Source organism: Equus caballus, chromosome 25 (genome assembly GCF_041296265.1).
Source record: "Equus caballus isolate H_3958 breed thoroughbred chromosome 25, TB-T2T, whole genome shotgun sequence".
In the NCBI taxonomy this organism is placed as follows: Eukaryota; Metazoa; Chordata; class Mammalia; order Perissodactyla; family Equidae; genus Equus; species Equus caballus.
In genome coordinates, this window is record NC_091708.1 from 2,925,327 (window position 1) to 3,063,846 (window position 138,520).

The following is a 138,520-nucleotide window of genomic DNA, read 5'->3' on the forward strand; positions in this document are numbered from 1 at the left end:
CCACAGCATCTTGCTTCCAGCTCTTTGGGAAGCTAAGAAACAACTCGCTCTGCACAGTGCTCTTACAGCCTAGTGGGAACATCTCTTCCAAAGGCCGGTGAAACGCAGTTTCTTTGCAGGCCTGATCTGGCTGAAGTAGGACTTCTGCTCTGGGTGTGCTACTTTGCCCTAGAGCTGAAAGGCACAACGTGCAGGCTTCTTTCCAAAGGGCGAGTTGGGCCCCACAGAATCTTGCTTCCAGCTCTTTGGGAAGCTAAGAAACCACTCGCTCTGCACAGTGCTCTTACAGCCTACCGGGAACATCTCTTCCAAAGGCCTGTGAAACGCAGTTTCTTTGCAGGCCTGATCTGGCTGAAGTGGGACTTCTGCTCTGGGTGTGCTACTTTGCCCTAGAGCTGAAAGGCACAACGTGCAGGCTTCTTTCCAAAGGGCGAGTTGGGCCCCACAGCATCTTGCTTCCAGCTCTTTGGGAAGCTAAGAAACAACTCGCTCTGCACAGTGCTCTTACAGCCTACCGGGAACATCTCTTCCAAAGGCCGGTGAAACGCAGTTTCTTTGCAGGCCTGATCTGGCTGAAGTAGGACTTCTGCTCTGGGTGTGCTACTGTGCCCTAGAGCTGAAAGGCACAACGTGCAGGCTTCTTTCCAAAGGGCGAGTTGGGCCCCACAGCATCTTGCTTCCAGCTCTTTGGGAAGCTAAGAAACAACTCGCTCTGCACAGTGCTCTTACAGCCTACCGGGAACATCTCTTCCAAAGGCCTGTGAAACGCAGTTTCTTTGCAGGCCATATCTGGCTGAAGTAGGACTTCTGCTGTGGGTGTGCTACTTTGCCCTAGAGCTGAAAGGCACAACGTGCAGGCTTCTTTCCAAAGGGCGAGTTGGGCCCCACAGCATCTTGCTTCCAGCTCTTTGGGAAGCTAAGAAACAACTCGCTCTGCACAGTGCTCTTACAGCCTACGGGGAACATCTCTTCCAAAGGCCTGTGAAACGCAGTTTCTTTGCAGGCCAGATCTGGCTGAAGTAGGACTTCTGCTCTGGGTGTGCTACTTTGCCCTAGAGCTGAAAGGCACAACGTGCAGGCTTCTTTCCAAAGGGCGAGTTGGGCCCCACAGCGTCTTGCTTCCAGTTCTTTGGGAAGCTAAGAAACAACTCGCTCTGCACAGTGCTCTTACAGCCTACCGGGAACATCTCTTCCAAAGGCCTGTGAAACGCAGTTTCTTTGCAGGCCTGATCTGGCTGAAGTAGGACTTCTGCTCTGGGTGTGCTACTTTGCCCTAGAGCTGAAAGGCACAACGTGCAGGCTTCTTTCCAAAGGGCGAGTTGGGCCCCACAGCATCTTGCTTCCAGCTCTTTGGGAAGCTAAGAAACAACTCGCTCTGCACAGTGCTCTTACATCCTACCGGGAACATCGTTTCCAAAGGTCTGTGAAACGCACTTTCTTTGCAGGCCTGATCTGGCTGAAGTAGGACTTCTGCTCTGGGTGTGCTACTTTGCCCTAGAGCTGAAAGGCACAACGTGCAGGCTTCTTTCCAAAGGGCGAGTTGGGCCCCACAGCAGCTTGCTTCCAGCTCTATGGGAAGCTAAGAAACCACTCGCTCTGCACAGTGCTCTTACAGCCTAGTGGGAACATCTCTTCCAAAGGCCTGTGAAACGCAGTTTCTTTGCAGGCCTGATCTGGCTGAAGTAGGACTTCTGCTCTGGGTGTGCTACTTTGCCCTAGAGCTGAAAGGCACAACGTGCAGGCTTCTTTCCAAAGGGCGAGTTGGGCCCCACAGCATCTTGCTTCCAGCTCTTTGGGAAGCTAAGAAACAACTCGCTCTGCACAGTGCTCTTACAGCCTAGAGGGAACATCTCTTCCAAACGCCGGTGAAACGCAGTTTCTTTGCAGGCCTGACCTGGCTGAAGTAGGACTTCTGCTCTGGGTGTGCTACTGTGCCCTAGAGCTGAAAGGCACAACGTGCAGGCTTCTTTCCAAAGGGCGAGTTGGGCCCCACAGCATCTTGCTTCCAGCTCTTTGGGAAGCTAAGAAACAACTCGCTCTGCACAGTGCTCTTACAGCCTACCGGGAACATCTCTTCCAAAGGCCTGTGAAACGCAGTTTCTTTGCAGGCCTGATCTGGCTGAAGTAGGACTTCTGCTCTGGGTGTGCTACTTTGCCCTAGAGCTGAAAGGCACAACGTGCAGGCTTCTTTCCAAAGGGCGAATTGGGCCCCACAGCATCTTGCTTCCAGCTCTTTGGGAAGCTAAGAAACAACTCGCTCTGCACAGTGCTCTTACATCCTACCGGGAACATCGTTTCCAAAGGTCTGTGAAACGCACTTTCTTTGCAGGCCTGATCTGGCTGAAGTAGGACTTCTGCTCTGGGTGTGCTACTTTGCCCTAGAGCTGAAAGGCACAACGTGCAGGCTTCTTTCCAAAGGGCGAGTTGGGCCCCACAGCATCTTGCTTCCAGCTCTTTGGGAAGCTAAGAAACCACTCGCTCTGCACAGTGCTCTTACAACCTAGTGGGAACATCTCTTCCAAAGGCCTGTGAAACGCAGTTTCTTTGCAGGCCTGATCTGGCTGAAGTAGGACTTCTGCTCTGGGTGTGCTAGTTTGCCCTAGAGCTGAAAGGCACAACGTGCAGGCTTCTTTCCAAAGGGCGAGTTGGGCCCCACAGCATCTTGCTTCCAGCTCTTTGGGAAGCTAAGAAACCACTCGCTCTGCACAGTGCTCTTACAGCCTAGTGGGAACATCTCTTCCAAAGGCCGGTGAAACGCAGTTTCTTTGCAGGCCTGATCTGGCTGAAGTAGGACTTCTGCTCTGGGTTGCTACTTTGCCCTAGAGCTGAAAGGCACAACGTGCAGGCTTCTTTCCAAAGGGCGAGTTGGGCCCCACAGCATCTTGCTTCCAGCTCTTTGGGAAGCTAAGAAACAACTCGCTCTGCACAGTGCTCTTACAGCCTACCAGGAACATCTCTTCCAAAGGCCTGTGAAACGCAGTTTCTTTGCAGGCCTGATCTGGCTGAAGTAGGACTTCTTCTCTGGGTGTGCTACTTTGCACTAGAGCTGAAAGGCACAACGTGCAGTCTTCTTTCCAAAGGGCGAGTTGGGCCCCACAGCATCTTGCTTCCAGCTCTTTGGGAAGCTAAGAAACAACTCGCTCTGCACAGTGCTCTTACAGCCTAGTGGGAACATCTCTTCCAAAGGCCTGTGAAACGCAGTTCCTTGGAAGGCTTGATCTGGCTGAAGTAGGACTTCTGCTCTGGGTGTGCTACTTTGCCCTAGAGCTGAAAGGCACAACGTGCAGGCTTCTTTCCAAAGGGCGAGTTGGGCCCCACAGCATCTTGCTTCCAGCTCTTTGGGAAGCTAAGAAACAACTCGCTCTGCACAGTGCTCTTACAGTCTACCGGGAACATCTCTTCCAAAGGCCTGTGAAACGCAGTTTCTTTGCAGGCCTGATCTGGCTGAAGTAGGACTTCTGCTCTGGGTGTGCTACTTTGCCCTAGAGCTGAAAGGCACAACGTGCAGGCTTCTTTCCAAAGGGCGAGTTGGGCCCCACAGCATCTTGCTTCCAGCTCTTTGGGAAGCTAAGAAACAACTCGCTCTGCACAGTGCTCTTACAGCCTACGGGGAACATCTCTTCCAAAGGCCTGTGAAACGCAGTTTCTTTGCAGGCCTGATCTGGCTGAAGTAGGACTTCTGCTCTGGGTGTGCTACTTTGCCCTAGAGCTGAAAGGCACAACGTGCAGGCTTCTTTCCAAAGGGCGAGTTGGGCCCCACAGCGTCTTGCTTCCAGCTCTTTGGGAAGCTAAGAAACAACTCGCTCTGCACCATGCTCTTACAGCCTACCGGGAACATCTCTTCCAAAGGCCTGTGAAACGCAGTTTCTTTGCAGGCCTGATCTGGCTGAAGTAGGACTTCTGCTCTGGGTGTGCTACTTTGCCCTAGAGCTGAAAGGCACAACGTGCAGGCTTCTTTCCAAAGGGCGAGTTGGGCCCCACAGCATCTTGCTTCCAGCTCTTTGGGAAGCTAAGAAACAACTCGCTCTGCACAGTGCTCTTACAGCCTAGTGGGAAAATCTCTTCCAAAGGCCTGTGAAACACAGTTTCTTTGCAGGCCTGATCTGGCTGAAGTAGCACTTCTGCTCTGGGTGTGCTACTTTGCCCTAGAGCTGAAAGGCACAACGTGCAGGCTTCTTTCCAAAGGGCGAGTTGGGCCCCACAGCATCTTGCTTCCAGCTCTTTGGGAAGCTAAGAAACAACTCGCTCTGCACAGTGCTCTTACAGCCTACCGGGAACATCTCTTCCAAAGGCCTGTGAAACGCAGTTTCTTTGCAGGCCTGATCTGGCTGAAGTAGGACTTCTGCTCTGGGTGTGCTACTTTGCCCTAGAGCTGAAAGGCACAACGTGCAGGCTTCTTTCCAAAGGGCGAGTTGGGCCCCACAGCATCTTGCTTCCAGCTCTTTGGGAAGCTAAGAAACAACTCGCTCTGCACAGTGCTCTTACAGCCTAGTGGGAACATCTCTTCCAAAGGCCGGTGAAACGCAGTTTCTTTGCAGGCCTGATCTGGCTGAAGTAGGACTTCTGCTCTGGGTGTGCTACTTTGCCCTAGAGCTGAAAGGCACAACGTGCAGGCTTCTTTCCAAAGGGCGAGTTGGGCCCCACAGAATCTTGCTTCCAGCTCTTTGGGAAGCTAAGAAACCACTCGCTCTGCACAGTGCTCTTACAGCCTAGTGGGAACATCTCTTCCAAAGGCCTGTGAAACGCAGTTTCTTTGCAGGCCTGATCTGGCTGAAGTAGGACTTCTGCTCTGGGTGTGCTACTTTGCCCTAGAGCTGAAAGGCACAACGTGCAGTCTTCTTTCCAAAGGGCGAGTTGGTCCCCACAGCATCTTGCTTCCAGCTCTTTGGGAAGCTAAGAAACAACTCGCTCTGCACAGTGCTCTTACAGCCTACCGGGAACATCTCTTCCAAAGGCCGGTGAAACGCAGTTTCTTTGCAGGCCTGATCTGGCTGAAGTAGGACTTCTGCTCTGGGTGTGCTACTGTGCCCTAGAGCTGAAAGGCACAACGTGCAGGCTTCTTTCCAAAGGGCGAGTTGGGCCCCACAGCATCTTGCTTCCAGCTCTTTGGGAAGCTAAGAAACAACTCGCTCTGCACAGTGCTCTTACAGCCTACCGGGAACATCTCTTCCAAAGGCCTGTGAAACGCAGTTTCTTTGCAGGCCTGATCTGGCTGAAGTAGGACTTCTGCTCTGGGTGTGCTACTTTGCCCTAGAGCTGAAAGGCACAACGTGCAGGCTTCTTTCCAAAGGGCGAGTTGGGCCCCACAGCATCTTGCTTCCAGCTCTTTGGGAAGCTAAGAAACAACTCGCTCTGCACAGTGCTCTTACAGCCTACGGGGAACATCTCTTCCAAAGGCCTGTGAAACGCAGTTTCTTTGCAGGCCAGATCTGGCTGAAGTAGGACTTCTGCTCTGGGTGTGCTACTTTGCCCTAGAGCTGAAAGGCACAACGTGCAGGCTTCTTTATAAAGGGCGAGTTGGGCTCCACAGCGTCTTGCTTCCAGTTCTTTGGGAAGCTAAGAAACAACTCGCTCTGCACAGTGCTCTTACAGCCTACCGGGAACATCTCTTCCAAAGGCCTGTGAAACGCAGTTTCTTTGCAGGCCTGATCTGGCTGAAGTAGGACTTCTGCTCTGGGTGTGCTACTTTGCCCTAGAGCTGAAAGGCACAACGTGCAGGCTTCTTTCCAAAGGGCGAGTTGGGCCCCACAGCATCTTGCTTCCAGCTCTTTGGGAAGCTAAGAAACAACTCGCTCTGCACAGTGCTCTTACATCCTACCGGGAACATCGTTTCCAAAGGTCTGTGAAACGCACTTTCTTTGCAGGCCTGATCTGGCTGAAGTAGGACTTCTGCTCTGGGTGTGCTACTTTGCCCTAGAGCTGAAAGGCACAACGTGCAGGCTTCTTTCCATAGGGCGAGTTGGGCCCCACAGCAGCTTGCTTCCAGCTCTATGGGAAGCTAAGAAACCACTCGCTCTGCACAGTGCTCTTACAGCCTAGTGGGAACATCTCTTCCAAAGGCCTGTGAAACGCAGTTTCTTTGCAGGCCTGATCTGGCTGAAGTAGGACTTCTGCTCTGGGTGTGCTACTTTGCCCTAGAGCTGAAAGGCACAACGTGCAGGCTTCTTTCCAAAGGGCGAGTTGGGCCCCACAGCATCTTGCTTCCAGCTCTTTGGGAAGCTAAGAAACAACTCGCTCTGCACAGTGCTCTTACAGCCTAGTGGGAACATCTCTTCCAAACGCCGGTGAAACGCAGTTTCTTTGCAGGCCTGATCTGGCTGAAGTAGGACTTCTGCTCTGGGTATGCTACTGTGCCCTAGAGCTGAAAGGCACAACGTGCAGGCTTCTTTCCAAAGGGCGAGTTGGGCCCCACAGCATCTTGCTTCCAGCTCTTTGGGAAGCTAAGAAACAACTCGCTCTGCACAGTGCTCTTACAGCCTACCGGGAACATCTCTTCCAAAGGCCTGTGAAACGCAGTTTCTTTGCAGGCCTGATCTGGCTGAAGTAGGACTTCTGCTCTGGGTGTGCTACTTTGCCCTAGAGCTGAAAGGCACAACGTGCAGGCTTCTTTCCAAAGGGCGAGTTGGGCCCCACAGCATCTTGCTTGCAGCTCTTTGGGAAGCTAAGAAACCACTCGCTCTGCACAGTGCTCTTACAACCTAGTGGGAACATCTCTTCCAAAGGCCTGTGAAACGCAGTTTCTTTGCAGGCCTGATCTGGCTGAAGTAGGACTTCTGCTCTGGGTGTGCTAGTTTGCCCTAGAGCTGAAAGGCACAACGTGCAGGCTTCTTTCCAAAGGGCGAGTTGGGCCCCACAGCATCTTGCTTCCAGCTCTTTGGGAAGCTAAGAAACAACTCGCTCTGCACAGTGCTCTTACAGCCTAGTGGGAACATCTCTTCCAAAGGCCGGTGAAACGCAGTTTCTTTGCAGGCCTGATCTGGCTGAAGTAGGACTTCTGCTCTGGGTTGCTACTTTGCCCTAGAGCTGAAAGGCACAACGTGCAGGCTTCTTTCCAAAGGGCGAGTTGGGCCCCACAGCATCTTGCTTCCAGCTCTTTGGGAAGCTAAGAACTCGCTCTGCACAGTGCTCTTACAGCCTACCAGGAACATCTCTTCCAAAGGCCTGTGAAACGCAGTTTCTTTGCAGGCCTGATCTGGCTGAAGTAGGACTTCTTCTCTGGGTGTGCTACTTTGCACTAGAGCTGAAAGGCACAACGTGCAGTCTTCTTTCCAAAGGGCGAGTTGGGCCCCACAGCATCTTGCTTCCAGCTCTTTGGGAAGCTAAGAAACAACTCGCTCTGCACAGTGCTCTTACAGCCTAGTGGGAACATCTCTTCCAAAGGGCTGTGAAACGCAGTTCCTTGGAAGGCCTGATCTGGCTGAAGTAGGACTTCTGCTCTGGGTGTGCTACTTTGCCCTAGAGCTGAAAGGCACAACGTGCAGGCTTCTTTCCAAAGGGCGAGTTGGGCCCCACAGCATCTTGCTTCCAGCTCTTTGGGAAGCTAAGAAACAACTCGCTCTGCACAGTGCTCTTACAGTCTACCGGGAACATCTCTTCCAAAGGCCTGTGAAACGCAGTTTCTTTGCAGGCCTGATCTGGCTGAAGTAGGACTTCTGCTCTGGGTGTGCTACTTTGCCCTAGACCTGAAAGGCACAACGTGCAGGCTTCTTTCCAAAGGGCGAGTTGGGCCCCACAGCATCTTGCTTCCAGCTATTTGGGAAGCTAAGAAACAACTCGCTCTGCACAGTGCTCTTACAGCCTAGTGGGAACATCTCTTCCAAAGGCGTGTGAAACGCAGTTTCTTTGCAGGCCTGATCTGGCTGAAGTAGGACTTCTGCTCTGGGTGTGCTACTTTGCCCTAGAGCTGAAAGGCACAACGTGCAGGCTTCTTTCCAAAGGGCGAGTTGGGCCCCACAGCATCTTGCTTCCAGCTCTTTGGGAAGCTAAGAAACAACTCGCTCTGCACAGTGCTCTTACAGCCTACCGGGAACATCTCTTCCAAAGGCCTGTGAAACGCAGTTTCTTTGCAGGCCTGATCTGGCTGAAGTAGGACTTCTGCTCTGGGTGTGCTACTTTGCCCTAGAGCTGAAAGGCACAACGTGCAGGCTTCTTTCCAAAGGGCGAGTTGGGCCCCACAGCATCTTGCTTCCAGCTCTTTGGGAAGCTAAGAAACAACTCGCTCTGCACAGTGCTCTTACAGCCTACGGGGAACATCTCTTCCAAAGGCCTGTGAAACGCAGTTTCTTTGCAGGCCTGATCTGGCTGAAGTAGGACTTCTGCTCTGGGTGTGCTACTTTGCCCTAGAGCTGAAAGGCACAACGTGCAGGCTTCTTTCCAAAGGGCGATTTGGGCCCCACAGCATCTTGCTTCCAGCTCTTTGGGAAGCTAAGAAACAACTCGCTCTGCACAGTGCTCTTACAGCCTAGTGGGAACATCTCTTCCAAAGGCCTGTGAAACGCAGTTTCTTTGCAGGCCTGATCTGGCTGAAGTAGGACTTCTGCTCTGGGTGTGCTACTTTGCCCTAGAGCTGAAAGGCACAACGTGCAGGCTTCTTTCCAAAGGGCGAGTTGGGCCCCACAGCATCTTGCTTCCAGCTCTTTGGGAAGCTAAGAAACAACTCGCTCTGCACAGTGCTCTTACAGCCTACCGGGAACATCTCTTCCAAAGGCCTGTGAAACGCAGTTTCTTTGCAGGCCTGATCTGGCTGAAGTAGGACTTCTGCTCTGGGTGTGCTACTTTGCCCTAGAGCTGAAAGGCACAACGTCCAGGCTTCTTTCCAAAGGGCGAGTTGGGCCCCACAGCATCTTGCTTCCAGCTCTTTGGGAAGCTAAGAAACAACTCGCTCTGCACAGTGCTCTTACAGCCTAGTGGGAACATCTCTTCCAAAGGCCTGTGAAACGCAGTTTCTTTGCAGGCCTGATCTGGCTGAAGTAGGACTTCTGCTCTGGGTGTGCTACTTTGCCCTAGAGCTGAAAGGCACAACGTGCAGGCTTCTTTCCAAAGGGCGAGTTGGGCCCCACAGCATCTTGCTTCCAGCTCTTTGGGAAGCTAAGAAACAACTCGCTCTGCACAGTGCTCTTACAGCCTAGTGGGAACATCTCTTCCAAAGGCCTGTGAAACGCAGTTTCTTTGCAGGCCTGATCTGGCTGAATTAGGACTTCTGCTCTGGGTGTGCTACTTTGCCCTAGAGCTGAAAGGCACAACGTGCAGGCTTCTTTCCAAAGGGCGAGTTGGGCCCCACAGCATCTTGCTTCAAGCTCTTTGGGAAGCTAAGAAACAACTCGCTCTGCACAGTGCTCTTACAGCCTACGGGGAACATCTCTTCCAAAGGCCTGTGAAACGCAGTTTCTTTGCAGGCCTGATCTGGCTGAAGTAGCACTTCTGCTCTGGGTGTGCTACTTTGCCCTAGAGCTGAAAGGCACAACGTGCAGGCTTCTTTCCAAAGGGCGAGTTGGGCCCCACGGCATCTTGCTTCCAGCTATTTGGGAAGCTAAGAAACAACTCGCTCTGCACAGTGCTCTTACATCCTAGTGGGAACATCTCTTCCAAAGGCCGGTGAAACGCAGTTTCTTTGCAGGCCTGATCTGGCTGAAGTAGGACTTCTGCTCTGGGTGTGCTACTTTGCCCTAGAGCTGAAAGGCACAACGTGCAGGCTTCTTTCCAAAGGGCGAGTTGGGCCCCACAGCATCTTGCTTCCAGCTCTTTGGGAAGCTAAGAAACAACTCGCTCTGCACAGTGCTCTTACAGCCTACCGGGAACATCTCTTCCAAAGGCCTGTGAAACGCAGTTTCTTTGCAGGCCTGATCTGGCTGAAGTAGGACTTCTGCTCTGGGTGTGCTACTTTGCCCTAGAGCTGAAAGGCACAACGTGCAGGCTTCTTTGCAAAGCGCGAGTTGGGCCCCACAGCATCTTGCTTCCAGCTCTTTGGGAAGCTAAGAAACAACTCGCTCTGCACAGTGCTCTTACAGCCTACCGGGAACATCTCTTCCAAAGGCCTGTGAAACGCAGTTTCTTTGCAGGCCTGATCTGGCTGAAGTAGGACTTCTGCTCTGGGTGCTACTTTGCCCTAGAGCTGAAAGGCACATCGTGCAGGCTTCTTTCCAAAGGACGAGTTGGGCCCCACAGCATCTTGCTTCCAGCTATTTGGGAAGCTAAGAAACAACTCGCTCTGCACAGTGCTCTTACAGCCTAGTGGGAACATCTCTTCCAAAGGCGTGTGAAACGCAGTTTCTTTGCAGGCCTGATCTGGCTGAAGTAGGACTTCTGCTCTGGGTGTGCTACTTTGCCCTAGAGCTGAAAGGCACAACGTGCAGGCTTCTTTCCAAAGGGCGAGTTGGGCCCCACAGCATCTTGCTTCCAGCTCTTTGGGAAGCTAAGAAACAACTCGCTCTGCACAGTGCTCTTACAGCCTACCGGGAACATCTCTTCCAAAGGCCTGTGAAACGCAGTTTCTTTGCAGGCCTGATCTGGCTGAAGTAGGACTTCTGCTCTGGGTGTGCTACTTTGCCCTAGAGCTGAAAGGCACAACGTGCAGGCTTCTTTCCAAAGGGCGAGTTGGGCCCCACAGCATCTTGCTTCCAGCTCTTTGGGAAGCTAAGAAACAACTCGCTCTGCACAGTGCTCTTACAGCCTACGGGGAACATCTCTTCCAAAGGCCTGTGAAACGCAGTTTCTTTGCAGGCCTGATCTGGCTGAAGTAGCACTTCTGCTCTGGGTGTGCTACTTTGCCCTAGAGCTGAAAGGCACAACGTGCAGGCTTCTTTCCAAAGGGCGAGTTGGGCCCCACGGCATCTTGCTTCCAGCTATTTGGGAAGCTAAGAAACAACTCGCTCTGCACAGTGCTCTTACATCCTAGTGGGAACATCTCTTCCAAAGGCCGGTGAAACGCAGTTTCTTTGCAGGCCTGATCTGGCTGAAGTAGGACTTCTGCTCTGGGTGTGCTACTTTGCCCTAGAGCTGAAAGGCACAACGTGCAGGCTTCTTTCCAAAGGGCGAGTTGGGCCCCACAGCATCTTGCTTCCAGCTCTTTGGGAAGCTAAGAAACAACTCGCTCTGCACAGTGCTCTTACAGCCTAGTGGGAACATCTCTTCCAAAGGCCTGTGAAACGCAGTTTCTTTGCAGGCCTGATCTGGCTGAAGTAGCACTTCTGCTCTGGGTGTGCTACTTTGCCCTAGAGCTGAAAGGCACAACGTGCAGGCTTCTTTCCATAGGGCGAGTTGGGCCCCACAGCATCTTGCTTCAAGCTCTTTGGGAAGCTAAGAAACAACTCGCTCTGCACAGTGCTCTTACAGCCTACCGGGAACATCTCTTCCAAAGGCCTGTGAAACGCAGTTTCTTTGCAGGCCTGATCTGGCTGAAGTAGGACTTCTGCTCTGGGTGTGCTACTTTGCCCTAGAGCTGAAAGGCACAACGTGCAGGCTTCTTTGCAAAGCGCGAGTTGGGCCCCACAGCATCTTGCTTCCAGCTCTTTGGGAAGCTAAGAAACAACTCGCTCTGCACAGTGCTCTTACAGCCTACCGGGAACATCTCTTCCAAAGGCCTGTGAAACGCAGTTTCTTTGCAGGCCTGATCTGGCTGAAGTAGGACTTCTGCTCTGGGTGCTACTTTGCCCTAGAGCTGAAAGGCACATCGTGCAGGCTTCTTTCCAAAGGACGAGTTGGGCCCCACAGCATCTTGCTTCCAGCTCTTTGGGAAGCTAAGAAACAACTCGCTCTGCACAGAGCTCTTACAGCCTACCGGGAACATCTCTTCCAAAGGCCTGTGAAACGCAGTTTCTTTGCAGGCCTGATCTGGCTGAAGTCGGACTTCTGCTCTGGGTGTGCTACTTTGCCCTAGAGCTGAAAGGCACAACGTGCAGGCTTCTTTCCAAAGGGCGAGTTGGGCCCCACAGCATCTTGCTTCCAGCTCTTTGGGAAGCTAAGAAACAACTCGCTCTGCACAGTGCTCTTACAGCCTACGGGGAACATCTCTTCCAAAGGCCTGTGAAACGCAGTTTCTTTGCAGGCCTGATCTGGCTGAAGTAGGACTTCTGCTCTGGGTGTGCTACTTTGCCCTAGAGCTGAAAGGCACAACGTGCAGGCTTCTTTCCAAAGGGCGAGTTGGGCCCCACAGCGTCTTGCTTCCAGCTCTTTGGGAAGCTAAGAAACAACTCGCTCTGCACCATGCTCTTACAGCCTACCGGGAACATCTCTTCCAAAGGCCTGTGAAACGCAGTTTCTTTGCAGGCCTGATCTGGCTGAAGTAGGACTTCTGCTCTGGGTGTGCTACTGTGCCCTAGAGCTGAAAGGCACAACGTGCAGGCTTCTTTCCAAAGGGCGAGTTGGGCCCCACAGCATCTTGCTTCCAGCTCTTTGGGAAGCTAAGAAACAACTCGCTCTGCACAGTGCTCTTACAGCCTAGTGGGAAAATCTCTTCCAAAGGCCTGTGAAACACAGTTTCTTTGCAGGCCTGATCTGGCTGAAGTAGCACTTCTGCTCTGGGTGTGCTACTTTGCCCTAGAGCTGAAAGGCACAACGTGCAGGCTTCTTTCCAAAGGGCGAGTTGGGCCCCACAGCATCTTGCTTCCAGCTCTTTGGGAAGCTAAGAAACAACTCGCTCTGCACAGTGCTCTTACAGCCTACCGGGAACATCTCTTCCAAAGGCCTGTGAAACGCAGTTTCTTTGCAGGCCTGATCTGGCTGAAGTAGGACTTCTGCTCTGGGTGTGCTACTTTGCCCTAGAGCTGAAAGGCACAACGTGCAGGCTTCTTTCCAAAGGGCGAGTTGGGCCCCACAGCATCTTGCTTCCAGCTCTTTGGGAAGCTAAGAAACAACTCGCTCTGCACAGTGCTCTTACAGCCTAGTGGGAACATCTCTTCCAAAGGCCGGTGAAACGCAGTTTCTTTGCAGGCCTGATCTGGCTGAAGTAGGACTTCTGCTCTGGGTGTGCTACTTTGCCCTAGAGCTGAAAGGCACAACGTGCAGGCTTCTTTCCAAAGGGCGAGTTGGGCCCCACAGAATCTTGCTTCCAGCTCTTTGGGAAGCTAAGAAACCACTCGCTCTGCACAGTGCTCTTACAGCCTAGTGGGAACATCTCTTCCAAAGGCCTGTGAAACGCAGTTTCTTTGCAGGCCTGATCTGGCTGAAGTAGGACTTCTGCTCTGGGTGTGCTACTTTGCCCTAGAGCTGAAAGGCACAACGTGCAGTCTTCTTTCCAAAGGGCGAGTTGGTCCCCACAGCATCTTGCTTCCAGCTCTTTGGGAAGCTAAGAAACAACTCGCTCTGCACAGTGCTCTTACAGCCTACCGGGAACATCTCTTCCAAAGGCCGGTGAAACGCAGTTTCTTTGCAGGCCTGATCTGGCTGAAGGAGGACTTCTGCTCTGGGTGTGCTACTGTGCCCTAGAGCTGAAAGGCACAACGTGCAGGCTTCTTTCCAAAGGGCGAGTTGGGCCCCACAGCATCTTGCTTCCAGCTCTTTGGGAAGCTAAGAAACAACTCGCTCTGCACAGTGCTCTTACAGCCTACCGGGAACATCTCTTCCAAAGGCCTGTGAAACGCAGTTTCTTTGCAGGCCATATCTGGCTGAAGTAGGACTTCTGCTGTGGGTGTGCTACTTTGCCCTAGAGCTGAAAGGCACAACGTGCAGGCTTCTTTCCAAAGGGCGAGTTGGGCCCCACAGCATCTTGCTTCCAGCTCTTTGGGAAGCTAAGAAACAACTCGCTCTGCACAGTGCTCTTACAGCCTACGGGGAACATCTCTTCCAAAGGCCTGTGAAACGCAGTTTCTTTGCAGGCCAGATCTGGCTGAAGTAGGACTTCTGCTCTGGGTGTGCTACTTTGCCCTAGAGCTGAAAGGCACAACGTGCAGGCTTCTTTCCAAAGGGCGAGTTGGGCCCCACAGCGTCTTGCTTCCAGTTCTTTGGGAAGCTAAGAAACAACTCGCTCTGCACAGTGCTCTTACAGCCTACCGGGAACATCTCTTCCAAAGGCCTGTGAAACGCAGTTTCTTTGCAGGCCTGATCTGGCTGAAGTAGGACTTCTGCTCTGGGTGTGCTACTTTGCCCTAGAGCTGAAAGGCACAACGTGCAGGCTTCTTTCCAAAGGGCGAGTTGGGCCCCACAGCATCTTGCTTCCAGCTCTTTGGGAAGCTAAGAAACAACTCGCTCTGCACAGTGCTCTTACATCCTACCGGGAACATCGTTTCCAAAGGTCTGTGAAACGCACTTTCTTTGCAGGCCTGATCTGGCTGAAGTAGGACTTCTGCTCTGGGTGTGCTACTTTGCCCTAGAGCTGAAAGGCACAACGTGCAGGCTTCTTTCCAAAGGGCGAGTTGGGCCCCACAGCAGCTTGCTTCCAGCTCTATGGGAAGCTAAGAAACCACTCGCTCTGCACAGTGCTCTTACAGCCTAGTGGGAACATCTCTTCCAAAGGCCTGTGAAACGCAGTTTCTTTGCAGGCCTGATCTGGCTGAAGTAGGACTTCTGCTCTGGGTGTGCTACTTTGCCCTAGAGCTGAAAGGCACAACGTGCAGGCTTCTTTCCAAAGGGCGAGTTGGGCCCCACAGCATCTTGCTTCCAGCTCTTTGGGAAGCTAAGAAACAACTCGCTCTGCACAGTGCTCTTACAGCCTAGAGGGAACATCTCTTCCAAACGCCGGTGAAACGCAGTTTCTTTGCAGGCCTGACCTGGCTGAAGTAGGACTTCTGCTCTGGGTGTGCTACTGTGCCCTAGAGCTGAAAGGCACAACGTGCAGGCTTCTTTCCAAAGGGCGAGTTGGGCCCCACAGCATCTTGCTTCCAGCTCTTTGGGAAGCTAAGAAACAACTCGCTCTGCACAGTGCTCTTACAGCCTACCGGGAACATCTCTTCCAAAGGCCTGTGAAACGCAGTTTCTTTGCAGGCCTGATCTGGCTGAAGTAGGACTTCTGCTCTGGGTGTGCTACTTTGCCCTAGAGCTGAAAGGCACAACGTGCAGGCTTCTTTCCAAAGGGCGAATTGGGCCCCACAGCATCTTGCTTCCAGCTCTTTGGGAAGCTAAGAAACAACTCGCTCTGCACAGTGCTCTTACATCCTACCGGGAACATCGTTTCCAAAGGTCTGTGAAACGCACTTTCTTTGCAGGCCTGATCTGGCTGAAGTAGGACTTCTGCTCTGGGTGTGCTACTTTGCCCTAGAGCTGAAAGGCACAACGTGCAGGCTTCTTTCCAAAGGGCGAGTTGGGCCCCACAGCATCTTGCTTCCAGCTCTTTGGGAAGCTAAGAAACCACTCGCTCTGCACAGTGCTCTTACAACCTAGTGGGATCATCTCTTCCAAAGGCCTGTGAAACGCAGTTTCTTTGCAGGCCTGATCTGGCTGAAGTAGGACTTCTGCTCTGGGTGTGCTAGTTTGCCCTAGAGCTGAAAGGCACAACGTGCAGGCTTCTTTCCAAAGGGCGAGTTGGGCCCCACAGCATCTTGCTTCCAGCTCTTTGGGAAGCTAAGAAACAACTCGCTCTGCACAGTGCTCTTACAGCCTAGTGGGAACATCTCTTCCAAAGGCCGGTGAAACGCAGTTTCTTTGCAGGCCTGATCTGGCTGAAGTAGGACTTCTGCTCTGGGTTGCTACTTTGCCCTAGAGCTGAAAGGCACAACGTGCAGGCTTCTTTCCAAAGGGCGAGTTGGGCCCCACAGCATCTTGCTTCCAGCTCTTTGGGAAGCTAAGAAACAACTCGCTCTGCACAGTGCTCTTACAGCCTACCAGGAACATCTCTTCCAAAGGCCTGTGAAACGCAGTTTCTTTGCAGGCCTGATCTGGCTGAAGTAGGACTTCTTCTCTGGGTGTGCTACTTTGCACTAGAGCTGAAAGGCACAACGTGCAGTCTTCTTTCCAAAGGGCGAGTTGGGCCCCACAGCATCTTGCTTCCAGCTCTTTGGGAAGCTAAGAAACAACTCGCTCTGCACAGTGCTCTTACAGCCTAGTGGGAACATCTCTTCCAAAGGCCTGTGAAACGCAGTTCCTTGGAAGGCTTGATCTGGCTGAAGTAGGACTTCTGCTCTGGGTGTGCTACTTTGCCCTAGAGCTGAAAGGCACAACGTGCAGGCTTCTTTCCAAAGGGCGAGTTGGGCCCCACAGCATCTTGCTTCTAGCTCTTTGGGAAGCTAAGAAACAACTCGCTCTGCACAGTGCTCTTACAGTCTACCGGGAACATCTCTTCCAAAGGCCTGTGAAACGCAGTTTCTTTGCAGGCCTGATCTGGCTGAAGTAGGACTTCGCTCTGGGTGTGCTACTTTGCCCTAGAGCTGAAAGGCACAACGTGCAGGCTTCTTTCCAAAGGGCGAGTTGGGCCCCACAGCATCTTGCTTCCAGCTCTTTGGGAAGCTAAGAAACAACTCGCTCTGCACACAGCTCTTACAGCCTACGGGGAACATCTCTTCCAAAGGCCTGTGAAACGCAGTTTCTTTGCAGGCCTGATCTGGCTGAAGGAGGACTTCTGCTCTGGGTGTGCTACTTTGCCCTAGAGCTGAAAGGCACAACGTGCAGGCTTCTTTCCAAAGGGCGAGTTGGGTCCCACAGCATCTTGCTTCCAGCTCTTTGGGAAGCTAAGAAACAACTCGCTCTGCACCATGCTCTTACAGCCTACCGGGAACATCTCTTCCAAAGGCCTGTGAAACGCAGTTTCTTTGCAGGCCTGATCTGGCTGAAGTAGGACTTCTGCTCTGGGTGTGCTACTTTGCCCTAGAGCTGAAAGGCACAACGTGCAGGCTTCTTTCCAAAGGGCGAGTTGGGCCCCACAGCATCTTGCTTCCAGCTCTTTGGGAAGCTAAGAAACAACTCGCTCTGCACAGTGCTCTTACAGCCTAGTGGGAAAATCTCTTCCAAAGGCCTGTGAAACACAGTTTCTTTGCAGGCCTGATCTGGCTGAAGTAGCACTTCTGCTCTGGGTGTGCTACTTTGCCCTAGAGCTGAAAGGCACAACGTGCAGGCTTCTTTCCAAAGGGCGAGTTGGGCCCCACAGCATCTTGCTTCCAGCTCTTTGGGAAGCTAAGAAACAACTCGCTCTGCACAGTGCTCTTACAGCCTACCGGGAACATCTCTTCCAAAGGCCTGTGAAACGCAGTTTCTTTGCAGGCCTGATCTGGCTGAAGTAGGACTTCTGCTCTGGGTGTGCTACTTTGCCCTAGAGCTGAAAGGCACAACGTGCAGGCTTCTTTCCAAAGGGCGATTTGGGCCCCACAGCATCTTGCTTCCAGCTCTTTGGGAAGCTAAGAAACAACTCGCTCTGCACAGTGCTCTTACAGCCTAGTGGGAACATCTCTTCCAAAGGCCTGTGAAACGCAGTTTCTTTGCAGGCCTGATCTGGCTGAAGTAGGACTTCTGCTCTGGGTGTGCTACTTTGCCCTAGAGCTGAAAGGCACAACGTGCAGGCTTCTTTCCAAAGGGCGAGTTGGGCCCCACAGCATCTTGCTTCCAGCTCTTTGGGAAGCTAAGAAACAACTCGCTCTGCACAGTGCTCTTACAGCCTACCGGGAACATCTCTTCCAAAGGCCTGTGAAACGCAGTTTCTTTGCAGGCCTGATCTGGCTGAAGTAGGACTTCTGCTCTGGGTGTGCTACTTTGCCCTAGAGCTGAAAGGCACAACGTCCAGGCTTCTTTCCAAAGGGCGAGTTGGGCCCCACAGCATCTTGCTTCCAGCTCTTTGGGAAGCTAAGAAACAACTCGCTCTGCACAGTGCTCTTACAGCCTAGTGGGAACATCTCTTCCAAAGGCCTGTGAAACGCAGTTTCTTTGCAGGCCTGATCTGGCTGAAGTAGGACTTCTGCTCTGGGTGTGCTACTTTGCCCTAGAGCTGAAAGGCACAACGTGCAGGCTTCTTTCCAAAGGGCGAGTTGGGCCCCACAGCATCTTGCTTCCAGCTCTTTGGGAAGCTAAGAAACAACTCGCTCTGCACAGTGCTCTTACAGCCTAGTGGGAACATCTCTTCCAAAGGCCTGTGAAACGCAGTTTCTTTGCAGGCCTGATCTGGCTGAATTAGGACTTCTGCTCTGGGTGTGCTACTTTGCCCTAGAGCTGAAAGGCACAACGTGCAGGCTTCTTTCCAAAGGGCGAGTTGGGCCCCACAGCATCTTGCTTCAAGCTCTTTGGGAAGCTAAGAAACAACTCGCTCTGCACAGTGCTCTTACAGCCTACGGGGAACATCTCTTCCAAAGGCCTGTGAAACGCAGTTTCTTTGCAGGCCTGATCTGGCTGAAGTAGCACTTCTGCTCTGGGTGTGCTACTTTGCCCTAGAGCTGAAAGGCACAACGTGCAGGCTTCTTTCCAAAGGGCGAGTTGGGCCCCACGGCATCTTGCTTCCAGCTATTTGGGAAGCTAAGAAACAACTCGCTCTGCACAGTGCTCTTACATCCTAGTGGGAACATCTCTTCCAAAGGCCGGTGAAACGCAGTTTCTTTGCAGGCCTGATCTGGCTGAAGTAGGACTTCTGCTCTGGGTGTGCTACTTTGCCCTAGAGCTGAAAGGCACAACGTGCAGGCTTCTTTCCAAAGGGCGAGTTGGGCCCCACAGCATCTTGCTTCCAGCTCTTTGGGAAGCTAAGAAACAACTCGCTCTGCACAGTGCTCTTACAGCCTAGTGGGAACATCTCTTCCAAAGGCCTGTGAAACGCAGTTTCTTTGCAGGCCTGATCTGGCTGAAGTAGCACTTCTGCTCTGGGTGTGCTACTTTGCCCTAGAGCTGAAAGGCACAACGTGCAGGCTTCTTTCCATAGGGCGAGTTGGGCCCCACAGCATCTTGCTTCAAGCTCTTTGGGAAGCTAAGAAACAACTCGCTCTGCACAGTGCTCTTACAGCCTACCGGGAACATCTCTTCCAAAGGCCTGTGAAACGCAGTTTCTTTGCAGGCCTGATCTGGCTGAAGTAGGACTTCTGCTCTGGGTGTGCTACTTTGCCCTAGAGCTGAAAGGCACAACGTGCAGGCTTCTTTGCAAAGCGCGAGTTGGGCCCCACAGCATCTTGCTTCCAGCTCTTTGGGAAGCTAAGAAACAACTCGCTCTGCACAGTGCTCTTACAGCCTACCGGGAACATCTCTTCCAAAGGCCTGTGAAACGCAGTTTCTTTGCAGGCCTGATCTGGCTGAAGTAGGACTTCTGCTCTGGGTGCTACTTTGCCCTAGAGCTGAAAGGCACATCGTGCAGGCTTCTTACCAAAGGACGAGTTGGGCCCCACAGCATCTTGCTTCCAGCTATTTGGGAAGCTAAGAAACAACTCGCTCTGCACAGTGCTCTTACAGCCTAGTGGGAACATCTCTTCCAAAGGCGTGTGAAACGCAGTTTCTTTGCAGGCCTGATCTGGCTGAAGTAGGACTTCTGCTCTGGGTGTGCTACTTTGCCCTAGAGCTGAAAGGCACAACGTGCAGGCTTCTTTCCAAAGGGCGAGTTGGGCCCCACAGCATCTTGCTTCCAGCTCTTTGGGAAGCTAAGAAACAACTCGCTCTGCACAGTGCTCTTACAGCCTACCGGGAACATCTCTTCCAAAGGCCTGTGAAACGCAGTTTCTTTGCAGGCCTGATCTGGCTGAAGTAGGACTTCTGCTCTGGGTGTGCTACTTTGCCCTAGAGCTGAAAGGCACAACGTGCAGGCTTCTTTCCAAAGGGCGAGTTGGGCCCCACAGCATCTTGCTTCCAGCTCTTTGGGAAGCTAAGAAACAACTCGCTCTGCACAGTGCTCTTACAGCCTACGGGGAACATCTCTTCCAAAGGCCTGTGAAACGCAGTTTCTTTGCAGGCCTGATCTGGCTGAAGTAGCACTTCTGCTCTGGGTGTGCTACTTTGCCCTAGAGCTGAAAGGCACAACGTGCAGGCTTCTTTCCAAAGGGCGAGTTGGGCCCCACGGCATCTTGCTTCCAGCTATTTGGGAAGCTAAGAAACAACTCGCTCTGCACAGTGCTCTTACATCCTAGTGGGAACATCTCTTCCAAAGGCCGGTGAAACGCAGTTTCTTTGCAGGCCTGATCTGGCTGAAGTAGGACTTCTGCTCTGGGTGTGCTACTTTGCCCTAGAGCTGAAAGGCACAACGTGCAGGCTTCTTTCCAAAGGGCGAGTTGGGCCCCACAGCATCTTGCTTCCAGCTCTTTGGGAAGCTAAGAAACAACTCGCTCTGCACAGTGCTCTTACAGCCTAGTGGGAACATCTCTTCCAAAGGCCTGTGAAACGCAGTTTCTTTGCAGGCCTGATCTGGCTGAAGTAGCACTTCTGCTCTGGGTGTGCTACTTTGCCCTAGAGCTGAAAGGCACAACGTGCAGGCTTCTTTCCATAGGGCGAGTTGGGCCCCACAGCATCTTGCTTCAAGCTCTTTGGGAAGCTAAGAAACAACTCGCTCTGCACAGTGCTCTTACAGCCTACCGGGAACATCTCTTCCAAAGGCCTGTGAAACGCAGTTTCTTTGCAGGCCTGATCTGGCTGAAGTAGGACTTCTGCTCTGGGTGTGCTACTTTGCCCTAGAGCTGAAAGGCACAACGTGCAGGCTTCTTTGCAAAGCGCGAGTTGGGCCCCACAGCATCTTGCTTCCAGCTCTTTGGGAAGCTAAGAAACAACTCGCTCTGCACAGTGCTCTTACAGCCTACCGGGAACATCTCTTCCAAAGGCCTGTGAAACGCAGTTTCTTTGCAGGCCTGATCTGGCTGAAGTAGGACTTCTGCTCTGGGTGCTACTTTGCCCTAGAGCTGAAAGGCACATCGTGCAGGCTTCTTTCCAAAGGACGAGTTGGGCCCCACAGCATCTTGCTTCCAGCTCTTTGGGAAGCTAAGAAACAACTCGCTCTGCACAGAGCTCTTACAGCCTACCGGGAACATCTCTTCCAAAGGCCTGTGAAACGCAGTTTCTTTGCAGGCCTGATCTGGCTGAAGTCGGACTTCTGCTCTGGGTGTGCTACTTTGCCCTAGAGCTGAAAGGCACAACGTGCAGGCTTCTTTCCAAAGGGCGAGTTGGGCCCCACAGCATCTTGCTTCCAGCTCTTTGGGAAGCTAAGAAACAACTCGCTCTGCACAGTGCTCTTACAGCCTACGGGGAACATCTCTTCCAAAGGCCTGTGAAACGCAGTTTCTTTGCAGGCCTGATCTGGCTGAAGTAGGACTTCTGCTCTGGGTGTGCTACTTTGCCCTAGAGCTGAAAGGCACAACGTGCAGGCTTCTTTCCAAAGGGCGAGTTGGGCCCCACAGCATCTTGCTTCCAGCTCTTTGGGAAGCTAAGAAACAACTCGCTCTGCACCATGCTCTTACAGCCTACCGGGAACATCTCTTCCAAAGGCCTGTGAAACGCAGTTTCTTTGCAGGCCTGATCTGGCTGAAGTAGGACTTCTGCTCTGGGTGTGCTACTGTGCCCTAGAGCTGAAAGGCACAACGTGCAGGCTTCTTTCCAAAGGGCGAGTTGGGCCCCACAGCATCTTGCTTCCAGCTCTTTGGGAAGCTAAGAAACAACTCGCTCTGCACAGTGCTCTTACAGCCTAGTGGGAACATCTCTTCCAAAGGCCGGTGAAACGCAGTTTCTTTGCAGGCCTGATCTGGCTGAAGTAGGACTTCTGCTCTGGGTGTGCTACTTTGCCCTAGAGCTGAAAGGCACAACGTGCAGGCTTCTTTCCAAAGGGCGAGTTGGGCCCCACAGAATCTTGCTTCCAGCTCTTTGGGAAGCTAAGAAACCACTCGCTCTGCACAGTGCTCTTACAGCCTAGTGGGAACATCTCTTCCAAAGGCCTGTGAAACGCAGTTTCTTTGCAGGCCTGATCTGGCTGAAGTAGGACTTCTGCTCTGGGTGTGCTACTTTGCCCTAGAGCTGAAAGGCACAACGTGCAGTCTTCTTTCCAAAGGGCGAGTTGGTCCCCACAGCATCTTGCTTCCAGCTCTTTGGGAAGCTAAGAAACAACTCGCTCTGCACAGTGCTCTTACAGCCTACCGGGAACATCTCTTCCAAAGGCCGGTGAAACGCAGTTTCTTTGCAGGCCTGATCTGGCTGAAGTAGGACTTCTGCTCTGGGTGTGCTACTGTGCCCTAGAGCTGAAAGGCACAACGTGCAGGCTTCTTTCCAAAGGGCGAGTTGGGCCCCACAGCATCTTGCTTCCAGCTCTTTGGGAAGCTAAGAAACAACTCGCTCTGCACAGTGCTCTTACAGCCTACCGGGAACATCTCTTCCAAAGGCCTGTGAAACGCAGTTTCTTTGCAGGCCATATCTGGCTGAAGTAGGACTTCTGCTGTGGGTGTGCTACTTTGCCCTAGAGCTGAAAGGCACAACGTGCAGGCTTCTTTCCAAAGGGCGAGTTGGGCCCCACAGCATCTTGCTTCCAGCTCTTTGGGAAGCTAAGAAACAACTCGCTCTGCACAGTGCTCTTACAGCCTACGGGGAACATCTCTTCCAAAGGCCTGTGAAACGCAGTTTCTTTGCAGGCCAGATCTGGCTGAAGTAGGACTTCTGCTCTGGGTGTGCTACTTTGCCCTAGAGCTGAAAGGCACAACGTGCAGGCTTCTTTCCAAAGGGCGAGTTGGGCCCCACAGCGTCTTGCTTCCAGTTCTTTGGGAAGCTAAGAAACAACTCGCTCTGCACAGTGCTCTTACAGCCTACCGGGAACATCTCTTCCAAAGGCCTGTGAAACGCAGTTTCTTTGCAGGCCTGATCTGGCTGAAGTAGGACTTCTGCTCTGGGTGTGCTACTTTGCCCTAGAGCTGAAAGGCACAACGTGCAGGCTTCTTTCCAAAGGGCGAGTTGGGCCCCACAGCATCTTGCTTCCAGCTCTTTGGGAAGCTAAGAAACAACTCGCTCTGCACAGTGCTCTTACATCCTACCGGGAACATCGTTTCCAAAGGTCTGTGAAACGCACTTTCTTTGCAGGCCTGATCTGGCTGAAGTAGGACTTCTGCTCTGGGTGTGCTACTTTGCCCTAGAGCTGAAAGGCACAACGTGCAGGCTTCTTTCCAAAGGGCGAGTTGGGCCCCACAGCAGCTTGCTTCCAGCTCTATGGGAAGCTAAGAAACCACTCGCTCTGCACAGTGCTCTTACAGCCTAGTGGGAACATCTCTTCCAAAGGCCTGTGAAACGCAGTTTCTTTGCAGGCCTGATCTGGCTGAAGTAGGACTTCTGCTCTGGGTGTGCTACTTTGCCCTAGAGCTGAAAGGCACAACGTGCAGGCTTCTTTCCAAAGGGCGAGTTGGGCCCCACAGCATCTTGCTTCCAGCTCTTTGGGAAGCTAAGAAACAACTCGCTCTGCACAGTGCTCTTACAGCCTAGAGGGAACATCTCTTCCAAACGCCGGTGAAACGCAGTTTCTTTGCAGGCCTGACCTGGCTGAAGTAGGACTTCTGCTCTGGGTGTGCTACTGTGCCCTAGAGCTGAAAGGCACAACGTGCAGGCTTCTTTCCAAAGGGCGAGTTGGGCCCCACAGCATCTTGCTTCCAGCTCTTTGGGAAGCTAAGAAACAACTCGCTCTGCACAGTGCTCTTACATCCTACCGGGAACATCGTTTCCAAAGGTCTGTGAAACGCACTTTCTTTGCAGGCCTGATCTGGCTGAAGTAGGACTTCTGCTCTGGGTGTGCTACTTTGCCCTAGAGCTGAAAGGCACAACGTGCAGGCTTCTTTCCAAAGGGCGAGTTGGGCCCCACAGCATCTTGCTTCGAGCTCTTTGGGAAGCTAAGAAACAACTCGCTCTGCACAGTGCTCTTACAGCCTAGTGGGAACATCTCTTCCAAAGGCCGGTGAAACGCAGTTTCTTTGCAGGCCTGATCTGGCTGAAGTAGGACTTCTGCTCTGGGTTGCTACTTTGCCCTAGAGCTGAAAGGCACAACGTGCAGGCTTCTTTCCAAAGGGCGAGTTGGGCCCCACAGCATCTTGCTTCCAGCTCTTTGGGAAGCTAAGAAACAACTCGCTCTGCACAGTGCTCTTACAGCCTACCAGGAACATCTCTTCCAAAGGCCTGAGAAACGCAGTTTCTTTGCAGGCCTGATCTGGCTGAAGTAGGACTTCTTCTCTGGATGTGCTACTTTGCACTAGAGCTGAAAGGCACAACGTGCAGTCTTCTTTCCAAAGGGCGAGTTGGGCCCCACAGCATCTTGCTTCCAGCTCTTTGGGAAGCTAAGAAACAACTCGCTCTGCACAGTGCTCTTACAGCCTAGTGGGAACATCTCTTCCAAAGGCCTGTGAAACGCAGTTCCTTGGAAGGCTTGATCTGGCTGAAGTAGGACTTCTGCTCTGGGTGTGCTACTTTGCCCTAGAGCTGAAAGGCACAACGTGCAGGCTTCTTTCCAAAGGGCGAGTTGGGCCCCACAGCATCTTGCTTCCAGCTCTTTGGGAAGCTAAGAAACAACTCGCTCTGCACAGTGCTCTTACAGTCTACCGGGAACATCTCTTCCAAAGGCCTGTGAAACGCAGTTTCTTTGCAGGCCTGATCTGGCTGAAGTAGGACTTCTGCTCTGGGTGTGCTACTTTGCCCTAGAGCTGAAAGGCACAATGTGCAGGCTTCTTTCCAAAGGGCGAGTTGGGCCCCACAGCATCTTGCTTCCAGCTCTTTGGGAAGCTAAGAAACAACTCGCTCTGCACAGTGCTCTTACAGCCTACGGGGAACATCTCTTCCAAAGGCCTGTGAAACGCAGTTTCTTTGCAGGCCTGATCTGGCTGAAGTAGGACTTCTGCTCTGGGTGTGCTACTTTGCCCTAGAGCTGAAAGGCACAACGTGCAGGCTTCTTTCCAAAGGGCGAGTTGGGCCCCACAGCGTCTTGCTTCCAGCTCTTTGGGAAGCTAAGAAACAACTCGCTCTGCACCATGCTCTTACAGCCTACCGGGAACATCTCTTCCAAAGGCCTGTGAAACGCAGTTTCTTTGCAGGCCTGATCTGGCTGAAGTAGGACTTCTGCTCTGGGTGTGCTACTTTGCCCTAGAGCTGAAAGGCACAACGTGCAGGCTTCTTTCCAAAGGGCGAGTTGGGCCCCACAGCATCTTGCTTCCAGCTCTTTGGGAAGCTAAGAAACAACTCGCTCTGCACAGTGCTCTTACAGCCTAGTGGGAAAATCTCTTCCAAAGGCCTGTGAAACACAGTTTCTTTGCAGGCCTGATCTGGCTGAAGTAGCACTTCTGCTCTGGGTGTGCTACTTTGCCCTAGAGCTGAAAGGCACAACGTGCAGGCTTCTTTCCAAAGGGCGAGTTGGGCCCCACAGCATCTTGCTTCCAGCTCTTTGGGAAGCTAAGAAACAACTCGCTCTGCACAGTGCTCTTACAGCCTACCGGGAACATCTCTTCCAAAGGCCTGTGAAACGCAGTTTCTTTGCAGGCCTGATCTGGCTGAAGTAGGACTTCTGCTCTGGGTGTGCTACTTTGCCCTAGAGCTGAAAGGCACAACGTGCAGGCTTCTTTCCAAAGGGCGAGTTGGGCCCCACAGCATCTTGCTTCCAGCTCTTTGGGAAGCTAAGAAACAACTCGCTCTGCACAGTGCTCTTACAGCCTAGTGGGAACATCTCTTCCAAAGGCCGGTGAAACGCAGTTTCTTTGCAGGCCTGATCTGGCTGAAGTAGGACTTCTGCTCTGGGTGTGCTACTTTGCCCTAGAGCTGAAAGGCACAACGTGCAGGCTTCTTTCCAAAGGGCGAGTTGGGCCCCACAGAATCTTGCTTCCAGCTCTTTGGGAAGCTAAGAAACCACTCGCTCTGCACAGTGCTCTTACAGCCTAGTGGGAACATCTCTTCCAAAGGCCTGTGAAACGCAGTTTCTTTGCAGGCCTGATCTGGCTGAAGTAGGACTTCTGCTCTGGGTGTGCTACTTTGCCCTAGAGCTGAAAGGCACAACGTGCAGTCTTCTTTCCAAAGGGCGAGTTGGTCCCCACAGCATCTTGCTTCCAGCTCTTTGGGAAGCTAAGAAACAACTCGCTCTGCACAGTGCTCTTACAGCCTACCGGGAACATCTCTTCCAAAGGCCGGTGAAACGCAGTTTCTTTGCAGGCCTGATCTGGCTGAAGTAGGACTTCTGCTCTGGGTGTGCTACTGTGCCCTAGAGCTGAAAGGCACAACGTGCAGGCTTCTTTCCAAAGGGCGAGTTGGGCCCCACAGCATCTTGCTTCCAGCTCTTTGGGAAGCTAAGAAACAACTCGCTCTGCACAGTGCTCTTACAGCCTACCGGGAACATCTCTTCCAAAGGCCTGTGAAACGCAGTTTCTTTGCAGGCCATATCTGGCTGAAGTAGGACTTCTGCTCTGGGTGTGCTACTTTGCCCTAGAGCTGAAAGGCACAACGTGCAGGCTTCTTTCCAAAGGGCGAGTTGGGCCCCACAGCATCTTGCTTCCAGCTCTTTGGGAAGCTAAGAAACAACTCGCTCTGCACAGTGCTCTTACAGCCTACGGGGAACATCTCTTCCAAAGGCCTGTGAAACGCAGTTTCTTTGCAGGCCAGATCTGGCTGAAGTAGGACTTCTGCTCTGGGTGTGCTACTTTGCCCTAGAGCTGAAAGGCACAACGTGCAGGCTTCTTTCCAAAGGGCGAGTTGGGCTCCACAGCGTCTTGCTTCCAGTTCTTTGGGAAGCTAAGAAACAACTCGCTCTGCACAGTGCTCTTACAGCCTACCGGGAACATCTCTTCCAAAGGCCTGTGAAACGCAGTTTCTTTGCAGGCCTGATCTGGCTGAAGTAGGACTTCTGCTCTGGGTGTGCTACTTTGCCCTAGAGCTGAAAGGCACAACGTGCAGGCTTCTTTCCAAAGGGCGAGTTGGGCCCCACAGCATCTTGCTTCCAGCTCTTTGGGAAGCTAAGAAACAACTCGCTCTGCACAGTGCTCTTACATCCTACCGGGAACATCGTTTCCAAAGGTCTGTGAAACGCACTTTCTTTGCAGGCCTGATCTGGCTGAAGTAGGACTTCTGCTCTGGGTGTGCTACTTTGCCCTAGAGCTGAAAGGCACAACGTGCAGGCTTCTTTCCATAGGGCGAGTTGGGCCCCACAGCAGCTTGCTTCCAGCTCTATGGGAAGCTAAGAAACCACTCGCTCTGCACAGTGCTCTTACAGCCTAGTGGGAACATCTCTTCCAAAGGCCTGTGAAACGCAGTTTCTTTGCAGGCCTGATCTGGCTGAAGTAGGACTTCTGCTCTGGGTGTGCTACTTTGCCCTAGAGCTGAAAGGCACAACGTGCAGGCTTCTTTCCAAAGGGCGAGTTGGGCCCCACAGCATCTTGCTTCCAGCTCTTTGGGAAGCTAAGAAACAACTCGCTCTGCACAGTGCTCTTACAGCCTAGTGGGAACATCTCTTCCAAACGCCGGTGAAACGCAGTTTCTTTGCAGGCCTGATCTGGCTGAAGTAGGACTTCTGCTCTGGGTATGCTACTGTGCCCTAGAGCTGAAAGGCACAACGTGCAGGCTTCTTTCCAAAGGGCGAGTTGGGCCCCACAGCATCTTGCTTCCAGCTCTTTGGGAAGCTAAGAAACAACTCGCTCTGCACAGTGCTCTTACAGCCTACCGGGAACATCTCTTCCAAAGGCCTGTGAAACGCAGTTTCTTTGCAGGCCTGATCTGGCTGAAGTAGGACTTCTGCTCTGGGTGTGCTACTTTGCCCTAGAGCTGAAAGGCACAACGTGCAGGCTTCTTTCCAAAGGGCGAGTTGGGCCCCACAGCATCTTGCTTGCAGCTCTTTGGGAAGCTAAGAAACCACTCGCTCTGCACAGTGCTCTTACAACCTAGTGGGAACATCTCTTCCAAAGGCCTGTGAAACGCAGTTTCTTTGCAGGCCTGATCTGGCTGAAGTAGGACTTCTGCTCTGGGTGTGCTAGTTTGCCCTAGAGCTGAAAGGCACAACGTGCAGGCTTCTTTCCAAAGGGCGAGTTGGGCCCCACAGCATCTTGCTTCCAGCTCTTTGGGAAGCTAAGAAACAACTCGCTCTGCACAGTGCTCTTACAGCCTAGTGGGAACATCTCTTCCAAAGGCCGGTGAAACGCAGTTTCTTTGCAGGCCTGATCTGGCTGAAGTAGGACTTCTGCTCTGGGTTGCTACTTTGCCCTAGAGCTGAAAGGCACAACGTGCAGGCTTCTTTCCAAAGGGCGAGTTGGGCCCCACAGCATCTTGCTTCCAGCTCTTTGGGAAGCTAAGAAACAACTCGCTCTGCACAGTGCTCTTACAGCCTACCAGGAACATCTCTTCCAAAGGCCTGTGAAACGCAGTTTCTTTGCAGGCCTGATCTGGCTGAAGTAGGACTTCTTCTCTGGGTGTGCTACTTTGCACTAGAGCTGAAAGGCACAACGTGCAGTCTTCTTTCCAAAGGGCGAGTTGGGCCCCACAGCATCTTGCTTCCAGCTCTTTGGGAAGCTAAGAAACAACTCGCTCTGCACAGTGCTCTTACAGCCTAGTGGGAACATCTCTTCCAAAGGCCTGTGAAACGCAGTTCCTTGGAAGGCCTGATCTGGCTGAAGTAGGACTTCTGCTCTGGGTGTGCTACTTTGCCCTAGAGCTGAAAGGCACAACGTGCAGGCTTCTTTCCAAAGGGCGAGTTGGGCCCCACAGCATCTTGCTTCCAGCTCTTTGGGAAGCTAAGAAACAACTCGCTCTGCACAGTGCTCTTACAGTCTACCGGAACATCTCTTCCAAAGGCCTGTGAAACGCAGTTTCTTTGCAGGCCTGATCTGGCTGAAGTAGGACTTCTGCTCTGGGTGTGCTACTTTGCCCTAGACCTGAAAGGCACAACGTGCAGGCTTCTTTCCAAAGGGCGAGTTGGGCCCCACAGCATCTTGCTTCCAGCTATTTGGGAAGCTAAGAAACAACTCGCTCTGCACAGTGCTCTTACAGCCTAGTGGGAACATCTCTTCCAAAGGCGTGTGAAACGCAGTTTCTTTGCAGGCCTGATCTGGCTGAAGTAGGACTTCTGCTCTGGGTGTGCTACTTTGCCCTAGAGCTGAAAGGCACAACGTGCAGGCTTCTTTCCAAAGGGCGAGTTGGGCCCCACAGCATCTTGCTTCCAGCTCTTTGGGAAGCTAAGAAACAACTCGCTCTGCACAGTGCTCTTACAGCCTACCGGGAACATCTCTTCCAAAGGCCTGTGAAACGCAGTTTCTTTGCAGGCCTGATCTGGCTGAAGTAGGACTTCTGCTCTGGGTGTGCTACTTTGCCCTAGAGCTGAAAGGCACAACGTGCAGGCTTCTTTCCAAAGGGCGAGTTGGGCCCCACAGCATCTTGCTTCCAGCTCTTTGGGAAGCTAAGAAACAACTCGCTCTGCACAGTGCTCTTACAGCCTACGGGGAACATCTCTTCCAAAGGCCTGTGAAACGCAGTTTCTTTGCAGGCCTGATCTGGCTGAAGTAGGACTTCTGCTCTGGGTGTGCTACTTTGCCCTAGAGCTGAAAGGCACAACGTGCAGGCTTCTTTCCAAAGGGCGATTTGGGCCCCACAGCATCTTGCTTCCAGCTCTTTGGGAAGCTAAGAAACAACTCGCTCTGCACAGTGCTCTTACAGCCTAGTGGGAACATCTCTTCCAAAGGCCTGTGAAACGCAGTTTCTTTGCAGGCCTGATCTGGCTGAAGTAGGACTTCTGCTCTGGGTGTGCTACTTTGCCCTAGAGCTGAAAGGCACAACGTGCAGGCTTCTTTCCAAAGGGCGAGTTGGGCCCCACAGCATCTTGCTTCCAGCTCTTTGGGAAGCTAAGAAACAACTCGCTCTGCACAGTGCTCTTACAGCCTACCGGGAACATCTCTTCCAAAGGCCTGTGAAACGCAGTTTCTTTGCAGGCCTGATCTGGCTGAAGTAGGACTTCTGCTCTGGGTGTGCTACTTTGCCCTAGAGCTGAAAGGCACAACGTCCAGGCTTCTTTCCAAAGGGCGAGTTGGGCCCCACAGCATCTTGCTTCCAGCTCTTTGGGAAGCTAAGAAACAACTCGCTCTGCACAGTGCTCTTACAGCCTAGTGGGAACATCTCTTCCAAAGGCCTGTGAAACGCAGTTTCTTTGCAGGCCTGATCTGGCTGAAGTAGGACTTCTGCTCTGGGTGTGCTACTTTGCCCTAGAGCTGAAAGGCACAACGTGCAGGCTTCTTTCCAAAGGGCGAGTTGGGCCCCACAGCATCTTGCTTCCAGCTCTTTGGGAAGCTAAGAAACAACTCGCTCTGCACAGTGCTCTTACAGCCTAGTGGGAACATCTCTTCCAAAGGCCTGTGAAACGCAGTTTCTTTGCAGGCCTGATCTGGCTGAATTAGGACTTCTGCTCTGGGTGTGCTACTTTGCCCTAGAGCTGAAAGGCACAACGTGCAGGCTTCTTTCCAAAGGGCGAGTTGGGCCCCACAGCATCTTGCTTCAAGCTCTTTGGGAAGCTAAGAAACAACTCGCTCTGCACAGTGCTCTTACAGCCTACGGGGAACATCTCTTCCAAAGGCCTGTGAAACGCAGTTTCTTTGCAGGCCTGATCTGGCTGAAGTAGCACTTCTGCTCTGGGTGTGCTACTTTGCCCTAGAGCTGAAAGGCACAACGTGCAGGCTTCTTTCCAAAGGGCGAGTTGGGCCCCACGGCATCTTGCTTCCAGCTATTTGGGAAGCTAAGAAACAACTCGCTCTGCACAGTGCTCTTACATCCTAGTGGGAACATCTCTTCCAAAGGCCGGTGAAACGCAGTTTCTTTGCAGGCCTGATCTGGCTGAAGTAGGACTTCTGCTCTGGGTGTGCTACTTTGCCCTAGAGCTGAAAGGCACAACGTGCAGGCTTCTTTCCAAAGGGCGAGTTGGGCCCCACAGCATCTTGCTTCCAGCTCTTTGGGAAGCTAAGAAACAACTCGCTCTGCACAGTGCTCTTACAGCCTAGTGGGAACATCTCTTCCAAAGGCCTGTGAAACGCAGTTTCTTTGCAGGCCTGATCTGGCTGAAGTAGCACTTCTGCTCTGGGTGTGCTACTTTGCCCTAGAGCTGAAAGGCACAACGTGCAGGCTTCTTTCCATAGGGCGAGTTGGGCCCCACAGCATCTTGCTTCAAGCTCTTTGGGAAGCTAAGAAACAACTCGCTCTGCACAGTGCTCTTACAGCCTAGTGGGAACATCTCTTCCAAAGGCCTGTGAAACGCAGTTTCTTTGCAGGCCTGATCTGGCTGAAGTAGCACTTCTGCTCTGGGTGTGCTACTTTGCCCTAGAGCTGAAAGGCACAACGTGCAGGCTTCTTTCCAAAGGGCGAGTTGGGCCCCACAGCATCTTGCTTCCAGCTCTTTGGGAAGCTAATATACAACTAGCTCTGCACAGTGCTCTTACAGCCTAGTGGGAACATCTCTTCCAAAGGCCTGTGAAACGCAGTTTCTTTGCAGGCCTGATCTGGCTGAAGTAGGACTTCTGCTCTGGGTGTGCTACTTTGCCCTAGAGCTGAAAGGCACAACGTGCAGGCTTCTTTCCAAAAGTCGAGTTGGGCACCACAGCATCTTGCTTCCAGCTCTTTGGGAAGCTAAGAAACATCTCGCTCTGCACAGTGCTCTTAAAGCCTACCGGGAACATCTCTTCCAAAGGCCTGTGAAACGCAGTTTCTTTGCAGGCCTGATCTGGCTGAATTAGGATTTCTGCTCTGGGTGTTCTACTTTGCCCTAGAGCTGAAAGGCACAACGTGCAGGCTTCTTTCCAAAGGGCGAGTTGGGCCCCACAGCATCTTGCTTCCAACTCTTTGGGAAGCTAAGAAACAACTCGCTCAGCACAGTGCTCTTACAGCCTAGTGGGAACATCTCTTCCAAAGGCCGATGAAACGCAGTTTCTTTGCAGGCCTGATCTGGCTGAAGTAGGACTTCTGCTCTGGGTGTGCTACTTTGCCCTAGAGCTGAAAGGCACAACGTGCAGGCTTCTTTCCAAAGGGCGAGTTGGGCCCCACAGCATCTTGCTTCCAGCTCTTTGGGAAGCTAAGAAACAACTCGCTCTGCACAGTGCTCTTACAGCCTAGTGGGAACATCTCTTCCAAAGGCCTGTGAAACGCAGTTTCTTTGCAGGCCTGATCTGGCTGAAGTAGGACTTCTGCTCTGGGTGTGCTACTTTGCCCTAGAGCTGAAAGTCACAACGTGCAGGCTTCTTTCCAAAGGGCGAGTTGGGCCCCACAGCATCTTGCTTCCAGCTCTTTGGGAAGCTAAGAAACAACTGGCTCTGCACAGTGCTCTTACAGCCTACTGGGAACATCTCTTCCAAAGGCCTGTGAAACGCAGTTTCTTTGCAGGCCTGATCTGGCTGAAGTAGGACTTCTGCTCTGGGTGTGCTACTTTGCCCTAGAGCTGAAAGGCACAACGTGCAGGCTTCTTTCCAAAGGGCGAGTTGGGCCCCACAGCATCTTGCTTCCAGCTCTTTGGGAAGCTAATAAACAACTCGCTCTGCACAGTGCTCTTACAGCCTACGGGGAACATCTCTTCCAAAGGCCTGTGAAACGCAGTTTCTTTGCAGGCCTGATCTGGCTGAAGTAGGACTTCTGCTCTGGGTGTGCTACATTGCCCTAGAGCTGAAAGGCACATCGTGCAGGCTTCTTTCCAAGGGCGAGTTGGGCCCCACAGCATCTTGCTTCCAGCTCTTGGGAACCTAAGAAACCACTCGCTCCGCACAGTGCCCTTACAGCCTACCGGGAACATCTCTTCCAAAGGCCTGTGAAACGCAGTTTCTTTGCAGGCCTGATCTGGCTGAATTAGGATTTCTGCTCTGGGTGTGCTACTTTGCCCTAGAGCTGAAAGGCAAAACGTGCAGGCTTCTTTCCAAAGGGCGAGTTGGGCCCCAAAGCATCTTTCTTCCAGCTCTTTGGGAAGCTAAGAAACAACTCGCTCTGCACAGTGCTCTTACAGCCTACCGGGAACATCTCTTCCAAAGGCCTGTGAAACGCAGTTTCTTTGCAGGCCTGATCTGGCTGAAGTAGGACTTCTGCTCTGGGTGTGCTACTTTGCCCTAGAGCTGAAAGGCACAACGTGCAGGCTTCTTTCCAAAGGGCGAGTTGGGCCCCACAGCATCTTGCTTCAAGCTCTTTGGGAAGCTAAGAAACAACTCGCTCTGCACAGTGCTCTTACAGCCTACCGGGAACATCTCTTCCAAAGGCCTGTGAAACGCAGTTTCTTTGCAGGCCTGATCTGGCTGAAGTAGGACTTCTGCTCTGGGTGTGCTACTTTGCCCTAGAGCTGAAAGGCACAACGTGCAGGCTTCTTTCCAAAGGGCGAGTTGGGCCCCACAGCATCTTGCTTCCAGCTCTTTGGGAAGCTAAGAAACAACTCGCTCTGCACAGTGCTCTTACAGCCTAGTGGGAACATCTCTTCCAAAGGCCTGTGAAACGCAGTTTCTTTGCAGGCCTGATCTGGCTGAAGTAGGACTTCTGCTCTGGGTGTGCTACTTTGCCCTAGAGCTGAAAGGCACAACGTGCAGGCTTCTTTCCAAAGGGCGAGTTGGGCCCCACAGCATCTTGCTTCCAGCTCTTTGGGAAGCTAAGAAACAACTCGCTCTGCACAGTGCTCTTAGAGCCTACCGGGAACATCTCTTCCAAAGGCCTGTGAAACGCAGTTTCTTTGCAGGCCTGATCTGGCTGAAGTAGGACTTCTGCTCTGGGTGTGCTACTTTGCCCTAGAGCTGAAAGGCACAACGTGCAGGCTTCTTTCCAAAGGGCGAGGTGGGCCCCACAGCATCTTGCTTCCAGCTCTTTGGGAAGCTAAGAAACAACTCGCTCTGCACAGTGCTCTTACAGCCTAGTGGGAACATCTCTTCCAAAGGCCTGTGAAACGCAGTTTCTTTGCAGGCCTGATCTGGCTGAAGTAGGACTTCTGCTCTGGGTGTGCTACTTTGCCCTAGAGCTGAAAGGAACAACGTGCAGGCTTCTTTCCAAAGGGCGAGTTGGGCCCCACAGCATCTTGCTTCAAGCTCTTTGGGAAGCTAAGAAACAACTCGCTCTGCACAGTGCTCTTACAGCCTACGGGGAACATCTCTTCCAAAGGCCTGTGAAACGCAGTTTCTTTGCATGCCTGATCTGGCTGAAGTAGCACTTCTGCTCTGGGTGTGCTACTTTGCCCCAGAGCTGAAAGGCACAACGTGCAGGCTTCTTTCCAAAGGGCGAGTTGGGCCCCACGGCATCTTGCTTCCAGCTCTTTGGGAAGCTAAGAAACAACTCGCTCTGCACAGTGCTCTTACATCCTAGTGGGAACATCTCTTCCAAAGGCCGGTGAAACGCAGTTTCTTTGCAGGCCTGATCTGGCTGAAGTAGGACTTCTGCTCTGGGTGTGCTACTTTGCCCTAGAGCTGAAAGGCAAAACGTGCAGGCTTCTTTCCAAAGGGCGAGTTGGGCCCCACAGCATCTTGCTTCCAGCTCTTTGGGAAGCTAAGAAACAACTCGCTCTGCACAGTGCTCTTACAGCCTAGTGGGAACATCTCTTCCAAAGGCCTGTGAAACGCAGTTTCTTTGCAGGCCTGATCTGGCTGAAGTAGGACTTCTGCTCTGGGTGTGCTACTTTGCCCTAGAGCTGAAAGGCACAACGTGCAGGCTTCTTTCCATAGGGCGAGTTGGGCCCCACAGCATCTTGCTTCAAGCTCTTTGGGAAGCTAAGAAACAACTCGCTCTGCACAGTGCTCTTACAGCCTACGGGGAACATCTCTTCCAAAGGCCTGTGAAACGCAATTTCTTTGCAGGCCTGATCTGGCTGAAGTAGCACTTCTGCTCTGGGTGTGCTACTTTGCCCTAGAGCTGAAAGGCACAACGTGCAGGCTTCTTTCCAAAGGGCGAGTTGGGCCCCACAGCATCTTGCTTCCAGCTCTTTGGGAAGCTAAGAAACAACTCGCTCTGCACAGTGCTCTTACAGCCTAGTTGGAACATCTCTTCCAAAGGCCTGTGAAACGCAGTTTCTTTGCAGGCCTGATCTGGCTGAAGTAGGACTTCTGCTCTGGGTGTGCTACTTTGCCCTAGAGCTGAAAGACACAACGTGCAGGTTTCTTTCCAAAGGGCGAATTGGGCCCCACAGCATCTTGAATCCAGCTCTTTGGGAAGCTAAGAAACAACTCGCTCTGCACAGTGCTTTTACAGCCTACCGGGAACATCTCTTCCAAAGGCCTGTGAAACGCAGTTTCTTTGCAGGCCTGATCTGGCTGAATTAGGATTTCTGCTCTGGGTGTGATACTTTGCCCTAGAGCTGAAAGGCACAACGTGCAGGCTTCTTTCCAAAGGGCGAGTTGGGCCCCACAGCATCTTACTTCCAGCTCTTTGGGAAGCTAAGAAACAATTCGCTCTGCACAGTGCTCTTACAGCCTACCGGGAACATCTCTTCCAAAGGCCTGTGAAACGCAGTTTCTTTGCAGGCCTGATCTGGCTGAAGTAGGACTTCTGCTCTGGGTGTGCTACTTTGCCCTAGAGCTGAAAGGCACAACGTGCAGGCTTCTTTCCAAAGGGCGAGTTGGGCCCCACAGCATCTTGCTTCCAGCTCTTTGGGAAGCTAAGAAACATCTCCCTCTGCACAGTGCTCTTACAGCCTACCGGGAACATCTCTTCCAAAGGCCTGTGAAACGCAGTTTCTTTGCAGGCCTGATCTGGCTGAAGTAGGACTTCTGCTCTGGGTGTGCTACTTTGCCCTAGAGCTGAAAGGCACAACGTGCAGGCTTCTTTCCAAAAGGCGAGTTGGGCCCCACAGCATCTTGCTTCCAGCTCTTTGGGAAGCTAAGAAACATCTCGCTCTGCACAGTGCTCTTACAGCCTACCGGGAACATCTCTTCCAAAGGCCTGTGAAACGCAGTTTCTTTGCAGGCCTGATCTGGCTGAAGTAGGACTTCTGCTCTGGGTGTGCTACTTTGCCCTAGAGCTGAAAGGCACAACGTGCAGGCTTCTTTCCAAAGGGCGAGTTGGGCCCCACAGCATCTTGCTTCCAACTCTTTGGGAAGCTAAGAAACAACTCGCTCTGCACAGTGCTCTTACAGCCTACCGGGAACATCTCTTCCAAAGGCCTGTGAAACGCAGTTTCTTTGCAGGCCTGATCTGGCTGAAGTAGGACTTCTGCTCTGGGTGTGCTACTTTGCCCTAGAGCTGAAAGGCACAACGTGCAGGCTTCTTTCCAAAGGGCGAGTTGGGCCCCACAGCATCTTGCTTCAAGCTCTTTGGGAAGCTAAGAAACAACTCGCTCTGCACAGTGCTCTTACAGCCTACGGGGAACATCTCTTCCAAAGGCCTGTGAAACGCAGTTTCTTTGCAGGCCTGATCTGGCTGAAGTAGCACTTCTGCTCTGGGTGTGCTACTTTGCCCCAGAGCTGAAAGGCACAACGTGCAGGCTTCTTTCCAAAGGGCGAGTTGGGCCCCACGGCATCTTGCTTCCAGCTATTTGGGAAGCTAAGAAACAACTCGCTCTGCACAGTGCTCTTACAGCCTAGTTGGAACATCTCTTCCAAAGGCCTGTGAAACGCAGTTTCTTTGCAGGCCTGATCTGGCTGAAGTAGGACTTCTGCTCTGGGTGTGCTACTTTGCCCTAGAGCTGAAAGACACAACGTGCAGGTTTCTTTCCAAAGGGCGAATTGGGCCCCACAGCATCTTGAATCCAGCTCTTTGGGAAGCTAAGAAACAACTCGCTCTGCACAGTGCTTTTACAGCCTACCGGGAACATCTCTTCCAAAGGCCTGTGAAACGCAGTTTCTTTGCAGGCCTGATCTGGCTGAATTAGGATTTCTGCTCTGGGTGTGATACTTTGCCCTAGAGCTGAAAGGCACAACGTGCAGGCTTCTTTCCAAAGGGCGAGTTGGGCCCCACAGCATCTTACTTCCAGCTCTTTGGGAAGCTAAGAAACAATTCGCTCTGCACAGTGCTCTTACAGCCTACCGGGAACATCTCTTCCAAAGGCCTGTGAAACGCAGTTTCTTTGCAGGCCTGATCTGGCTGAAGTAGGACTTCTGCTCTGGGTGTGCTACTTTGCCCTAGAGCTGAAAGGCACAACGTGCAGGCTTCTTTCCAAAGGGCGAGTTGGGCCCGACAGCATCTTGCTTCCAGCTCTTTGGGAAGCTAAGAAACATCTCCCTCTGCACAGTGCTCTTACAGCCTACCGGGAACATCTCTTCCAAAGGCCTGTGAAACGCAGATTCTTTGCAGGCCTGATCTGGCTGAAGTAGGACTTCTGCTCTGGGTGTGCTGCTTTGCCCTAGAGCTGAAAGGCACAACGTGCAGGCTTCTTTCCAAAGGGCGAGTTGGGCCCCACAGCATCTTGCTTCCAGCTCTTTGGGAAGCTAAGAAACAACTCACTCTGCACAGTGCTCTTATAGCCTACCGGGAACTTCTCTTCCAAAGGCCTGTGAAACGCAGTCTCTTTGCAGGCCTGATCTGGCTGAAGTAGGACTTCTGCTCTGGGTGTGCTACTTTGCCCTAGAGCTGAAAGGCACAACGTGCAGGCTTCTTTCCAAAGGGCGAGTTGGGCCCCACAGCATCTTGCTTCCAGCTCTTTGGGAAGCTAAGAAACAACTGGCTCTGCACAGTGCTCTTACAGCCTACTGGGAACATCTCTTCCAAAGGCCTGTGAAACGCAGTTTCTTTGCAGGCCTGATCTGGCTGAAGTAGGACTTCTGCTCTGGGTGTGCTGCTTTGCCCTAGACTGAAAGGCACAACGTGCAGGCTTCTTTCCAAAGGGCGAGTTGGGCCCCACAGCATCTTGCTTCCAGCTCTTTGGGAAGCTAAGAAACAACTCGCTCTGCACATTGCTCTTACAGCCTAGTGGGAACATCTCTTCCAAAGGCCTGTGAAACGCAGTTTCTTTGCAGGCCTGATCTGGCTGAAGTAGGACTTCTGCTCTGGGTGTGCTACTTTGCCCTAGAGCTGAAAGGCACAACGTGCAGGCTTCTTTCCAAAGGGCGAGTTGGGCCCCACAGCATCTTGCTTCCAGCTCTTTGGGAAGCTAAGAAACAACTCGCTCTGCACAGTGCTCTTACAGCCTACCGGGAACATCTCTTCCAAAGGCCTGTGAATCTGAGTTTCTTTGGAGGCCAGATCTGGCTGATGTGGGACTTCTGCTCTGGGTGTGCTACTTTGCCCTAGAGCTGAAAGGCACAACGTGCAGGCTTCTTTCCAAAGGGCGAGTTGGGCCCCACAGGATCTTGCTTCCAGCCCTTTGGTAAGCTAAGAAACAACTCGCTCTGCACAGTGCTCTTACAGCCTACCGGGAACATCTCTTCCAAAGGCCTGTGAAACGCAGTTTCTTTGCAGGCCTGATCTGGCTGAAGTGGGACTTCTGCTCTGGGTGTGCTACTTTGCCCTAGAGCTGAAAGGCACAACGTGCAGGCTTCTTTCCAAAGGGCGAGTTGGGCCCCACAGCATCTTGCTTCCAACTCTTTGGGAAGCAAAGATACAACTCGCTCTGCACAGTGCTCTTAGAGCCTACCGGGAAAATCACTTACAAAGGCCTGTGAAACGCAGTTTCTTTGCAGGCCTGATCTGGCTGAAGTAGGACTTCTGCTCTGGGTGTGCTACTTTGCCCTAGAGCTGAAAGGCACAACGTGCAGGCTTCTTTCCAAAGGGCGAGTTGGGCCCCACAGCATCTTGCTTCCAGCTCTTTGGGAAGCTAAGAAACAACTCGCTCTGCACAGTGCTCTTACAGCCTACCGGGAACATCTCTTCCAAAGGCCTGTGAAACGCAGTTTCTTTGCAGGCCTGCTCTGGCTGAAGTAGGACTTCTGCTCTGGGTGTGCTACTTTGCCCTAGAGCTGAAAGGCACATCGTGCAGACTTCTTTCCAAAGGGCGATTTGGCCCCACAGCATGTTGCTTCCAGCTCTTTGGGAACCTAAGAAACCACTCGCTCTGCACAGTGCTCTTACAGCCTACCGGGAATATCTCTTCCAAAGGCCTGTGAAACGCAGTTTCTTTGCAGGCCTGATCTGGCTGAATTAGGATTTCTGCTCTGGGTGTGCTACTTTGCCCTAGAGCTGAAAGGCACAACGTGCAGGCTTCTTTCCAAAGGGCGAGTTGGGCCCCACAGCATCTTGCTTCCAGCTCTTTGGGAAGCTAAGAAACATCTCGCTCTGCACAGTGCTCTTACAGCCTACCGGGAACATCTCTTCCAAAGGCCTGTGAAACGCAGTTTCTTTGCAGGCCTGATCTGGCTGAAGTCGGACTTCTGCTCTGGGTGTGCTGCTTTGCCCTAGAGCTGAAAGGCACAACGTGCAGGCTTCTTTCCAAAGGGCGAGTTGGGCCCCACAGCATCTTGCTTCCAGCTCTTTGGGAAGCTAAGAAACAACTCGCTCTGCACAGTGCTCTTACAGCCTAGTGGGAACATCTCTTCCAAAGGCCTGTGAAACGCAGTTTCTTTGCAGGCCTGATCTGGCTGAAGTAGGACTTCTGCTCTGGGTGTGCTACTTTGCCCTAGAGCTGAAAGACACAACGTGCAGGCTTCTTTCCAAAGGGCGAGTTGGGCCCCACAGCATCTTGCTTCCAGCTCTTTGGGAAGCTAAGAAACAACTCGCTCTGCACAGTGCTCTTACAGCCTACCGGGAACATCTCTTCCAAAGGCCTGTGAAACACAGTTTCTTTGCAGGCCTGATCTGGCTGAAGTGGGACTTCTGCTCTGGGTGTGCTACTTTGCCCTAGAGCTGAAAGGCACAACGTGCTGGCTTCTTTCCAAAGGGCGAGTTGGGCCCCACAGCATCTTGCTTCCAGCCCTTTGGGAAGCTAAGAAACAACTCGCTCTGCACAGTGCTCTTACAGCCTACCGGGAACATCTCTTCCAAAGGCCTGTGAAACGCAGTTTCTTTGCAGGCCTGATCTGGCTGAAGTAGCACTTCTGCTCTGGGTGTGCTACTTTGCCCTAGAGCTGAAAGGCACATCGTGCAGGCTTCTTTCCAAAGGGCGAGTTGGGCCCCACAGCATCTTGCTTCCAGCTCTTTGGGAAGCTAAGAAACAACTCGCTCTGCACAGTGCTCTTACAGCCTACGGGGAACATCTCTTCCAAAGGCCTGTGAAACGCAGTTTCTTTGCAGGCCTGATCTGGCTGAAGTAGGACTTCTGCGCTGGGTGTGCTACTTTGCCCTAGAGCTGAAAGGCACAACGTGCAGGCTTCTTTCCAAAGGGCGTTGGGCCCCACAGCATCTTGCTTCCAGCTCTTTGGGAAGCTAAGAAACCACTCGCTCTGCACAGTGCTGTTACAGCCTACCGGGAACATCTCTTCCAAAGGCCTGTGAAACGCAGTTTCTTTGCAGGCCTGATCTGGCTGAAGTAGGACTTCTGCTCTGGGTGTGCTACTTTGCCCTAGAGCTGAAAGGCACAACGTGCAGGCTTCTTTCCAAAGGGCGAGTTGGGCCCCACAGCATCTTGCTTCCAGCTCTTTGGGAAGCTAAGAAACAACTCGCTCTGCACAGTGCTCTTACAGCCTAGTGGGAACATCTCTTCCAAAGGCCGGTGAAACGCAGTTTCTTTGCAGGCCTGATCTGGCTGAAGTAGGACTTCTGCTCTGGGTGTGCTACTTTGCCCTAGAGCTGAAAGGCACAACGTTCAGGCTTCTTTCCAAAGGGCGAGTTGGGCCCCACAGCATCTGGCTTCCAGCTCTTTGGGAAGCTAAGAAACAACTCGCTCTGCTCAGTGCTCTTACAGCCTAGTGGGAAAATCACTTCCAAAGGCCTGTGAAACGCAGTTTCTTTCCAGGCCTGATCTGGCTGAAGTAGGACTTCTGCTCTGGGTGTGCTACTTTGCCCTAGAGCTGAAAGGCACAACGTGCAGGCTTCTTTCCAAAGGGCGAGTTGGGCCCCACAGCATCTTGCTTCCAGCTCTTTGGGAAGCTAAGAAACAACTCGCTCTGCACAGTGCTCTTACAGCCTACCGGGAACATCTCTTCCAAAGGCCTGTGAAACGCAGTTTCTTTCCAGGCCTGATCTGGCTGAAGTAGGACTTCTGCTCTGGGTGTGCTAGTTTGCCCTAGAGCTGAAAGGCACAACGTGCAGTCTTCTTTCCAAAGGGCGAGTTGGGCCCCACAGCATCTTGCTTCCAGCTCTTTGGGAAGCTAAGAAACAACTCGCTCTGCACAGTGCTCTTACAGCCTAGTGGGAACATCTCTTCCAAAGGCCGGTGAAACGCAGTTTCTTTGCAGGCCTGATCTGGCTGAAGTAGGACTTCTGCTCTGGGTTGCTACTTTGCCCTAGAGCTGAAAGGCACAACGTGCAGGCTTCTTTCCAAAGGGCGAGTTGGGCCCCACAGCATCTTGCTTCCAGCTCTTTGGGAAGCTAAGAAACAACTCGCTCTGCACAGTGCTCTTACAGCCTAGTGGGAACATCTCTTCCAAAGGCCTGTGAAACGCAGTTTCTTTGCAGGCCTGATCTGGCTGAAGTAGGACTTCTTCTCTGGGTGTGCTACTTTGCACTAGAGCTGAAAGGCACAACGTGCAGTCTTCTTTCCAAAGGGCGAGTTGGGCCCCACAGCATCTTGCTTCAAGCTCTTTGGGAATCTAAGAAACAACTCGCTCTGCACAGTGCTCTTACAGCCTAGTGGGAACATCTCTTCCAAAGGCCTGTGAAGCGCAGTTCCTTGGAAGGCCTGATCTGGCTGAAGTAGGACTTCTGCTCTGGGTGTGCTACTTTGCCCTAGAGCTGAAAGGCACAACGTGCAGGCTTCTTTCCAAAGGGCGAGTTGGGCCCCACAGCATCTTGCTTCCAGCTCTTTGGGAAGCTAAGAAACAACTCGCTCTGCACAGTGCTCTTACAGCCTACCGGGAACATCTCTTCCAAAGGCCTGTGAAACGCAGTTTCTTTGCAGGCCTGATCTGGCTGAAGTAGGACTTCTGCTCTGGGTGTGCTACTTTGCCCTAGAGCTGAAAGGCACAACGTGCAGGCTTCTTTCCAAAGGGCGAGTTGGGCCCCACAGCATCTTGCTTCCAGCTCTTTGGGAAGCTAAGAAACAACTCGCTCTGCACAGTGCTCTTACAGCCTACGGGGAACATCTCTTCCAAAGGCCTGTGAAACGCAGTTTCTTTGCAGGCCTGATCTGGCTGAAGTAGGACTTCTGCTCTGGGTGTGCTACTTTGCCCTAGAGCTGAAAGGCACAACCTGCAGGCTTCTTTCCAAAGGGCGATTTGGGCCCCACAGCATCTTGCTTCCAGCTCTTTGGGAAGCTAAGAAACAACTCGCTCTGCACAGTGCTCTTACAGCCTAGTGGGAACATCTCTTCCAAAGGCCTGTGAAACGCAGTTTCTTTGCAGGCCTGATCTGGCTGAAGTAGGACTTCTGCTCTGGGTGTGCTACTTTGCCCTAGAGCTGAAAGGCACAACGTGCAGGCTTCTTTCCAAAGGGCGAGTTGGGCCCCACAGCATCTTGCTTCCAGCTCTTTGGGAAGCTAAGAAACAACTCGCTCTGCACAGTGCTCTTACAGCCTACCGGGAACATCTCTTCCAAAGGCCTGTGAAACGCAGTTTCTTTGCAGGCCTGATCTGGCTGAAGTAGGACTTCTGCTCTGGGTGTGCTACTTTGCCCTAGAGCTGAAAGGCACAACGTCCAGGCTTCTTTCCAAAGGGCGAGTTGGGCCCCACAGCATCTTGCTTCCAGCTCTTTGGGAAGCTAAGAAACAACTCGCTCTGCACAGTGCTCTTACAGCCTAGTGGGAACATCTCTTCCAAAGGCCTGTGAAACGCAGTTTCTTTGCAGGCCTGATCTGGCTGAAGTAGGACTTCTGCTCTGGGTGTGCTACTTTGCCCTAGAGCTGAAAGGCACAACGTGCAGGCTTCTTTCCAAAGGGCGAGTTGGGCCCCACAGCATCTTGCTTCCAGCTCTTTGGGAAGCTAAGAAACAACTCGCTCTGCACAGTGCTCTTACAGCCTAGTGGGAACATCTCTTCCAAAGGCCTGTGAAACGCAGTTTCTTTGCAGGCCTGATCTGGCTGAATTAGGACTTCTGCTCTGGGTGTGCTACTTTGCCCTAGAGCTGAAAGGCACAACGTGCAGGCTTCTTTCCAAAGGGCGAGTTGGGCCCCACAGCATCTTGCTTCAAGCTCTTTGGGAAGCTAAGAAACAACTCGCTCTGCACAGTGCTCTTACAGCCTACGGGGAACATCTCTTCCAAAGGCCTGTGAAACGCAGTTTCTTTGCATGCCTGATCTGGCTGAAGTAGCACTTCTGCTCTGGGTGTGCTACTTTGCCCTAGAGCTGAAAGGCACAACGTGCAGGCTTCTTTCCAAAGGGCGAGTTGGGCCCCACGGCATCTTGCTTCCAGCTATTTGGGAAGCTAAGAAACAACTCGCTCTGCACAGTGCTCTTACATCCTAGTGGGAACATCTCTTCCAAAGGCCTGTGAAACGCAGTTTCTTTGCAGGCCTGATCTGGCTGAAGTAGGACTTCTGCTCTGGGTGTGCTACTTTGCCCTAGAGCTGAAAGGCACAACGTGCAGGCTTCTTTCCAAAGGGCGAGTTGGGCCCCACAGCATCTTGCTTCCAGCTCTTTGGGAAGCTAAGAAACAACTCGCTCTGCACAGTGCTCTTACAGCCTAGTGGGAACATCTCTTCCAAAGGCCTGTGAAACGCAGTTTCTTTGCAGGCCTGATCTGGCTGAAGTAGGACTTCTGCTCTGGGTGTGCTACTTTGCCCTAGAGCTGAAAGGCACAACGTGCAGGCTTCTTTCCATAGGGCGAGTTGGGCCCCACAGCATCTTGCTTCAAGCTCTTTGGGAAGCTAAGAAACAACTCGCTCTGCACAGTGCTCTTACAGCCTACCGGGAACATCTCTTCCAAAGGCCTGTGAAACGCAGTTTCTTTGCAGGCCTGATCTGGCTGAAGTAGCACTTCTGCTCTGGGTGTGCTACTTTGCCCTAGAGCTGAAAGGCACAACGTGCAGGCTTCTTTCCAAAGGGCGAGTTGGGCCCCACAGCATCTTGCTTCCAGCTCTTTGGGAAGCTAAGAAACATCTCGCTCTGCACAGTGCTCTTAAAGCCTACCGGGAACATCTCTTCCAAAGGCCTGTGAAACGCAGTTTCTTTGCAGGCCTGATCTGGCTGAATTAGGATTTCTGCTCTGGGTGTTCTACTTTGCCCTAGAGCTGAAAGGCACAACGTGCAGGCTTCTTTACAAAGGGCGAGTTGGGCCCCACAGCATCTTGCTTCCAACTCTTTGGGAAGCTAAGAAACAACTCGCTCAGCACAGTGCTCTTACAGCCTAGTGGGAACATCTCTTCCAAAGGCCGATGAAACGCAGTTTCTTTGCAGGCCTGATCTGGCTGAAGTAGGACTTCTGCTCTGGGTGTGCTACTTTGCCCTAGAGCTGAAAGGCACAACGTGCAGGCTTCTTTCCAAAGGGCGAGTTGGGCCCCACAGCATCTTGCTTCCAGCTCTTTGGGAAGCTAAGAAACAACTCGCTCTGCACAGTGCTCTTACAGCCTAGTGGGAACATCTCTTCCAAAGGCCTGTGAAACGCAGTTTCTTTGCAGGCCTGATCTGGCTGAAGTAGGACTTCTGCTCTGGGTGTGCTACTTTGCCCTAGAGCTGAAAGGCACAACGTGCAGGCTTCTTTCCAAAGGGCGAGTTGGGCCCCACAGCATCTTGCTTCCAGCTCTTTGGGAAGCTAAGAAACAACTGGCTCTGCACAGTGCTCTTACAGCCTACTGGGAACATCTCTTCCAAAGGCCTGTGAAACGCAGTTTCTTTGCAGGCCTGATCTGGCTGAAGTAGGACTTCTGCTCTGGGTGTGCTACTTTGCCCTAGAGCTGAAAGGCACAACGTGCAGGCTTCTTTCCAAAGGGCGAGTTGGGCCCCACAGCATCTTGCTTCCAGCTCTTTGGGAAGCTAATAAACAACTCGCTCTGCACACTGCTCTTACAGCCTACCGGGAACATCTCTTCCAAAGGCCTGTGAAACGCAGTTTCTTTGCAGGCCTGATCTGGCTGAAGTAGGACTTCTGCTCTGGGTGTGCTACATTGCCCTAGAGCTGAAAGGCACATCGTGCAGGCTTCTTTCCAAGGGCGAGTTGGGCCCCACAGCATCTTGCTTCCAGCTCTTTGGGAACCTAAGAAACCACTCGCTCCGCACAGTGCCCTTACAGCCTACCGGGAACATCTCTTCCAAAGGCCTGTGAAACGCAGTTTCTTTGCAGGCCTGATCCTGCTGAATTAGGATTTCTGCTCTGGGTGTGCTACTTTGCCCTAGAGCTGAAAGGCAAAACGTGCAGGCTTCTTTCCAAAGGGCGAGTTGGGCCCCAAAGCATCTTGCTTCCAGCTCTTTGGGAAGCTAAGAAACAACTCGCTCTGCACAGTGCTCTTACAGCCTACCGGGAACATCTCTTCCAAAGGCCTGTGAAACGCAGTTTCTTTGCAGGCCTGATCTGGCTGAAGTAGGACTTCTGCTCTGGGTGTGCTACTTTGCCCTAGAGCTGAAAGGCACAACGTGCAGGCTTCTTTCCAAAGGGCGAGTTGGGCCCCACAGCATCTTGCTTCAAGCTCTTTGGGAAGCTAAGAAACATCTCGCTCTGCACAGTGCTCTTACAGCCTACCGGGAACATCTCTTCCAAAGGCCTGTGAAACGCAGTTTCTTTGCAGGCCTGATCTGGCTGAAGTAGGACTTCTGCTCTGGGTGTGCTACTTTGCCCTAGAGCTGAAAGGCACAACGTGCAGGCTTCTTTCCAAAGGGCGAGTTGGGCCCCACAGCATCTTGCTTCCAGCTCTTTGGGAAGCTAAGAAACAACTCGCTCTGCACAGTGCTCTTACAGCCTAGTGGGAACATCTCTTCCAAAGGCCTGTGAAACGCAGTTTCTTTGCAGGCCTGATCTGGCTGAAGTAGGACTTCTGCTCTGGGTGTGCTACTTTGCCCTAGAGCTGAAAGGCACAACGTGCAGGCTTCTTTCCAAAGGGCGAGTTGGGCCCCACAGCATCTTGCTTCCAGCTCTTTGGGAAGCTAAGAAACAACTCGCTCTGCACAGTGCTCTTAGAGCCTACCGGGAACATCTCTTCCAAAGGCCTGTGAAACGCAGTTTCTTTGCAGGCCTGATCTGGCTGAAGTAGGACTTCTGCTCTGGGTGTGCTACTTTGCCCTAGAGCTGAAAGGCACAACGTGCAGGCTTCTTTCCAAAGGGCGAGGTGGGCCCCACAGCATCTTGCTTCCAGCACTTTGGGAAGCTAAGAAACAACTCGCTCTGCACAGTGCTCTTACAGCCTAGTGGGAACATCTCTTCCAAAGGCCTGTGAAACGCAGTTTCTTTGCAGGCCTGATCTGGCTGAAGTAGGACTTCTGCTCTGGGTGTGCTACTTTGCCCTAGAGCTGAAAGGCACAACATGCAGGCTTCTTTCCAAAGGGCGAGTTGGGCCCCACAGCATCTTGCTTCAAGCTCTTTGGGAAGCTAAGAAACAACTCGCTCTGCACAGTGCTCTTACAGCCTACGGGGAACATCTCTTCCAAAGGCCTGTGAAACGCAGTTTCTTTGCATGCCTGATCTGGCTGAAGTAGCACTTCTGCTCTGGGTGTGCTACTTTGCCCCAGAGCTGAAAGGCACAACGTGCAGGCTTCTTTCCAAAGGGCGAGTTGGGCCCCACGGCATCTTGCTTCCAGCTATTTGGGAAGCTAAGAAACAACTCGCTCTGCACAGTGCTCTTACATCCTAGTGGGAACATCTCTTCCAAAGGCCGGTGAAACGCAGTTTCTTTGCAGGCCTGATCTGGCTGAAGTAGGACTTCTGCTCTGGGTGTGCTACTTTGCCCTAGACCTGAAAGGCACAACGTGCAGGCTTCTTTCCAAAGGGCGAGTTGGGCCCCACAGCATCTTGCTTCCAGCTCTTTGGGAAGCTAAGAAACAACTCGCTCTGCACAGTGCTCTTACAGCCTAGTGGGAACATCTCTTCCAAAGGCCTGTGAAACGCAGTTTCTTTGCAGGCCTGATCTGGCTGAAGTAGGACTTCTGCTCTGGGTGTGCTACTTTGCCCTAGAGCTGAAAGGCACAACGTGCAGGCTTCTTTCCATAGGGCGAGTTGGGCCCCACAGCATCTTGCTTCAAGCTCTTTGGGAAGCTAAGAAACAACTCGCTCTGCACAGTGCTCTTACAGCCTACGGGGAACATCTCTTCCAAAGGCCTGTGAAACGCAATTTCTTTGCAGGCCTGATCTGGCTGAAGTAGCACTTCTGCTCTGGGTGTGCTACTTTGCCCTAGAGCTGAAAGGCACAACGTGCAGGCTTCTTTCCTAAGGGCGAGTTGGGCCCCACAGCATCTTGCTTCCAGCTCTTTGGGAAGCTAAGAAACAACTCGCTCTGCACAGTGCTCTTACAGCCTAGTTGGAACATCTCTTCCAAAGGCCTGTGAAACGCAGTTTCTTTGCAGGCCTGATCTGGCTGAAGTAGGACTTCTGCTCTGGGTGTGCTACTTTGCCCTAGAGCTGAAAGACACAACGTGCAGGTTTCTTTCCAAAGGGCGAATTGGGCCCCACAGCATCTTGAATCCAGCTCTTTGGGAAGCTAAGAAACAACTCGCTCTGCACAGTGCTTTTACAGCCTACCGGGAACATCTCTTCCAAAGGCCTGTGAAACGCAGTTTCTTTGCAGGCCTGATCTGGCTGAATTAGGATTTCTGCTCTGGGTGTGCTACTTTGCCCTAGAGCTGAAAGGCACAACGTGCAGGCTTCTTTCCAAAGGGCGAGTTGGGCCCCACAGCATCTTACTTCCAGCTCTTTGGGAAGCTAAGAAACAATTCGCTCTGCACAGTGCTCTTACAGCCTACCGGGAACATCTCTTCCAAAGGCCTGTGAAACGCAGTTTCTTTGCAGGCCTGATCTGGCTGAAGTAGGACTTCTGCTCTGGGTGTGCTACTTTGCCCTAGAGCTGAAAGGCACAACGTGCAGGCTTCTTTCCAAAGGGCGAGTTGGGCCCCACAGCATCTTGCTTCCAGCTCTTTGGGAAGCTAAGAAACATCTCCCTCTGCACAGTGCTCTTACAGCCTACCGGGAACATCTCTTCCAAAGGCCTGTGAAACGCAGTTTCTTTGCAGGCCTGATCTGGCTGAAGTAGGACTTCTGCTCTGGGTGTGCTACTGTGCCCTAGAGCTGAAAGGCACAACGTGCAGGCTTCTTCCAAAAGGCGAGTTGGGCCCCACAGCATCTTGCTTCCAGCTCTTTGGGAAGCTAAGAAACATCTCGCTCTGCACAGTGCTCTTACAGCCTACCGGGAACATCTCTTCCAAAGGCCTGTGAAACGCAGTTTCTTTGCAGGCCTGATCTGGCTGAAGTAGGACTTCTGCTCTGGGTGTTCTACTTTGCCCTAGAGCTGAAAGGCACAACGTGCAGGCTTCTTTCCAAAGGGCGAGTTGGGCCCCACAGCATCTTGCTTCCAACTCTTTGGGAAGCTAAGAAACAACTCGCTCTGCACAGTGCTCTTACAGCCTACCGGGAACATCTCTTCCAAAGGCCTCTGAAACGCAGTTTCTTTGCAGGCCTGATCTGGCTGAAGTAGGACTTCTGCTCTGGGTGTGCTACTTTGCCCTAGAGCTGAAAGGCACAACGTGCAGGCTTCTTTCCAAAGGGCGAGTTGGGCCCCACAGCATCTTGCTTCAAGCTCTTTGGGAAGCTAAGAAACAACTCGCTCTGCACAGTGCTCTTACAGCCTACGGGGAACATCTCTTCCAAAGGCCTGTGAAACGCAGTTTCTTTGCATGCCTGATCTGGCTGAAGTAGCACTTCTGCTCTGGGTGTGCTACTTTGCCCCAGAGCTGAAAGGCACAACGTGCAGGCTTCTTTCCAAAGGGCGAGTTGGGCCCCACGGCATCTTGCTTCCAGCTATTTGGGAAGCTAAGAAACAACTCGCTCTGCACAGTGCTCTTACAGCCTAGTTGGAACATCTCTTCCAAAGGCCTGTGAAACGCAGTTTCTTTGCAGGCCTGATCTGGCTGAAGTAGGACTTCTGCTCTGGGTGTGCTACTTTGCCCTAGAGCTGAAAGACACAACGTGCAGGTTTCTTTCCAAAGGGCGAATTGGGCCCCACAGCATCTTGAATCCAGCTCTTTGGGAAGCTAAGAAACAATTCGCTCTGCACAGTGCTCTTACAGCCTACCGGGAACATCTCTTCCAAAGGCCTGTGAAACGCAGTTTCTTTGCAGGCCTGATCTGGCTGAAGTAGGACTTCTGCTCTGGGTGTGCTACTTTGCCCTAGAGCTGAAAGGCACAACGTGCAGGCTTCTTTCCAAAGGGCGAGTTGGGCCCCACAGCATCTTGCTTCCAGCTCTTTGGGAAGCTAAGAAACATCTCCCTCTGCACAGTGCTCTTACAGCCTACCGGGAACATCTCTTCCAAAGGCCTGTGAAACGCAGTTTCTTTGCAGGCCTGATCTGGCTGAAGTAGGACTTCTGCTCTGGGTGTGCTGCTTTGCCCTAGAGCTGAAAGGCACAACGTGCAGGCTTCTTTCCAAAGGGCGAGTTGGGCCCCACAGCATCTTGCTTCCAGCTCTTTGGGAAGCTAAGAAACAACTCACTCTGCACAGTGCTCTTATAGCCTACCGGGAACATCTCTTCCAAAGGCCTGTGAAACGCAGTTTCTTTGCAGGCCTGATCTGGCTGAAGTAGGACTTCTGCTCTGGGTGTGCTACTTTGCCCTAGAGCTGAAAGGCACAACGTGCAGGCTTCTTTCCAAAGGGCGAGTTGGGCCCCACAGCATCTTGCTTCCAGCTCTTTGGGAAGCTAAGAAACAACTGGCTCTGCACAGTGCTCTTACAGCCTACTGGGAACATCTCTTCCAAAGGCCTGTGAAACGCAGTTTCTTTGCAGGCCTGATCTGGCTGAAGTAGGACTTCTGCTCTGGGTGTGCTGCTTTGCCCTAGACTGAAAGGCACAACGTGCAGGCTTCTTTCCAAAGGGCGAGTTGGGCCCCACAGCATCTTGCTTCCAGCTCTTTGGGAAGCTAAGAAACAACTCGCTCTGCACATTGCTCTTACAGCCTAGTGGGAACATCTCTTCCAAAGGCCTGTGAAACGCAGTTTCTTTGCAGGCCTGATCTGGCTGAAGTAGGACTTCTGCTCTGGGTGTGCTACTTTGCCCTAGAGCTGAAAGGCACAACGTGCAGGCTTCTTTCCAAAGGGCGAGTTGGGCCCCACAGCATCTTGCTTCCAGCTCTTTGGGAAGCTAAGAAACAACTCGCTCTGCACAGTGCTCTTACAGCCTACCGGGAACATCTCTTCCAAAGGCCTGTGAATCTGAGTTTCTTTGGAGGCCAGATCTGGCTGAAGTGGGACTTCTGCTCTGGGTGTGCTACTTTGCCCTAGAGCTGAAAGGCACAACGTGCAGGCTTCTTTCCAAAGGGCGAGTTGGGCCCCACAGGATCTTGCTTCCAGCCCTTTGGTAAGCTAAGAAACAACTCGCTCTGCACAGTGCTCTTACAGCCTACCGGGAACATCTCTTCCAAAGGCCTGTGAAACGCAGTTTCTTTGCAGGCCTGATCTGGCTGAAGTAGGACTTCTGCTCTGGGTGTGCTACTTTGCCCTAGAGCTGAAAGGCACAACGTGCAGGCTTCTTTCCAAAGGGCGAGTTGGGCCCCACAGCATCTTGCTTCCAACTCTTTGGGAAGCAAAGATACAACTCGCTCTGCACAGTGCTCTTAGAGCCTACCGGGAAAATCACTTACAAAGGCCTGTGAAACGCAGTTTCTTTGCAGGCCTGATCTGGCTGAAGTAGGACTTCTGCTCTGGGTGTGCTACTTTGCCCCAGAGCTGAAAGGCACAACGTGCAGGCTTCTTTCCAAAGGGCGAGTTGGGCCCCACAGCATCTTGCTTCCAGCTCTTTGGGAAGCTAAGAAACAACTCGCTCTGCACAGTGCTCTTACAGCCTACCGGGAACATCTCTTCCAAAGGCCTGTGAAACGCAGTTTCTTTGCAGGCCTGCTCTGGCTGAAGTAGGACTTCTGCTCTGGGTGTGCTACTTTGCCCTAGAGCTGAAAGGCACATCGTGCAGACTTCTTTCCAAAGGGCGATTTGGCCCCACAGCATGTTGCTTCCAGCTCTTTGGGAACCTAAGAAACCACTCGCTCTGCACAGTGCTCTTACAGCCTACCGGGAACATCTCTTCCAAAGGCCTGTGAAACGCAGTTTCTTTGCAGGCCTGATCTGGCTGAATTAGGATTTCTGCTCTGGGTGTGCTACTTTGCCCTAGAGCTGAAAGGCACAACGTGCAGGCTTCTTTCCAAAGGGCGAGTTGGGCCCCACAGCATCTTGCTTCCAGCTCTTTGGGAAGCTAAGAAACATCTCGCTCTGCACAGTGCTCTTACAGCCTACCGGGAACATCTCTTCCAACGGCCTGTGAAACGCAGTTTCTTTGCAGGCCTGATCTGGCTGAAGTCGGACTTCTGCTCTGGGTGTGCTGCTTTGCCCTAGAGCTGAAAGGCACAACGTGCAGGCTTCTTTCCAAAGGGCGAGTTGGGCCCCACAGCATCTTGCTTCCAGCTCTTTGGGAAGCTAAGAAACAACTCGCTCTGCACAGTGCTCTTACAGCCTAGTGGGAACATCTCTTCCAAAGGCCTGTGAAACGCAGTTTCTTTGCAGGCCTGATCTGGCTGAAGTAGGACTTCTGCTCTGGGTGTGCTACTTTGCCCTAGAGCTGAAAGACACAACGTGCAGGCTTCTTTCCAAAGGGCGAGTTGGGCCCCACAGCATCTTGCTTCCAGCTCTTTGGGAAGCTAAGAAACAACTCGCTCTGGACAGTGCTCTTACAGCCTACCGGGAACATCTCTTCCAAAGGCCTGTGAAACACAGTTTCTTTGCAGGCCTGATCTGGCTGAAGTGGGACTTCTGCTCTGGGTGTGCTACTTTGCCCTAGAGCTGAAAGGCACAACGTGCTGGCTTCTTTCCAAAGGGCGAGTTGGGCCCCACAGCATCTTGCTTCCAGCCCTTTGGGAAGCTAAGAAACAACTCGCTCTGCACAGTGCTCTTACAGCCTACCAGGAACATCTCTTCCAAAGGCTTGTGAAACGCAGTTTCTTTGCAGGCCTGATCTGGCTGAAGTAGCACTTCTGCTCTGGGTGTGCTACTTTGCCCTAGAGCTGAAAGGCACATCGTGCAGGCTTCTTTCCAAAGGGCGAGTTGGGCCCCACAGCATCTTGCTTCCAGCTCTTTGGGAAGCTAAGAAACAACTCGCTCTGCACAGTGCTCTTACAGCCTACGGGGAACATCTCTTCCAAAGGCCTGTGAAACGCAGTTTCTTTGCAGGCCTGATCTGGCTGAAGTAGGACTTCTGCGCTGGGTGTGCTACTTTGCCCTAGAGCTGAAAGGCACGACGTGCAGGCTTCTTTCCAAAGGGCGAGTTGGGCCCCACAGCATCTTGCTTCCAGCTCTTTGGGAAGCTAAGAAACCACTCGCTCTGCACAGTGCTCTTACAGCCTACCGGGAACATCTCTTCCAAAGGCCTGTGAAACGCAGTTTCTTTTCAGGCCTGATCTGGCTGAAGTAGGACTTCTGCTCTGGGTGTGCTACTTTGCCCTAGAGCTGAAAGGCACAACGTGCAGGCTTCTTTCCAAAGGGCGAGTTGGGCCCCACAGCATCTTGCTTCCAGCTCTTTGGGAAGCTAAGAAACAACTCGCTCTGCACAGTGCTCTTACAGCCTAGTGGGAACATCTCTTCCAAAGGCCGGTGAAACGCAGTTTCTTTGCAGGCCTACTCTGGCTGAAGTAGGACTTCTGCTCTGGGTGTGCTACTTTGCCCTAGAGCTGAAAGGCACAACGTGCAGGCTTCTTTCCAAAGGGCGAGTTGGGCCCCACAGCATCTGGCTTCCAGCTCTTTGGGAAGCTAAGAAACAACTCGCTCTGCTCAGTGCTCTTACAGCCTAGTGGGAAAATCACTTCCAAAGGCCTGTGAAACGCAGTTTCTTTGCAGGCCTGATCTGGCTGAAGTAGGACTTCTGCTCTGGGTGTGCTACTTTGCCCTAGAGCTGAAAGGCACAACGTGCAGGCTTCTTTCCAAAGGGCGAGTTGGGCCCCACAGCATCTTGCTTCCAGCTCTTTGGGAAGCTAAGATACAACTCGCTCTGCACAGTGCTCTTACAGCCTACCGGGAACATCTCTTCCAAAGGCCTGTGAAACGCAGTTTCTTTGCAGGCCTGATCTGGCTGAAGTAGGACTTCTGCTCTGGGTGTGCTACTTTGCCCTAGAGCTGAAAGGCACAACGTGCAGGCTTCTTTCCAAAGGGCGAGTTGGGCCCCACAGCATCTTGCTTCCAGCTCTTTGGGAAGCTAAGAAACAACTCGCTCTGCACAGTGCTCTTACAGCCTACCGGGAACATCTCTTCCAAAGGCCTGTGAAACGCAGTTTCTTTGCAGGCCTGATCTGGCTGAAGTAGGACTTCTGCTCTGGGTGTGCTACTTTGCCCTAGAGCTGAAAGGCACAACGTGCAGGCTTCTTTCCAAGGGGCGAGTTGGGCCCCACAGCGTCTTGCTTCCAGCTCTTTGGGAAGCTAAGAAACAACTCGCTCTGCACAATGCTCTTACAGCCTACCGGGAACATCTCTTCCAAAGGCCTGTGAAACGCAGTTTCTTTGCAGGCCTGATCTGGCTGAAGTAGGACTTCTGCTCTGGGTGTGCTACTTTGCCCTAGAGCTGAAAGGCACAACGTGCAGGCTTCTTTCCAAAGGGCGAGTTGGGCCCCACAGCATCTTGCTTCCAGCTCTTTGGGAAGGTAAGAAACAGCTCGCTCTGCACAGTGCTCTTACAGCCTAGTGGGAACATCTCTTCCAAAGGCCTGTGAAACGCAGTTTCTTTGCAGGCCTGATCTGGCTGAAGTAGGACTTCTGCTCTGGGTGTGCTACTTTGCCCTAGAGCTGAAAGGCACAACGTGCAGGCTTCTTTCCAAAGGGCGAGTTGGGCCCCACAGCATCTTGCTTCCAGCTCTTTGGGAAGCTAAGAAACAACTCGCTCTGCACAGTGCTCTTACAGCCTACCGGGAACATCTCTTCCAAAGGCCTGTGAAACGCAGTTTCTTTGCAGGCCTTATCTGGCTGAAGTAGGACTTCTGCTCTGGGTGTGCTACTTTGCCCTAGAGCTGAAAGGCACAACGTGCAGGCTTCTTTCCAAAGGGCGAGTTGGGCCCCACAGCATCTTGCTTCCAGCTCTTTGGTAAGCTAAGAAACAACTCGCTCTGCACAGTGCTCTTACATCCTACCGGGAACATCTCTTCCAAAGGTCTGTGAAACGCAGTTTCTTTGCAGGCCTGATCTGGCTGAAGTAGGACTTCTGCTCTGGGTGTGCTACTTTGCCCTAGAGCTGAAAGGCACAACGTGCAGGCTTCTTTCCAAAGGGCGAGTTGGGCCCCACAGCATCTTGCTTCCAGCTCTTTGGGAAGCTAAGAAACAACTCGCTCTGCACAGTGCTCTTACAGCCTAGTGGGAACATCTCTTCCAAAGGCCTGTGAAACGCAGTTTCTTTGCAGGCCTGATCTGGCTGAAGTAGGACTTCTGCTCTGGGTGTGCTACTTTGCCCTAGAGCTGAAAGACACAACGTGCAGGCTTCTTTCCAAAGGGCGAGTTGGGCCCCACAGCGTCTTGCTTCCAGCTCTTTGGGAAGCTAAGAAACAACTCGCTCTGCACAGTGCTCTTACAGCCTACCGGGAACATCTCTTCCAAAGGCCTGTGAAACGCAGTTTCTTTGCAGGCCTCATCTGGCTGAAGTAGGACTTCTGCTCTGGGTGTGCTACTTTGCCCTAGAGCTGAAAGGCACAACATGCAGGCTTCTTTCCAAAGGGCGAGTTGGGCCCCACAGCATCTTGCTTCCAGCTCTTTGAGAAGCTAAGAAACAACTCGCTCTGCACAGTGCTCTTACATCCTACCGGGAACATCTCTTCCAAAGGTCTGTGAAACGCAGTTTCTTTGCAGGCCTGATCTGGCTGAAGTAGGACTTCTGCTCTGGGTGTGCTACTTTGCCCTAGAGCTGAAAGGCACAACGTGCAGGCTTCTTTCCAAAGGGCGAGTTGGGCCCCACAGCATCTTGCTTCCAGCTCTTTGGGAAGCTAAGAAACAACTCGCTCTGCACAGTGCTCTTACAGCCTACCGGGAACATCTCTTCCAAAGGCCTGTGAAACGCAGTTTCTTTGCAGGCCTTATCTGGCTGAAGTAGGACTTCTGCTCTGGGTGTGCTACTTTGCCCTAGAGCTGAAAGGCACAACGTGCAGGCTTCTTTCCAAAGGGCGAGTTGGGCCCCACAGCATCTTGCTTCCAGCTCTTTGGTAAGCTAAGAAACAACTCGCTCTGCACAGTGCTCTTACATCCTACCGGGAACATCTCTTCCAAAGGTCTGTGAAACGCAGTTTCTTTGCAGGCCTGATCTGGCTGAAGTAGGACTTCTGCTCTGGGTGTGCTACTTTGCCCTAGAGCTGAAAGGCACAACGTGCAGGCTTCTTTCCAAAGGGCGAGTTGGGCCCCACAGCATCTTGCTTCCAGCTCTTTGGGAAGCTAAGAAACAACTCGCTCTGCACAGTGCTCTTACAGCCTAGTGGGAACATCTCTTCCAAAGGCCTGTGAAACGCAGTTTCTTTGCAGGCCTGATCTGGCTGAAGTAGGACTTCTGCTCTGGGTGTGCTACTTTGCCCTAGAGCTGAAAGACACAACGTGCAGGCTTCTTTCCAAAGGGCGAGTTGGGCCCCACAGCGTCTTGCTTCCAGCTCTTTGGGAAGCTAAGAAACAACTCGCTCTGCACAGTGCTCTTACAGCCTACCGGGAACATCTCTTCCAAAGGCCTGTGAAACGCAGTTTCTTTGCAGGCCTCATCTGGCTGAAGTAGGACTTCTGCTCTGGGTGTGCTACTTTGCCCTAGAGCTGAAAGGCACAACGTGCAGGCTTCTTTCCAAAGGGCGAGTTGGGCCCCACAGCATCTTGCTTCCAGCTCTTTGAGAAGCTAAGAAACAACTCGCTCTGCACAGTGCTCTTACATCCTACCGGGAACATCTCTTCCAAAGGTCTGTGAAACGCAGTTTCTTTGCAGGCCTGATCTGGCTGAAGTAGGACTTCTGCTCTGGGTGTGCTACTTTGCCCTAGAGCTGAAAGGCACAACGTGCAGGCTTCTTTCCAAAGGGCGAGTTGGGCCCCACAGCATCTTGCTTCCAGCTCTTTGGGAAGCTAAGAAACAACTCGCTCTGCACAGTGCTCTTACAGCCTACCGGGAACATCTCTTCCAAAGGCCTGTGAAACGCAGTTTCTTTCCAGGCCTGATCTGGCTGAAGTAGGACTTCTGCTCTGGGTGTGCTACTTTGCCCTAGAGCTGAAAGGCACAACGTGCAGGCTTCTTTCCAAAGGGCGAGTTGGGCCCCACAGCATCTTGCTTCCAGCTCTTTGGGAAGCTAAGAAACAACTCGCTCTGCACAGTGCTCTTACAGCCTACCGGGAACATCTCTTCCAAAGGCCTGTGAAACGCAGTTTCTTTGCAGGCCTGATCTGGCTGAAGTAGGACTTCTGCTCTGGGTGTGCTACTTTGCCCTAGAGCTGAAAGGCACAACGTGCAGGCTTCTTTCCAAAGGGCGAGTTGGGCCCCACAGCGTCTTGCTTCCAGCTCTTTGGGAAGCTAAGAAACAACTCGCTCTGCACAATGCTCTTACAGCCTACCGGGAACATCTCTTCCAAAGGCCTGTGAAACGCAGTTTCTTTGCAGGCCTGATCTGGCTGAAGTAGGACTTCTGCTCTGGGTGTGCTACTTTGCCCTAGAGCTGAAAGGCACAACGTGCAGGCTTCTTTCCAAAGGGCGAGTTGGGCCCCACAGCATCTTGCTTCCAGCTCTTTGGGAAGGTAGGAAACAACTCGCTCTGCACAGTGCTCTTACAGCCTAGTGGGAACATCTCTTCCAAAGGCCTGTGAAACGCAGTTTCTTTGCAGGCCTGATCTGGCTGAAGTAGGACTTCTGCTCTGGGTGTGCTACTTCGCCCTAGAGCTGAAAGGCACAACGTGCAGGCTTCTTTCCAAAGGGCGAGTTGGGCCCCACAGCATCTTGCTTCCAGCTCTTTGGGAAGCTAAGAAACAACTCGCTCTGCACAGTGCTCTTACAGCCTACCGGGAACATCTCTTCCAAAGGCCTGTGAAACGCAGTTTCTTTGCAGGCCTGATCTGGCTGAAGTAGGACTTCTGCTCTGGGTGTCCTACTTTGCCCTAGAGCTGAAAGGCACAACGTGCAGGCTTCTTTCCAAAGGGCGAGTTGGGCCCCACAGCATCTTGCTTCCAGCTCTTTGGTAAGCTAAGTAACAACTCGCTCTGCACAGTGCTCTTTCATCCTACCGGGAACATCTCTTCCAAAGGTCTGTGAAACGCAGTTTCTTTGCAGGCCTGATCTGGCTGAAGTAGGACTTCTGCTCTGGGTGTGCTACTTTGCCCTAGAGCTGAAAGGCACAACGTGCAGGCTTCTTTCCAAAGGGCGAGTTGGGCCCCACAGAATCTTGCTTCCAGCTCTTTAGGAAGCTAAGAAACCACTCGCTCTGGACAGTGCTCTTACATCCTAGTGGGAACATCTCTTCCAAAGGCCTGTGAAACGCAGTTTCTTTGCAGGCCTGATCTGGCTGAAGTAGGACTTCTGCTCTGGGTGTGCTACTTTGCCCTAGAGCTGAAAGGCACAACGTGCAGGCTTCTTTCCAAAGGGCGAGTTGGGCCCCACAGCATCTTGCTTCCAGCTCTTTGGGAAGCTAAGAAACAACTCGCTCTGCACAGTGCTCTTACAGCCTACCGGGAACATCTCTTCCAAAGGCCTGTGAAACGCAGTTTCTTTGCAGGCCTGATCTGGCTGAAGTAGGACTTCTGCTCTGGGTGTGCTACTTTGCCCTAGAGCTGAAAGGCACAACGTGCAGTCTTCTTTCCAAAGGGCGAGTTGGGCCCCACAGCATCTTGCTTCCAGCTCTTTGGGAAGCTAAGAAACAACTCGCTCTGCACAGTGCTCTTACAGCCTACCAGGAACATCTCTTCCAAAGGCCTGTGAAACGCAGTTTCTTTGCAGGCCTCATCTGGCTGAAGTAGGACTTCTGCTCTGGGTGTGCTACTTTGCCCTAGAGCTGAAAGGCACAACGTGCAGGCTTCTTTCCAAAGGGCGAGTTGGGCCCCACAGCATCTTGCTTCCAGCTCTTTGAGAAGCTAAGAAACAACTCGCTCTGCACAGTGCTCTTACATCCTACCGGGAACATCTCTTCCAAAGGTCTGTGAAACGCAGTTTCTTTGCAGGCCTGATCTGGCTGAAGTAGGACTTCTGCTCTGGGTGTGCTACTTTGCCCTAGAGCTGAAAGGCACAACGTGCAGGCTTCTTTCCAAAGGGCGAGTTGGGCCCCACAGCATCTTGCTTCCAGCTCTTTGGGAAGCTAAGAAACCACAAGCTCTGCACAGTGCTCTTACAGCCTAGTGGGAACATCTCTTCCAAAGGCCTGTGAAACGCAGTTTCTTTGCAGGCCTGATCTGCCTGAAGTAGGACTTCTGCTCTGGGTGTGCTACTTTGCCCTAGAGCTGAAAGGCACAACGTGCAGGCTTCTTTCCAAAGGGCGAGTTGGGCCCCACAGCATCTTGCTTCCAGCTCTTTGGGAAGCTAAGAAACAACTCGCTCTGCACAGTGCTCTTACAGCCTAGTGGGAACATCTCTTCTAAAGGCCGGTGAAACGCAGTTTCTTTGCAGGCCTGATCTGGCTGAAGTAGGACTTCTGCTCTGGGTGTGCTACTTTGCCCTAGAGCTGAAAGGCACAACGTGCAGGCTTCTTTCCAAAGGGCGAGTTGGGCACCACAGAATCTTGCTTCCAGCTCTTTGGGAAGCTAAGAAACCACTCGCTCTGCACAGTGCTCTTACAGCCTAGTGGGAACATCTCTTCCAAAGGCCTGTGAAACGCAGTTTCTTTGCAGGCCTGATCTGGCTGAAGTAGGACTTCTGCTCTGGGTGTGCTACTTTGCCCTAGAGCTGAAAGGCACAACGTGCAGGCTTCTTTCCAAAGGGCGAGTTGGGCCCCACAGCATCTTGCTTCAAGCTCTTTGGGAAGCTAAGAAACAACTCGCTCTGCACAGTGCTCTTACAGCCTAGTGGGAACATCTCTTCCAAAGGCCGGTGAAACGCAGTTTCTTTGCAGGCCTGATCTGGCTGAAGTAGGACTTCTGCTCTGGGTGTGCTACTGTGCCCTAGAGCTGAAAGGCACAACGTGCAGGCTTCTTTCAAAAGGGCGAGTTGGGCCCCACAGAATCTTGCTTCCAGCTCTTTGGGAAGCTAAGAAACAACTCGCTCTGCACAGTGCTCTTACAGCCTACCGGGAACATCTCTTCCAAAGGCCTGTGAAACGCAGTTTCTTTGCAGGCCTGATCTGGCTGAAGTAGGACTTCTGCTCTGGGTGTGCTACTTTGCCCTAGAGCTGAAAGGCACAACGTGCAGGCTTCTTTCCAAAGGGCGAGTTGGGCCCCACAGCATCTTGCTTCCAGCTCTTTGGGAAGCTAAGAAACAACTCGCTCTGCACAGTGCTCTTACAGCCTACGGGGAACATCTCTTCCAAAGGCCTGTGAAACGCAGTTTCTTTGCAGGCCTGATCTGGCTGAAGTAGGACTTCTGCTCTGGGTGTGCTACTTTGCCCTAGAGCTGAAAGGCACAACGTGCAGGCTTCTTTCCAAAGGGCGAGTTGGGCCCCACAGCATCTTGCGTCCAGCTCTTTGGGAAGCTAAGAAACAACTCGCTCTGCACAGTGCTCTTACAGCCTACCGGGAACATCTCTTCCAAAGGCCTGTGAAACGCAGTTTCTTTGCAGGCCTGATCTGGCTGAAGTAGGACTTCTGCTCTGGGTGTGCTACTTTGCCCTAGAGCTGAAAGGCACAACGCGCAGGCTTCTTTCCAAAGGGCGAGTTGGGCCCCACAGCATCTTGCTTCCAGCTCTTTGGGAAGCTAAGAAACAACTCGCTCTGCACAGTGCTCTTACAGCCTACCGGGAACATCGTTTCCAAAGGTCTGTGAAACGCACTTTCTTTGCAGGCCTGATCTGGCTGAAGTAGGACTTCTGCTCTGGGTGTGCTACTTTGCCCTAGAGCTGAAAGGCACAACGTGCAGGCTTCTTTCCAAAGGGCGAGTTGGGCCCCACAGCATCTTGCTTCCAGTTCTTTGGGAAGCTAAGAAACCACTCGCTCTGCACAGTGCTCTTACAGCCTAGTGGGAACATCTCTTCCAAAGGCCTGTGAAACGCAGTTTCTTTGCAGGCCTGATCTGGCTGAAGTAGGAATTCTGCTCTGGGTGTGCTACTTTGCCCTAGAGCTGAAAGGCACAACGTGCAGGCTTCTTTCCAAAGGGCGAGTTGGGCCCCACAGCATCTTGCTTCCAGCTCTTTCGGAAGATAAGAAACAACTCGCTCTGCACAGTGCTCTTACAGCCTAGTGGGAACATCTCTTCCAAAGGCCGGTGAAACGCAGTTTCTTTGCAGGCCTGATCTGGCTGAAGTAGGACTTCTGCTCTGGGTGTGCTACTGTGCCCTAGAGCTGAAAGGCACAACGTGCAGGCTTCTTTCCAAAGGGCGAGTTGGGCCCCACAGCATCTTGCTTCCAGCTCTTTGGGAAGCTAAGAAACAACTCGCTCTGCACAGTGCTCTTACAGCCTACCGGGAACATCTCTTCCAAAGGCCTGTGAAACGCAGTTTCTTTGCAGGCCTGATCTGGCTGAAGTAGGACTTCTGCTCTGGGTGTGCTACTTTGCACTAGAGCTGAAAGGCACAACGTGCAGGCTTCTTTCCAAAGGGCGAGTTGGGCCCCACAGCATCTTGCTTCCAGCTCTTTGGGAAGCTAAGAAACAACTCGCTCTGCACAGTGCTCTTACAGCCTACGGGGAACATCTCTTCCAAAGGCCTGTGAAACGCAGTTTCTTTGCAGGCCTTATCTGGCTGAAGTAGGACTTCTGCTCTGGGTGTGCTACTTTGCCCTAGAGCTGAAAGGCACGACGTGCAGGCTTCTTTCCAAAGGGCGAGTTGGGCCCCACAGCATCTTGCTTCCAGCTCTTTGGGAAGCTAAGAAACCACTCGCTCTGCACAGTGCTCTTACAGCCTACCGGGAACATCTCTTCCAAAGGCCTGTGAAACGCAGTTTCTTTGCAGGCCTGATCTGGCTGAAGTAGGACTTCTGCTCTGGGTGTGCTACTTTGCCCTAGAGCTGAAAGGCACAACGTGCAGGCTTCTTTCCAAAGGGCGAGTTGGGCCCCACAGCATCTTGCTTCCAGCTCTTTGGGAAGCTAAGAAAAAACTCGCTCTGCACAGTGCTCTTACAGCCTACCGGGAACATCTCTTCCAAAGGCCTGTGAAACGCAGTTTCTTTGCAGGCCTGATCTGGCTGAAGTAGGACTTCTGCTCTGGGTGTGCTACTTTGCCCTAGAGCTGAAAGGCACAACGTGCAGGCTTCTTTCCAAAGGGCGAGTTGGGCCCCACAGCATCTTGCTTCCAGCTCTTTGGGAAGCTAAGAAACAACTCGCTCTGCACAGTGCTCTTACAGCCTAGTGGGAACATCTCTTCCAAAGGCCTGTGAAACGCAGTTTCTTTGCAGGCCTGATCTGGCTGAAGTAGGACTTCTGCTCTGGGTGTGCTACTTTGCCCTAGAGCTGAAAGGCACGACGTGCAGGCTTCGTTCCAAAGGGCGAGTTGGGCCCCACAGCATCTTGCTTCCAGCTCTTTGGGAAGCTAAGAAACCACTCGCTCTGCACAGTGCTCTTACAGCCTACCGGGAACATCTCTTCCAAAGGCCTGTGAAACGCAGTTTCTTTGCAGGCCTGATCTGGCTGAAGTAGGACTTCTGCTCTGGGTGTGCTACTTTGCCCTAGAGCTGAAAGGCACAACGTGCAGGCTTCTTTCCAAAGGGCGAGTTGGGCCCCACAGCATCTTGCTTCCAGCTCTTTCAGAAGATAAGAAACAACTCGCTCTGCACAGTGCTCTTATAGCCTACCGGGAACATCTCTGCCAAAGGCCTGTGAAACGCAGTTTCTTTGCAGGCCTGATCTGGCTGAAGTAGGACTTCTGCTCTGGGTGTGCTACTTTGCCCTAGAGCTGAAAGGCACAACGTGCAGGCTTCTTTCCAAAGGGCGAGTTGGGCCCCACAGCATCTTGCTTCCAGCTCTTTGGGAAGCTAAGAAACAACTCGCTCTGCACAGTGCTCTTACAGCCTACCGGGAACATCTCTTCCAAAGGCCTGTGAAACGCAGTTTCTTTGCAGAACTGATCTGGCTGAAGTAGGACTTCTGCTCTGGGTGTGCTACTTTGCCCTAGACCTGAAAGGCACAACGTGCAGGCTTCTTTCCAAAGGGCGAGTTGGGCCCCACAGCATCTTGCTTCCAGCTCTTTGGGAAGCTAAGAAACAACTCGCTCTGCACAGTGCTCTTACAGCCTAGTGGGAACATCTCTTCCAAAGGCCTGTGAAACGCAGTTTCTTTGCAGGCCTGATCTGGCTGAAGTAGGACTTCTGCTCTGGGTGTGCTACTTTGCCCTAGAGCTGAAAGGCACAACGTGCAGGCTTCTTTCCAAAGGGCGAGTTGGGCCCCACAGCATCTTGCTTCCAGCTCTTTGGGAAGCTAAGAAACAACTCGCTCTGCACAGTGCTCTTACAGCCTAGTGGGAACATCTCTTCCAAAGGCCTGTGAAACGCAGTTTCTTTGCAGGCCTGATCTGGCTGAAGTAGGACTTCTGCTCTGGGTGTGCTACTTTGCCCTAGAGCTGAAAGGCACAACGTGCAGGCTTCTTTCCAAAGGGCGAGTTGGGCCCCACAGCATCTTGCTTCCAGTTCTTTGGGAAGCTAAGAAACCACTCGCTCTGCACAGTGCTCTTACAGCCTAGTGGGAACATCTCTTCCAAAGGCCTGTGAAACGCAGTTTCTTTGCAGGCCTGATCTGGCTGAAGTAGGAATTCTGCTCTGGGTGTGCTACTTTGCCCTAGAGCTGAAAGGCACAACGTGCAGGCTTCTTTCCAAAGGGCGAGTTGGGCCCCACAGCATCTTGCTTCCAGCTCTTTGGGAAGCTAAGAAACAACTCGCTCTGCACAGTGCTCTTACAGCCTAGTGGGAACATCTCTTCCAAAGGCCGGTGAAACGCAGTTTCTTTGCAGGCCTGATCTGGCTGAAGTAGGACTTCTGCTCTGGGTGTGCTACTGTGCCCTAGAGCTGAAAGGCACAACGTGCAGGCTTCTTTCCAAAGGGCGAGTTGGGCCCCACAGCATCTTGCTTCCAGCTCTTTGGGAAGCTAAGAAACAACTCGCTCTGCACAGTGCTCTTACAGCCTACCGGGAACATCTCTTCCAAAGGCCTGTGAAACGCAGTTTCTTTGCAGGCCTGATCTGGCTGAAGTAGGACTTCTGCTCTGGGTGTGCTACTTTGCACTAGAGCTGAAAGGCACAACGTGCAGGCTTCTTTCCAAAGGGCGAGTTGGGCCCCACAGCATCTTGCTTCCAGCTCTTTGGGAAGCTAAGAAACAACTCGCTCTGCACAGTGCTCTTACAGCCTACGGGGAACATCTCTTCCAAAGGCCTGTGAAACGCAGTTTCTTTGCAGGCCTTATCTGGCTGAAGTAGGACTTCTGCTCTGGGTGTGCTACTTTGCCCTAGAGCTGAAAGGCACGACGTGCAGGCTTCTTTCCAAAGGGCGAGTTGGGCCCCACAGCATCTTGCTTCCAGCTCTTTGGGAAGCTAAGAAACCACTCGCTCTGCACAGTGCTCTTACAGCCTACCGGGAACATCTCTTCCAAAGGCCTGTGAAACGCAGTTTCTTTGCAGGCCTGATCTGGCTGAAGTAGGACTTCTGCTCTGGGTGTGCTACTTTGCCCTAGAGCTGAAAGGCACAACGTGCAGGCTTCTTTCCAAAGGGCGAGTTGGGCCCCACAGCATCCTGCTTCCAGCTCTTTGGGAAGCTAAGAAACAACTCGCTCTGCACAGTGCTCTTACAGCCTACCGGGAACATCTCTTCCAAAGGCCTGTGAAACGCAGTTTCTTTGCAGGCCTGATCTGGCTGAAGTAGGACTTCTGCTCTGGGTGTGCTACTTTGCCCTAGACCTGAAAGGCACAACGTGCAGGCTTCTTTCCAAAGGGCGAGTTGGGCCCCACAGCATCTTGCTTCCAGCTCTTTGGGAAGCTAAGAAACAACTCGCTCTGCACAGTGCTCTTACAGCCTAGTGGGAACATCTCTTCCAAAGGCCTGTGAAACGCAGTTTCTTTGCAGGCCTGATCTGGCTGAAGTAGGACTTCTGCTCTGGGTGTGCTACTTTGCCCTAGAGCTGAAAGGCACAACGTGCAGGCTTCTTTCCAAAGGGCGAGTTGGGCCCCACAGCATCTTGCTTCCAGCTCTTTGGGAAGCTAAGAAACAACTCGCTCTGCACAGTGCTCTTACAGCCTAGTGGGAACATCTCTTCCAAAGGCCTGTGAAACGCAGTTTCTTTGCAGGCCTGATCTGGCTGAAGTAGGACTTCTGCTCTGGGTGTGCTACTTTGCCCTAGAGCTGAAAGGCACAACGTGCAGGCTTCTTTCCAAAGGGCGAGTTGGGCCCCACAGCATCTTGCTTCCAGTTCTTTGGGAAGCTAAGAAACCACTCGCTCTGCACAGTGCTCTTACAGCCCAGTGGGAACATCTCTTCCAAAGGCCTGTGAAACGCAGTTTCTTTGCAGGCCTGATCTGGCTGAAGTAGGAATTCTGCTCTGGGTGTGCTACTTTGCCCTAGAGCTGAAAGGCACAACGTGCAGGCTTCTTTCCAAAGGGCGAGTTGGGCCCCACAGCATCTTGCTTCCAGCTCTTTGGGAAGCTAAGAAACAACTCGCTCTGCACAGTGCTCTTACAGCCTAGTGGGAACATCTCTTCCAAAGGCCGGTGAAACGCAGTTTCTTTGCAGGCCTGATCTGGCTGAAGTAGGACTTCTGCTCTGGGTGTGCTACTGTGCCCTAGAGCTGAAAGGCACAACGTGCAGGCTTCTTTCCAAAGGGCGAGTTGGGCCCCACAGCATCTTGCTTCCAGCTCTTTGGGAAGCTAAGAAACAACTCGCTCTGCACAGTGCTCTTACAGCCTACCGGGAACATCTCTTCCAAAGGCCTGTGAAACGCAGTTTCTTTGCAGGCCTGATCTGGCTGAAGTAGGACTTCTGCTCTGGGTGTGCTACTTTGCACTAGAGCTGAAAGGCACAACGTGCAGGCTTCTTTCCAAAGGGCGAGTTGGGCCCCACAGCATCTTGCTTCCAGCTCTTTGGGAAGCTAAGAAACAACTCGCTCTGCACAGTGCTCTTACAGCCTACGGGGAACATCTCTTCCAAAGGCCTGTGAAACGCAGTTTCTTTGCAGGCCTTATCTGGCTGAAGTAGGACTTCTGCTCTGGGTGTGCTACTTTGCCCTAGAGCTGAAAGGCACGACGTGCAGGCTTCTTTCCAAAGGGCGAGTTGGGCCCCACAGCATCTTGCTTCCAGCTCTTTGGGAAGCTAAGAAACCACTCGCTCTGCACAGTGCTCTTACAGCCTACCGGGAACATCTCTTCCAAAGGCCTGTGAAACGCAGTTTCTTTGCAGGCCTGATCTGGCTGAAGTAGGACTTCTGCTCTGGGTGTGCTACTTTGCCCTAGAGCTGAAAGGCACAACGTGCAGGCTTCTTTCCAAAGGGCGAGTTGGGCCCCACAGCATCTTGCTTCCAGCTCTTTGGGAAGCTAAGAAAAAACTCGCTCTGCACAGTGCTCTTACAGCCTACCGGGAACATCTCTTCCAAAGGCCTGTGAAACGCAGTTTCTTTGCAGGCCTGATCTGGCTGAAGTAGGACTTCTGCTCTGGGTGTGCTACTTTGCCCTAGAGCTGAAAGGCACAACGTGCAGGCTTCTTTCCAAAGGGCGAGTTGGGCCCCACAGCATCTTGCTTCCAGCTCTTTCGGAAGATAAGAAACAACTCGCTCTGCACAGTGCTCTTACAGCCTACTGGGAACATCTCTGCCAAAGGCCTGTGAAACGCAGTTTCTTTGCAGGCCTGATCTGGCTGAAGTAGGACTTCTGCTCTGGGTGTGCTACTTTGCCCTAGAGCTGAAAGGCACAACGTGCAGGCTTCTTTCCAAAGGGCGAGTTGGGCCCCACAGCATCTTGCTTCCAGTTCTTTGGGAAGCTAAGAAACCACTCGCTCTGCACAGTGCTCTTACAGCCTAGTGGGAACATCTCTTCCAAAGGCCTGTGAAACGCAGTTTCTTTGCAGGCCTGATCTGGCTGAAGTAGGAATTCTGCTCTGGGTGTGCTACTTTGCCCTAGAGCTGAAAGGCACAACGTGCAGGCTTCTTTCCAAAGGGCGAGTTGGGCCCCACAGCATCTTGCTTCCAGCTCTTTGGGAAGCTAAGAAACAACTCGCTCTGCACAGTGCTCTTACAGCCTAGTGGGAACATCTCTTCCAAAGGCCTGTGAAACGCAGTTTCTTTGCAGGCCTGATCTGGCTGAAGTAGGAATTCTGCTCTGGGTGTGCTACTTTGCCCTAGAGCTGAAAGGCACAACGTGCAGGCTTCTTTCCAAAGGGCGAGTTGGGCCCCACAGCATCTTGCTTCCAGCTCTTTGGGAAGCTAAGAAACAACTCGCTCTGCACAGTGCTCTTACAGCCTAGTGGGAACATCTCTTCCAAAGGCCGGTGAAACGCAGTTTCTTTGCAGGCCTGATCTGGCTGAAGTAGGACTTCTGCTCTGGGTGTGCTACTGTGCCCTAGAGCTGAAAGGCACAACGTGCAGGCTTCTTTCCAAAGGGCGAGTTGGGCCCCACAGCATCTTGCTTCCAGCTCTTTGGGAAGCTAAGAAACAACTCGCTCTGCACAGTGCTCTTACAGCCTACCGGGAACATCTCTTCCAAAGGCCTGTGAAACGCAGTTTCTTTGCAGGCCTGATCTGGCTGAAGTAGGACTTCTGCTCTGGGTGTGCTACTTTGCACTAGAGCTGAAAGGCACAACGTGCAGGCTTCTTTCCAAAGGGCGAGTTGGGCCCCACAGCATCTTGCTTCCAGCTCTTTGGGAAGCTAAGAAACAACTCGCTCTGCACAGTGCTCTTACAGCCTACGGGGAACATCTCTTCCAAAGGCCTGTGAAACGCAGTTTCTTTGCAGGCCTTATCTGGCTGAAGTAGGACTTCTGCTCTGGGTGTGCTACTTTGCCCTAGAGCTGAAAGGCACGACGTGCAGGCTTCTTTCCAAAGGGCGAGTTGGGCCCCACAGCATCTTGCTTCCAGCTCTTTGGGAAGCTAAGAAACCACTCGCTCTGCACAGTGCTCTTACAGCCTACCGGGAACATCTCTTCCAAAGGCCTGTGAAACGCAGTTTCTTTGCAGGCCTGATCTGGCTGAAGTAGGACTTCTGCTCTGGGTGTGCTACTTTGCCCTAGAGCTGAAAGGCACAACGTGCAGGCTTCTTTCCAAAGGGCGAGTTGGGCCCCACAGCATCTTGCTTCCAGCTCTTTGGGAAGCTAAGAAACAACTCGCTCTGCACAGTGCTCTTACAGCCTACCGGGAACGTCTCTTCCAAAGGCCTGTGAAACGCAGTTTCTTTGCAGGCCTCATCTGGCTGAAGTAGGACTTCTGCTCTGGGTGTGCTACTTTGCCCTAGAGCTGAAAGGCACAACGTGCAGGCTTCTTTCCAAAGGGCGAGTTGGGCCCCACAGCATCTTGCTTCCAGCTCTTTGAGAAGCTAAGAAACAACTCGCTCTGCACAGTGCTCTTACATCCTACCGGGAACATCTCTTCCAAAGGTCTGTGAAACGCAGTTTCTTTGCAGGCCTGATCTGGCTGAAGTAGGACTTCTGCTCTGGGTGTGCTACTTTGCCCTAGAGCTGAAAGGCACAACGTGCAGGCTTCTTTCCAAAGGGCGAGTTGGGCCCCACAGCATCTTGCTTCCAGCTCTTTGGGAAGCTAAGAAACAACTCGATCTGCACAGTGCTCTTACAGCCTAGTGGGAACATCTCTTCCAAAGGCCTGTGAAACGCAGTTTCTTTGCAGGCCTGATCTGGCTGAAGTAGGACTTCTGCTCTGGGTGTGCTACTTTGCCCTAGAGCTGAAAGGCACAACGTGCAGGCTTCTTTCCAAAGGGCGAGTTGGGCCCCACAGCATCTTGCTTCCAGCTCTTTGGGAAGCTAAGAAACAACTCGCTCTGCACAGTGCTCTTACAGCCTAGTGGGAACAGCTCTTCCAAAGGCCGGTGAAACGCAGTTTCTTTGCAGGCCTGATCTGGCTGAAGTAGGACTTCTGCTCTGGGTGTGCTACTTTGCCCTAGAGCTGAAAGGCACAACGTGCAGGCTTCTTTCCAAAGGGCGAGTTGGGCACCACAGCATCTTGCTTCCAGCTCTTTGGGAAGCTAAGAAACCACACGCTCTGCACAGTGCTCTTACAGCCTAGTGGGAACATCTCTTCCAAAGGCCTGTGAAACGCAGTTTCTTTGCAGGCCTGATCTGGCTGAAGTAGGACTTCTGCTCTGGGTGTGCTACTTTGCCCTAGACCTGAAAGGCACAACGTGCAGTCTTCTTTCCAAAGGGCGAGTTGGGCCCCACAGCATCTTGCTTCCAGCTCTTTGGGAAGCTAAGAAACAACTCGCTCTGCACAGTGCTCTTACAGCCTACGGGGAACATCTCTTCCAAAGGCCTGTGAAACGCAGTTTCTTTGCAGGCCTGATCTGGCTGAAGTAGGACTTCTGCTCTGGGTGTGCTACTTTGCCCTAGAGCTGAAAGGCACAACGTGCAGGCTTCTTTCCAAAGGGCGAGTTGGGCCCCACAGCATCTTGCTTCCAGCTCTTTGGGAAGATAAGAAACAACTCGCTCTGCACAGTGCTCTTACAGCCTAGTGGGAACATCTCTTCCAAAGGCCTGTGAAACGCAGTTTCTTTGCAGGCCTGATCTGGCTGAAGTAGGACTTCTGCTCTGGGTGTGCTACTTTGCCCTAGAGCTGAAAGGCACAACGTGCAGGCTTCTTTCCAAAGGGCGAGTTGGGCCCCACAGAATCTTGCTTCCAGCTCTTTAGGAAGCTAAGAAACCACTCGCTCTGCACAGTGCTCTTACAGCCTAGTGGGAACATCTCTTCCAAAGGCCTGTGAAACGCAGTTTCTTTGCAGGCCTGATCTGGCTGAAGTAGGACTTCTGCTCTGGGTGTGCTACTTTGCCCTAGAGCTGAAAGGCACAACGTGCAGGCTTCTTTCCAAAGGGCGAGTTGGGCCCCACAGCATCTTGCTTCCAGCTCTTTGGGAAGCTAAGAAACAACTCGCTCTGCACAGTGCTCTTACAGCCTACTGGGAACATCTCTTCCAAAGGCCTGTGAAACGCAGTTTCTTTGCAGGCCTGATCTGGCTGAAGTAGGACTTCTGCTCTGGCTGTGCTACTTTGCCCTAGAGCTGAAAGGCACAACGTGCAGGCTTCTTTCCAAAGGGCGAGTTGGGCCCCACAGAATCTTGCTTCCAGCTCTTTGGGAAGCTAAGAAACCACTCGCTCTGCACAGTGCTCTTACAGCCTAGTGGGAACATCTCTTCCAAAGGCCTGTGAAACGCAGTTTCTTTGCAGGCCTGATCTGGCTGAAGTAGGACTTCTGCTCTGGGTGTGCTACTTTGCCCTAGAGCTGAAAGGCACAACGTGCAGGCTTCTTTCCAAAGGGCGAGTTGGGCCCCACAGCATCTTGCTTCCAGCTCTTTGGGAAGCTAAGAAACAACTCGCTCTTCACAGTGCTCTTACAGCCTAGTGGGAACATCTCTTCCAAAGGCCGGTGAAACGCAGTTTCTTTGCAGGCCTGATCTGGCTGAAGTAGGACTTCTGCTCTGGGTGTGCTACTTTGCCCTAGAGCTGAAAGGCACAACGTGCAGTCTTCTTTCCAAAGGGCGAGTTGGGCCCCACAGCATCTTGCTTCCAGCTCTTTGGGAAGCTAAGAAACAACTCGCTCTGCACAGTGCTCTTGCAGCCTACGGGGAACATCTCTTCCAAAGGCCTGTGAAACGCAGTTTCTTTGCAGGCATGATCTGGCTGAAGTAGGACTTCTGCTCTGGGTGTGCTACTTTGCCCTAGAGCTGAAACGCACAACGTGCAGGCTTCTTTCCAAAGGGCGAGTTGGGCCCCACAGCATCTTGCTTCCAGCTCTTTGGGAAGCTAAGAAACAACTCGCTCTGCACAGTGCTCTTACAGCCTACCGGGAACATCTCTTCCAAAGGCCTGTGAAACGCAGTTTCTTTGCAGGCCTGATCTGGCTGAAGTAGCACTTCTGCTCTGGGTGTGCTACTTTGCCCTAGAGCTGAAAGGCACAACGTGCAGGCTTCTTTCCAAAGGGCGAGTTGGGCCCCACAGCATCTTGCTTCCAGCTCTTTGGGAAGCTAAGAAACAACTCGCTCTGCACAGTGCTCTTACAGCCTACCGGGAACATCGTTTCCAAAGGTCTGTGAAACGCACATTCTTTGCAGGCCTGATCTGGCTGAAGTAGGACTTCTGCTCTGGGTGTGCTACTTTGCCCTAGAGCTGAAAGGCACAACGTGCAGGCTTCTTTCCAAAGGGCGAGTTGGGCCCCACAGCATCTTGCTTCCAGCTCTTTGGGAAGCTAAGAAACCACTCGCTCTGCACAGTGCTCTTACAGCCTAGTGGGAACATCTCTTCCAAAGGCCTGTGAAACACAGTTTCTTTGCAGGCCTGATCTGGCTGAAGTAGGACTTCTGCTCTGGGTGTGCTACTTTGCCCTAGAGCTGAAAGGCACAACGTGCAGGCTTCTTTCCAAAGGGCGAGTTGGGCCCCACAGCATCTTGCTTCCAGCTCTTTGGGAAGCTAAGAAACCACTCGCTCTGCACAGTGCTCTTACAGCCTAGTGGGAACATCTCTTCCAAAGGCCTGTGAAACGCAGTTTCTTTGCAGGCCTGATCTGGCTGAAGTAGGACTTCTGCTCTGGGTGTGCTACTTTGCCCTAGAGCTGAAAGGCACAACGTGCAGGCTTCTTTCCAAAGGGCGAGTTGGGCCCCACAGCATCTTGCTTCCAGCTCTTTGGGAAGCTAAGAAACAACTCGCTCTGCACAGTGCTCTTACAGCCTAGTGGGAACATCTCTTCCAAAGGCCGGTGAAAAGCAGTTTCTTTGCAGGCCTGATCTGGCTGAAGTAGGACTTCTGCTCTGGGTGTGCTACTTTGCCCTAGAGCTGAAAGGCACACCGTGCAGGCTTCTTTCCAAAGGGCGAGTTGGGCACCACAGAATCTTGCTTCCAGCTCTTTGGGAAGCTAAGAAACCACTCGCTCTGCACAGTGCTCTTACAGCCTAGTGGGACCATCTCTTCCAAAGGCCTGTGAAACGCAGTTTCTTTGCAGGCCTGATCTGGCTGAAGTAGGACTTCTGCTCTGGGTGTGCTACTTTGCCCTAGAGCTGAAAGGCACAACGTGCAGTCTTCTTTCCAAAGGGCGAGTTGGGCCCCACAGCATCTTGCTTCCAGCTCTTTGGGAAGCTAAGAAACAACTCGCTCTGCACAGTGCTCTTACAGCCTACGGGGAACATCTCTTCCAAAGGCCTGTGAAACGCAGTTTCTTTGCAGGCCTGATCTGGCTGAAGTAGGACTTCTGCTCTGGGTGTGCTACTTTGCCCTAGAGCTGAAAGGCACAACGTGCAGGCTTCTTTCCAAAGGGCGAGTTGGGCCCCACAGCATCTTGCTTCCAGCTCTTTGGGAAGCTAAGAAACAACTCGCTCTGCACAGTGCTCTTACAGCCTAGTGGGAACATCTCTTCCAAAGGCCTGTGAAACGCAGTTTCTTTGCAGGCCTGATCTGGCTGAAGTAGGACTTCTGCTCTGGGTGTGCTACTTTGCCCTAGAGCTGAAAGGCACAACGTGCAGGCTTCTTTCCAAAGGGCGAGTTGGGCCCCACAGCATCTTGCTTCCAGCTCTTTGGGAAGCTAAGAAACAACTCGCTCTGCACAGTGCTCTTACAGCCTACCGGGAACATCGTTTCCAAAGGTCTGTGAAACGCACATTCTTTGCAGGCCTGATCTGGCTGAAGTAGGACTTCTGCTCTGGGTGTGCTACTTTGCCCTAGAGCTGAAAGGCACAACGTGCAGGCTTCTTTCCAAAGGGCGAGTTGGGCCCCACAGCAGCTTGCTTCCACCTCTTTGGGAAGCTAAGAAACCACTCGCTCTGCACAGTGCTCTTACAGCCTAGTGGGAACATCTCTTCCAAAGGCCTGTGAAACACAGTTTCTTTGCAGGCCTGATCTGGCTGAAGTAGGACTTCTGCTCTGGGTGTGCTACTTTGCCCTAGAGCTGAAAGGCACAACGTGCAGGCTTCTTTCCAAAGGGCGAGTTGGGCCCCACAGCATCTTGCTTCCAGCTCTTTGGGAAGCTAAGAAACAACTCGCTCTGCACAGTGCTCTTACAGCCTAGTGGGAACATCTCTTCCAAAGGCCGGTGAAACGCAGTTTCTTTGCAGGCCTGATCTGGCTGAAGTAGGACTTCTGCTCTGGGTGTGCTACTGTGCCCTAGAGCTGAAAGGCACAACGTGCAGGCTTCTTTCCAAAGGGCGAGTTGGGCCCCACAGCATCTTGCTTCCAGCTCTTTGGGAAGCTAAGAAACAACTCGCTCTGCACAGTGCTCTTACAGCCTACCGGGAACATCTCTTCCAAAGGCCTGTGAAACGCAGTTTCTTTGCAGGCCTGATCTGGCTGAAGTAGGACTTCTGCTCTGGGTGTGCTACTTTGCCCTAGAGCTGAAAGGCACAACGTGCAGGCTTCTTTCCAAAGGGCGAGTTGGGCCCCACAGCATCTTGCTTCTAGCTCTTTGGGAAGCTAAGAAACAACTCACTCTGCACAGTGCTCTTACAGCCTAGTGGGAACATCTCTTCCAAAGGCCTGTGAAACGCAGTTTCTTTGCAGGCCTGATCTGGCTGAAGTAGGACTTCTGCTCTGGGTGTGCTACTTTGCCCTAGAGCTGAAAGGCACAACGTGCAGGCTTCTTTCCAAAGGGCGAGTTGGGCCCCACAGCATCTTGCTTCCAGCTCTTTGGGAAGCTAAGAAACAACTCGCTCTGCACAGTGCTCTTACAGCCTACCGGGAACATCTCTTCCAAAGGCCTGTGAAATGCAGTTTCTTTGCAGGCCTCATCTGGCTGAAGTAGGACTTCTGCTCTGGGTGTGCTACTTTGCCCTAGAGCTGAAAGGCACAACGTGCAGGCTTCTTTCCAAAGGGCGAGTTGGGCCCCACAGCATCTTGCTTCCAGCTCTTTGGGAAGCTAAGAAACAACTCGCTCTGCACAGTGCTCTTACAGCCTAGTGGGAACATCTCTTCCAAAGGCCTGTGAAACGCAGTTTCTTTGCAGGCTTGATCTGGCTGAAGTAGGACTTCTGCTCTGGGTGTGCTACTTTGCCCTAGAGCTGAAAGGCACAACGTGCAGGCTTCTTTCCAAAGGGCGAGTTGGGCCCCACAGCCTCTTGCTTCCAGCTCTTTGGGAAGCTAAGAAACAACTCGCTCTGCACAGTGCTCTTACAGCCTAGTGGGAATATCTCTTCCAAAGGCCTGTGAAACGCAGTTTCTTTGCAGGCCTGATCTGGCTGAAGTAGGACTTCTGCTCTGGGTGTGCTACTTTGCCCTAGAGCTGAAAGGCACAACGTGCAGGCTTCTTTCCAAAGGGCGAGTTGGGCCCCACAGCATCTTGCTTCAAGCTCTTTGGGAAGCTAAGAAACAACTCGCTCTGCACAGTGCTCTTACAGCCTACGGGGAACATCTCTTCCAAAGGCCTGTGAAACGCAGTTTCTTTGCATGCCTGATCTGGCTGAAGTAGCACTTCTGCTCTGGGTGTGCTACTTTGCCCTAGAGCTGAAAGGCACAACGTGCAGGCTTCTTTCCAAAGGGCGAGTTGGGCCCCACGGCATCTTGCTTCCAGCTATTTGGGAAGCTAAGAAACAACTCGCTCTGCACAGTGCTCTTACATCCTAGTGGGAACATCTCTTCCAAAGGCCTGTGAAACGCAGTTTCTTTGCAGGCCTGATCTGGCTGAAGTAGCACTTCTGCTCTGGGTGTGCTACTTTGCCCTAGAGCTGAAAGGCACAACGTGCAGGCTTCTTTCCAAAGGGCGAGTTGGGCCCCACAGCATCTTGCTTCCAGCTCTTTGGGAAGCTAAGAAACAACTCGCTCTGCACAGTGCTCTTACAGCCTAGTGGGAACATCTCTTCCAAAGGCCTGTGAAACGCAGTTTCTTTGCAGGCCTGATCTGGCTGAAGTAGGACTTCTGCTCTGGGTGTGCTACTTTGCCCTAGAGCTGAAAGGCACAACGTGCAGGCTTCTTTCCAAAGGGCGAGTTGGGCCCCACAGCATCTTGCTTCCAGCTCTTTGGGAAGCTAAGAAACAACTCGCTCTGCACAGTGCTCTTACAGCCTAGTGGGAACATCTCTTCCAATGGCCGGTGAAACGCAGTTTCTTTGCAGGCCTGATCTGGCTGAAGTAGGACTTCTGCTCTGGGTGTGCTACTTTGCCTTAGAGCTGAAAGGCACAACGTGCAGGCTTCTTTCCAAAGGGCGAGTTGGGCACCACAGAATCTTGCTTCCAGCTCTTTGGGAAGCTAAGAAACCACTCGCTCTGCACAGTGCTCTTACAGCCTAGTGGGAACATCTCTTCCAAAGGCCTGTGAAACGCAGTTTCTTTGCAGGCCTGATCTGGCTGAAGTAGGACTTCTGCTCTGGGTGTGCTACTTTGCCCTAGAGCTGAAAGGCACAACGTGCAGTCTTCTTTCCAAAGGGCGAGTTGGGCCCCACAGCATCTTGCTTCCAGCTCTTTGGGAAGCTAAGAAACCACTCGCTCTGCACAGTGCTCTTACAGCCTAGTGGGAACATCTCTTCCAAAGGCCGGTGAAACGCAGTTTCTTTGCAGGCCTGATCTGGCTGAAGTAGGACTTCTGCTCTGGGTGTGCTACTGTGCCCTAGAGCTGAAAGGCACAACGTGCAGGCTTCTTTCCAAAGGGCGAGTTGGGCCCCACAGCATCTTGCTTCCAGCTCTTTGGGAAGCTAAGAAACAACTCGCTCTGCACAGTGCTCTTACAGCCTACCGGGAACATCTCTTCCAAAGGCCTGTGAAACGCAGTTTCTTTGCAGGCCTCATCTGGCTGAAGTAGGACTTCTGCTCTGGGTGTGCTACTTTGCCCTAGAGCTGAAAGGCACAACGTGCAGGCTTCTTTCCAAAGGGCGAGTTGGGCCCCACAGCATCTTGCTTCCAGCTCTTTGGGAAGCTAAGAAACAACTCGCTCTGCACAGTGCTCTTACAGCCTACGGGGAACATCTCTTCCAAAGGCCTGTGAAACGCAGTTTCTTTGCAGGCCTGATCTGGCTTAAGTAGGACTTCTGCTCTGGGTGTGCTACTTTGCCCTAGAGCTGAAAGGCACAACGTGCAGGCTTCTTTCCAAAGGGCGAGTTGGGCCCCACAGCATCTTGCTTCCAGCTCTTTGGGAAGCTAAGAAACAACTCGCTCTGCACAGTGCTCTTACAGCCTACCGGGAACATCTCTTCCAAAGGCCTGTGAAATGCAGTTTCTTTGCAGGCCTCATCTGGCTGAAGTAGGACTTCTGCTCTGGGTGTGCTACTTTGCCCTAGAGCTGAAAGGCACAACGTGCAGGCTTCTTTCCAAAGGGCGGGTTGGGCCCCACAGCATCTTGCTTCCAGCTCTTTGGGAAGCTAAGAAAAAACTCGCTCTGCACAGTGCTCTTACAGCCTAGTGGGAACATCTCTTCCAAAGGCCTGTGAAACGCAGTTTCTTTGCAGGCTTGATCTGGCTGAAGTAGGACTTCTGCTCTGGGTGTGCTACTTTGCCCTAGAGCTGAAAGGCACAACGTGCAGGCTTCTTTCCAAAGGGCGAGTTGGGCCCCACAGCCTCTTGCTTCCAGCTCTTTGGGAAGCTAAGAAACAACTCGCTCTGCACAGTGCTCTTACAGCCTAGTGGGAATATCTCTTCCAAAGGCCTGTGAAACGCAGTTTCTTTGCAGGCCTGATCTGGCTGAAGTAGGACTTCTGCTCTGGGTGTGCTACTTTGCCCTAGAGCTGAAAGGCACAACGTGCAGGCTTCTTTCCAAAGGGCGAGTTGGGCCCCACAGCATCTTGCTTCAAGCTCTTTGGGAAGCTAAGAAACAACTCGCTCTGCACAGTGCTCTTACAGCCTACGGGGAACATCTCTTCCAAAGGCCTGTGAAACGCAGTTTCTTTGCATGCCTGATCTGGCTGAAGTAGCACTTCTGCTCTGGGTGTGCTACTTTGCCCTAGAGCTGAAAGGCACAACGTGCAGGCTTCTTTCCAAAGGGCGAGTTGGGCCCCACGGCATCTTGCTTCCAGCTATTTGGGAAGCTAAGAAACAACTCGCTCTGCACAGTGCTCTTACATCCTAGTGGGAACATCTCTTCCAAAGGCCTGTGAAACGCAGTTTGTTTGCAGGCCTGATCTGGCTGAAGTAGCACTTCTGCTCTGGGTGTGCTACTTTGCCCTAGAGCTGAAAGGCACAACGTGCAGGCTTCTTTCCAAAGGGCGAGTTGGGCCCCACAGCATCTTGCTTCCAGCTCTTTGGGAAGCTAAGAAACAACTCGCTCTGCACAGTGCTCTTACAGCCTAGTGGGAACATCTCTTCCAAAGGCCTGTGAAACGCAGTTTCTTTGCAGGCCTGATCTGGCTGAAGTAGGACTTCTGCTCTGGGTGTGCTACTTTGCCCTAGAGCTGAAAGGCACAACGTGCAGGCTTCTTTCCAAAGGGCGAGTTGGGCCCCACAGCATCTTGCTTCCAGCTCTTTGGGAAGCTAAGAAACAACTCGCTCTGCACAGTGCTCTTACAGCCTAGTGGGAACATCTCTTCCAATGGCCGGTGAAACGCAGTTTCTTTGCAGGCCTGATCTGGCTGAAGTAGGACTTCTGCTCTGGGTGTGCTACTTTGCCTTAGAGCTGAAAGGCACAACGTGCAGGCTTCTTTCCAAAGGGCGAGTTGGGCACCACAGAATCTTGCTTCCAGCTCTTTGGGAAGCTAAGAAACCACTCGCTCTGCACAGTGCTCTTACAGCCTAGTGGGAACATCTCTTCCAAAGGCCTGTGAAACGCAGTTTCTTTGCAGGCCTGATCTGGCTGAAGTAGGACTTCTGCTCTGGGTGTGCTACTTTGCCCTAGAGCTGAAAGGCACAACGTGCAGTCTTCTTTCCAAAGGGCGAGTTGGGCCCCACAGCATCTTGCTTCCAGCTCTTTGGGAAGCTAAGAAACCACTCGCTCTGCACAGTGCTCTTACAGCCTAGTGGGAACATCTCTTCCAAAGGCCGGTGAAACGCAGTTTCTTTGCAGGCCTGATCTGGCTGAAGTAGGACTTCTGCTCTGGGTGTGCTACTGTGCCCTAGAGCTGAAAGGCACAACGTGCAGGCTTCTTTCCAAAGGGCGAGTTGGGCCCCACAGCATCTTGCTTCCAGCTCTTTGGGAAGCTAAGAAACAACTCGCTCTGCACAGTGCTCTTACAGCCTACCGGGAACATCTCTTCCAAAGGCCTGTGAAACGCAGTTTCTTTGCAGGCCTCATCTGGCTGAAGTAGGACTTCTGCTCTGGGTGTGCTACTTTGCCCTAGAGCTGAAAGGCACAACGTGCAGGCTTCTTTCCAAAGGGCGAGTTGGACCCCACAGCAGCTTGCTTCCAGCTCTTTGGGAAGCTAAGAAACAACTCGCTCTGCACAGTGCTCTTACAGCCTAGTGGGAACATCTCTTCCAAAGGCCTGTGAAACGCAGTTTCTTTGCAGGCCTGATCTGGCTGAAGTAGGACTTCTGCTCTGGGTGTGCTACTTTGCCCTAGAGCTGAAAGGCACAACGTGCAGGCTTCTTTACAAAGGGCGAGTTGGGCCCCACAGCATCTTGCTTCCAGCTCTTTGGGAAGCTAAGAAACAACTCGCTCTGCACAGTGCTCTTACAGCCTAGTGGGAACATCTCTTCCAAAGGCCTCTGAAACAAAGTTTCTTTGCAGGCCTGATCTGGCTGAAGTAGGACTTCTGCTCTGGGTGTGCTACTTTGCCCTAGAGCTGAAAGGCACGACGTGCAGGCTTCTTTCCAAAGGGCGAGTTGGGCCCCACAGCATCTTGCTTCCAGCTCTTTGCGAAGCTAAGAAACAACTCGCTCTGCACAGTGCTCTTACAGCCTAGTGGGAACATCTCTTCCAAAGGCCTGTGAAACACAGTTTCTTTGCAGGCCTGATCTGGCTGAAGAAGGACTTCTGCTCTGGGTGTGCTACTTTGCCATAGAGCTGAAAGGCACAACGTGCAGGCTTCTTTCCAAAGGGCGAGATGGGCCACACAGCATCTTGCTTCCAGCTCTTTGGGAAGCTAAGAAACAACTCGCTCTGCACAGTGCTCTTACAGCCTACCGGGAACATCTCTTCCAAAGGCCTGTGAAACGCAGTTTCTTTGCAGGCCTGATCTGGCTGAAGTAGGACTTCTGCTCTGGGTGTGCTACTTTGCCCTAGAGCTGAAAGGCACAACGTGCAGGCTTCTTTCCAAAGGGCGAGTTGGGCCCCACAGCATCTTGCTTCCAGCTCTTTTGGAAGATAAGAAACAACTCGCTCTGCACAGTGCTCTTACAGCCTACCGGGAACATCTCTGCCAAAGGCCTGTGAAACGCAGTTTCTTTGCAGGCCTGATCTGGCTGAAGTAGGACTTCTGCTCTGGGTGTGCTACTTTGCCCTAGAGCTGAAAGGCACAACGTGCAGGCTTCTTTCCAAAGGGCGAGTTGGGCCCCACAGCATCTTGCTTCCAGCTCTTTGGGATGCTAAGAAACAACTCGCTCTGCACAGTGCTCTTACAGCCTACCGGGAACATCTCTTCCAAAGGCCTGTGAAACGCAGTTTCTTTGCAGGCCTGATCTGGCTGAAGTAGCACTTCTGCTCTGGGTGTGCTACTTTGCCCTAGACCTGAAAGGCAAACGTGCAGGCTTCTTTCCAAAGGGCGAGTTGGGCCCCACAGCAGCTTGCTTCCAGCTCTTTGGGAAGCTAAGAAACCACTCGCTCTGCACAGTGCTCTTACAGCCTAGTGGGAACATCTCTTCCAAAGGCCTGTGAAACGCAGTTTCTTTGCAGGCCTGATCTGGCTGAAGTAGGACTTCTGCTCTGGGTGTGCTACTTTGCCCTAGAGCTGAAAGGCACAACGTGCAGTCTTCTTTCCAAAGGGCGAGTTGGGCCCCACAGCATCTTGCTTCCAGCTCTTTGGGAAGCTAAGAAACCACTCGCTCTGCACAGTGCTCTTACAGCCTAGTGGGAACATCTCTTCCAAAGGCCGGTGAAACGCAGTTTCTTTGCAGGCCTGATCTGGCTGAAGTAGGATTTCTGCTCTGGGTGTGCTACTGTGCCCTAGAGCTGAAAGGCACAACGTGCAGGCTTCTTTCCAAAGGGCGAGTTGGGCCCCACAGCATCTTGCTTCCAGCTCTTTGGGAAGCTAAGAAACAACTCGCTCTGCACAGTGCTCTTACAGCCTACCGGGAACATCTCTTCCAAAGGCCTGTGAAACGCAGTTTCTTTGCAGGCCTCATCTGGCTGAAGTAGGACTTCTGCTCTGGGTGTGCTACTTTGCCCTAGAGCTGAAAGGCACAACGTGCAGGCTTCTTTCCAAAGGGCGAGTTGGGCCCCACAGCATCTTGCTTCCAGCTCTTTGGGAAGCTAAGAAACAACTCGCTCTGCACAGTGCTCTTACAGCCTACGGGGAACATCTCTTCCAAAGGCCTGTGAAACGCAGTTTCTTTGCAGGCCTGATCTGGCTGAAGTAGGACTTCTGCTCTGGGTGTGCTACTTTGCCCTAGAGCTGAAAGGCACAACGTGCAGGCTTCTTTCCAAAGGGCGAGTTGGGCCCCACAGCATCTTGCTTCCAGCTCTTTGGGAAGCTAAGAAACAACTCGCTCTGCACAGTGCTCTTACAGCCTACCGGGAACATCTCTTCCAAAGGCCTGTGAAACGCAGTTTCTTTGCAGGCCTGATCTGGCTGAAGTAGGACTTCTGCTCTGGGTGTGCTACTTTGCCCTAGAGCTGAAAGGCACAACGTGCAGGCTTCTTTCCAAAGGGCGACTTGGGCCCCACAGCAGCTTGCTTCCAGCTCTTTGGGAAGCTAAGAAACCACTCGCTCTGCACAGTGCTCTTACAGCCTAGTGGGAACATCTCTTCCAAAGGCCTGTGAAACGCAGTTTCTTTGCAGGCCTGATCTGGCTGAAGTAGGACTTCTGCTCTGGGTGTGCTACTTTGCCCTAGAGCTGAAAGGCACAACGTGCAGGCTTCTTTACAAAGGGCGAGTTGGGCCCCACAGCATCTTGCTTCCAGCTCTTTGGGAAGCTAAGAAACAACTCGCTCTGCACAGTGCTCTTACAGCCTAGTGGGAACATCTCTTCCAAAGGCCTCTGAAACAAAGTTTCTTTGCAGGCCTGATCTGGCTGAAGTAGGACTTCTGCTCTGGGTGTGCTACTTTGCCCTAGAGCTGAAAGGCACGACGTGCAGGCTTCTTTCCAAAGGGCGAGTTGGGCCCCACAGCATCTTGCTTCCAGCTCTTTGCGAAGCTAAGAAACAACTCGCTCTGCACAGTGCTCTTACAGCCTAGTGGGAACATCTCTTCCAAAGGCCTGTGAAACGCAGTTTCTTTGCAGGCCTGATCTGGCTGAAGTAGGACTTCTGCTCTGGGTGTGCTACTTTGCCCTAGAGCTGAAAGGCACAACGTGCAGGCTTCTTTCCAAAGGGCGAGATGGGCCCCACAGCATCTTGCTTCCAGCTCTTTGGGAAGCTAAGAAACAACTCGCTCTGCACAGTGCTCTTACAGCCTACCGGGAACATCTCTTCCAAAGGCCTGTGAAACGCAGTTTCTTTGCAGGCCTGATCTGGCTGAAGTAGGACTTCTGCTCTGGGTGTGCTACTTTGCCCTAGAGCTGAAAGGCACAACGTGCAGGCTTCTTTCCAAAGGGCGAGTTGGGCCCCACAGCATCTTGCTTCCAGCTCTTTGGGAAGCTAAGAAACAACTCGCTCTGCACAGTGCTCTTACAGCCTACCGGGAACATCTCTGCCAAAGGCCTGTGAAACGCAGTTTCTTTGCAGGCCTGATCTGGCTGAAGTAGGACTTCTGCTCTGGGTGTGCTACTTTGCCCTAGAGCTGAAAGGCACAACGTGCAGGCTTCTTTCCAAAGGGCGAGTTGGGCCCCACAGCATCTTGCTTCCAGCTCTTTGGGATGCTAAGAAACAACTCGCTCTGCACAGTGCTCTTACAGCCTACCGGGAACATCTCTTCCAAAGGCCTGTGAAACGCAGTTTCTTTGCAGGCCTGATCTGGCTGAAGTAGGACTTCTGCTCTGGGTGTGCTACTTTGCCCTAGACCTGAAAGGCACAACGTGCAGGCTTCTTTCCAAAGGGCGAGTTGGGCCCCACAGCAGCTTGCTTCCAGCTCTTTGGGAAGCTAAGAAACCACTCGCTCTGCACAGTGCTCTTACAGCCTAGTGGGAACATCTCTTCCAAAGGCCTGTGAAACGCAGTTTCTTTGCAGGCCTGATCTGGCTGAAGTAGGACTTCTGCTCTGGGTGTGCTACTTTGCCCTAGAGCTGAAAGGCACAACGTGCAGGCTTCTTTCCAAAGGGCGAGTTGGGCCCCACAGCATCTTGCTTCAAGCTCTTTGGGAAGCTAAGAAACAACTCGCTCTGCACAGTGCTCTTACAGCCTAGTGGGAACATCTCTTCCAAAGGCCTCTGAAACAAAGTTTCTTTGCAGGCCTGATCTGGCTGAAGTAGGACTTCTGCTCTGGGTGTGCTACTTTGCCCTAGAGCTGAAAGGCACGACGTGCAGGCTTCTTTCCAAAGGGCGAGTTGGGCCCCACAGCATCTTGCTTCCAGCTCTTTGCGAAGCTAAGAAACAACTCGCTCTGCACAGTGCTCTTACAGCCTAGTGGGAACATCTCTTCCAAAGGCCTGTGAAACACAGTTTCTTTGCAGGCCTGATCTGGCTGAAGTAGGACTTCTGCTCTGGGTGTGCTACTTTGCCCTAGAGCTGAAAGGCACAACGTGCAGGCTTCTTTCCAAAGGGCGAGATGGGCCACACAGCATCTTGCTTCCAGCTCTTTGGGAAGCTAAGAAACAACTCGCTCTGCACAGTGCTCTTACAGCCTACCGGGAACATCTCTTCCAAAGGCCTGTGAAACGCAGTTTCTTTGCAGGCCTCATCTGGCTGAAGTAGGACTTCTGCTCTGGGTGTGCTACTTTGCCCTAGAGCTGAAAGGCACAACGTGCAGGCTTCTTTCCAAAGGGCGAGTTGGGCCCCACAGCATCTTGCTTCCAGCTCTTTTGGAAGATAAGAAACAACTCGCTCTGCACAGTGCTCTTACAGCCTACCGGGAACATCTCTGCCAAAGGCCTGTGAAACGCAGTTTCTTTGCAGGCCTGATCTGGCTGAAGTAGGACTTCTGCTCTGGGTGTGCTACTTTGCCCTAGAGCTGAAAGGCACAACGTGCAGGCTTCTTTCCAAAGGGCGAGTTGGGCCCCACAGCATCTTGCTTCCAGCTCTTTGGGATGCTAAGAAACAACTCGCTCTGCACAGTGCTCTTACAGCCTACCGGGAACATCTCTTCCAAAGGCCTGTGAAACGCAGTTTCTTTGCAGGCCTGATCTGGCTGAAGTAGCACTTCTGCTCTGGGTGTGCTACTTTGCCCTAGACCTGAAAGGCAAACGTGCAGGCTTCTTTCCAAAGGGCGAGTTGGGCCCCACAGCAGCTTGCTTCCAGCTCTTTGGGAAGCTAAGAAACCACTCGCTCTACACAGTGCTCTTACAGCCTAGTGGGAACATCTCTTCCAAAGGCCTGTGAAACGCAGTTTCTTTGCAGGCCTGATCTGGCTGAAGTAGGACTTCTGCTCTGGGTGTGCTACTTTGCCCTAGAGCTGAAAGGCACAACGTGCAGTCTTCTTTCCAAAGGGCGAGTTGGGCCCCACAGCATCTTGCTTCCAGCTCTTTGGGAAGCTAAGAAACCACTCGCTCTGCACAGTGCTCTTACAGCCTAGTGGGAACATCTCTTCCAAAGGCCGGTGAAACGCAGTTTCTTTGCAGGCCTGATCTGGCTGAAGTAGGACTTCTGCTCTGGGTGTGCTACTGTGCCCTAGAGCTGAAAGGCACAACGTGCAGGCTTCTTTCCAAAGGGCGAGTTGGGCCCCACAGCATCTTGCTTCCAGCTCTTTGGGAAGCTAAGAAACAACTCGCTCTGCACAGTGCTCTTACAGCCTACCGGGAACATCTCTTCCAAAGGCCTGTGAAACGCAGTTTCTTTGCAGGCCTCATCTGGCTGAAGTAGGACTTCTGCTCTGGGTGTGCTACTTTGCCCTAGAGCTGAAAGGCACAACGTGCAGGCTTCTTTCCAAAGGGCGAGTTGGGCCCCACAGCATCTTGCTTCCAGCTCTTTGGGAAGCTAAGAAACAACTCGCTCTGCACAGTGCTCTTACAGCCTACGGGGAACATCTCTTCCAAAGGCCTGTGAAACGCAGTTTCTTTGCAGGCCTGATCTGGCTGAAGTAGGACTTCTGCTCTGGGTGTGCTACTTTGCCCTAGAGCTGAAAGGCACAACGTGCAGGCTTCTTTCCAAAGGGCGAGTTGGGCCCCACAGCATCTTGCTTCCAGCTCTTTGGGAAGCTAAGAAACAACTCGCTCTGCACAGTGCTCTTACAGCCTACCGGGAACATCTCTTCCAAAGGCCTGTGAAACGCAGTTTCTTTGCAGGCCTGATCTGGCTGAAGTAGGACTTCTGCTCTGGGTGTGCTACTTTGCCCTAGAGCTGAAAGGCACAACGTGCAGGCTTCTTTCCAAAGGGCGACTTGGGCCCCACAGCAGCTTGCTTCCAGCTCTTTGGGAAGCTAAGAAACCACTCGCTCTGCACAGTGCTCTTACAGCCTAGTGGGAACATCTCTTCCAAAGGCCTGTGAAACGCAGTTTCTTTGCAGGCCTGATCTGGCTGAAGTAGGACTTCTGCTCTGGGTGTGCTACTTTGCCCTAGAGCTGAAAGGCACAACGTGCAGGCTTCTTTACAAAGGGCGAGTTGGGCCCCACAGCATCTTGCTTCCAGCTCTTTGGGAAGCTAAGAAACAACTCGCTCTGCACAGTGCTCTTACAGCCTAGTGGGAACATCTCTTCCAAAGGCCTCTGAAACAAAGTTTCTTTGCAGGCCTGATCTGGCTGAAGTAGGACTTCTGCTCTGGGTGTGCTACTTTGCCCTAGAGCTGAAAGGCACGACGTGCAGGCTTCTTTCCAAAGGGCGAGTTGGGCCCCACAGCATCTTGCTTCCAGCTCTTTGCGAAGCTAAGAAACAACTCGCTCTGCACAGTGCTCTTACAGCCTAGTGGGAACATCTCTTCCAAAGGCCTGTGAAACGCAGTTTCTTTGCAGGCCTGATCTGGCTGAAGTAGGACTTCTGCTCTGGGTGTGCTACTTTGCCCTAGAGCTGAAAGGCACAACGTGCAGGCTTCTTTCCAAAGGGCGAGATGGGCCCCACAGCATCTTGCTTCCAGCTCTTTGGGAAGCTAAGAAACAACTCGCTCTGCACAGTGCTCTTACAGCCTACCGGGAACATCTCTTCCAAAGGCCTGTGAAACGCAGTTTCTTTGCAGGCCTGATCTGGCTGAAGTAGGACTTCTGCTCTGGGTGTGCTACTTTGCCCTAGAGCTGAAAGGCACAACGTGCAGGCTTCTTTCCAAAGGGCGAGTTGGGCCCCACAGCATCTTGCTTCCAGCTCTTTGGGAAGCTAAGAAACAACTCGCTCTGCACAGTGCTCTTACAGCCTACCGGGAACATCTCTGCCAAAGGCCTGTGAAACGCAGTTTCTTTGCAGGCCTGATCTGGCTGAAGTAGGACTTCTGCTCTGGGTGTGCTACTTTGCCCTAGAGCTGAAAGGCACAACGTGCAGGCTTCTTTCCAAAGGGCGAGTTGGGCCCCACAGCATCTTGCTTCCAGCTCTTTGGGATGCTAAGAAACAACTCGCTCTGCACAGTGCTCTTACAGCCTACCGGGAACATCTCTTCCAAAGGCCTGTGAAACGCAGTTTCTTTGCAGGCCTGATCTGGCTGAAGTAGGACTTCTGCTCTGGGTGTGCTACTTTGCCCTAGACCTGAAAGGCACAACGTGCAGGCTTCTTTCCAAAGGGCGAGTTGGGCCCCACAGCAGCTTGCTTCCAGCTCTTTGGGAAGCTAAGAAACCACTCGCTCTGCACAGTGCTCTTACAGCCTAGTGGGAACATCTCTTCCAAAGGCCTGTGAAACGCAGTTTCTTTGCAGGCCTGATCTGGCTGAAGTAGGACTTCTGCTCTGGGTGTGCTACTTTGCCCTAGAGCTGAAAGGCACAACGTGCAGGCTTCTTTCCAAAGGGCGAGTTGGGCCCCACAGCATCTTGCTTCAAGCTCTTTGGGAAGCTAAGAAACAACTCGCTCTGCACAGTGCTCTTACAGCCTAGTGGGAACATCTCTTCCAAAGGCCTGTGAAACGCAATTTCTTTGCAGGCCTGATCTGGCTGAAGTAGGACTTCTGCTCTGGGTGTGCTACTTTGCCCTAGAGCTGAAAGGCACAACGTGCAGGCTTCTTTCCAAAGGGCGAGTTGGGCCCCACAGCATCTTGCTTCCAGCTCTTTGCGAAGCTAAGAAACAACTCGCTCTGCACAGTGCTCTTACAGCCTAGTGGGAACATCTCTTCCAAAGGCCTGTGAAATGCAGTTTCTTTGCAGGCCTGATCTGGCTGAAGTAGGACTTCTGCTCTGGGTGTGCTACTTTGCCCTAGAGCTGAAAGGCACAACGTGCAGGCTTCTTTCCAAAGGGCGACTTGGGCCCCACAGCATCTTGCTTCCAGCTCTTTGGGAAGCTAAGAAACAACTCGCTCTGCACAGTGCTCTTACAGCCTAGTGGGAACATCTCTTCCAAAGGCCTGTGAAACGCAGTTTCTTTGCAGGCCTGATCTGGCTGAAGTAGCACTTCTGCTCTGGGTGTGCTACTTTGCCCTAGAGCTGAAAGGCACAACGTGCAGGCTTCTTTCCAAAGGGCGAGTTGGGCCCCACAGCATCTTGCGTCCAGCTCTTTGGGAAGCTAAGAAACAACTCGCTCTGCACAGTGCTCTTAGAGCCTACCGGGAACATCTCTTCCAAAGGCCTGTGAAACGCAGTTTCTTTGCAGGCCTGATCTGGCTGAAGTAGGACTTCTGCTCTGGGTGTGCTACTTTGCCCTAGAGCTGAAAGGCACAACGTGCAGGCTTCTTTCCAAAGGGCGAGTTGGGCCCCACAGCATCTTGCTTCCAGCTCTTTGCGAAGCTAAGAAACAACTCGCTCTGCACAGTGCTCTTACAGCCTACCGGGAACATCTCTTCCAAAGGCCTGTGAAATGCAGTTTCTTTGCAGGCCTGATCTGGCTGAAGTAGGACTTCTGCTCTGGGTGTGCTACTTTGCCCTAGAGCTGAAAGGCACAACGTGCAGGCTTCTTTCCAAAGGGCGAGTTGGGCCCCACAGCATCTTGCTTCCAGCTCTTTGGGAAGCTAAGAAAAAACTCGCTCTGCACAGTGCTCTTACAGCCTAGTGGGAACATCTCTTCCAAAGGCCTGTGAAACGCAGTTTCTTTGCAGGCTTGATCTGGCTGAAGTAGGACTTCTGCTCTGGGTGTGCTACTTTGCCCTAGAGCTGAAAGGCACAACGTGCAGGCTTCTTTCCAAAGGGCGAGTTGGGCCCCACAGCCTCTTGCTTCCAGCTCTTTGGGAAGCTAAGAAACAACTCGCTCTGCACAGTGCTCTTACAGCCTAGTGGGAACATCTCTTCCAAAGGCCTGTGAAACGCAGTTTCTTTGCAGGCCTGATCTGGCTGAAGTAGGACTTCTGCTCTGGGTGTGCTACTTTGCCCTAGAGCTGAAAGGCACAACGTGCAGGCTTCTTTCCAAGGGGCGAGTTGGGCCCCACAGCATCTTGCTTCAAGCTCTTTGGGAAGCTAAGAAACAACTCGCTCTGCACAGTGCTCTTAAGCCTACGGGGAACATCTCTTCCAAAGGCCTGTGAAACGCAGTTTCTTTGCATGCCTGACCTGGCTGAAGTAGCACTTCTGCTCTGGGTGTGCTACTTTGCCCTAGAGCTGAAAGGCACAACGTGCAGGCTTCTTTCCAAAGGGCGAGTTGGGCCCCACGGCATCTTGCTTCCAGCTATTTGGGAAGCTAAGAAACAACTCGCTCTGCACAGTGCTCTTACAGCCTAGTGGGAACATCTCTTCCAAAGGCCTGTGAAACGCAGTTTCTTTGCAGGCCTGATCTGGCTGAAGTAGGACTTCTGCTCTGGGTGTGCTACTTTGCCCTAGAGCTGAAAGGCACAACGTGCAGGCTTCTTTCCAAAGGGCGAGTTGGGCCCACAGCATCTTGCTTCCAGCTCTTTGGGAAGCTAAGAAACAACTCGCTCTGCACAGTGCTCTTACAGCCTACCGGGGACATCTCTTCCAAAGGCCTGTGAAACGCAGTTTCTTTGCAGGCCTGATCTGGCTGAAGTAGGACTTCTGCTCTGGGTGTGCTACTTTGCCCTAGAGCTGAAAGGCACAACGTGCAGGCTTCTTTCCAAAGGGCGAGTTGGGCCCCACAGCATCTTGCTTCCAGCTCTTTGGGAAGCTAAGAAACAACTCGCTCTGCACAGTGCTCTTACAGCCTAGTGGGAACATCTCTTCCAAAGGCCGGTGAAACGCAGTTTCTTTGCAGGCCTGATCTGGCTGAAGTAGGACTTCTGCTCTGGGTGTGCTACTTTGCCTTAGAGCTGAAAGGCACAACGTGCAGGCTTCTTTCCAAAGGGCGAGTTGGGCACCACAGAATCTTGCTTCCAGCTCTTTGGGAAGCTAAGAAACCACTCGCTCTGCACAGTGCTCTTACAGCCTAGTGGGAACATCTCTTCCAAAGGCCTGTGAAACGCAGTTTCTTTGCAGGCCTGATCTGGCTGAAGTAGGACTTCTGCTCTGGGTGTGCTACTTTGCCCTAGAGCTGAAAGGCACGACGTGCAGGCTTCTTTCCAAAGGGCGACTTGGGCCCCACAGCATCTTGCTTCCAGCTCTTTGGGAAGCTAAGAAACAACTCGCTCTGCACAGTGCTCTTACAGCCTAGTGGGAACATCTCTTCCAAAGGCCTGTGAAACGCAGTTTCTTTGCAGGCCTGATCTGGCTGAAGTAGCACTTCTGCTCTGGGTGTGCTACTTTGCCCTAGAGCTGAAAGGCACAACGTGCAGGCTTCTTTCCAAAGGGCGAGTTGGGCCCCACAGCATCTTGCTTCAAGCTCTTTGGGAAGCTAAGAAACAACTCGCTCTGCACAGTGCTCTTAGAGCCTACCGGGAACATCTCTTCCAAAGGCCTGTGAAACGCAGTTTCTTTGCAGGCCTGATCTGGCTGAAGTAGGACTTCTGCTCTGGGTGTGCTACTTTACCCTAGAGCTGAAAGGCACAACGTGCAGGCTTCTTTCCAAAGGGCGAGTTGGGCCCCACAGCATCTTGCTTCCAGCTCTTTGCGAAGCTAAGAAACAACTCGCTCTGCACAGTGCTCTTACAGCCTACCGGGAACATCTCTTCCAAAGGCCTGTGAAACGCAGTTTCTTTGCAGGCCTGATCTGGCTGAAGTAGGACTTCTGCTCTGGGTGTGCTACTTTGCCCTAGAGCTGAAAGGCACAACGTGCAGGCTTCTTTCCAAAGGGCGAGTTGGGCCCCACAGCATCTTGCTTCCAGCTCTTTGGGAAGCTAAGAAACCACTCGCTCTGCACAGTGCTCTTACAGCCTACCGGGAACATCTCTTCCAAAGGCCTGTGAAACGCAGTTTCTTTGCAGGCTTGATCTGGCTGAAGTAGGACTTCTGCTCTGGGTGTGCTACTTTGCCCTAGAGCTGAAAGGCACAACGTGCAGGCTTCTTTCCAAAGGGCGAGTTGGGCCCCACAGCATCTTGCTTCCAGCACTTTGGGAAGCTAAGAAACAACTCGCTCTGCACAGTGCTCTTACAGCCTAGTGGGAACATCTCTTCCAAAGGCCTGTGAAACGCAGTTTCTTTGCAGGCCTGATCTGGCTGAAGTAGGACTTCTGCTCTGGGTGTGCTACTTTGCCCTAGAGCTGAAAGGCACAACGTGCAGGCTTCTTTCCAAAGGGCGAGTTGGGCCCCACAGCATCTTGCTTCCAGCTCTTTGGGAAGCTAAGAAACAACTCGCTCTGCACAGTGCTCTTACAGCCTAGTGGGAACATCTCTTCCAAAGGCCGGTGAAACGCAGTTTCTTTGCAGGCCTGATCTGGCTGAAGTAGGACTTCTGCTCTGGGTGTGCTACTTTGCCTTAGAGCTGAAAGGCACAACGTGCAGGCTTCTTTCCAAAGGGCGAGTTGGGCACCACAGAATCTTGCTTCCAGCTCTTTGGGAAGCTAAGAAACCACTCGCTCTGCACAGTGCTCTTACAGCCTAGTGGGAACATCTCTTCCAAAGGCCTGTGAAACGCAGTTTCTTTGCAGGCCTGATCTGGCTGAAGTAGCACTTCTGCTCTGGGTGTGCTACTTTGCCCTAGAGCTGAAAGGCACAACGTGCAGTCTTCTTTCCAAAGGGCGAGTTGGGCCCCACAGCATCTTGCTTCCAGCTCTTTGGGAAGCTAAGAAACAACTCGCTCTGCACAGTGCTCTTACAGCCTAGTGGGAACATCTCTTCCAAAGGCCGGTGAAACGCAGTTTCTTTGCAGGCCTGATCTGGCTGAAGTAGGACTTCTGCTCTGGGTGTGCTACTGTGCCCTAGAGCTGAAAGGCACAACGTGCAGGCTTCTTTCCAAAGGGCGAGTTGGGCCCCACAGCATCTTGCTTCCAGCTCTTTGGGAAGCTAAGAAACAACTCGCTCTGCACAGTGCTCTTACAGCCTACCGGGAACATCTCTTCCAAAGGCCTGTGAAATGCAGTTTCTTTGCAGGCCTGATCTGGCTGAAGTAGGACTTCTGCTCTGGGTGTGCTACTTTGCCCTAGAGCTGAAAGGCACAACGTGCAGGCTTCTTTCCAAAGGGCGAGTTGGGCCCCACAGCATCTTGCTTCCAGCTCTTTGGGAAGCTAAGAAACAACTCGCTCTGCACAGTGCTCTTACAGCCTACGGGGAACATCTCTTCCAAAGGCCTGTGAAACGCAGTTTCTTTGCAGGCCTGATCTGGCTGAAGTAGGACTTCTGCTCTGGGTGTGCTACTTTGCCCTAGAGCTGAAAGGCACAACGTGCAGGCTTCTTTCCAAAGGGCGAGTTGGGCCCCACAGCATCTTGCTTCCAGCCCTTTGGGAAGCTAAGAAACAACTCGCTCTGCACAGTGCTCTTACAGCCTACCGGGAACATCTCTTCCAAAGGCCTGTGAAACGCAGTTTCTTTGCAGGCCTGATCTGGCTGAAGTAGGACTTCTGCTCTGGGTGTGCTACTTTGCCCTAGAGCTGAAAGGCACAACGTGCAGGCTTCTTTCCAAAGGGCGAGTTGGGCCCCACAGCATCTTGCTTCCAGCTCTTTGGGAAGCTAAGAAACAACTCGCTCTGCACAGTGCTCTTACATCCTACCGGGAACATCGTTTCCAAAGGTCTGTGAAACGCACTTTCTTTGCAGGCCTGATCTGGCTGAAGTAGGACTTCTGCTCTGGGTGTGCTACTTTGCCCTAGAGCTGAAAGGCACAACGTGCAGGCTTCTTTCCAAAGGGCGAGTTGGGCCCCACAGCAGCTTGCTTCCAGCTCTTTGGGAAGCTAAGAAACCACTCGCTCTGCACAGTGCTCTTACAGCCTAGTGGGAACATCTCTTCCAAAGGCCTGTGAAACGCAGTTTCTTTGCAGGCCTGATCTGGCTGAAGTAGCACTTCTGCTCTGGGTGTGCTACTTTGCCCTAGAGCTGAAAGGCACAACGTGCAGGCTTCTTTCCAAAGGGCGAGTTGGGCCCCACAGCATCTTGCTTCCAGCTCTTTGGGAAGCTAAGAAACAACTCGCTCTGCACAGTGCTCTTACAGCCTAGTGGGAACATCTCTTCCAAAGGCCGGTGAAACGCAGTTTCTTTGCAGGCCTGATCTGGCTGAAGTATGACTTCTGCTCTGGGTGTGCTACTGTGCCCTAGAGCTGAAAGGCACAACGTGCAGGCTTCTTTACAAAGGGCGAGTTGGGCCCCACAGCATCTTGCTTCCAGCTCTTTGGGAAGCTAAGAAACAACTCGCTCTGCACAGTGCTCTTACAGCCTAGTGGGAACATCTCTTCCAAAGGCCTGTGAAACGCAGTTTCTTTGCAGGCCTGATCTGGCTGAAGTAGGACTTCTGCTCTGGGTGTGCTACTTTGCCCTAGAGCTGAAAGGCACGACGTGCAGGCTTCTTTCCAAAGGGCGAGTTGGGCCCCACAGCATCTTGCTTCCAGCTCTTTGGGAAGCTAAGAAACAACTCGCTCTGCACAGTGCTCTTACAGCCTAGTGGGAACATCTCTTCCAAAGGCCTGTGAAACGCAGTTTCTTTGCAGGCCTGATCTGGCTGAAGTAGGACTTCTGCTCTGGGTGTGCTACTTTGCCCTAGAGCTGAAAGGCACAACGTGCAGGCTTCTTTCCAAAGGGCGAGTTGGGCCCCACAGCATCTTGCTTCCAGCTCTTTGGGAAGATAAGAAACAACTCGCTCTGCACAGTGCTCTTACAGCCTACCGGGAACATCTCTTCCAAAGGCCTGTGAAACGCAGTTTCTTTGCAGGCCTGATCTGGCTGAAGTAGGACTTCTGCTCTGGGTGTGCTACTTTGCCCTAGAGCTGAAAGGCACAACGTGCAGGCTTCTTTCCAAAGGGCGAGTTGGGCCCCACAGCATCTTGCTTCCAGCTCTTTCGGAAGATAAGAAACAACTCGCTCTGCACAGTGCTCTTACAGCCTACCGGGAACATCTCTGCCAAAGGCCTGTGAAACGCAGTTTCTTTGCAGGCCTGATCTGGCTGAAGTAGGACTTCTGCTCTGGGTGTGCTACTTTGCCCTAGAGCTGAAAGGCACAACGTGCAGGCTTCTTTCCAAAGGGCGAGTTGGGCCCCACAGCATCTTGCTTCCAGCTCTTTGGGATGCTAAGAAACAGCTCGCTCTGCACAGTGCTCTTACAGCCTACCGGGAACATCTCTTCCAAAGGCCTGTGAAACGCAGTTTCTTTGCAGGCCTGATCTGGCTGAAGTAGGACTTCTGCTCTGGGTGTGCTACTTTGCCCTAGACCTGAAAGGCACAACGTGCAGGCTTCTTTCCAAAGGGCGAGTTGGGCCCCACAGCAGCTTGCTTCCAGCTCTTTGGGAAGCTAAGAAACCACTCGCTCTGCACAGTGCTCTTACAGCCTAGTGGGAACATCTCTTCCAAAGGCCTGTGAAACGCAGTTTCTTTGCAGGCCTGATCTGGCTGAAGTAGGACTTCTGCTCTGGGTGTGCTACTTTGCCCTAGAGCTGAAAGGCACAACGTGCAGGCTTCTTTCCAAAGGGCGAGTTGGGCCCCACAGCATCTTGCTTCCAGCTCTTTGGGAAGCTAAGAAACCACTCGCTCTGCACAGTGCTCTTGAAGCCTACGGGGAACATCTCTTCCAAAGGCCTGTGAAACGCAGTTTCTTTGCAGGCCTGATCTGGCTGAAGTAGGACTTCTGCTCTGGGTGTGCTACTTTGCCCTAGAGCTGGAAGGCACAACGTGCAGGCTTCTTTCCAAAGGGCGAGTTGGGCCCCACAGCATCTTGCTTCCAGCTCTTTGGGAAGCTAAGAAACAACTCGCTCTGCACAGTGCTCTTAAAGCCTAGTGGGAACATCTCTTCCAAAGGCCGGTGAAACGCAGTTTCTTTGCAGGCCTGATCTGGCTGAAGTAGGACTTCTGCTCTGGGTGTGCTACTGTGCCCTAGAGCTGAAAGGCACAACGTGCAGGCTTCTTTCCAAAGGGCGAGTTGGGCCCCACAGCATCTTGCTTCCAGCTCTTTGGGATGCTAAGAAACAACTCGCTCTGCACAGTGCTCTTACAGCCTACCGGGAACATCTCTTCCAAAGGCCTGTGAAACGCAGTTTCTTTGCAGGCCTGATCTGGCTGAAGTAGGACTTCTGCTCTGGGTGTGCTACTTTGCCCTAGAGCTGAAAGGCACAACGTGCAGGCTTCTTTCCAAAGGGCGAGTTGGGCCCCACAGCATCTTGCTTCTAGCTCTTTGGGAAGCTAAGAAACAACTCACTCTGCACAGTGCTCTTACAGCCTAGTGGGAACATCTCTTCCAAAGGCCTGTGAAACGCAGTTTCTTTGCAGGCCTGATCTGGCTGAAGTAGGACTTCTGCTCTGGGTGTGCTACTTTGCCCTAGAGCTGAAAGGCACAACGTGCAGGCTTCTTTCCAAAGGGCGAGTTGGGCCCCACAGCATCTTGCTTCCAGCTCTTTGGGAAGCTAAGAAACAACTCGCTCTGCACAGTGCTCTTACAGCCTACCGGGAACATCTCTTCCAAAGGCCTGTGAAACGCAGTTTCTTTGCAGGCCTCATCTGGCTGAAGTAGGACTTCTGCTCTGGGTGTGCTACTTTGCCCTAGAGCTGAAAGGCACAACGTGCAGGCTTCTTTCCAAAGGGCGAGCTGGGCCCCACAGCATCTTGCTTCAAGCTCTTTGGCAAGCTAAGAAACAACTCGCTCTGCACAGTGCTCTTACAGCCTACCGGGAACATCTCTTCCAAAGTCCTGTGAAACGCAGTTTCTTTGCAGGCCTGATCTGGCTGAAGTAGGACTTCTGCTCTGGGTGTGCTACTTTGCCCTAGAGCTGAAAGGCACAACGTGCAGGCTTCTTTCCAAAGGGCGAGTTGGGCCCCACAGCATCTTGCTTCCAGCTCTTTGGGAAGCTAAGAAACAACTCGCTCTGCACAGTGCTCTTACAGCCTACCGGGAACATCTCTTCCAAAGGCCTGTGAAACGCAGTTTCTTTGCAGGCCTGATCTGGCTGAAGTAGGACTTCTGCTCTGGGTGTGCTACTGTGCCCTAGCGCTGAAAGGCACAACGTGCAGGCTTCTTTCCAAAGGGCGAGTTGGGCCCCACAGCATCTTGCTTCCAGCTCTTTGGGAAGCTAAGAAACAACTCGCTCTGCACAGTGCTCTTACAGCCTAGTGGGAACATCTCTTCCAAAGGCCTCTGAAACAAAGTTTCTTTGCAGGCCTGATCTGGCTGAAGTAGGACTTCTGCTCTGGGTGTGCTACTTTGCCCTAGAGCTGAAAGGCACGACGTGCAGGCTTCTTTCCAAAGGGCGACTTGGGCCCCACAGCATCTTGCTTCCAGCTCTTTGGGAAGCTAAGAAACAACTCGCTCTGCACAGTGCTCTTACAGCCTAGTGGGAACATCTCTTCCAAAGGCCTGTGAAACGCAGTTTCTTTGCAGGCCTGATCTGGCTGAAGTAGGACTTCTGCTCTGGGTGTGCTACTTTGCCCTAGAGCTGAAAGGCACAACGTGCAGGCTTCTTTCCAAAGGGCGAGTTGGGCCCCACAGCATCTTGCTTCCAGCTCTTTGGGAAGATAAGAAACAACTCGCTCTGCACAGTGCTCTTACAGCCTACCGGGAACATCTCTTCCAAAGGCCTGTGAAACGCAGTTTCTTTGCAGGCCTGATCTGGCTGAAGTAGGACTTCTGCTCTGGGTGTGCTACTTTGCCCTAGAGCTGAAAGGCACAACGTGCAGGCTTCTTTCCAAAGGGCGAGTTGGGCCCCACAGCATCTTGCTTCCAGCTCTTTCGGAAGATAAGAAACAACTCGCTCTGCACAGTGCTCTTACAGCCTACCGGGAACATCTCTGCCAAAGGCCTGTGAAACGCAGTTTCTTTGCAGGCCTGATCTGGCTGAAGTAGGACTTCTGCTCTGGGTGTGCTACTTTGCCCTAGAGCTGAAAGGCACAACGTGCAGGCTTCTTTCCAAAGGGCGAGTTGGGCCCCACAGCATCTTGCTTCCAGCTCTTTGGGATGCTAAGAAACAACTCGCTCTGCACAGTGCTCTTACAGCCTACCGGGAACATCTCTTCCAAAGGCCTGTGAAACGCAGTTTCTTTGCAGGCCTGATCTGGCTGAAGTAGGACTTCTGCTCTGGGTGTGCTACTTTGACCTAGACCTGAAAGGCACAACATGCAGGCTTCTTTCCAAAGGGCGAGTTGGGCCCCACAGCAGCTTGCTTCCAGCTCTTTGGGAAGCTAAGAAACCACTCGCTCTGCACAGTGCTCTTACAGCCTAGTGGGAACATCTCTTCCAAAGGCCTGTGAAACGCAGTTTCTTTGCAGGCCTGATCTGGCTGAAGTAGGACTTCTGCTCTGGGTGTGCTACTTTGCCCTAGAGCTGAAAGGCACAACGTGCAGGCTTCTTTCCAAAGGGCGAGTTGGGCCCCACAGCATCTTGCTTCCAGCTCTTTGGGAAGCTAAGAAACAACTCGCTCTGCACAGTGCTCTTGAAGCCTACGGGGAACATCTCTTCCAAAGGCCTGTGAAACGCAGTTTCTTTGCAGGCCTGATCTGGCTGAAGAAGGACTTCTGCTCTGGGTGTGCTACTTTGCCCTAGAGCTGAAAGGCACAACGTGCAGGCTTCTTTCCAAAGGGCGAGTTGGGCCCCACAGCATCTTGCTTCCAGCTCTTTGGGAAGCTAAGAAACAACTCGCTCTGCACAGTGCTCTTACAGCCTAGTGGGAACATCTCTTCCAAAGGCCTGTGAAACGCAGTTTCTTTGCAGGCCTGATCTGGCTGAAGTAGGACTTCTGCTCTGGGTGTGCTACTTTGCCCTAGAGCTGAAAGGCACAACGTGCAGGCTTCTTTCCAAAGGGCGAGTTGGGCCCCACAGCATCTTGCTTCTAGCTCTTTGGGAAGCTAAGAAACAACTCACTCTGCACAGTGCTCTTACAGCCTAGTGGGAACATCTCTTCCAAAGGCCTGTGAAACGCAGTTTCTTTGCAGGCCTGATCTGGCTGAAGTAGGACTTCTGCTCTGGGTGTGCTACTTTGCCCTAGAGCTGAAAGGCACAACGTGCAGGCTTCTTTCCAAAGGGCGAGTTGGGCCCCACAGCATCTTGCTTCAAGCTCTTTGGGAAGCTAAGAAACAACTCGCTCTGCACAGTGCTCTTACAGCCTACCGGGAACATCTCTTCCAAAGTCCTGTGAAACGCAGTTTCTTTGCAGGCCTGATCTGGCTGAAGTAGGACTTCTGCTCTGGGTGTGCTACTTTGCCCTAGAGCTGAAAGGCACAACGTGCAGGCTTCTTTCCAAAGGGCGAGTTGGGCCCCACAGCATCTTGCTTCCAGCTCTTTGGGAAGCTAAGAAACAACTCGCTCTGCACAGTGCTCTTACAGCCTACCGGGAACATCTCTTCCAAAGGCCTGTGAAACGCAGTTTCTTTGCAGGCCTGATCTGGCTGAAGTAGGACTTCTGCTCTGGGTGTGCTACTTTGCCCTAGAGCTGAAAGGCACAACGTGCAGGCTTCTTTCCAAAGGGCGAGTTGGGCCCCACAGCATCTTGCTTCCAGCTCTTTGGGAAGCTAAGAAACAGCTCGCTCTGCACAGTGCTCTTACAGCTTAGTGGGAACATCTCTTCCAAAGGCCTGTGAAACGCAGTTTCTTTGCAGGCCTGATCTGGCTGAAGTAGGACTTCTGCTCTGGGTGTGCTACTTTGCCCTAGAGCTGAAAGGCACAACGTGCAGGCTTCTTTCCAAAGGGCGAGTTGGGCCCCACAGCATCTTGCTTCCAGCTCTTTGGGAAGCTAAGAAACAACTCGCTCTGCACAGTGCTCTTACAGCCTACCGGGAACATCTCTTCCAAAGGCCTGTGAAATGCAGTTTCTTTGCAGGCCTGATCTGGCTGAAGTAGGACTTCTGCTCTGGGTGTGCTACTTTGCCCTAGAGCTGAAAGGCACAACGTGCAGGCTTCTTTCCAAAGGGCGAGTTGGGCCCCACAGCATCTTGCTTCCAGCTCTTTGGGAAGCTACGAAAAAACTCGCTCTGCACAGTGCTCTTACACCCTAGTGGGAACATCTCTTCCAAAGGCCTGTGAAACGCAGTTTCTTTGCAGGCTTGATCTGGCTGAAGTAGGACTTCTGCTCTGGGTGTGCTACTTTGCCCTAGAGCTGAAAGGCACAACGTGCAGGCTTCTTTCCAAAGGGCGAGTTAGGCCCCACAGCCTCTTGCTTCCAGCTCTTTGGGAAGCTAAGAAACAACTCGCTCTGCACAGTGCTCTTACAGCCTAGTGGGAACATCTCTTCCAAAGGCCTGTGAAACGCAGTTTCTTTGCAGGCCTGATCTGGCTGAAGTAGGACTTCTGCTCTGGGTGTGCTACTTTGCCCTAGAGCTGAAAGGCACAACGTGCAGGCTTCTTTCCAAAGGGCGAGTTGGGCCCCACAGCATCTTGCTTCCAGCTCTTTGGGATGCTAAGAAACAACTCGCTCTGCACAGTGCTCTTACAGCCTACCGGGAACATCTCTTCCAAAGGCCTGTGAAACGCAGTTTCTTTGCAGGCCTGATCTGGCTGAAGTAGGACTTCTGCTCTGGGTGTGCTACTTTGCCCTAGACCTGAAAGGCACAACGTGCAGGCTTCTTTCCAAAGGGCGAGTTGGGCCCCACAGCAGCTTGCTTCCAGCTCTTTGGGAAGCTAAGAAACCACTCGCTCTGCACAGTGCTCTTACAGCCTAGTGGGAACATCTCTTCCAAAGGCCTGTGAAACGCAGTTTCTTTGCAGGCCTGATCTGGCTGAAGTAGGACTTCTGCTCTGGGTGTGCTACTTTGCCCTAGAGCTGAAAGGCACAACGTGCAGGCTTCTTTCCAAAGGGCGAGTTGGGCCCCACAGCATCTTGCTTCAAGCTCTTTGGGAAGCTAAGAAACAACTCGCTCTGCACAGTGCTCTTACAGCCTAGTGGGAACATCTCTTCCAAAGGCCTCTGAAACAAAGTTTCTTTGCAGGCCTGATCTGGCTGAAGTAGGACTTCTGCTCTGGGTGTGCTACTTTGCCCTAGAGCTGAAAGGCACGACGTGCAGGCTTCTTTCCAAAGGGCGAGTTGGGCCCCACAGCATCTTGCTTCCAGCTCTTTGCGAAGCTAAGAAACAACTCGCTCTGCACAGTGCTCTTACAGCCTAGTGGGAACATCTCTTCCAAAGGCCTGTGAAACACAGTTTCTTTGCAGGCCTGATCTGGCTGAAGTAGGACTTCTGCTCTGGGTGTGCTACTTTGCCCTAGAGCTGAAAGGCACAACGTGCAGGCTTCTTTCCAAAGGGCGAGATGGGCCACACAGCATCTTGCTTCCAGCTCTTTGGGAAGCTAAGAAACAACTCGCTCTGCACAGTGCTCTTACAGCCTACCGGGAACATCTCTTCCAAAGGCCTGTGAAACGCAGTTTCTTTGCAGGCCTGATCTGGCTGAAGTAGGACTTCTGCTCTGGGTGTGCTACTTTGCCCTAGAGCTGAAAGGCACAACGTGCAGGCTTCTTTCCAAAGGGCGAGTTGGGCCCCACAGCATCTTGCTTCCAGCTCTTTTGGAAGATAAGAAACAACTCGCTCTGCACAGTGCTCTTACAGCCTACCGGGAACATCTCTGCCAAAGGCCTGTGAAACGCAGTTTCTTTGCAGGCCTGATCTGGCTGAAGTAGGACTTCTGCTCTGGGTGTGCTACTTTGCCCTAGAGCTGAAAGGCACAACGTGCAGGCTTCTTTCCAAAGGGCGAGTTGGGCCCCACAGCATCTTGCTTCCAGCTCTTTGGGATGCTAAGAAACAACTCGCTCTGCACAGTGCTCTTACAGCCTACCGGGAACATCTCTTCCAAAGGCCTGTGAAACGCAGTTTCTTTGCAGGCCTGATCTGGCTGAAGTAGCACTTCTGCTCTGGGTGTGCTACTTTGCCCTAGACCTGAAAGGCAAACGTGCAGGCTTCTTTCCAAAGGGCGAGTTGGGCCCCACAGCAGCTTGCTTCCAGCTCTTTGGGAAGCTAAGAAACCACTCGCTCTGCACAGTGCTCTTACAGCCTAGTGGGAACATCTCTTCCAAAGGCCTGTGAAACGCAGTTTCTTTGCAGGCCTGATCTGGCTGAAGTAGGACTTCTGCTCTGGGTGTGCTACTTTGCCCTAGAGCTGAAAGGCACAACGTGCAGTCTTCTTTCCAAAGGGCGAGTTGGGCCCCACAGCATCTTGCTTCCAGCTCTTTGGGAAGCTAAGAAACCACTCGCTCTGCACAGTGCTCTTACAGCCTAGTGGGAACATCTCTTCCAAAGGCCGGTGAAACGCAGTTTCTTTGCAGGCCTGATCTGGCTGAAGTAGGACTTCTGCTCTGGGTGTGCTACTGTGCCCTAGAGCTGAAAGGCACAACGTGCAGGCTTCTTTCCAAAGGGCGAGTTGGGCCCCACAGCATCTTGCTTCCAGCTCTTTGGGAAGCTAAGAAACAACTCGCTCTGCACAGTGCTCTTACAGCCTACCGGGAACATCTCTTCCAAAGGCCTGTGAAACGCAGTTTCTTTGCAGGCCTCATCTGGCTGAAGTAGGACTTCTGCTCTGGGTGTGCTACTTTGCCCTAGAGCTGAAAGGCACAACGTGCAGGCTTCTTTCCAAAGGGCGAGTTGGGCCCCACAGCATCTTGCTTCCAGCTCTTTGGGAAGCTAAGAAACAACTCGCTCTGCACAGTGCTCTTACAGCCTACGGGGAACATCTCTTCCAAAGGCCTGTGAAACGCAGTTTCTTTGCAGGCCTGATCTGGCTGAAGTAGGACTTCTGCTCTGGGTGTGCTACTTTGCCCTAGAGCTGAAAGGCACAACGTGCAGGCTTCTTTCCAAAGGGCGAGTTGGGCCCCACAGCATCTTGCTTCCAGCTCTTTGGGAAGCTAAGAAACAACTCGCTCTGCACAGTGCTCTTACAGCCTACCGGGAACATCTCTTCCAAAGGCCTGTGAAACGCAGTTTCTTTGCAGGCCTGATCTGGCTGAAGTAGGACTTCTGCTCTGGGTGTGCTACTTTGCCCTAGAGCTGAAAGGCACAACGTGCAGGCTTCTTTCCAAAGGGCGACTTGGGCCCCACAGCAGCTTGCTTCCAGCTCTTTGGGAAGCTAAGAAACCACTCGCTCTGCACAGTGCTCTTACAGCCTAGTGGGAACATCTCTTCCAAAGGCCTGTGAAACGCAGTTTCTTTGCAGGCCTGATCTGGCTGAAGTAGGACTTCTGCTCTGGGTGTGCTACTTTGCCCTAGAGCTGAAAGGCACAACGTGCAGGCTTCTTTACAAAGGGCGAGTTGGGCCCCACAGCATCTTGCTTCCAGCTCTTTGGGAAGCTAAGAAACAACTCGCTCTGCACAGTGCTCTTACAGCCTAGTGGGAACATCTCTTCCAAAGGCCTCTGAAACAAAGTTTCTTTGCAGGCCTGATCTGGCTGAAGTAGGACTTCTGCTCTGGGTGTGCTACTTTGCCCTAGAGCTGAAAGGCACGACGTGCAGGCTTCTTTCCAAAGGGCGAGTTGGGCCCCACAGCATCTTGCTTCCAGCTCTTTGCGAAGCTAAGAAACAACTCGCTCTGCACAGTGCTCTTACAGCCTAGTGGGAACATCTCTTCCAAAGGCCTGTGAAACGCAGTTTCTTTGCAGGCCTGATCTGGCTGAAGTAGGACTTCTGCTCTGGGTGTGCTACTTTGCCCTAGAGCTGAAAGGCACAACGTGCAGGCTTCTTTCCAAAGGGCGAGATGGGCCCCACAGCATCTTGCTTCCAGCTCTTTGGGAAGCTAAGAAACAACTCGCTCTGCACAGTGCTCTTACAGCCTACCGGGAACATCTCTTCCAAAGGCCTGTGAAACGCAGTTTCTTTGCAGGCCTGATCTGGCTGAAGTAGGACTTCTGCTCTGGGTGTGCTACTTTGCCCTAGAGCTGAAAGGCACAACGTGCAGGCTTCTTTCCAAAGGGCGAGTTGGGCCCCACAGCATCTTGCTTCCAGCTCTTTGGGAAGCTAAGAAACAACTCGCTCTGCACAGTGCTCTTACAGCCTACCGGGAACATCTCTGCCAAAGGCCTGTGAAACGCAGTTTCTTTGCAGGCCTGATCTGGCTGAAGTAGGACTTCTGCTCTGGGTGTGCTACTTTGCCCTAGAGCTGAAAGGCACAACGTGCAGGCTTCTTTCCAAAGGGCGAGTTGGGCCCCACAGCATCTTGCTTCCAGCTCTTTGGGATGCTAAGAAACAACTCGCTCTGCACAGTGCTCTTACAGCCTACCGGGAACATCTCTTCCAAAGGCCTGTGAAACGCAGTTTCTTTGCAGGCCTGATCTGGCTGAAGTAGGACTTCTGCTCTGGGTGTGCTACTTTGCCCTAGACCTGAAAGGCACAACGTGCAGGCTTCTTTCCAAAGGGCGAGTTGGGCCCCACAGCAGCTTGCTTCCAGCTCTTTGGGAAGCTAAGAAACCACTCGCTCTGCACAGTGCTCTTACAGCCTAGTGGGAACATCTCTTCCAAAGGCCTGTGAAACGCAGTTTCTTTGCAGGCCTGATCTGGCTGAAGTAGGACTTCTGCTCTGGGTGTGCTACTTTGCCCTAGAGCTGAAAGGCACAACGTGCAGGCTTCTTTCCAAAGGGCGAGTTGGGCCCCACAGCATCTTGCTTCAAGCTCTTTGGGAAGCTAAGAAACAACTCGCTCTGCACAGTGCTCTTACAGCCTAGTGGGAACATCTCTTCCAAAGGCCTGTGAAACGCAATTTCTTTGCAGGCCTGATCTGGCTGAAGTAGGACTTCTGCTCTGGGTGTGCTACTTTGCCCTAGAGCTGAAAGGCACAACGTGCAGGCTTCTTTCCAAAGGGCGAGTTGGGCCCCACAGCATCTTGCTTCCAGCTCTTTGCGAAGCTAAGAAACAACTCGCTCTGCACAGTGCTCTTACAGCCTAGTGGGAACATCTCTTCCAAAGGCCTGTGAAATGCAGTTTCTTTGCAGGCCTGATCTGGCTGAAGTAGGACTTCTGCTCTGGGTGTGCTACTTTGCCCTAGAGCTGAAAGGCACAACGTGCAGGCTTCTTTCCAAAGGGCGACTTGGGCCCCACAGCATCTTGCTTCCAGCTCTTTGGGAAGCTAAGAAACAACTCGCTCTGCACAGTGCTCTTACAGCCTAGTGGGAACATCTCTTCCAAAGGCCTGTGAAACGCAGTTTCTTTGCAGGCCTGATCTGGCTGAAGTAGCACTTCTGCTCTGGGTGTGCTACTTTGCCCTAGAGCTGAAAGGCACAACGTGCAGGCTTCTTTCCAAAGGGCGAGTTGGGCCCCACAGCATCTTGCGTCCAGCTCTTTGGGAAGCTAAGAAACAACTCGCTCTGCACAGTGCTCTTAGAGCCTACCGGGAACATCTCTTCCAAAGGCCTGTGAAACGCAGTTTCTTTGCAGGCCTGATCTGGCTGAAGTAGGACTTCTGCTCTGGGTGTGCTACTTTGCCCTAGAGCTGAAAGGCACAACGTGCAGGCTTCTTTCCAAAGGGCGAGTTGGGCCCCACAGCATCTTGCTTCCAGCTCTTTGCGAAGCTAAGAAACAACTCGCTCTGCACAGTGCTCTTACAGCCTACCGGGAACATCTCTTCCAAAGGCCTGTGAAATGCAGTTTCTTTGCAGGCCTGATCTGGCTGAAGTAGGACTTCTGCTCTGGGTGTGCTACTTTGCCCTAGAGCTGAAAGGCACAACGTGCAGGCTTCTTTCCAAAGGGCGAGTTGGGCCCCACAGCATCTTGCTTCCAGCTCTTTGGGAAGCTAAGAAAAAACTCGCTCTGCACAGTGCTCTTACAGCCTAGTGGGAACATCTCTTCCAAAGGCCTGTGAAACGCAGTTTCTTTGCAGGCTTGATCTGGCTGAAGTAGGACTTCTGCTCTGGGTGTGCTACTTTGCCCTAGAGCTGAAAGGCACAACGTGCAGGCTTCTTTCCAAAGGGCGAGTTGGACCCCACAGCCTCTTGCTTCCAGCTCTTTGGGAAGCTAAGAAACAACTCGCTCTGCACAGTGCTCTTACAGCCTAGTGGGAACATCTCTTCCAAAGGCCTGTGAAACGCAGTTTCTTTGCAGGCCTGATCTGGCTGAAGTAGGACTTCTGCTCTGGGTGTGCTACTTTGCCCTAGAGCTGAAAGGCACAACGTGCAGGCTTCTTTCCAAGGGGCGAGTTGGGCCCCACAGCATCTTGCTTCAAGCTCTTTGGGAAGCTAAGAAACAACTCGCTCTGCACAGTGCTCTTACAGCCTACGGGGAACATCTCTTCCAAAGGCCTGTGAAACGCAGTTTCTTTGCATGCCTGACCTGGCTGAAGTAGCACTTCTGCTCTGGGTGTGCTACTTTGCCCTAGAGCTGAAAGGCACAACGTGCAGGCTTCTTTCCAAAGGGCGAGTTGGGCCCCACGGCATCTTGCTTCCAGCTATTTGGGAAGCTAAGAAACAACTCGCTCTGCACAGTGCTCTTACAGCCTAGTGGGAACATCTCTTCCAAAGGCCTGTGAAACGCAGTTTCTTTGCAGGCCTGATCTGGCTGAAGTAGGACTTCTGCTCTGGGTGTGCTACTTTGCCCTAGAGCTGAAAGGCACAACGTGCAGGCTTCTTTCCAAAGGGCGAGTTGGGCCCACAGCATCTTGCTTCCAGCTCTTTGGGAAGCTAAGAAACAACTCGCTCTGCACAGTGCTCTTACAGCCTACCGGGAACATCTCTTCCAAAGGCCTGTGAAACGCAGTTTCTTTGCAGGCCTGATCTGGCTGAAGTAGGACTTCTGCTCTGGGTGTGCTACTTTGCCCTAGAGCTGAAAGGCACAACGTGCAGGCTTCTTTCCAAAGGGCGAGTTGGGCCCCACAGCATCTTGCTTCCAGCTCTTTGGGAAGCTAAGAAACAACTCGCTCTGCACAGTGCTCTTACAGCCTAGTGGGAACATCTCTTCCAAAGGCCGGTGAAACGCAGTTTCTTTGCAGGCCTGATCTGGCTGAAGTAGGACTTCTGCTCTGGGTGTGCTACTTTGCCTTAGAGCTGAAAGGCACAACGTGCAGGCTTCTTTCCAAAGGGCGAGTTGGGCACCACAGAATCTTGCTTCCAGCTCTTTGGGAAGCTAAGAAACCACTCGCTCTGCACAGTGCTCTTACAGCCTAGTGGGAACATCTCTTCCAAAGGCCTGTGAAACGCAGTTTCTTTGCAGGCCTGATCTGGCTGAAGTAGGACTTCTGCTCTGGGTGTGCTACTTTGCCCTAGAGCTGAAAGGCACGACGTGCAGGCTTCTTTCCAAAGGGCGACTTGGGCCCCACAGCATCTTGCTTCCAGCTCTTTGGGAAGCTAAGAAACAACTCGCTCTGCACAGTGCTCTTACAGCCTAGTGGGAACATCTCTTCCAAAGGCCTGTGAAACGCAGTTTCTTTGCAGGCCTGATCTGGCTGAAGTAGCACTTCTGCTCTGGGTGTGCTACTTTGCCCTAGAGCTGAAAGGCACAACGTGCAGGCTTCTTTCCAAAGGGCGAGTTGGGCCCCACAGCATCTTGCTTCAAGCTCTTTGGGAAGCTAAGAAACAACTCGCTCTGCACAGTGCTCTTAGAGCCTACCGGGAACATCTCTTCCAAAGGCCTGTGAAACGCAGTTTCTTTGCAGGCCTGATCTGGCTGAAGTAGGACTTCTGCTCTGGGTGTGCTACTTTGCCCTAGAGCTGAAAGGCACAACGTGCAGGCTTCTTTCCAAAGGGCGAGTTGGGCCCCACAGCATCTTGCTTCCAGCTCTTTGCGAAGCTAAGAAACAACTCGCTCTGCACAGTGCTCTTACAGCCTACCGGGAACATCTCTTCCAAAGGCCTGTGAAACGCAGTTTCTTTGCAGGCCTGATCTGGCTGAAGTAGGACTTCTGCTCTGGGTGTGCTACTTTGCCCTAGAGCTGAAAGGCACAACGTGCAGGCTTCTTTCCAAAGGGCGAGTTGGGCCCCACAGCATCTTGCTTCCAGCTCTTTGGGAAGCTAAGAAACCACTCGCTCTGCACAGTGCTCTTACAGCCTACCGGGAACATCTCTTCCAAAGGCCTGTGAAACGCAGTTTCTTTGCAGGCTTGATCTGGCTGAAGTAGGACTTCTGCTCTGGGTGTGCTACTTTGCCCTAGAGCTGAAAGGCACAACGTGCAGGCTTCTTTCCAAAGGGCGAGTTGGGCCCCACAGCATCTTGCTTCCAGCACTTTGGGAAGCTAAGAAACAACTCGCTCTGCACAGTGCTCTTACAGCCTAGTGGGAACATCTCTTCCAAAGGCCTGTGAAACGCAGTTTCTTTGCAGGCCTGATCTGGCTGAAGTAGGACTTCTGCTCTGGGTGTGCTACTTTGCCCTAGAGCTGAAAGGCACAACGTGCAGGCTTCTTTCCAAAGGGCGAGTTGGGCCCCACAGCATCTTGCTTCCAGCTCTTTGGGAAGCTAAGAAACAACTCGCTCTGCACAGTGCTCTTACAGCCTAGTGGGAACATCTCTTCCAAAAGCCGGTGAAACGCAGTTTCTTTGCAGGCCTGATCTGGCTGAAGTAGGACTTCTGCTCTGGGTGTGCTACTTTGCCTTAGAGCTGAAAGGCACAACGTGCAGGCTTCTTTCCAAAGGGCGAGTTGGGCACCACAGAATCTTGCTTCCAGCTCTTTGGGAAGCTAAGAAACCACTCGCTCTGCACAGTGCTCTTACAGCCTAGTGGGAACATCTCTTCCAAAGGCCTGTGAAACGCAGTTTCTTTGCAGGCCTGATCTGGCTGAAGTAGCACTTCTGCTCTGGGTGTGCTACTTTGCCCTAGAGCTGAAAGGCACAACGTGCAGTCTTCTTTCCAAAGGGCGAGTTGGGCCCCACAGCATCTTGCTTCCAGCTCTTTGGGAAGCTAAGAAACAACTCGCTCTGCACAGTGCTCTTACAGCCTAGTGGGAACATCTCTTCCAAAGGCCGGTGAAACGCAGTTTCTTTGCAGGCCTGATCTGGCTGAAGTAGGACTTCTGCTCTGGGTGTGCTACTGTGCCCTAGAGCTGAAAGGCACAACGTGCAGGCTTCTTTCCAAAGGGCGAGTTGGGCCCCACAGCATCTTGCTTCCAGCTCTTTGGGAAGCTAAGAAACAACTCGCTCTGCACAGTGCTCTTACAGCCTACCGGGAACATCTCTTCCAAAGGCCTGTGAAACGCAGTTTCTTTGCAGGCCTGATCTGGCTGAAGTAGGACTTCTGCTCTGGGTGTGCTACTTTGCCCTAGAGCTGAAAGGCACAACGTGCAGGCTTCTTTCCAAAGGGCGAGTTGGGCCCCACAGCATCTTGCTTCCAGCTCTTTGGGAAGCTAAGAAACAACTCGCTCTGCACAGTGCTCTTACAGCCTACGGGGAACATCTCTTCCAAAGGCCTGTGAAACGCAGTTTCTTTGCAGGCCTGATCTGGCTGAAGTAGGACTTCTGCTCTGGGTGTGCTACTTTGCCCTAGAGCTGAAAGGCACAACGTGCAGGCTTCTTTCCAAAGGGCGAGTTGGGCCCCACAGCATCTTGCTTCCAGCCCTTTGGGAAGCTAAGAAACAACTCGCTCTGCACAGTGCTCTTACAGCCTACCGGGAACATCTCTTCCAAAGGCCTGTGAAACGCAGTTTCTTTGCAGGCCTGATCTGGCTGAAGTAGGACTTCTGCTCTGGGTGTGCTACTTTGCCCTAGAGCTGAAAGGCACAACGTGCAGGCTTCTTTCCAAAGGGCGAGTTGGGCCCCACAGCATCTTGCTTCCAGCTCTTTGGGAAGCTAAGAAACAACTCGCTCTGCACAGTGCTCTTACATCCTACCGGGAACATCGTTTCCAAAGGTCTGTGAAACGCACTTTCTTTGCAGGCCTGATCTGGCTGAAGTAGGACTTCTGCTCTGGGTGTGCTACTTTGCCCTAGAGCTGAAAGGCACAACGTGCAGGCTTCTTTCCAAAGGGCGAGTTGGGCCCCACAGCAGCTTGCTTCCAGCTCTTTGGGAAGCTAAGAAACCACTCGCTCTGCACAGTGCTCTTACAGCCTAGTGGGAACATCTCTTCCAAAGGCCTGTGAAACGCAGTTTCTTTGCAGGCCTGATCTGGCTGAAGTAGGACTTCTGCTCTGGGTGTGCTACTTTGCCCTAGAGCTGAAAGGCACAACGTGCAGGCTTCTTTCCAAAGGGCGAGTTGGGCCCCACAGCATCTTGCTTACAGCTCTTTGGGAAGCTAAGAAACAACTCGCTCTGCACAGTGCTCTTACAGCCTAGTGGGAACATCTCTTCCAAAGGCCGGTGAAACGCAGTTTCTTTGCAGGCCTGATCTGGCTGAAGTATGACTTCTGCTCTGGGTGTGCTACTGTGCCCTAGAGCTGAAAGGCACAACGTGCAGGCTTCTTTACAAAGGGCGAGTTGGGCCCCACAGCATCTTGCTTCCAGCTCTTTGGGAAGCTAAGAAACAACTCGCTCTGCACAGTGCTCTTACAGCCTAGTGGGAACATCTCTTCCAAAGGCCTGTGAAACGCAGTTTCTTTGCAGGCCTGATCTGGCTGAAGTAGGACTTCTGCTCTGGGTGTGCTACTTTGCCCTAGAGCTGAAAGGCACGACGTGCAGGCTTCTTTCCAAAGGGCGAGTTGGGCCCCACAGCATCTTGCTTCCAGCTCTTTGGGAAGCTAAGAAACAACTCGCTCTGCACAGTGCTCTTACAGCCTAGTGGGAACATCTCTTCCAAAGGCCTGTGAAACGCAGTTTCTTTGCAGGCCTGATCTGGCTGAAGTAGGACTTCTGCTCTGGGTGTGCTACTTTGCCCTAGAGCTGAAAGGCACAACGTGCAGGCTTCTTTCCAAAGGGCGAGTTGGGCCCCACAGCATCTTGCTTCCAGCTCTTTGGGAAGATAAGAAACAACTCGCTCTGCACAGTGCTCTTACAGCCTACCGGGAACATCTCTTCCAAAGGCCTGTGAAACGCAGTTTCTTTGCAGGCCTGATCTGGCTGAAGTAGGACTTCTGCTCTGGGTGTGCTACTTTGCCCTAGAGCTGAAAGGCACAACGTGCAGGCTTCTTTCCAAAGGGCGAGTTGGGCCCCACAGCATCTTGCTTCCAGCTCTTTCGGAAGATAAGAAACAACTCGCTCTGCACAGTGCTCTTACAGCCTACCGGGAACATCTCTGCCAAAGGCCTGTGAAACGCAGTTTCTTTGCAGGCCTGATCTGGCTGAAGTAGGACTTCTGCTCTGGGTGTGCTACTTTGCCCTAGAGCTGAAAGGCACAACGTGCAGGCTTCTTTCCAAAGGGCGAGTTGGGCCCCACAGCATCTTGCTTCCAGCTCTTTGGGATGCTAAGAAACAGCTCGCTCTGCACAGTGCTCTTACAGCCTACCGGGAACATCTCTTCCAAAGGCCTGTGAAACGCAGTTTCTTTGCAGGCCTGATCTGGCTGAAGTAGGACTTCTGCTCTGGGTGTGCTACTTTGCCCTAGACCTGAAAGGCACAACGTGCAGGCTTCTTTCCAAAGGGCGAGTTGGGCCCCACAGCAGCTTGCTTCCAGCTCTTTGGGAAGCTAAGAAACCACTCGCTCTGCACAGTGCTCTTACAGCCTAGTGGGAACATCTCTTCCAAAGGCCTGTGAAACGCAGTTTCTTTGCAGGCCTGATCTGGCTGAAGTAGGACTTCTGCTCTGGGTGTGCTACTTTGCCCTAGAGCTGAAAGGCACAACGTGCAGGCTTCTTTCCAAAGGGCGAGTTGGGCCCCACAGCATCTTGCTTCCAGCTCTTTGGGAAGCTAAGAAACAACTCGCTCTGCACAGTGCTCTTGAAGCCTACGGGGAACATCTCTTCCAAAGGCCTGTGAAACGCAGTTTCTTTGCAGGCCTGATCTGGCTGAAGTAGGACTTCTGCTCTGGGTGTGCTACTTTGCCCTAGAGCTGGAAGGCACAACGTGCAGGCTTCTTTCCAAAGGGCGAGTTGGGCCCCACAGCATCTTGCTTCCAGCTCTTTGGGAAGCTAAGAAACAACTCGCTCTGCACAGTGCTCTTAAAGCCTAGTGGGAACATCTCTTCCAAAGGCCGGTGAAACGCAGTTTCTTTGCAGGCCTGATCTGGCTGAAGTAGGACTTCTGCTCTGGGTGTGCTACTGTGCCCTAGAGCTGAAAGGCACAACGTGCAGGCTTCTTTCCAAAGGGCGAGTTGGGCCCCACAGCATCTTGCTTCCAGCTCTTTGGGAACCTAAGAAACCACTCGCTCTGCACAGTGCTCTTACAGCCTACCGGGAACATCTCTTCCAAAGGCCTGTGAAACGCAGTTTCTTTGCAGGCCTGATCTGGCTGAAGTAGGACTTCTGCTCTGGGTGTGCTACTTTGCCCTAGAGCTGAAAGGCACAACGTGCAGGCTTCTTTCCAAAGGGCGAGTTGGGCCCCACAGCATCTTGCTTCTAGCTCTTTGGGAAGCTAAGAAACAACTCACTCTGCACAGTGCTCTTACAGCCTAGTGGGAACATCTCTTCCAAAGGCCTGTGAAACGCAGTTTCTTTGCAGGCCTGATCTGGCTGAAGTAGGACTTCTGCTCTGGGTGTGCTACTTTGCCCTAGAGCTGAAAGGCACAACGTGCAGGCTTCTTTCCAAAGGGCGAGTTGGGCCCCACAGCATCTTGCTTCCAGCTCTTTGGGAAGCTAAGAAACAACTCGCTCTGCACAGTGCTCTTACAGCCTACCGGGAACATCTCTTCCAAAGGCCTGTGAAACGCAGTTTCTTTGCAGGCCTCATCTGGCTGAAGTAGGACTTCTGCTCTGGGTGTGCTACTTTGCCCTAGAGCTGAAAGGCACAACGTGCAGGCTTCTTTCCAAAGGGCGAGCTGGGCCCCACAGCATCTTGCTTCAAGCTCTTTGGCAAGCTAAGAAACAACTCGCTCTGCACAGTGCTCTTACAGCCTACCGGGAACATCTCTTCCAAAGTCCTGTGAAACGCAGTTTCTTTGCAGGCCTGATCTGGCTGAAGTAGGACTTCTGCTCTGGGTGTGCTACTTTGCCCTAGAGCTGAAAGGCACAACGTGCAGGCTTCTTTCCAAAGGGCGAGTTGGGCCCCACAGCATCTTGCTTCCAGCTCTTTGGGAAGCTAAGAAACAACTCGCTCTGCACAGTGCTCTTACAGCCTACCGGGAACATCTCTTCCAAAGGCCTGTGAAACGCAGTTTCTTTGCAGGCCTGATCTGGCTGAAGTAGGACTTCTGCTCTGGGTGTGCTACTGTGCCCTAGCGCTGAAAGGCACAACGTGCAGGCTTCTTTCCAAAGGGCGAGTTGGGCCCCACAGCATCTTGCTTCCAGCTCTTTGGGAAGCTAAGAAACAACTCGCTCTGCACAGTGCTCTTACAGCCTAGTGGGAACATCTCTTCCAAAGGCCTCTGAAACAAAGTTTCTTTGCAGGCCTGATCTGGCTGAAGTAGGACTTCTGCTCTGGGTGTGCTACTTTGCCCTAGAGCTGAAAGGCACGACGTGCAGGCTTCTTTCCAAAGGGCGAGTTGGGCCCCACAGCATCTTGCTTCCAGCTCTTTGGGAAGCTAAGAAACAACTCGCTCTGCACAGTGCTCTTACAGCCTAGTGGGAACATCTCTTCCAAAGGCCTGTGAAACGCAGTTTCTTTGCAGGCCTGATCTGGCTGAAGTAGGACTTCTGCTCTGGGTGTGCTACTTTGCCCTAGAGCTGAAAGGCACAACGTGCAGGCTTCTTTCCAAAGGGCGAGTTGGGCCCCACAGCATCTTGCTTCCAGCTCTTTGGGAAGATAAGAAACAACTCGCTCTGCACAGTGCTCTTACAGCCTACCGGGAACATCTCTTCCAAAGGCCTGTGAAACGCAGTTTCTTTGCAGGCCTGATCTGGCTGAAGTAGGACTTCTGCTCTGGGTGTGCTACTTTGCCCTAGAGCTGAAAGGCACAACGTGCAGGCTTCTTTCCAAAGGGCGAGTTGGGCCCCACAGCATCTTGCTTCCAGCTCTTTCGGAAGATAAGAAACAACTCGCTCTGCACAGTGCTCTTACAGCCTACCGGGAACATCTCTGCCAAAGGCCTGTGAAACGCAGTTTCTTTGCAGGCCTGATCTGGCTGAAGTAGGACTTCTGCTCTGGGTGTGCTACTTTGCCCTAGAGCTGAAAGGCACAACGTGCAGGCTTCTTTCCAAAGGGCGAGTTGGGCCCCACAGCATCTTGCTTCCAGCTCTTTGGGATGCTAAGAAACAACTCGCTCTGCACAGTGCTCTTACAGCCTACCGGGAACATCTCTTCCAAAGGCCTGTGAAACGCAGTTTCTTTGCAGGCCTGATCTGGCTGAAGTAGGACTTCTGCTCTGGGTGTGCTACTTTGACCTAGACCTGAAAGGCACAACATGCAGGCTTCTTTCCAAAGGGCGAGTTGGGCCCCACAGCAGCTTGCTTCCAGCTCTTTGGGAAGCTAAGAAACCACTCGCTCTGCACAGTGCTCTTACAGCCTAGTGGGAACATCTCTTCCAAAGGCCTGTGAAACGCAGTTTCTTTGCAGGCCTGATCTGGCTGAAGTAGGACTTCTGCTCTGGGTGTGCTACTTTGCCCTAGAGCTGAAAGGCACAACGTGCAGGCTTCTTTCCAAAGGGCGAGTTGGGCCCCACAGCATCTTGCTTCCAGCTCTTTGGGAAGCTAAGAAACAACTCGCTCTGCACAGTGCTCTTGAAGCCTACGGGGAACATCTCTTCCAAAGGCCTGTGAAACGCAGTTTCTTTGCAGGCCTGATCTGGCTGAAGTAGGACTTCTGCTCTGGGTGTGCTACTTTGCCCTAGAGCTGAAAGGCACAACGTGCAGGCTTCTTTCCAAAGGGCGAGTTGGGCCCCACAGCATCTTGCTTCCAGCTCTTTGGGAAGCTAAGAAACAACTCGCTCTGCACAGTGCTCTTACAGCCTAGTGGGAACATCTCTTCCAAAGGCCTGTGAAACGCAGTTTCTTTGCAGGCCTGATCTGGCTGAAGTAGGACTTCTGCTCTGGGTGTGCTACTTTGCCCTAGAGCTGAAAGGCACAACGTGCAGGCTTCTTTCCAAAGGGCGAGTTGGGCCCCACAGCATCTTGCTTCTAGCTCTTTGGGAAGCTAAGAAACAACTCACTCTGCACAGTGCTCTTACAGCCTAGTGGGAACATCTCTTCCAAAGGCCTGTGAAACGCAGTTTCTTTGCAGGCCTGATCTGGCTGAAGTAGGACTTCTGCTCTGGGTGTGCTACTTTGCCCTAGAGCTGAAAGGCACAACGTGCAGGCTTCTTTCCAAAGGGCGAGTTGGGCCCCACAGCATCTTGCTTCAAGCTCTTTGGGAAGCTAAGAAACAACTCGCTCTGCACAGTGCTCTTACAGCCTACCGGGAACATCTCTTCCAAAGTCCTGTGAAACGCAGTTTCTTTGCAGGCCTGATCTGGCTGAAGTAGGACTTCTGCTCTGGGTGTGCTACTTTGCCCTAGAGCTGAAAGGCACAACGTGCAGGCTTCTTTCCAAAGGGCGAGTTGGGCCCCACAGCATCTTGCTTCCAGCTCTTTGGGAAGCTAAGAAACAACTCGCTCTGCACAGTGCTCTTACAGCCTACCGGGAACATCTCTTCCAAAGGCCTGTGAAACGCAGTTTCTTTGCAGGCCTGATCTGGCTGAAGTAGGACTTCTGCTCTGGGTGTGCTACTTTGCCCTAGAGCTGAAAGGCACAACGTGCAGGCTTCTTTCCAAAGGGCGAGTTGGGCCCCACAGCATCTTGCTTCCAGCTCTTTGGGAAGCTAAGAAACAGCTCGCTCTGCACAGTGCTCTTACAGCTTAGTGGGAACATCTCTTCCAAAGGCCTGTGAAACGCAGTTTCTTTGCAGGCCTGATCTGGCTGAAGTAGGACTTCTGCTCTGGGTGTGCTACTTTGCCCTAGAGCTGAAAGGCACAACGTGCAGGCTTCTTTCCAAAGGGCGAGTTGGGCCCCACAGCATCTTGCTTCCAGCTCTTTGGGAAGCTAAGAAACAACTCGCTCTGCACAGTGCTCTTACAGCCTACCGGGAACATCTCTTCCAAAGGCCTGTGAAATGCAGTTTCTTTGCAGGCCTGATCTGGCTGAAGTAGGACTTCTGCTCTGGGTGTGCTACTTTGCCCTAGAGCTGAAAGGCACAACGTGCAGGCTTCTTTCCAAAGGGCGAGTTGGGCCCCACAGCATCTTGCTTCCAGCTCTTTGGGAAGCTACGAAAAAACTCGCTCTGCACAGTGCTCTTACACCCTAGTGGGAACATCTCTTCCAAAGGCCTGTGAAACGCAGTTTCTTTGCAGGCTTGATCTGGCTGAAGTAGGACTTCTGCTCTGGGTGTGCTACTTTGCCCTAGAGCTGAAAGGCACAACGTGCAGGCTTCTTTCCAAAGGGCGAGTTAGGCCCCACAGCCTCTTGCTTCCAGCTCTTTGGGAAGCTAAGAAACAACTCGCTCTGCACAGTGCTCTTACAGCCTAGTGGGAACATCTCTTCCAAAGGCCTGTGAAACGCAGTTTCTTTGCAGGCCTGATCTGGCTGAAGTAGGACTTCTGCTCTGGGTGTGCTACTTTGCCCTAGAGCTGAAAGGCACAACGTGCAGGCTTCTTTCCAAAGGGCGAGTTGGGCCCCACAGCATCTTGCTTCCAGCTCTTTGGGATGCTAAGAAACAACTCGCTCTGCACAGTGCTCTTACAGCCTACCGGGAACATCTCTTCCAAAGGCCTGTGAAACGCAGTTTCTTTGCAGGCCTGATCTGGCTGAAGTAGGACTTCTGCTCTGGGTGTGCTACTTTGCCCTAGACCTGAAAGGCACAACATGCAGGCTTCTTTCCAAAGGGCGAGTTGGGCCCCACAGCAGCTTGCTTCCAGCTCTTTGGGAAGCTAAGAAACCACTCGCTCTGCACAGTGCTCTTACAGCCTAGCGGGAACATCTCTTCCAAAGGCCTGTGAAACGCAGTTTCTTTGCAGGCCTGATCTGGCTGAAGTAGGACTTCTGCTCTGGGTGTGCTACTTTGCCCTAGAGCTGAAAGGCACAACGTGCAGGCTTCTTTCCAAAGGGCGAGTTGGGCCCCACAGCATCTTGCTTCCAGCTCTTTGGGAAGCTAAGAAACAACTCGCTCTGCACAGTGCTCTTGAAGCCTACGGGGAACATCTCTTCCAAAGGCCTGTGAAACGCAGTTTCTTTGCAGGCCTGATCTGGCTGAAGTAGGACTTCTGCTCTGGGTGTGCTACTTTGCCCTAGAGCTGAAAGGCACAACGTGCAGGCTTCTTTCCAAAGGGCGAGTTGGGCCCCACAGCATCTTGCTTCCAGCTCTTTGGGAAGCTAAGAAACAACTCGCTCTGCACAGTGCTCTTACAGCCTAGTGGCAACATCTCTTCCAAAGGCCTGTGAAACGCAGTTTCTTTGCAGGCCTGATCTGGCTGAAGTAGGACTTCTGCTCTGGGTGTGCTACTTTGCCCTAGAGCTGAAAGGCACAACGTGCAGGCTTCTTTCCAAAGGGCGAGTTGGGCCCCACAGCATCTTGCTTCTAGCTCTTTGGGAAGCTAAGAAACAACTCACTCTGCACAGTGCTCTTACAGCCTAGTGGGAACATCTCTTCCAAAGGCCTGTGAAACGCAGTTTCTTTGCAGGCCTGATCTGGCTGAAGTAGGACTTCTGCTCTGGGTGTGCTACTGTGCCCTAGAGCTGAAAGGCACAACGTGCAGGCTTCTTTCCAAAGGGCGAGTTGGGCCCCACAGCATCATGCTTCCAGCTCTTTGGGAAGCTAAGAAACAACTCGCTCTGCACAGTGCTCTTACAGCCTACCGGGAACATCTCTTCCAAAGGCCTGTGAAACGCAGTTTCTTTGCAGGCCTCATCTGGCTGAAGTAGGACTTCTGCTCTGGGTGTGCTACTTTGCCCTAGAGCTGAAAGGCACAACGTGCAGGCTTCTTTCCAAAGGGCGAGTTGGGCCCCACAGCATCTTGCTTCAAGCTCTTTGGCAAGCTAAGAAACAACTCGCTCTGCACAGTGCTCTTACAGCCTACCGGGAACATCTCTTCCAAAGTCCTGTGAAACGCAGTTTCTTTGCAGGCCTGATCTGGCTGAAGTAGGACTTCTGCTCTGGGTGTGCTACTTTGCCCTAGAGCTGAAAGGCACAACGTGCAGGCTTCTTTCCAAAGGGCGAGTTGGGCCCCACAGCATCTTGCTTCCAGCTCTTTGGGAAGCTAAGAAACAACTCGCTCTGCACAGTGCTCTTACAGCCTAGTGGGAACATCTCTTCCAAAGGCCTGTGAAACGCAGTTTCTTTGCAGGCCTGATCTGGCTGAAGTAGGACTTCTGCTCTGGGTGTGCTACTTTGCCCTAGAGCTGAAAGGCACAACGTGCAGGCTTCTTTCCAAAGGGCGAGTTGGGCCCCACGGCATCTTGCTTCCAGCTCTTTGGGAAGCTAAGAAACAACTCGCTCTGCACAGTGCTCTTACAGCCTACCGGGAACATCTCTTCCAAAGGCCTGTGAAATGCAGTTTCTTTGCAGGCCTGATCTGGCTGAAGTAGGACTTCTGCTCTGGGTGTGCTACTTTGCCCTAGAGCTGAAAGGCACAACGTGCAGGCTTCTTTCCAAAGGGCGAGTTGGGCCCCACAGCATCTTGCTTCCAGCTCTTTGGGAAGCTACGAAAAAACTCGCTCTGCACAGTGCTCTTACACCCTAGTGGGAACATCTCTTCCAAAGGCCTGTGAAACGCAGTTTCTTTGCAGGCTTGATCTGGCTGAAGTAGGACTTCTGCTCTGGGTGTGCTACTTTGCCCTAGAGCTGAAAGGCACAACGTGCAGGCTTCTTTCCAAAGGGCGAGTTGGGCCCCACAGCCTCTTGCTTCCAGCACTTTGGGAAGCTAAGAAACAACTCGCTCTGCACAGTGCTCTTACAGCCTAGTGGGAACATCTCTTCCAAAGGCCTGTGAAACGCAGTTTCTTTGCAGGCCTGATCTGGCTGAAGTAGGACTTCTGCTCTGGGTGTGCTACTTTGCCCTAGAGCTGAAAGGCACAACGTGCAGGCTTCTTTCCAAAGGGCGAGTTGGGCCCCACAGCATCTTGCTTCAAGCTCTTTGGGAAGCTAAGAAACAACTCGCTCTGCACAGTGCTCTTACAGCCTACGGGGAACATCTCTTCCAAAGGCCTGTGAAACGCTGTTTCTTTGCATGCCTGATCTGGCTGAAGTAGCACTTCTGCTCTGGGTGTGCTACTTTGCCCTAGAGCTGAAAGGCACAACGTGCAGGCTTCTTTCCAAAGGGCGAGTTGGGCCCCACGGCATCTTGCTTCCAGCTATTTGGGAAGCTAAGAAACAACTCGCTCTGCACAGTGCTCTTACATCCTAGTGGGAACATCTCTTCCAAAGGCCTGTGAAACGCAGTTTCTTTGCAGGCCTGATCTGGCTGAAGTAGCACTTCTGCTCTGGGTGTGCTACTTTGCCCTAGAGCTGAAAGGCACAACGTGCAGGCTTCTTTCCAAAGGGCGAGTTGGGCCCCACAGCATCTTGCTTCCAGCTCTTTGGGAAGCTAAGAAACAACTCGCTCTGCACAGTGCTCTTACAGCCTAGTGGGAACATCTCTTACAAAGGCCTGTGAAACGCAGTTTCTTTGCAGGCCTGATCTGGCTGAAGTAGGACTTCTGCTCTGGGTGTGCTACTTTGCCCTAGAGCTGAAAGGCACAACGTGCAGGCTTCTTTCCAAAGGGCGAGTTGGGCCCCACAGCATCTTGCTTCCAGCTCTTTGGGAAGCTAAGAAACAACTCGCTCTGCACAGTGCTCTTACAGCCTAGTGGGAACATCTCTTCCAAAGACCGGTGAAACGCAGTTTCTTTGCAGGCCTGATCTGGCTGAAGTAGGACTTCTGCTCTGGGTGTGCTACTTTGCCTTAGAGCTGAAAGGCACAACGTGCAGGCTTCTTTCCAAAGGGCGAGTTGGGCCCCACAGCATCTTGCTTCCAGCTCTTTGGGAAGCTAAGAAACCACTCGCTCTGCACAGTGCTCTTACAGCCTAGTGGGAACATCTCTTCCAAAGGCCTGTGAAACGCAGTTTCTTTGCAGGCCTGATCTGGCTGAAGTAGGACTTCTGCTCTGGGTGTGCTACTTTGCCCTAGAGCTGAAAGGCACAACGTGCAGTCTTCTTTCCAACGGGCGAGTTGGGCCCCACAGCATCTTGCTTCCAGCTCTTTGGGAAGCTAAGAAACCACTCGCTCTGCACAGTGCTCTTACAGCCTAGTGGGAACATCTCTTCCAAAGGCCGGTGAAACGCAGTTTCTTTGCAGGCCTGATCTGGCTGAAGTAGGACTTCTGCTCTGGGTGTGCTACTGTGCCCTAGAGCTGAAAGGCACAACGTGCAGGCTTCTTTCCAAAGGGTGAGTTGGGCCCCACAGCATCTTGCTTCCAGCTCTTTGGGAAGCTAAGAAACAACTCGCTCTGCACAGTGCTCTTACAGCCTACCGGGAACATCTCTTCCAAAGGCCTGTGAAACGCAGTTTCTTTGCAGGCCTCATCTGGCTGAAGTAGGACTTCTGCTCTGGGTGTGCTACTTTGCCCTAGAGCTGAAAGGCACAACGTGCAGGCTTCTTTCCAAAGGGCGAGTTGGGCCCCACAGCATCTTGCTTCCAGCTCTATGGGAAGCTAAGAAACAACTCGCTCTGCACAGTGCTCTTACAGCCTACGGGGAACATCTCTTCCAAAGGCCTGTGAAACGCAGTTTCTTTGCAGGCCTGATCTGGCTGAAGTAGGACTTCTGCTCTGGGTGTGCTACTTTGCCCTAGAGCTGAAAGGCACAACGTGCAGGCTTCTTTCCAAAGGGCGAGTTGGGCCCCACAGCATCTTGCTTCCAGCTCTTTGGGAAGCTAAGAAACAACTCGTTCTGCACAGTGCTCTTACAGCCTACCGGGAACATCTCTTCCAAAGGCCTGTGAAACGCAGTTTCTTTGCAGGCCTGATCTGGCTGAAGTAGGACTTCTGCTCTGGGTGTGCTACTTTGCCCTAGAGCTGAAAGGCACAACGTGCAGGCTTCTTTCCAAAGGGCGAGTTGGGCCCCACAGCAGCTTGCTTCCAGCTCTTTGGGAAGCTAAGAAACCACTCGCTCTGCACAGTGCTCTTACAGCCTAGTGGGAACATCTCTTCCAAAGGCCTGTGAAACGCAGTTTCTTTGCAGGCCTGATCTGGCTGAAGTAGGACTTCTGCTCTGGGTGTGCTACTTTGCCCTAGAGCTGAAAGGCACAACGTGCAGGCTTCTTTACCAAGGGCGAGTTGGGCCCCACAGCATCTTGCTTCCAGCTCTTTGGGAAGCTAAGAAACAACTCGCTCTGCACAGTGCTCTTACTGCCTAGTGGGAACATCTCTTCCAAAGGCCTGTGAAACGCAGTTTCTTTGCAGGCCTGATCTGGCTGAAGTAGGACTTCTGCTCTGAGTGTGCTACTTTGCCCTAGAGCTGAAAGGCACGACGTGCAGGCTTCTTTCCAAAGGGCGAGTTGGGCCCCACAGCATCTTGCTTCCAGCTCTTTGCGAAGCTAAGAAACAACTCGCTCTGCACAGTGCTCTTACAGCCTAGTGGGAACATCTCTTCCAAAGGCCTGTGAAACGCAGTTTCTTTGCAGGCCTGATCTGGCTGAAGTAGGACTTCTGCTCTGGGTGTGCTACTTTGCCCTAGAGCTGAAAGGCACAACGTGCAGGCTTCTTTCCAAAGGGCGAGATGGGCCCCACAGCATCTTGCTTCCAGCTCTTTGGGAAGCTAAGAAACAACTCGCTCTGCACAGTGCTCTTACAGCCTACCGGGAACATCTCTTCCAAAGGCCTGTGAAACGCAGTTTCTTTGCAGGCCTGATATGGCTGAAGTAGGACTTCTGCTCTGGGTGTGCTACTTTGCCCTAGAGCTGAAAGGCACAACGTGCAGGCTTCTTTCCAAAGGGCGAGTTGGGCCCCACAGCATCTTGCTTCCAGCTCTTTGGGAAGCTAAGAAACAACTCGCTCTGCACAGTGCTCTTACAGCCTACCGGGAACATCTCTGCCAAAGGCCTGTGAAACGCAGTTTCTTTGCAGGCCTGATCTGGCTGAAGTAGGACTTCTGCTCTGGGTGTGCTACTTTGCCCTAGAGCTGAAAGGCACAACGTGCAGGCTTCTTTCCAAAGGGCGAGTTGGGCCCCACAGCATCTTGCTTCCAGCTCTTTGGGATGCTAAGAAACAACTCGCTCTGCACAGTGCTCTTACAGCCTACCGGGAACATCTCTTCCAAAGGCCTGTGAAACGCAGTTTCTTTGCAGGCCTGATCTGGCTGAAGTAGGACTTCTGCTCTGGGTGTGCTACTTTGCCCTAGACCTGAAAGGCACAACGTGCAGGCTTCTTTCCAAAGGGCGAGTTGGGCCCCACAGCAGCTTGCTTCCAGTTCTTTGGGAAGCTAAGAAACCACTCGCTCTGCACAGTGCTCTTACAGCCTAGTGGGAACATCTCTTCCAAAGGCCTGTGAAACGCAGTTTCTTTGCAGGCCTGATCTGGCTGAAGTAGGACTTCTGCTCTGGGTGTGCTACTTTGCCCTAGAGCTGAAAGGCACAACGTGCAGGCTTCTTTCCAAAGGGCGAGTTGGGCCCCACAGCATCTTGCTTCCAGCTCTTTGGGAAGCTAAGAAACAACTCGCTCTGCTCAGTGCTCTTACAGCCTACCGGGAACTTCTCTTCCAAAGGCCTGTGAAACGCAGTTTCTTTGCAGGCCTGATCTGGCTGAAGTAGGACTTCTGCTCTGGGTGTGCTACTTTGCCCTAGAGCTGAAAGGCACAACGTGCAGGCTTCTTTCCAAAGGGCGAGTTGGGCCCCACAGCATCTTGCTTCCAGCTCTTTGGGAAGCTAAGAAACAACTCGCTCTGCACAGTGCTCTTACAGCCTAGTGGGAACATCTCTTCCAAAGGCCTGTGAAACGCAGTTTCTTTGCAGGCCTGATCTGGCTGAAGTAGGACTTCTGCTCTGGGTGTGCTACTTTGCCCTAGAGCTGAAAGGCACAACGTGCAGGCTTCTTTCCAAAGGGCGAGTTGGGCCCCACAGCATCTTGCTTCCAGCTCTTTGCGAAGCTAAGAAACAACTCGCTCTGCACAGTGCTCTTACAGCCTAGTGGGAACATCTCTTCCAAAGGCCTGTGAAATGCAGTTTCTTTGCAGGCCTGATCTGGCTGAAGTAGGACTTCTGCTCTGGGTGTGCTACTTTGCCCTAGAGCTGAAAGGCACAACGTGCAGGCTTCTTTCCAAAGGGCGACTTGGGCCCCACAGCATCTTGCTTCCAGCTCTTTGGGAAGCTAAGAAACAACTCGCTCTGCACAGTGCTCTTACAGCCTAGTGGGAACATCTCTTCCAAAGGCCTGTGAAACGCAGTTTCTTTGCAGGCCTGATCTGGCTGAAGTAGCACTTCTGCTCTGGGTGTGCTACTTTGCCCTAGAGCTGAAAGGCACAACGTGCAGGCTTCTTTCCAAAGGGCGAGTTGGGCCCCACAGCATCTTGCGTCCAGCTCTTTGGGAAGCTAAGAAACAACTCGCTCTGCACAGTGCTCTTAGAGCCTACCGGGAACATCTCTTCCAAAGGCCTGTGAAACGCAGTTTCTTTGCAGGCCTGATCTGGCTGAAGTAGGACTTCTGCTCTGGGTGTGCTACTTTGCCCTAGAGCTGAAAGGCACAACGTGCAGGCTTCTTTCCAAAGGGCGAGTTGGGCCCCACAGCATCTTGCTTCCAGCTCTTTGCGAAGCTAAGAAACAACTCGCTCTGCACAGTGCTCTTACAGCCTACCGGGAACATCTCTTCCAAAGGCCTGTGAAATGCAGTTTCTTTGCAGGCCTGATCTGGCTGAAGTAGGACTTCTGCTCTGGGTGTGCTACTTTGCCCTAGAGCTGAAAGGCACAACGTGCATGCTTCTTTCTAAAGGGCGAGTTGGGCCCCACAGCATCTTGCTTCCAGCTCTTTGGGAAGCTAAGAAAAAACTCGCTCTGCACAGTGCTCTTACAGCCTAGTGGGAACATCTCTTCCAAAGGCCTGTGAAACGCAGTTTCTTTGCAGGCTTGATCTGGCTGAAGTAGGACTTCTGCTCTGGGTGTGCTACTTTGCCCTAGAGCTGAAAGGCACAACGTGCAGGCTTCTTTCCAAAGGGCGAGTTGGGCCCCACAGCCTCTTGCTTCCAGCTCTTTGGGAAGCTAAGAAACAACTCGCTCTGCACAGTGCTCTTACAGCCTAGTGGGAACATCTCTTCCAAAGGCCTGTGAAACGCAGTTTCTTTGCAGGCCTGATCTGGCTGAAGTAGGACTTCTGCTCTGGGTGTGCTACTTTGCCCTAGAGCTGAAAGGCACAACGTGCAGGCTTCTTTCCAAAGGGCGAGTTGGGCCCCACAGCATCTTGCTTCAAGCTCTTTGGGAAGCTAAGAAACAATTCGCTCTGCACAGTGCTCTTACAGCCTACGGGGAACATCTCTTCCAAAGGCCTGTGAAACGCAGTTTCTTTGCATGCCTGATCTGGCTGAAGTAGCACTTCTGCTCTGGGTGTGCTACTTTGCCCTAGAGCTGAAAGGCACAACGTGCAGGCTTCTTTCCAAAGGGCGAGTTGGGCCCCACGGCATCTTGCTTCCAGCTCTTTGGGAAGCTAAGAAACAACTCGCTCTGCACAGTGCTCTTACAGCCTACCGGGAACATCTCTGCCAAAGGCCTGTGAAACGCAGTTTCTTTGCAGGCCTGATCTGGCTGAAGTAGGACTTCTGCTCTGGGTGTGCTACTTTGCCCTAGAGCTGAAAGGCACAACGTGCAGGCTTCTTTCCAAAGGGCGAGTTGGGCCCCACAGCATCTTGCTTCCAGCTCTTTGGGAAGCTAAGAAACAACTCGCTCTGCACAGTGCTCTTACATCCTACCGGGAACATCGTTTCCAAATGTCTGTGAAACGCACTTTCTTTGCAGGCCGGATCTGGCTGAAGTAGGACTTCTGCTCTGGGTGTGCTACTTTGCCCTAGAGCTGAAAGGCACAACGTGCAGGCTTCTTTCCAAAGGGCGAGTTGGGCCCCACAGCAGCTTGCTTCCAGCTCTTTGGGAAGCTAAGAAACCACTCGCTCTGCACAGTGCTCTTACAGCCTAGTGGGAACATCTCTTCCAAAGGCCTGTGAAACGCAGTTTCTTTGCAGGCCTGATCTGGCTGAAGTAGGACTTCTGCTCTGGGTGTGCTACTTTGCCCTAGAGCTGAAAGGCACAACGTGCAGGCTTCTTTCCAAAGGGCGAGTTGGGCCCCACAGCATCTTGCTTCCAGCTCTTTGGGAAGCTAAGAAACAACTCGCTCTGCACAGTGCTCTTACAGCCTAGTGGGAACATTTCTTCCAAAGTCCGGTGAAACGCAGTTTCTTTGCAGGCCTGATCTGGCTGAAGTATGACTTCTGCTCTGGGTGTGCTACTGTGCCCTAGAGCTGAAAGGCACAACGTGCAGGCTTCTTTACAAAGGGCGAGTTGGGCCCCACAGCATCTTGCTTCCAGCTCTTTGGGAAGCTAAGAAACAACTCGCTCTGCACAGTGCTCTTACAGCCTAGGGGGAACATCTCTTCCAAAGGCCTCTGAAACAAAGTTTCTTTGCAGGCCTGATCTGGCTGAAGTAGGACTTCTGCTCTGGGTGTGCTACTTTGCCCTAGAGCTGAAAGGCACGACGTGCAGGCTTCTTTCCAAAGGGCGAGTTGGGCCCCACAGCATCTTGCTTCCAGCTCTTTGGGAAGCTAAGAAACAACTCGCTCTGCACAGTGCTCTTACAGCCTAGTGGGAACATCTCTTCCAAAGGCCTGTGAAACGCAGTTTCTTTGCAGGCCTGATCTGGCTGAAGTAGGACTTCTGCTCTGGGTGTGCTACTTTGCCCTAGAGCTGAAAGGCACAACGTGCAGGCTTCTTTCCAAAGGGCGAGTTGGGCCCCACAGCATCTTGCTTCCAGCTCTTTGGGAAGATAAGAAACAACTCGCTCTGCACAGTGCTCTTACAGCCTACCGGGAACATCTCTTCCAAAGGCCTGTGAAACGCAGTTTCTTTGCAGGCCTGATCTGGCTGAAGTAGGACTTCTGCTCTGGGTGTGCTACTTTGCCCTAGAGCTGAAAGGCACAACGTGCAGGCTTCTTTCCAAAGGGCGAGTTGGGCCCCACAGCATCTTGCTTCCAGCTCTTTCGGAAGATAAGAAACAACTCGCTCTGCACAGTGCTCTTACAGCCTACCGGGAACATCTCTGCCAAAGGCCTGTGAAACGCAGTTTCTTTGCAGGCCTGATCTGGCTGAAGTAGGACTTCTGCTCTGGGTGTGCTACTTTGCCCTAGAGCTGAAAGGCACAACGTGCAGGCTTCTTTCCAAAGGGCGAGTTGGGCCCCACAGCATCTTGCTTCCAGCTCTTTGGGATGCTAAGAAACAACTCGCTCTGCACAGTGCTCTTACAGCCTACCGGGAACATCTCTTCCAAAGGCCTGTGAAACGCAGTTTCTTTGCAGGCCTGATCTGGCTGAAGTAGGACTTCTGCTCTGGGTGTGCTACTTTGCCCTAGACCTGAAAGGCACAACGTGCAGGCTTCTTTCCAAAGGGCGAGTTGGGCCCCACAGCAGCTTGCTTCCAGCTCTTTGGGAAGCTAAGAAACCACTCGCTCTGCACAGTGCTCTTACAGCCTAGTGGGAACATCTCTTCCAAAGGCCTGTGAAACGCAGTTTCTTTGCAGGCCTGATCTGGCTGAAGTAGGACTTCTGCTCTGGGTGTGCTACTTTGCCCTAGAGCTGAAAGGCACAACGTGCAGGCTTCTTTCCAAAGGGCGAGTTGGGCCCCACAGCATCTTGCTTCAAGCTCTTTGGGAAGCTAAGAAACAACTCGCTCTGCACAGTGCTCTTACAGCCTACCGGGAACATCTCTTCCAAAGGCCTGTGAAACGCAGTTTCTTTGCAGGCCTGATCTGGCTGAAGAAGGACTTCTGCTCTGGGTGTGCTTCTTTGCCCTAGAGCTGAAAGGCACAACGTGCAGGCTTCTTTCCAAAGGGCGAGTTGGGCCCCACAGCATCTTGCTTCCAGCTCTTTGCGAAGCTAAGAAACAACTCGCTGTGCTCAGTGCTCTTACAGCCTACCGGGAACTTCTCTTCCAAAGGCCTGTGAAACGCAGTTTCTTTGCAGGCCTGATCTGGCTGAAGTAGGACTTCTGCTCTGGGTGTGCTACTTTGCCCTAGAGCTGAAAGGCACAACGTGCAGGCTTCTTTCCAAAGGGCGAGTTGGGCCCCACAGCATCTTGCTTCCAGCTCTTTGGGAAGCTAAGAAACAACTCGCTCTGCACAGTGCTCTTACAGCCTAGTGGGAACATCTCTTCCAAAGGCCTGTGAAACGCAGTTTCTTTGCAGGCCTGATCTGGCTGAAGTAGGACTTCTGCTCTGGGTGTGCTACTTTGCCCTAGAGCTGAAAGGCACAACGTGCAGGCTTCTTTCCAAAGGGCGAGTTGGGCCCCACAGCATCTTGCTTCCAGCTCTTTGCGAAGCTAAGAAACAACTCGCTCTGCACAGTGCTCTTACAGCCTAGTGGGAACATCTCTTCCAAAGGCCTGTGAAATGCAGTTTCTTTGCAGGCCTGATCTGGCTGAAGTAGGACTTCTGCTCTGGGTGTGCTACTTTGCCCTAGAGCTGAAAGGCACAACGTGCAGGCTTCTTTCCAAAGGGCGACTTGGGCCCCACAGCATCTTGCTTCCAGCTCTTTGGGAAGCTAAGAAACAACTCGCTCTGCACAGTGCTCTTACAGCCTAGTGGGAACATCTCTTCCAAAGGCCTGTGAAACGCAGTTTCTTTGCAGGCCTGATCTGGCTGAAGTAGCACTTCTGCTCTGGGTGTGCTACTTTGCTCTAGAGCTGAAAGGCACAACGTGCAGGCTTCTTTCCAAAGGGCGAGTTGGGCCCCACAGCATCTTGCGTCCAGCTCTTTGGGAAGCTAAGAAACAACTCGCTCTGCACAGTGCTCTTAGAGCCTACCGGGAACATCTCTTCCAAAGGCCTGTGAAACGCAGTTTCTTTGCAGGCCTGATCTGGCTGAAGTAGGACTTCTGCTCTGGGTGTGCTACTTTGCCCTAGAGCTGAAAGGCACAACGTGCAGGCTTCTTTCCAAAGGGCGAGTTGGGCCCCACAGCATCTTGCTTCCAGCTCTTTGCGAAGCTAAGAAACAACTCGCTCTGCACAGTGCTCTTACAGCCTACCGGGAACATCTCTTCCAAAGGCCTGTGAAATGCAGTTTCTTTGCAGGCCTGATCTGGCTGAAGTAGGACTTCTGCTCTGGGTGTGCTACTTTGCCCTAGAGCTGAAAGGCACAACGTGCATGCTTCTTTCCAAAGGGCGAGTTGGGCCCCACAGCATCTTGCTTCCAGCTCTTTGGGAAGCTAAGAAAAAACTCGCTCTGCACAGTGCTCTTACAGCCTAGTGGGAACATCTCTTCCAAAGGCCTGTGAAACGCAGTTTCTTTGCAGGCTTGATCTGGCTGAAGTAGGACTTCTGCTCTGGGTGTGCTACTTTGCCCTAGAGCTGAAAGGCACAACGTGCAGGCTTCTTTCCAAAGGGCGAGTTGGGCCTCACAGCCTCTTGCTTCCAGCTCTTTGGGAAGCTAAGAAACAACTCGCTCTGCACAGTGCTCTTACAGCCTAGTGGGAACATCTCTTCCAAAGGCCTGTGAAACGCAGTTTCTTTGCAGGCCTGATCTGGCTGAAGTAGGACTTCTGCTCTGGGTGTGCTACTTTGCCCTAGAGCTGAAAGGCACAACGTGCAGGCTTCTTTCCAAAGGGCGAGTTGGGCCCCACAGCATCTTGCTTCAAGCTCTTTGGGAAGCTAAGAAACAACTCGCTCTGCACAGTGCTCTTACAGCCTACCGGGAACATCTCTTCCAAAGGCCTGTGAAACGCAGTTTCTTTGCATGCCTGATCTGGCTGAAGTAGCACTTCTGCTCTGGGTGTGCTGCTTTGCCCTAGAGCTGAAAGGCACAACGTGCAGGCTTCTTTCCAAAGGGCGAGTTGGGCCCCACGGCATCTTGCTTCCAGCTCTTTGGAAAGCTAAGAAACAACTCGCTCTGCACAGTGCTCTTACAGCCTAGTGGGAACATCTCTTCCAAAGGCCTGTGAAACGCAGTTTCTTTGCAGGCCTGATCTGGCTGAAGTAGGACTTCTGCTCTGGGTGTGCTACTTTGCCCTAGAGCTGAAAGGCACAACGTGCAGGCTTCTTTCCAAAGGGCGAGTTGGGCCCCACAGCATCTTGCTTCCAGCTCTTTGGGAAGCTAAGAAACAACTCGCTCTGCACAGTGCTCTTACAGCCTAGTGGGAACATCTCTTCCAAAGGCCTGTGAAACGCAGTTTCTTTGCAGGCCTGATCTGGCTGAAGTAGGACTTCTGCTCTGGGTGTGCTACTTTGCCCTAGAGCTGAAAGGCACAACGTGCAGGCTTCTTTCCAAAGGGCGAGTTGGGCCCCACAGCATCTTGCTTCCAGCTCTTTGGGAAGATAAGAAACAACTCGCTCTGCACAGTGCTCTTACAGCCTACCGGGAACATCTCTTCCAAAGGCCTGTGAAACGCAGTTTCTTTGCAGGCCTGATCTGGCTGAAGTAGGACTTCTGCTCTGGGTGTGCTACTTTGCCCTAGAGCTGAAAGGCACAACGTGCAGGCTTCTTTCCAAAGGGCGAGTTGGGCCCCACAGCATCTTGCTTCCAGCTCTTTGGGAAGCTAAGAAACAACTCGCTCTGCACAGTGCTCTTACAGCCTACCGGGAACATCTCTGCCAAAGGCCTGTGAAACGCAGTTTCTTTGCAGGCCTGATCTGGCTGAAGTAGGACTTCTGCTCTGGGTGTGCTACTTTGCCCTAGAGCTGAAAGGCACAACGTGCAGGCTTCTTTCCAAAGGGCGAGTTGGGCCCCACAGCATCTTGCTTCCAGCTCTTTGGGATGCTAAGAAACAACTCGCTCTGCACAGTGCTCTTACAGCCTACCGGGAACATCTCTTCCAAAGGCCTGTGAAACGCAGTTTCTTTGCAGGCCTGATCTGGCTGAAGTAGGACTTCTGCTCTGGGTGTGCTACTTTGCCCTAGACCTGAAAGGCACAACATGCAGGCTTCTTTCCAAAGGGCGAGTTGGGCCCCACAGCAGCTTGCTTCCAGCTCTTTGGGAAGCTAAGAAACAACTCGCTCTGCACAGTGCTCTTACAGCCTACCGGGAACATCTCTTCCAAAGGCCTGTGAAATGCAGTTTCTTTGCAGGCCTGATCTGGCTGAAGTAGGACTTCTGCTCTGGGTGTGCTACTTTGCCCTAGAGCTGAAAGGCACAACGTGCATGCTTCTTTCCAAAGGGCGAGTTGGGCCCCACAGCATCTTGCTTCCAGCTCTTTGGGAAGCTAAGAAAAAACTCGCTCTGCACAGTGCTCCTACAGCCTACGGGGAACATCTCTTCCAAAGGCCTGTGAAACGCAGTTTCTTTGCAGGCTTGATCTGGCTGAAGTAGGACTTCTGCTCTGGGTGTGCTACTTTGCCCTAGAGCTGAAAGGCACAACGTGCAGGCTTCTTTCCAAAGGGCGAGTTGGGCCCCACAGCCTCTTGCTTCCAGCTCTTTGGGAAGCTAAGAAACAACTCGCTCTGCACAGTGCTCTTACAGCCTAGTGGGAACATCTCTTCCAAAGGCCTGTGAAACGCAGTTTCTTTGCAGGCCTGATCTGGCTGAAGTAGGACTTCTGCTCTGGGTGTGCTACTTTGCCCTAGAGCTGAAAGGCACAACGTGCAGGCTTCTTTCCAAAGGGCGAGTTGGGCCCCACAGCATCTTGCTTCAAGCTCTTTGGGAAGCTAAGAAACAACTCGCTCTGCACAGTGCTCTTACAGCCTACGGGGAACATCTCTTCCAATGGCCTGTGAAACGCAGTTTCTTTGCATGCCTGATCTGGCTGAAGTAGCACTTCTGCTCTGGGTGTGCTACTTTGCCCTAGAGCTGAAAGGCACAACGTGCAGGCTTCTTTCCAAAGGGCGAGTTGGGCCCCACGGCATCTTGCTTCCAGCTATTTGGGAAGCTAAGAAACAACTCGCTCTGCACAGTGCTCTTACATCCTAGTGGGAACATCTCTTCCAAAGGCCTGTGAAACGCAGTTTCTTTGCAGGCCTGATCTGGCTGAAGTAGCACTTCTGCTCTGGGTGTGCTACTTTGCCCTAGAGCTGAAAGGCACAACGTGCAGGCTTCTTTCCAAAGGGCGAGTTGGGCCCCACAGCATCTTGCTTCCAGCTCTTTGGGAAGCTAAGAAACAACTCGCTCTGCACAGTGCTCTTACAGCCTAGTGGGAACATCTCTTCCAAAGGCCTGTGAAACGCAGTTTCTTTGCAGGCCTGATCTGGCTGAAGTAGGACTTCTGCTCTGGGTGTGCTACTTTGCCCTAGAGCTGAAAGGCACAACGTGCAGGCTTCTTTCCAAAGGGCGAGTTGGGCCCCACAGCATCTTGCTTCCAGCTCTTTGGGAAGCTAAGAAACAACTCGCTCTGCACAGTGCTCTTACAGCCTAGTGGGAACATCTCTTCCAAAGGCCGGTGAAACGCAGTTTCTTTGCAGGCCTGATCTGGCTGAAGTAGGACTTCTGCTCTGGGTGTGCTACTTTGCCTTAGAGCTGAAAGGCACAACGTGCAGGCTTCTTTCCAAAGGGCGAGTTGGGCACCACAGAATCTTGCTTCCAGCTCTTTGGGAAGCTAAGAAACCACTCGCTCTGCACAGTGCTCTTACAGCCTAGTGGGAACATCTCTTCCAAAGGCCTGTGAAACGCAGTTTCTTTGCAGGCCTGATCTGGCTGAAGTAGGACTTCTGCTCTGGGTGTGCTACTTTGCCCTAGAGCTGAAAGGCACAACGTGCAGTCTTCTTTCCAAAGGGCGAGTTGGGCCCCACAGCATCTTGCTTCCAGCTCTTTGGGAAGCTAAGAAACCACTCGCTCTGCACAGTGCTCTTACAGCCTAGTGGGAACATCTCTTCCAAAGGCCGGTGAAACGCAGTTTCTTTGCAGGCCTGATCTGGCTGAAGTAGGACTTCTGCTCTGGGTGTGCTACTGTGCCCTAGAGCTGAAAGGCACAACGTGCAGGCTTCTTTCCAAAGGGCGAGTTGGGCCCCACAGCATCTTGCTTCCAGCTCTTTGGGAAGCTAAGAAACAACTCGCTCTGCACAGTGCTCTTACAGCCTACCGGGAACATCTCTTCCAAAGGCCTGTGAAACGCAGTTTCTTTGCAGGCCTCATCTGGCTGAAGTAGGACTTCTGCTCTGGGTGTGCTACTTTGCCCTAGAGCTGAAAGGCACAACGTGCAGGCTTCTTTCCAAAGGGCGAGTTGGGCCCCACAGCATCTTGCTTCCAGCTCTTTGGGAAGCTAAGAAACAACTCGCTCTGCACAGTGCTCTTACAGCCTACGGGGAACATCTCTTCCAAAGGCCTGTGAAACGCAGTTTCTTTGCAGGCCTGATCTGGCTGAAGTAGGACTTCTGCTCTGGGTGTCCTACTTTGCCCTAGAGCTGAAAGGCACAACGTGCAGGCTTCTTTCCAAAGGGCGAGTTGGGCCCCACAGCATCTTGCTTCCAGCTCTTTGGGAAGCTAAGAAACAACTCGCTCTGCACAGTGCTCTTACAGCCTACCGGGAACATCTCTTCCAAAGGCCTGTGAAACGCAGTTTCTTTGCAGGCCTGATCTGGCTGAAGTAGGACTTCTGCTCTGGGTGTGCTACTTTGCCCTAGAGCTGAAAGGCACAACGTGCAGGCTTCTTTCCAAAGGGCGAGTTGGGCCCCACAGCAGCTTGCTTCCAGCTCTTTGGGAAGCTAAGAAACCACTCGCTCTGCACAGTGCTCTTACAGCCTAGTGGGAACATCTCTTCCAAAGGCCTGTGAAACGCAGTTTCTTTGCAGGCCTGATCTGGCTGAAGTAGGACTTCTGCTCTGGGTGTGCTACTTTGCCCTAGAGCTGAAAGGCACAACGTGCAGGCTTCTTTACCAAGGGCGAGTTGGGCCCCACAGCATCTTGCTTCCAGCTCTTTGGGAAGCTAAGAAACAACTCGCTCTGCACAGTGCTCTTACAGCCTAGTGGGAACATCTCTTCCAAAGGCCTCTGAAACAAAGTTTCTTTGCAGGCCTGATCTGGCTGAAGTAGGACTTCTGCTCTGAGTGTGCTACTTTGCCCTAGAGCTGAAAGGCACGACGTGCAGGCTTCTTTCCAAAGGGCGAGTTGGGCCCCACAGCATCTTGCTTCCAGCTCTTTGCGAAGCTAAGAAACAACTCGCTCTGCACAGTGCTCTTACAGCCTAGTGGGAACATCTCTTCCAAAGGCCTGTGAAACGCAGTTTCTTTGCAGGCCTGATCTGGCTGAAGTAGGACTTCTGCTCTGGGTGTGCTACTTTGCCCTAGAGCTGAAAGGCACAACGTGCAGGCTTCTTTCCAAAGGGCGAGATGGGCCCCACAGCATCTTGCTTCCAGCTCTTTGGGAAGCTAAGAAACAACTCGCTCTGCACAGTGCTCTTACAGCCTACCGGGAACATCTCTTCCAAAGGCCTGTGAAACGCAGTTTCTTTGCAGGCCTGATCTGGCTGAAGTAGGACTTCTGCTCTGGGTGTCCTACTTTGCCCTAGAGCTGAAAGGCACAACGTGCAGGCTTCTTTCCAAAGGGCGAGTTGGGCCCCACAGCATCTTGCTTCCAGCTCTTTGGGAAGCTAAGAAACAACTCGCTCTGCACAGTGCTCTTACAGCCTACCGGGAACATCTCTGCCAAAGGCCTGTGAAACGCAGTTTCTTTGCAGGCCTGATCTGGCTGAAGTAGGACTTCTGCTCTGGGTGTGCTACTTTGCCCTAGAGCTGAAAGGCACAACGTGCAGGCTTCTTTCCAAAGGGCGAGTTGGGCCCCACAGCATCTTGCTTCCAGCTCTTTGGGAAGCTAAGAAACAACTCGCTCTGCTCAGTGCTCTTACAGCCTACCGGGAACTTCTCTTCCAAAGGCCTGTGAAACGCAGTTTCTTTGCAGGCCTGATCTGGCTGAAGTAGGACTTCTGCTCTGGGTGTGCTACTTTGCCCTAGAGCTGAAAGGCACAACGTGCAGGCTTCTTTCCAAAGGGCGAGTTGGGCCCCACAGCATCTTGCTTCCAGCTCTTTGGGAAGCTAAGAAACAACTCGCTCTGCACAGTGCTCTTACAGCCTAGTCGGAACATCTCTTCCAAAGGCCTGTGAAACGCAGTTTCTTTGCAGGCCTGATCTGGCTGAAGTAGGACTTCTGCTCTGGGTGTGCTACTTTGCCCTAGAGCTGAAAGGCACAACGTGCAGGCTTCTTTCCAAAGGGCGAGTTGGGCCCCACAGCATCTTGCTTCCAGCTCTTTGCGAAGCTAAGAAACAACTCGCTCTGCACAGTGCTCTTACAGCCTAGTGGGAACATCTCTTCCAAAGGCCTGTGAAATGCAGTTTCTTTGCAGGCCTGATCTGGCTGAAGTAGGACTTCTGCTCTGGGTGTGCTACTTTGCCCTAGAGCTGAAAGGCACAACGTGCAGGCTTCTTTCCAAAGGGCGACTTGGGCCCCACAGCATCTTGCTTCCAGCTCTTTGGGAAGCTAAGAAACAACTCGCTCTGCACAGTGCTCTTACAGCCTAGTGGGAACATCTCTTCCAAAGGCCTGTGAAACGCAGTTTCTTTGCAGGCCTGATCTGGCTGAAGTAGCACTTCTGCTCTGGGTGTGCTACTTTGCCCTAGAGCTGAAAGGCACAACGTGCAGGCTTCTTTCCAAAGGGCGAGTTGGGCCCCACAGCATCTTGCGTCCAGCTCTTTGGGAAGCTAAGAAACAACTCGCTCTGCACAGTGCTCTTAGAGCCTACCGGGAACATCTCTTCCAAAGGCCTGTGAAACGCAGTTTCTTTGCAGGCCTGATCTGGCTGAAGTAGGACTTCTGCTCTGGGTGTGCTACTTTGCCCTAGAGCTGAAAGGCACAACGTGCAGGCTTCTTTCCAAAGGGCGAGATGGGCCCCACAGCATCTTGCTTCCAGCTCTTTGGGAAGCTAAGAAACAACTCGCTCTGCACAGTGCTCTTACAGCCTACCGGGAACATCTCTTCCAAAGGCCTGTGAAACGCAGTTTCTTTGCAGGCCTGATCTGGCTGAAGTAGGACTTCTGCTCTGGGTGTGCTACTTTGCCCTAGAGCTGAAAGGCACAACGTGCAGGCTTCTTTCCAAAGGGCGAGTTGGGCCCCACAGCATCTTGCTTCCAGCTCTTTGCGAAGCTAAGAAACAACTCGCTCTGCACAGTGCTCTTACAGCCTAGTGGGAACATCTCTTCCAAAGGCCTGTGAAATGCAGTTTCTTTGCAGGCCTGATCTGGCTGAAGTAGGACTTCTGCTCTGGGTGTGCTACTTTGCCCTAGAGCTGAAAGGCACAACGTGCAGGCTTCTTTCCAAAGGGCGACTTGGGCCCCACAGCATCTTGCTTCCAGCTCTTTGGGAAGCTAAGAAACAACTCGCTCTGCACAGTGCTCTTACAGCCTAGTGGGAACATCTCTTCCAAAGGCCTGTGAAACGCAGTTTCTTTGCAGGCCTGATCTGGCTGAAGTAGCACTTCTGCTCTGGGTGTGCTACTTTGCCCTAGAGCTGAAAGGCACAACGTGCAGGCTTCTTTCCAAAGGGCGAGTTGGGCCCCACAGCATCTTGCTTCCAGCTCTTTGGGAAGCTAAGAAACAACTCGCTCTGCACAGTGCTCTTACAGCCTACGGGGAACATCTCTTCCAAAGGCCTGTGAAACGCAGTTTCTTTGCATGCCTGATCTGGCTGAAGTAGCACTTCTGCTCTGGGTGTGCTACTTTGCCCTAGAGCTGAAAGGCACAACGTGCAGGCTTCTTTCCAAAGGGCGAGTTGGGCCCCACGGCATCTTGCTTCCAGCTCTTTGGGAAGCTAAGAAACAACTCGCTCTACACAGTGCTCTTACAGCCTACCGGGAACATCTCTTCCAAAGGCCTGTGAAACGCAGTTTCTTTGCAGGCCTGATCTGGCTGAAGTAGGACTTCTGCTCTGGGTGTGCTACTTTGCCCTAGAGCTGAAAGGCACAACGTGCAGGCTTCTTTCCAAAGGGCGAGTTGGGCCCCACAGCCTCTTGCTTCCAGCTCTTTGGGAAGCTAAGAAACAACTCGCTCTGCACAGTGCTCTTACATCCTACCGGGAACATCGTTTCCAAAGGTCTGTGAAACGCACTTTCTTTGCAGGCCTGATCTGGCTGAAGTAGGACTTCTGCTCTGGGTGTGCTACTTTGCCCTAGAGCTGAAAGGCACAACGTGCAGGCTTCTTTCCAAAGGGCGAGTTGGGCCCCACAGCAGCTTGCTTCCAGCTCTTTGGGAAGCTAAGAAACCACTCGCTCTGCACAGTGCTCTTACAGCCTACCGGGAACATCTCTTCCAAAGGCCTGTGAAACGCAGTTTCTTTGCAGGCCTGATCTGGCTGAAGTAGGACTTCTGCTCTGGGTGTGCTACTTTGCCCTAGAGCTGAAAGGCACAACGTGCAGGCTTCTTTCCAAAGGGCGAGTTGGGCCCCACAGCCTCTTGCTTCCAGCTCTTTGGGAAGCTAAGAAACAACTCGCTCTGCACAGTGCTCTTACAGCCTAGTGGGAACATCTCTTCCAAAGGCCTGTGAAACGCAGTTTCTTTGCAGGCCTGATCTGGCTGAAGTAGGACTTCTGCTCTGGGTGTGCTACTTTGCCCTAGAGCTGAAAGGCACAACGTGCAGGCTTCTTTCCAAAGGGCGAGTTGGGCCCCACAGCCTCTTGCTTCCAGCTCTTTGGGAAGCTAAGAAACAACTCGCTCTGCACAGTGCTCTTACAGCCTAGTGGGAACATCTCTTCCAAAGGCCTGTGAAACGCAGTTTCTTTGCAGGCCTGATCTGGCTGAAGTAGGACTTCTGCTCTGGGTGTGCTACTTTGCCCTAGAGCTGAAAGGCACAAAGTGCAGGCTTCTTTCCAAAGGGCGAGTTGGGCCCCACAGCATCTTGCTTCCAGCTCTTTGGGAAGCTAAGAAACAACTCGCTCTGCACAGTGCTCTTACAGCCTACGGGGAACATCTCTTCCAAAGGCCTGTGAAACGCAGTTTCTTTGCATGCCTGATCTGGCTGAAGTAGCACTTCTGCTCTGGGTGTGCTACTTTGCCCTAGAGCTGAAAGGCACAACGTGCAGGCTTCTTTCCAAAGGGCGAGTTGGGCCCCACGGCATCTTGCTTCCAGCTCTTTGGGAAGCTAAGAAACAACTCGCTCTGCACAGTGATCTTACAGCCTACCGGGAACATCTCTTCCAAAGGCCTGTGAAACGCAGTTTCTTTGCAGGCCTGATCTGGCTGAAGTAGGACTTCTGCTCTGGGTGTGCTACTTTGCCCTAGAGCTGAAAGGCACAACGTGCAGGCTTCTTTCCAAAGGGCGAGTTGGGCCCCACAGCATCTTGCTTCCAGCTCTTTGGGAAGCTAAGAAACAACTCGCTCTGCACAGTGCTCTTACAGCCTACCGGGAACATCTCTTCCAAAGGCCTGTGAAACGCAGTTTCTTTGCAGGCCTGATCTGGCTGAAGTAGGACTTCTGCTCTGGGTGTGCTACTTTGCCCTAGAGCTGAAAGGCACAACGTGCAGGCTTCTTTCCAAAGGACGAGTTGGGCCCCACAGCATCTTGCTTCCAGCTCTTTCGGAAGATAAGAAACAACTCGCTCTGCACAGTGCTCTTACAGCCTACCGGGAACATCTCTGCCAAAGGCCTGTGAAACGCAGTTTCTTTGCAGGCCTGATCTGGCTGAAGTAGGACTTCTGCTCTGGGTGTGCTACTTTGCCCTAGAGCTGAAAGGCACAACGTGCAGGCTTCTTTCCAAAGGGCGAGTTGGGCCCCACAGCATCTTGCTTCCAGCTCTTTGGGATGCTAAGAAACAACTCGCTCTGCACAGTGCTCTTACAGCCTACCGGGAACATCTCTTCCAAAGGCCTGTGAAACGCACTTTCTTTGCAGGCCTGATCTGGCTGAAGTAGGACTTCTGCTCTGGGTGTGCTACTTTGCCCTAGACCTGAAAGGCACAACATGCAGGCTTCTTTCCAAAGGGCGAGTTGGGCCCCACAGCAGCTTGCTTCCAGCTCTTTGGGAAGGTAAGAAACCACTCGCTCTGCACAGTGCTCTTACAGCCTAGTGGGAACATCTCTTCCAAAGGCCTGTGAAACGCAGTTTCTTTGCAGGCCTGATCTGGCTGAAGTAGGACTTCTGCTCTGGGTGTGCTACTTTGCCCTAGAGCTGAAAGGCACAACGTGCAGGCTTCTTTCCAAAGGGCGAGTTGGGCCCCACAGCATCTTGCTTCAAGCTCTTTGGGAAGCTAAGAAACAACTCGCTCTGCACAGTGCTCTTACAGCCTAGTGGGAACATCTCTTCCAAAGGCCTGTGAAACGCAGTTTCTTTGCAGGCCTGATCTGGCTGAAGTAGGACTTCTGCTCTGGGTGTGCTACTTTGCCCTAGAGCTGAAAGGCACAACGTGCAGGCTTCTTTCCAAAGGGCGAGTTGGGCCCCACAGCATCTTGCTTCCAGCTCTTTGGGAAGCTAAGAAACAACTCGCTCTGCTCAGTGCTCTTACAGCCTACCGGGAACTTCTCTTCCAAAGGCCTGTGAAACGCAGTTTCTTTGCAGGCCTGATCTGGCTGAAGTAGGACTTCTGCTCTGGGTGTGCTACTTTGCCCTAGAGCTGAAAGGCACAACGTGCAGGCTTCTTTCCAAAGGGCGAGTTGGGCCCCACAGCATCTTGCTTCCAGCTCTTTGGGAAGCTAAGAAACAACTCGCTCTGCACAGTGCTCTTACAGCCTAGTGGGAACATCTCTTCCAAAGGCCTGTGAAACGCAGTTTCTTTGCAGGCCTGATCTGGCTGAAGTAGGACTTCTGCTCTGGGTGTGCTACTTTGCCCTAGAGCTGAAAGGCACAACGTGCAGGCTTCTTTCCAAAGGGCGAGTTGGGCCCCACAGCATCTTGCTTCCAGCTCTTTGCGAAGCTAAGAAACAACTCGCTCTGCACAGTGCTCTTACAGCCTAGTGGGAACATCTCTTCCAAAGGCCTGTGAAATGCAGTTTCTTTGCAGGCCTGATCTGGCTGAAGTAGGACTTCTGCTCTGGGTGTGCTACTTTGCCCTAGAGCTGAAAGGCACAACGTGCAGGCTTCTTTCCAAAGGGCGACTTGGGCCCCACAGCATCTTGCTTCCAGCTCTTTGGGAAGCTAAGAAACAACTCGCTCTGCACAGTGCTCTTACAGCCTAGTGGGAACATCTCTTCCAAAGGCCTGTGAAACGCAGTTTCTTTGCAGGCCAGATCTGGCTGAAGTAGCACTTCTGCTCTGGGTGTGCTACTTTGCCCTAGAGCTGAAAGGCACAACGTGCAGGCTTCTTTCCAAAGGGCGAGTTGGGCCCCACAGCATCTTGCGTCCAGCTCTTTGGGAAGCTAAGAAACAACTGGCTCTGCACAGTGCTCTTACAGCCTACCGGGAACATCTCTTCCAAAGGCCTGTGAAACGCAGTTTCTTTGCAGGCCTGATCTGGCTGAAGTAGGACTTCTGCTCTGGGTGTGCTACTTTGCCCTAGAGCTGAAAGGCACAACGTGCAGGCTTCTTTCCAAAGGGCGAGTTGGGCCCCACAGCATCTTGCTTCCAGCTCTTTGCGAAGCTAAGAAACAACTCGCTCTGCACAGTGCTCTTACAGCCTACCGGGAACATCTCTTCCAAAGGCCTGTGAAATGCAGTTTCTTTGCAGGCCTGATCTGGCTGAAGTAGGACTTCTGCTCTGGGTGTGCTACTTTGCCCTAGAGCTGAAAGGCACAACGTGCATGCTTCTTTCGAAAGGGCGAGTTGGGCCCCACAGCATCTTGCTTCCAGCTCTTTGGGAACCTAAGAAAAAACTCGCTCTGCACAGTGCTCTTACAGCCTAGTGGGAACATCTCTTCCAAAGGCCTGTGAAACGCAGTTTCTTTGCAGGCTTGATCTGGCTGAAGTAGGACTTCTGCTCTGGGTGTGCTACTTTGCCCTAGAGCTGAAAGGCACAACGTGCAGGCTTCTTTCCAAAGGGCGAGTTGGGCCTCACAGCCTCTTGCTTCCAGCTCTTTGGGAAGCTAAGAAACAACTCGCTCTGCACAGTGCTCTTACAGCCTAGTGGGAACATCTCTTCCAAAGGCCTGTGAAACGCAGTTTCTTTGCAGGCCTGATCTGGCTGAAGTAGGACTTCTGCTCTGGGTGTGCTACTTTGCCCTAGAGCTGAAAGGCACAACATGCAGGCTTCTTTCCAAAGGGCGATTTGGGCCCCACAGCATCTTGCTTCAAGCTCTTTGGGAAGCTAAGAAACAACTCGCTCTGCACAGTGCTCTTACAGCCTACGGGGAACATCTCTTCCAAAGGCCTGTGAAACGCAGTTTCTTTGCATGCCTGATCTGGCTGAAGTAGCACTTCTGCTCTGGGTGTGCTACTTTGCCCTAGAGCTGAAAGGCACAACGTGCAGGCTTCTTTCCAAAGGGCGAGTTGGGCCCCACGGCATCTTGCTTCCAGCTCTTTGGGAAGCTAAGAAACAACTCGCTCTGCACAGTGCTCTTACAGCCTACCGGGAACATCTCTTCCAAAGGCCTGTGAAACGCAGTTTCTTTGCAGGCCTGATCTGGCTGAAGTAGGACTTCTGCTCTGGGTGTGCTACTTTGCCCTAGAGCTGAAAGGCACAACGTGCAGGCTTCTTTCCAAAGGGCGAGTTGGGCCCCACAGCATCTTGCTTCCAGCTCTTTGGGAAGCTAAGAAACAACTCGCTCTGCACAGTGCTCTTACAGCCTATGGGGAACATCTCTTCCAAAGGCCTGTGAAACGCAGTTTCTTTGCAGGCCTGATCTGGCTGAAGTAGGACTTCTGCTCTGGGTGTGCTACTTTGCCCTAGAGCTGAAAGGCACAACGTGCAGGCTTCTTTCCAAAGGGCGAGTTGGGCCCCACAGCATCTTGCTTCCAGCTCTTTGGGAAGCTAAGAAACAACTGGCTCTGCACAGTGCTCTTACAGCCTACCGGGAACATCTCTTCCAAAGGCCTGTGAAACGCAGTTTCTTTGCAGGCCTGATCTGGCTGAAGTAGGACTTCTGCTCTGGGTGTGCTACTTTGCCCTAGAGCTGAAAGGCACAACGTGCAGGCTTCTTTCCAAAGGGCGAGTTGGGCCCCACAGCATCTTGCTTCCAGCTCTTTCGGAAGATAAGAAACAACTCGCTCTGCACAGTGCTCTTACAGCCTACCGGGAACATCTCTGCCAAAGGCCTGTGAAACGCAGTTTCTTTGCAGGCCTGATCTGGCTGAAGTAGGACTTCTGCTCTGGGTGTGCTACTTTGCCCTAGAGCTGAAAGGCACAACGTGCAGGCTTCTTTCCAAAGGGCGAGTTGGGCCCCACAGCATCTTGCTTCCAGCTCTTTGGGATGCTAAGAAACAACTCGCTCTGCACAGTGCTCTTACAGCCTACCGGGAGCATCTCTTCCAAAGGCCTGTGAAACGCAGTTTCTTTGCAGGCCTGATCTGGCTGAAGTAGGACTTCTGCTCTGGGTGTGCTACTTTGCCCTAGACCTGAAAGGCACAACATGCAGGCTTCTTTCCAAAGGGCGAGTTGGGCCCCACAGCAGCTTGCTTCCAGCTCTTTGGGAAGCTAAGAAACCACTCGCAATGCACACGGCTCTTACAGCCTAGTGGGAACATCTCTTCCAAAGGCCTGTGAAACGCAGTTTCTTTGCAGGCCTGATCTGGCTGAAGTAGGACTTCTGCTCTGGGTGTGCTACTTTGCCCTAGAGCTGAAAGGCACAACGTGCAGGCTTCTTTCCAAAGGGCGAGTTGGGCCCCACAGCATCTTGCTTCAAGCTCTTTGGGAAGCTAAGAAACAACTCGCTCTGCACAGTGCTCTTACAGCCTAGTGGGAACATCTCTTCCAAAGGCCTGTGAAACGCAGTTTCTTTGCAGGCCTGATCTGGCTGAAGTAGGACTTCTGCTCTGGGTGTGCTACTTTGCCCTAGAGCTGAAAGGCACAACGTGCAGGCTTCTTTCCAAAGGG